Source organism: Bubalus kerabau, chromosome 2 (genome assembly GCF_029407905.1).
Source record: "Bubalus kerabau isolate K-KA32 ecotype Philippines breed swamp buffalo chromosome 2, PCC_UOA_SB_1v2, whole genome shotgun sequence".
Taxonomy (NCBI): domain Eukaryota; kingdom Metazoa; phylum Chordata; class Mammalia; order Artiodactyla; family Bovidae; genus Bubalus; species Bubalus kerabau.
This window is the reverse complement of record NC_073625.1, coordinates 30,819,315-30,940,139: the sequence shown is the minus strand read 5'-3', so window position 1 is coordinate 30,940,139 and position 120,825 is coordinate 30,819,315. Positions and strand designations below refer to the sequence as shown.

The window sequence follows — 120,825 nt, the reverse complement described above, 5'->3', positions numbered from 1 at the left end:
ATACACTCGCGAACAAAGGAAGGCGTGCATGAGTGTGGCTGACGGAATGTAGGTACTGACGGTAAGATGACCTGCGACAAAGACTCAGATCCATGAGAGCCACCTGGAACTCATTTCATTCTGCTTTTAAAGTGTGGCTAACTAGATGAAGAGACTGTGGAATAAAGGTGCATTCTTCCAAGAAGCCTCTAAGAAAAACCATGTGGCTCTGATTCTGATATCTATGTGGAGGCAGGGGGTGGCATTCTTGTCAATGTTCCTAGCGAGGCGTGATTATCAAGAACTTTTAAAACCGAAACAATGATATTTGCAATATATTTGGGATAGCACATATTTATGTAGTTGAACACCAACCTAAGTAAAATTAGAATTAGGTTTATAATACGAATCTCTCCTGAACCCTTGTACCACATGACCACTGCATTGTACATGGCTGGAGAGATTCCAACACACACATATGTATTCACACATACAAACGATAGCATAGCAGTATCATACAAGTAGTGTGAGGAATGGGAAAGCCATTCATAGGTGGGGAACAGATAAACATTTGAAATGTCTGGCCTATGTGTTATGCCTCACTGATATTAATGTTTTTTTGTTAAAAACAAATACATATTTATTATAGGAAATCTGAAAATTACAAGAAAGCAGAAAAGAAGCAAACAAGAATTATGCATCGTCATATCTCCCAAGATGATCACAAGTATTGTACAGTATGTATTTCTTGTTAACATTTTTACATATTTTTAAACAAAATTGGGGCCACCTAGTCCAAACTATTTTGCAACCTGCTTTTCCCCCATAATTTTCATGAACATTTCTCATGACTTTAAATATTCTTCTGTCATGTTCCTCTAAATGGTTGCACAACAAGTCTTTCCTTGAATCATTTTCCTTCTGTTTCTCACTGTTGAACTTTTCTTTAGATGTTTTCCTGATGCTGGAATTTTTAGGCTGCAGCGAACATCCTTAAAGAAATCTGAATGTTTCCTGAAATTAGAACTCCTGAGTCAAAATCTGCATGCATGTTTAAGACTTTTAAAATATATTGTCTCATTACCTTTCACAATTTGTTGTGTCCAATTACCCCCCTGCCAGAAGTTATGATAAGATTTATGTTCTAAAGTATTTAAAGGTCGGTTTTACTTTGGTATGTTTATAACTGTATCCATTCCTTTGCCAGTTGTATTCAAGGGTTAGATTCTGGTGTCTAATCTGTGGAATTATTCAGTCTGTTGATTGAGCCTTTAGCAGGAAAGATATTAATATCACACATCTCCTAATGAAGCTTTAACAAAATAGTATTAGGATAACAGATTTTTTGACTTTTTCACCTTTAGAAGTACACCGTGGGAAAATGAATCAGTCATGTCTTGTCATAAATATGTTGAGAGAAAGGAACTTTTTGCTTATATATCTTTTTCACGTGGATGGCCAGCAACCGTATCCCAATTCAGAGTTGTTCCCACTTTGTTGTCTCAAGTTGGAAGCACAGTATAAGTACGATTAAGTCTCCAGCCTGGCAGCAAAAACACTTGCAGTGTAACCCAGATAGGCTTACCCTGTGGGTACAGGTCAAGTGAAAGCGTCTCTAATTCTCTTGAGGATGTTTTTCATTTGAGTCCAGAGTGAAAGCTGCATGGAAATGCCTTGACAGTATTCTTCTCTATTGGGAACATTAGATTCCCAAGATGCAATGTGTTTTCAGATTTATTATTCTCCTATCATGAAGAAACTCAAGGATACTTCAACCTGGAGAAGCTTTTTATTTGACGTCTTTCTTTCAAGGTAACAGCTCTGCAGCGGTTTGTTTCATATGCACCCGCTTATTAGTGGTAGCTTTTGGTGAAAACATGCTTATCAAAAAAGGATGATATATAGTGAAGAGCAGCTGCTCCAAATCACAGACTATTCATAAATAGCTTCCCACCCCCACCCTGAGTGAGGCCCTCTATTCTCCAGTTATAACAGTCAGCAGAAAATGAAAACCCTGTAGGGTGATAAATAGTTGAAAAAATATTTCTCCCTAGTGTTTCGAATGTTGTCTTATAATGCACTGCACTTTCACTGAACCAGAAATTGTCTGTAATAAAAGAATATTGAGGGGGAAATGTTTAGATTCTCATTGAATGCTAGAACTTAGAAGACATGCTCTGCTTTCACTGACAGAGGTTAATAGCCGAGTATATGTCATCAGCATCAATAAAATGAGAGGTTTTGGTCCCTAGCCCCTAATAAAAAATTACAATTTTTAACATGTAAAAGCTGGAGACCTTTTTTTCCCCTAATTTAAAATAACAGTCCAATTACCAATAAGCAAATGATCGCTTATTAAAAATTCTATAAATATTTCATATTTTTAGAGCCATCAAAAATAAAAGGCCACTTCTTTCAGCTGTCTTTTGACTTACAACCATCTTTTCCATTTATCTAAGGAACAAATACTACTGTTTCTGGAAAGTATGCTGCTTTCTTTCCTGATTATTAATCATCTGTTTATATGTTGTAGGGACCATACTTCTACACATACTCTTAACTTGGAGCTTCCTTCCTTATAAAAGGAATTTGGGCAACCCGGAAATCATTTCAGAATCGTCCCGAGATCTGTTGAGGTGAAAGTGAACTCTAAATGGTCAGCTGTGATGATAAATTCACTGCCAGTTCCGGACTGTGATTTCTCTACTTGACCAACTTGGTTCCGCCAGGGGTGAATTGAATGTCAGTCTTGCCTATAGGTTACTCTTTTTTGAGCTATTCGTACAGTAATCATCAGTATCTACTGAAGAGAACTGTGGTTGTAAACAGCTTGACTGTGTCTAAAGTGCAACTCTGCTCTTACCCTAGAGGACTAAAGTCTCAAAGTCCTTGAACTTTTTATTTTTTCCTTTCGAGTGTGTGCACTAAAGCAAGAATGTGAGCTGGTTTTCCTCAGTCTGAGTCTTCCCTGGAACAGATGGGGCTTGTACTTATCTGGATGGTTGGGGGGGAGGGGGTGGGGGGAGTCCTGAGGACTCCCACCTTGACATTGCAATGAAAACTTTCCCTCAAATCTCTAAATTCTCTCATCTGGCACAATAAATTAGAAAAGCCTGCTGTTCCCTTTGGTAGGCTTATGGAGTGCCCCCATGTTAGATTAATATCCAGAAATCATCTCTTCTCTGGTGGAGCATAAAGCAGGTGATGAGTCCCAGATGTTTCTGCATGACCGTCATTCCCAGACATAATAGATGACATCAGAGAAAGAGCTGTGACTTCTCTTTTTCTTTCTTCCTCTCTTTTTTCCCTCCTTCACCTCCTCCTCCCCCTACTTCTTCCCTCCCTCCCTTCTCACCCCTGCTTACACACACACGTGTGCACACACATGCACGTACACAAACACACACATCTTTTTCTTTCTTTTCTAAAGGATTCAGAGGGTTTGAAAGTTGACTAAGTAACCTCACATAATGGCTCAGTCAGTAAAGAATCCACCTGCGTGCAAGAGACACAGGATCGATCCCTATGTTGGGAAGATCCCCTGGAGGAGGAACTGGCAATCCACTCCAGTGTTCTTTCCTGGGAAATCCCATGGACAGAGGAGGCTGGTGGGCTGCAGTCCATGGGGTCGCAAAGAGTCAGACATGATTTAGCAACCAAACCACCACCAGCAGCTACATTTGATGGAATAACTTGTCTCACATTTCAGTAACCACAGCTGGCGCTGAGGGCAAAAGGACTTGGGGTTGTCGGGAGATACCTCAGAGGTGGCAACCTCGGAGGTGGGACTTGGACATGGCAATGTAGAGGGGGCTGTGAACAGCATCGCAGGACAGTGGTTCACTGGGTTGTCCCTCCTGCAGTTCTCCTTGCTCAGAGCTGTGGTTGAGTCCGTCCTCTTTGCTTTAGCCCTTGTTGCTTTAGAATTATAGGGAGAACTGTCAGCTCCCTAGGAAATTCCAGAAAGTCTCCAGCTGCATTAAGGAAAGTGAACTTGGTAATAATTGAACCTCCCCCATTTCTCTAGTATTATGCCGGGCCTTCTGTTAGATTAGAGACGATGACTTTCGAGGATGCATTCAGCACCCTGATTTCTTAGATGAGGGGTCTAGGATTCAGGGGAGCATGTGGTCCAAACATGTGAACGCAGCCGCACATCCAGACCCGTGTGACTCTAAAGCAGTGTGCAGGGGCCTGTGGGATGACCCCAGCCTGCACATCCAGACCCGTGTGACTCTAAAGCACGTGTGCAGGGGCCTGTGGGGTGACCTCAGCCTGCACATCCAGACCCGTGTGACTCTAAAGCACGTGTGCAGGGGCCTGTGGGGTGACCCCAGCCGCACATCCAGACCCATGTGACTCTAAAGCACGTGTGCAGGGGCCTGTGGGGTGACCCCAGCCACACATCCAGACCCGTGTGACCCTAAAGCATGTGTGTGGGGGCCTGTGGGCACTCAGTGCTCCCAGCTCCTCTGATTGCAGGCTCTCAGCACGACGGCATGACATCACTGAACCCACAGAGTTGGCAGAAGCGCTCTTTCTGCCTTTAGGGGGCCCACAGTTGGGGCTCAGTACTCACTGCCGGTGCCCCTGCAGCTCTGGATTCCTCCTCCTGATGTGGGGGAAGATCCTGAACAGAACAGAGACAAACTTGAGGGCTTTCCTGTGGCTGCGTGCTGTGCTGTGCTTTGTCTCTCAGTCATGTCTGATTCTTTGTGACCCGATGAACTGCAGCCCACCATACTCCTCTGTCCTTGGGATTCTCCAGGCCAGAATACTGGAGTGGGTAGCCTTTTCCTTCTCCAGGGGCTCTTCCCAAGCCAGGGATCAAAACCAGGTCTCCCGCATTGCAGACGGATTCTTTACCATCTGAGCCACCAGGGAAGCCCAAGAATACTGGAGTGGGTAGCCTGTCCCTTCTCCAGGGGATCTTCCCAACCCAGGAATCGAACCAGGGTCTCCTGCATTGCAGGCAGATTCTTTACCAGCTGAGCTACCAAGGAAGCCCTCTTGTGGCCATGGAAGTTGATCAAAAGCTTTTCTAACTGCAGTGCTGTCTCTTATTGCTCTCAAGCTTCATCCACCGGGGATGAATGGAGTTTATCTTGCTCAAATTAAGAAGTTTCCTGAACTAGAGGACACAGAGGAAAGCCAGTGCCATGCTGGAGCAACCCCTGTGATGCTTTCACCAGAGCAGACTTGCTTCATGAGCTTAAAAATCTGTAAACACTTTTCCTAGCCAATGGTTTCCCATCTAACTGTGGAGTGTGCATGGAGACTCACGTGCTTCTGTGTTTGGATGTAACCTCCCAGGGAATTGGTCTCCGAGGGAGGAGAGTGAGAAGCCTTCTTCAGCTCTCCACTCTGTGCTCCATGATGTAGTCCATCAGAGTCTGTTGAAAGTGTTAGTCACTCAGTCCTGTCCAACTTTTTGTGACCCCGTGGACTGTAGCCCACCAGGCTCCTCTGTCCCTGGATTCTCCAGGCAAGAATACTGGATTAGGTAGCCATTCCTTTCTCCAGGGGATCTTCCTGACCTAGGAACTGAACCCAGGTCTATTGGAGGCAGATTGTTTACTGTCTGAACCACCAGGGAAGAGTCTGTTGGGCAGGAGGGAAACTGAGACTTTGACTCCCTTTCTTGCTGATGAAAGCAAGCAGCATTTAAGAGCTTGGAAATATTCAGCCATCCACGCCCATCATCCACTCTCCTTTACCTCCTGTGCCCACATCAGATGTAGGCAGAGCTTAGCCCTGGAAGTTAGATGGCTTACCTAACTCACCACTGTCCATTATTTTGATCACACTACCAGGGTAGCTTAAGTAGCTGGCATCCTCTCCTTTTCAAGAAGGGGAGATTTGGACTCAGAGGTCAAGTCTATTGTCCACAGTGACAAACAGCAGAGTCAGGAGTCAAACCCCAGCCAGCCTCACCCCAAAGCCTAGATCTCAGGGATGTCAGGCTGCCTTCTGTACTTTTAGATAAACGGAAAGTATCATTTCCCCTTCTATTTATAAGACTGAGTTACTTATACAATTTGTGCTTCCAGTGTTTTTGGAGTGTAGCATGCCAAACCAGGCTCGCAAAGGGTCACAGCAGAATGTGTCCACAGTCTAACCACAGTGCTGTTTACAGAAGACAGACTTCAGAGCAAGAGAAATTCCACAGAGCATTGTGTTTCTATGAAGCCAAGCCATCAGGAAGTTTCTTTTTAAAATAGTATTTAACTTTTTTTTCTGTTTATAAAAATAATGCACAATCAGTAAAAAAAAAAAAAAATGGAAAAAATAAAAGCCACCTATAATGTTAACATTATGGTATACACAGTTTTAATACTACTATTTGTACACATATATGTATATGTACATATACAGGGCTTCCCAGGTAGCACTAGTGATAAAAGATCCCGCCTGCCAATGCAGGAGACATATGAGACAAGGGTTCGATCCCTGTGTTGGGAAGATCCCCTGGAAGAGGGCACGACAACCCACTCCAGCATTCTTGGCTGGAGAATCCCATGGACAGAGGAGCCTGGTGAGCTACAGTCCATGGGATTGCAAAGAGCTGGACACGACTGAAGTGACTGAGCACCCGTGCACATGCATATACATATACATCTTTTAATAAACATATAATGTATTAATATGGCTTGCGTATTTAATATATTTATAACAGTATATATTGTATATATAAAATCTTTTAATAAAGTTAGACTAATGCTATATAGCATTAGTCTAATTTTATATAATTATATATAAAATATACATTTGATTTAATATATATATGGCTGGGGTTTCTTTTAAGCATGACGCATTCTCTCACCATATGGCCAGCCATTAGCCACTCCGTGGATCAATCCAGGGTCTTCCTCCAGGGCATCTCACCTTACAAGCAAAGTGCTACCCTGGGAGGATTTCCTGTCCTTGGCTGCCCCCAGTGGGGCTACAATGACTGTCAGCCCCCTTTGGGCTGGTGCAGGCATCTGGTAGAAGGCCATCTAAATCTGGCTTGACTTGCCGTCTCTTTTCTTCAGTTGGTCATTGGGATTCGCCACAAGGCCACGGGCATCGGCTGAGGTCACCAGTGTGGCTGGTCTGAGCATGCTGGGGTACGACTGACTGGCTTCTGGGCCTAATCTGTGCCTTCAGGAACAGTTAGGCATCAACCTGTATATATCATCTCTCTGTAATGGTTGAGCACTTCTTGAAATGTTCAAGTTTATGGTCAAGCGAACCAGATAGCACATGTTCATGAATGGCAAGTATCAGGTGTCTGGTCACTTGGGGGACTGTGGTGAGTTGCCACTCTGCCCCTCCGCCCCGCCCCCCACCCAGGTTCTGATGGCAAGCTAGGAGCTGTTACTCCCAGAAGGAGACGAGGTATTTGTTGGAAACTAGCTTAAATCATAAATCTTAAGGTCCTGCATTTTTAATGCTCCACTGAAGCTTGAGATAGGCTCCAAATGTGTCCTGTCCATCATCTGGTGAGTGGATACGGTGTGTTCATACAAGAAAAGTTATTCAGCCACAAAAAGAATGAAGTACCAATATATGCTGCAAACTGGGTGGATATTGAAAGCATTATGCCAAGTGAAAGAAGCCAGATGCAAAAACCCACGTGTATGATTCCGTTTATATGAAATATCCAGAATAGGCAAGGCCGTAGAGACAGAAAGCAGAAAAGCAATGACTGCAGCTGGGCGAAGGTGGGAATGAGGTGGTGTTGGGCACATGACTGCTTGATGGGCATGGAGTTTTCTTCTGGAGTGATCTAAAAGTCCTAGAACTAGACAGACGTGATGGTTGCAAAACACTGTCAACATACCGAACACCACTGTGTAATGGTTAAAAAGGTGAATTATGTTATATGCATTTTACCACAGTTTTTAAAAAGTCACAGAATTACATGAGATTTCTTTTTGTAAACACCCTTTTGTCTATCTGGGAGTTTTAAGTTGTTATTACTTTTTTCGCATTGCTTTTCTTTATTATGTCCTCAGACTTTTCAAATGGTCTGTAACAGTAGGTATTTCTCTTGTGCCCAGTGTTTTCCAGGAAACTCGCCATTCACAGCCCTGATTCTCCTGATCTGAAAGTGAAAGTCACTCAGTCGTGACCAACTCTTTGTGACCCCATGGACTATACAGTCTATGGAACTCTCCAGGCCAGAATACTGGAGTGGGTAGCCCTTCTCTTCTCCAGGGGATCTTCCCAACCCAGGGACTAAACCCAGGTCTCCTGCATTGCAGGTGGATTCTTTAACAGCTTGGTTAATTTCTCTGCAGGTTTGCTCCATGGAAATTCCCTTGACTTACCTTCACCTGTACTTTGCCTGCACCTCTGTTCCCCCTCACCTTTTATGTTTCTGTTCTTTGCTTAATTGAAGCATATCTTCAAGTAATTGCAGATTGACCCATCTGGAAATGTCTATAATCCACCCTTAAAACTGATCAATTAATTGCCATAGTTAAATATACTTTTCCCTCTGCTTTTTTCTAGGCTTCAGTGTTGCTTCTGTTTTCTCACATTTTGTATGTTACTTGTTTTTTCTCCTAAGACGTTATGAGATTCTTCTTATTATCTATAGTATTCTGAAATTTCATTAAGATATGCTTGGATAGAAGCCTTTTTTCATGCATTCATTTGCTCATGTATTCAAGTGGTCTCTGAAAATGTAAATACTTTTATTTTTCAACTCAGAAATTTTTCTGTGTTATATCTTCACTAATTTTCACTCCTCTATTTTCTCTAGTCTCTCTTCCCCAAACCCTTATTTGGAAGTACGTCATATATATTTCCGGAGAAGGCAGTGGCACCCCACTCCAGTACTCTTGCCTGGAAAATCCCATGGACAGAGGGGCCTGGTAGGCTGCAGTCCATGGGGTCGCTGGGAGTCGGACACGACTGAGCGACTTCACTTTTGCTTTTCACTCTCATGTATTGGAGAAGGAAATGGCAACCCACTCCAGTGTTCTTGCCTGGAGAATCCCAGGGACGGGGGAGCCTGGTGGGCTGCCGTCTATGGGGTCGCACAGAGTCGGACACAACTGAAGCAACTTAGCAGCAGCAGCAGCATATATATTTCTAAAAGATGCAAGACGTCATATATAGTTCTCTTAGTTTTTTTATAGTTTCTTTTAGGCATGTCTCTCCCAGTTGTTGTTTTTTTAAAGAGATTTCCTTGACTCTTTCCTCCAATTACCCTATTGATTTATTTCATCTTGCCTCTCATTTTTAAAAAAAAAATATTTTTATATGGGCCATTTTTAAAGTCTTTCTTGAATTTGTTACAATATTGCCTCTGTTATGTTTTGGGGTTTTGGCCATGAGGCGTGTGGGCTCTTCGCTCCCTGGCCAGGAATGAAACCTGCACCCCTGCATTGGAAAGCAAAGTCTTAACCGCTTGACCACCAAGGAAGTACTTCTCATATTTTTAATTTGTAAGAATTTTCAACTTGTTTCATATCCATTCCTTTATCAAAACATCCTGCTTTAATTTTATAGATAAAATATAATCCTTCAATCTTCAGGGAATGCCAAAGTTGTGTGTTCATTTAGTTATTTCCCTATTTTCCACATCATTCCTTCCTTCTGGGATCACATTTTCAATCTGTTTATCATGAAGTCTCAGTTTATATTGATCTCAAGTTATCAATTCATATTTAAGAGTAAGAGTCGAAAAGAAGGTTGAGAACATTGTGTACTGGAATAAGGTTCTTGTTGTTTTGTTTTGTTAGGTCTATCAGGCAGGAAGGCAGCTATTACCGTTAGGAGTCCATCAAAAGCCAGAATGTGGAGGTCTTTCAAGGGGAAGGTAGTTATTTCATTTTCCAAAAATGAAACTCTGATTCTTCAGCTTTGGAATGCTTAGGTCATAGCATTCTGTGGAATAGGCTGGGACGTTGATTGCTTAATTTACCGACTTTTAAAGAAGCCACATGTTTGCAGCCTCAAGTTTTACCTCCCTCTTGCCATTCTGAAGTCTCCAATTCCTAAGCCCTGGAGGAATCCCACAGGCCTACCATCTCCCCCTCCCTTTGATCCAGATTCCCCTGGGTGAGTACTCGCTGCTTTCTTCCTCCTCCTTGCATAGTTCATCCCTCATGCTCCCCAGGCCTTCTTCCCTTCAGAGTTTTGTGGAAATCCCTCATCTGCAAATGGGCCCTCTCCAATCTCTCTGACACTGCAGGTTAATATGTTTTTAATCTTTTATTATCCTTACATTATAGGGTGTCTCCAGGGAGAAGAACTTTTTTTTCCTCTTTTTGCTATGGACTTAACCTCTCAATTTATTAATTTCGCCCAACTGCAAAATGATCTTTTCTAAAGTTACTTATAATTTTAAAATTCTGTTATATATCTCTTCCCTACTTGTGAGTTGACTTTATATCCCCAAAGCCTCTGCTTCACCAAGTTGCTTCAAGTCTTCCTCAGACTTAATGTTGACTGAATGAATAATTTAACTTTTTTTCCTAAAGGGACGGATTTATTTTGACCTGCTCCATGATCTCCCTCGGAGAAGGCCATGGCACCCCACTCCAGTACTCTTGCCTGGAAAATCCCATGAACGGAGGGGCCTGGTAGGCTGCAGTCCATGGGGTCGCTAAGAGTCGGACACAACTGAGCGACTTCACTTTCACTTTTCACTTTCATGCATTGGAGAAGGAAATGGCAACCCACTCCAGTGTTCTTGCCTGGAGAATCCCAGGGACGGGGGAGCCTGGTGGGCTGCCGTCTATAGGCTCACACAGAGTCGGACACGACTGAAGTGACTCAGCAGGATGATCTCCCTAGAGTTCTTTGGAGAAGCATTAACCATTACATGTAGTTAACAGCTTCCCTCTCTCCCCTGGGTCAGCCTGCGGAGAGTGACTCACGTGAAAAGTATCTTGAAGGCAAGTGTTCGCCCTTGTGATTTTCAGGTTAGGGCTTACGTTCAAAATGTCTCCGATTTTTGTTAATGGCATCTTAATATTCGTAGATGTCTCTTCTAATTTTCAGTCCTATGAGACTTTTGTTATACTCTAGTTTCTGCTGTTCTGGACAAAGACTATCATTTTGAAGTTTCCTTTGGCACTTCCCCAAAGTGAATTTCGACCATACCACTCATTCTATTTTTGAAGTCAGATGACTCTACATTTGGTGAAAACCTGTCTGGATATGTTGTATGATGCAGATAGAAGTTTAATTTTTGTTTTGCTCTATTTGGGGTTCTGTTGATTGATTCAGTTCAAAACCTAATAAAGTGTGTATCAAACAAATTTCTTCATCATACAATACTGTTGAGAGGGAACTCAGTATTACACTTAGTTCTTCTTATATGCCAGGCACTGTTTTGGAGAATTTGTATTCATTAATGCCTTTAATCCTCAAATGATCATGTATTTTTACATTGTACAGACGAGAAAAAGGGAAACCAGGGTATAAATTCAGGCTGTTGGGCTCCAGAAGGACATTTTTGTGGAAAGTTGTTTCTTTTAGAAATTGTCCAGATAATACCTCATCCTAAGGAAGAGACATGAACCCTGGAGTTATTCTGGTGGAGAAATACAAGGAAGAAGGTAAATATCTCAGAAATCAGAAGATGATACCCTTGTTTGTTAGGAATTATAAAAGTTTCATTAAAAAAAAACAAAACAAAAAAACCAGAGGAACCACAGAGCAGAATATCCAGAGACTAATAAGCCTTCTTGGTTTTGGAGGCTGCTGCTGCTGCTGCTGCTAAGTCGCTTCAGTCGTATCCGACTCTGTGCAACCCCATAGACGGCAGCCCACCAGGCTCCCCCGTCCCTGGGATTCTCCAGGCAAGAACACTGGAGTGGGTTGCCATTTCCTTCTCCAATGCATGAGAGTGAAAAGCGAAAGTGAAGTCGCTCAGTCGTGTCCGACTCCTAGCAACCCCATGGACTGCAGCCTACCAGGCCCCTCTGTCCATGGGATTTTCCAGGCAAGAGTACTGGAGTGGGTTGCCGTTGCCTTCTCCTTTAAAGGCAACACTCTCATACAAATGTTTTAAAATTCTTCCATATCCTACATTCAATATCATTTTTTGATATATTATGGAAAAATATTGAAAAGAATTTTGTACCCAAATTGACTTATCTACTCACTCATTCAACAAGTTTTTTAATTCACTGATACATCTATATACATACATATATACATTCTTTTTTTAATGTTCATTTCCATCATGGCCTATCATAGCTGCACTCTTTACAATAGTTAAGATACGAAAACACCTTACATGTCCATTGACAGAGGAATGGATACAAAAGAGGTGGCACTTATGTACCGTGGATTACTAATCAGCTATTAAAAAAAAAAGGACAAAATACTGCCATTTGCAGCAACATGGATGCAACTAGAGATTATAAGTGAAGTAAGCCATTCAAATAATATTTTTTGAGCACCAGCTGAGAAGCTAACATCAGTCTAGGTGGAGAGGATGTGCTTGTGAACTAAAACTGAGCTAATCTCAAGCAGGTTGTTGGCAGGTGGGGGCAGCACTGGCAAGAAACATCAGAAACGGATGATGTGGTAGAGGATGCCATGGAAGGAAGGCAGAACAGCCCAGGGCAAGGGAGATTTGGAATCCCTAAGGAGATGGGCACAGGTTACAGTTTCCAACGTGGTGGCTGGGATAAGCTTTTAGAGAAGGTTAGAACTGAGCTAAGGCTTGAAGGAAGTCAACGCGTTAGCCTTGCTCTATCTAGGGGAAGGCTGTTCCCAGCAGAGGGAATCACTGAAGAGCACCCCAGCATGTTGGAAAAACAGCAAGGAGGCCCCCCAGCAAAGGGAAGAGATGAACTCCGAGAGGGATTGGGGATTCAGAATGTTAATGGGCTTCGTAGGTTGTTTGGGGGGCCATGACTTTTACTCTGAGTGAAATGGAAAAGCGTGACAAGGTTTGACACAGTCCAGCTTAGGTTTACAAAGACTGCTGTGGCTGCTGTGTTGAGAAGAGATTACAGAGGAGCCGGAAATGGATCAAAAAGATTGCCAGGAGACCAGCACAGGAACCAGGTGGGACGTCATGGGGACTTGAACCATTGCAGGAGAGGAGGTGAGGAGTGTTCAGACACGAATGTATTTTGAAGATGGAGCCAGTAGAATTTTCTTATATTGGACTTGGGTTGAGAGAAAACTCAGCATGCAGGATTGAACTCTGGTTTTTAACTTGAACATCTGATGTCTCCTCCATGAGGACGACGGGGAAAGTTGTGGGTGGAACAGTTTTGGGGATCTGTACCTATCGAGGTTGACATGTCAGTTAGACGTCTGAGTGTCAAGCAGGCAGTTAGATTATACAAGTGAGGCGTTTGGAAGGGAAGTGTGAGCCAGAAATATAAATCACTCCCATGAATACTTGACTACAAGCGATTCATCTCGTTTACAATGGGGTATACTTTTAAAAGCAATCATCGGGAGAGCACTTAGGAATTTGTATAAAGTGAGAACCTTTAACATCTACAAACTGTCTCAAGTAAAGAAAATATTTGTGAATTCTGAGTCTAATAATCAGATGGACATAATATGTTTTATAAATATTATGGGCTGAACCGTGTCTCCCCAAAATTCCTCCATTGAAGTTCTAACCCCCAGTATCCTAGCCTGTGACTGTGTTTGGAAATGGGGCCTTTAAAGAGGTAATTAAAGTAACATGAGGGCATGCGGTGGGCCTTAACCCAGTATGACTGGCGTCCTTGTAAGAGGAGGTTACAACACAGACACACGGGCAGGGACGCACGCGTGAAAACACGAGGAGAAGGCAGCCAACTGCAAGCCCAGGAGAGAGGCCTCAGAAGAAACCAGCCCTGTGGAGGCCCCGACCTGGGACTTCTAGCTTCCAGAAATATGAGAAAATAAATTTCCATCATAAATGCCCCATCTGTAGTACCTTGTTGTATATTAGTACAAGGACACAGCAGATAGCTAATTGAACTTGAATTAATTATGTAGGTTTTGTATTTTTATAGCAGTTATATATATATATATATATATATTTAATTTTGCAGAGTTTTGTAAGCACTGAAGTATGTGCAGTCTGGGCATTTGAGGCTGAAATGGCGCTGGGGAGGGGTGGGGGGGGGTGGGGGAGGCACTGTGGTCAAGACAGAGAATCCATTAACTGAAGCCTTGGAAGTGCAGAATTTCCTCCCGAGAGGATGAGCTCGCCTGTTTTATTCAACGTGTATCTAGAGGGAGGATAACTTTGTGTTTTCTCATTCTGCCTTTTCACTTATTTTTTCCTGTCTGGGTGTTGCCTTTCACAGGGAGAAACAATGACTTTTTAACTCCACTCCTTTCAGAAGAAGGCTTAGCATCTTTGTCTTACCGAAGGTGAGGCGAGTCATTGAAATTTAATATTGTTTATTATCCAGAATCTAGTGTGCGCCGTGTGTGTGTGTCAATTTAAATGTGTTCATGAATAAGATATTGTGAAAACAGTTGTTAGGAGATTTAACTTAGTGCAATTAATAGCCAGCAGTTGGGTGCAGCAAGTCTCTGCCTGTTCATTACTCACAGCTGAACAGATTGAGTCACTTGGTCATGTGCTGAATATCATTTGCTCAGTGGTGTAGAGCCTCGAAAGAGAGTGTGGTCACCTGGGATCCGTACCTGAAACTGACCTTGCAAAGATCCAGAAACCCATCTCTGAATTGCTGGCAACACTGGATATTCCTGGAAGGGAGGAGAAAATGAAACATTGCCACTCACTCAGAGATAAGGCTTTGAAGGGAGCCGGCTGGCGGAGGTAGCCCTCGCCAGTGGGAGTCTCAGCTCCCTGAGAGCCAGATGTGAAGCACCCTGTAGTAGCTTCCGGAACATTCCCTGGGGCCCAACACACAGAAAGCCTTGGGTTCATCAGTTAAACAAATAGATCTGATTTTTTTTCCCCCTTAGGAGTGAGTTTTGCTAGGAGGTGTGGTGGGGGGTGGGGTGAGGGACGAGCCTAGAATGCAAGATCAAGCACTTTTAAAATAAAACAAGCGAAACTAACTTTTTAATGAAAATTCAGTAAATCCAGAACTCAATCAAAAATCCAGAATCAAGGCTTGGACCCACAAGGAGACTCTAGCTGGAGAGGGATTCCCGGGCTCCCTTCTTTGCTAAGGTTTTACTTCTGCTGGGGTTTGCTGGGCTCTGCTGACCTCAGGGGTGTCCCAACTTGAAAAGTGCTTGCCTGAGCCTGGATGCCATCACTTTCTTTGTGTTCCCATCAGAATAGCTACAGGAGGTGGGGCCCTGCAGACAGGGTTCCAGAAGGTGGAGCAGATGGAAAAGAAGACACAGTACACGTGAGCGTTGCAACAGCCCCACTTTGAAAGATTGAGCTAATTCCTTTTCACCTCCAAAGACCTGGCACAAAACCAGGTCACTCCTTCTGGGTTCTTGAGTCCCAGCTCTTGGTTTTGTTTCAGAAAACATACCTGCCCATCAAGATTGTGATCCCGAAAGCCTGGGTCCCTTTCTCTGTCCTGTCTGAGGCTTTCCCTCCAAATTCCAGGTTGAAGTTGGAGAAATGGGCTCCCTTCCCTCCCCACCAACATTACTCTTCCTCCAGTGAGCCCTCCATCCTTACAAGCAGAGAAGGACCATGTGCTGCCCACGAGCCACCTGAGCACCGCAAGCCAGAGTAGCCCCAGGGAGCGTCTGTCACACTCAGCCACGGTAGGACCAGCTGCCACCGTTCCCCGTCACACGCTGACACCAGCACATTTGAAGGGAGAGAGGAAAGACACATCGTGAGAGCAGCTCAGTGACAGGCGGCCCTGGCACCCCCGGGAACCAGCTCTGCCTGCTTTCCAGTTCCGCCCCCGACCTGCTCTGCATTTATGATATTTGAGCTGGGGAATCAGAGGATTGAAGTAGAGTGAGTGTGTCTTTAAAGTGGTTACAGGAATGTCAAAAACACGCAGCAGCTCCATTTTAATGGTTTTTCTCTGGGAGTAGGCAGCCTGGCCGCCAGCACTGCCTCATCCATGCCTCCCTGTGTCCTGAGTCAGGGGCTCCTGGAAAGAAGGATGCTCCAGAGAGCACGTGGGGCCACTTCCTTTCTCCTTGGCTGGGATTTGGGCTGTAAAACTCTCAGAACAAGGCTGGTCTCTCACACCTGTCACTCCCTCAGCCTATTTGTGGGGTTTTCTGGGCCTTTCTCTGTCATTGGCTGCGTACATGCATGGTTAGTTGCTTCAGTCGTGTCTGACTCTTTGTGACCGCATGGGCTATCCCCCGCCAGGCTCCTCTGTCCATGGGATTCTCCAGGCAAGAATACTGGAGTGGATAGCCATGCCATTCTCCAGGGGATCTTCTTGACTCAGGGATCGAACCTACGTGTCTTAGTCTTCTGCATTGGCAGGCGGGTTCTTTACCACTGGCGCCACCATTGACTAACAGATGCCAAATGGTTTCACGTTCTAATCCCCCCTCCGCTAACTTTTCCATCAGCACCACACCCACCCTTGTAATGGTCCTGAACTTGCTGTTGTTCAAACATGAGCTCCTGAACTGAAAACTCAACTTTATGATTTAATGCACAGGTTTTTTTTTCCCTTAAGAAATTTATCTGATCTTGGCCAGGTTTTAGTATGTCATTATGCCGTATGTAATGTTCTTAGATTAATCTTCCTTCTCACTCCCTCAGCTTGGCTTTATATTAGTCATACCTGGGATCAGAAATGCTTTATTTCTTCATATTCTGAATACTGATATTTCAGATAGACATGGAAAATCTCTCTGGAAGCCTCAGAGAGGCTTCATTTGGCTGAGAAAGGGGTTGAGGAGAAATATCTTGTATCATTTGTAAGATATAAAAAGGGCTTCTCTGTGTTTTTGTGTTGTTTAGGTTTTTTTAAAGGATGACCTGGGCTACACTTGAGACTTCTTGAGCGTTTGAGTCCGTCTGGCACTTTTATCTTTTACTACTTCCCGTCTCAGTTTTATTCAGCGTGGGGCAAAAAAAAAAAAAGTCACGAAACTTCACCACAAAAACATTAGTCAGAGGTGAACCTTTTGTTCTTTGCCAAAACCTTGGAGAAAAGGGAGGTTCAGAATTTAGATTCCACCCCCCACCCTTGTCTTTCCTAGAAAGAGCTCTTCTTTGGAAATAACTCAAGACCACAGATTCTTCCTAATCCCACCTGTCTTTGAATCTTTGTGATTTTCAGTCTAAATAAAGTAAATGTTCTTGACTTTCCGTTGGGTTTCTAAATGAGGAAGCCATGTGCAAAGTCCCTCCGCAGGGCTCTTTTGGTATGTGAAACTTTAGTTCTGTCCCAGATGATGATGGTTCCTCTGTGAGTCTTGACAATCATTTCTACATTAGCCTTGTCTGAACTTGCGCTTGGTAATCTCAGGCATTCAATTGTAAGTGTCATGGATTCCTAGCATTTCCAACGCAGGTGTCAGATTAAAAAAGACACTTTGACATCCTCATTGCGTGGGTCATTTTAGTCATTTTGCACACCAGGAGCGAGGTAATTAATATTGTCCCCTCACTTCAGGGCTGCGGTACATGTGGCACTTCCAGGTATGGACTGCGATACACATCGTACCAGGGGTTTTTCTTATGAGGCACCACAGAGGATACCATGGTCAGAAAGCCAGACCGTGAAAAGTAACGAGGTAATTCTATCAAGAAGCGGAGTAGCCAGAGCTAATGCACAGTCCTGTCTGCTGAAATGTTTATTTTACGTAATTCTTGAAAAGTGAGCGGAAACCATGCTTTTAAGTTGGCTTAAGAGAGATTGTGTTATGGGGGAAGTCAGATGCACAAAGTGTTCAAAGGAGGACACTTTGGAGCTTAGAGTCAGATTTGTTGTTCTTCAGCTTCTCACCAATTGCTGCGCAGAGCTCACTGCTGGTTTTGAAATCAGTCAGGCTTCTGGACAAAGTAGGAAAACAATAAACCGTGGGGAGATGGCAATTTCTGGTACCATTTTGATGTTGCTTCACAGTCAATGTTTTTTTCAGTTCTTCCCAAATATTTATCCCTTTTCAGGCATCAGAATGTTAAGTCCTTACCTCCTTTTTAGCTGGAATTTCACTGGAGAATTTAAATGAGTAGTCAGTAGGTTGCTTGGTGAGCAAGGGATTCAGAGACAAGGGAAGTGAATTGTTTCAGGGGAGGATACCTCTGGGCAAGGGACGGACCCATTACTAGTGCCTGCAGACAGCAGCCTGGCCACCTCTTCTGACTCTATCTGTGTCCATCCATTCCCTGCTTCTCTGCATGGGTTGTACCCCAGGAATCCTGTCAATCTCTGGTTTGGGCTTTACCTCTTTTTCCAAGTTCTGGATATGTATCTACCCATTGCCCAAGTCATGCACATGAATATACTTAGAGAGTACCTGCCTACCAGGCTTTGGTTCCCAATTTTTCTCCAATCAAGGCATCATACAATTGATTTTGTGTCCCCTCATTAGTGGAGAAGGCAATGGCACCCCACTCCAGTACTCTTGCCTGGAAAATTCCATGGATGGAGGAGCCTGGTAGGCTGCAGTCCATGGGGTCGCTAAGAGTGGGACACGACTGAGCGACTTCACTTTCACTTTTCACTTTCATGCATTGGAGAAGGAAATGGCAGCCCACTCCAGGGTTCTTGCTTGGAGAATCCCAGGGACGGCAGAGCCTGGTGGGCTGCCGTCTATGGGGTCACACAGAGTCGGACAAGACTGACGTGACTTAGCAGCAGCAGCAGCCCCTCACTAGATCACACCCTAGTCCCTGCCTTCTGAGATTGCCCCATGTTGATTTTAATAGGATTAGAGATGGTTTCAAGCTCAGTTTAGTTTACTGAATGAAAGTTTACTGGGTATATACCACTGAAACTGAAAACATCCAGTGTCTCTTTTGGAGGAATTCAAAGGAAACCTGAACCTGGTAAAGATGAGTAGAACAGAAAACCATTTCTAAATTCCTCAGTGGCATTGCTTACTTCATGGATTCATGTCATTACTGTTATTTTATATTACAGTAACATTTCCAGTCTGTCACATTTCCCCCTGTGGTGGGGGGAGGGAAATCAGTGAATGGTGCATCTTGGACAGAATTTGAAACAGATGAGTTGTTCCTTTTCTGATCACCTGCATGCAGAATTGATGGACTGTGGGATAAGAGAAATCAGTGGCCAACTTCCAAAGATCCCAAATAATGTCCTCAAATAGAGGGATACATAAGAATCTGAATTTTTTTTTTAGCTTTTTTGAGGTATAACTGGCAAATAAAATTATAAGATAAGATGGACAACATGATGATTTGTCCTGTTTATACAATTGTGAAATGATTCTCTCCAATGAGTCAGTTAATGCGCCCATCACCCCCATATTTAAATTTGTGTGTTTAAGTTCTATTCTCATAGCAAATTTCAATTATAAAACACAGTATTACCCACTAGAGTCACTGTACTATATACATTATGCTGCTGCTGCTAAGTCGCTTCAGTTGTGTTCGACTCTTCGCGACCCCATGGACTGCAGCCTACCAGGCTCCTCTGTCCATGGGATTTTCCAGGTAAGAGTACTGGAGTGGGGTGCCATCGCCTTCTCCAATATATTATGCTCACAGAACTTATTCATCTTATGGCTGAAAGTCTGTTCCTTATTTCCCCCACCCTGCCAGCCCCTGGAAACCACTTTTCTATTTTCTGTTTCTATGAGTTTAACTTTTTTTTTTTTTAAGATTCCACATTTAAGTGATACCATGTGGAATTTGTCTTTCTCTGTCTGACTTATTTCACTTAGCATAATACCCTCGAGGTTCATCCATATTATTGCAAATGATAGGATTTCCTTCATTTTTTAAGGCAGAATAATATTCAATTAGCCATGAAATTAAAAGACGCTTACTCCTTGGAAGGAAAGTTATGACCAACCTAGATAGCATATTAAAAAGCAGAGGCTTTACTTTGCCAACAAAGGTCCGTCTAGTCGAGGCTATGGTTTTTCCAGTGGTCATGTATGGATGTGAGAGTTGGACTGTGAAGAAAGCTGAGTGCTGAAGAATTGATGCTTTTGAACTGTGGTGTTGGAGAAGACTCTTGAGAGTCCCTTGGACTGCAAGGAGATCCAACCAGTCCATCCTAAAGGAGATCAGTCCTGGGTGTTCATTGGAAGGACTGATGTTGAAGCTACGACTCCAATACTTTGGCTACCTGATGCAAAGAGCTGACTCATTGGAAAAGACTCTGATGCTGGGAGGGATTGGGGGCAGGAGGAGAAGGGGATGACAGAGGATGAGATGGCTGGATGGCATCACCGACTCGATGGACATGAGTTTGGGTGAACTCCGGGAGTTGGTGATGGACAGGGAGGCCTGGCGTGCTGCGATTCATGGGGTCGCAAAGAGTCGGACATGACTGAGCAACTGAACTGAACTGAATATTCAATTTTATATATATATATGTATATATATATATCAATTATACATGTATCTCACACTTTCTTTATCCATTCAGCTATGGACATACACTTAGGTTGTTTCTGTGTTTTGCCCAGGGTGAATAATGCCACTAGGAACACAGAACAGATACTTCTTTGAGATAATGATTTCCTTTCCTTTGGCTACATACCTAGAAGTGGAATTGCTGAATCATATGGTAGGTCTATTTTTAATTTATCCAAAGTGCTTTATATATTATATTATCTATTATCTATTTTATATATTATATGTAATGTATATATAATATATTTATATATATGATGCTTTTGGTGCCAGCCATGCCTGTAGGCCCTTCTGGGAGTTTAGAGGAAAGAGAAGGTCAATGAACAAAGTCTTAGATGGTGGAAGCCTTGGATGAGCAGAGGCAGGAGGAAGAGCTGGCTCTTCAGCCATGGCCTCGGAAAGGCTGGGTTCCCAGAATGACGGAGCATAGTGTGAGGAGCTGCAGGCAGATCCCACCAAGGGGACTGATGACAGCGCTTTAGAACTCGGCCTGCTTTTTGGCTTCCCCGCCAGGGCTGGATGGAGCCTGGCTGTTCTGGGCGGGTTCCCTGGTTTCTCTGGGCTCCGTGCATGCCCAGCCCAGATGTCTGAGGCTGAGGTAACCTGATTGGGTTTCACTCCTCACTGCATAAAAGAGCATATTTACCAGCAAGTGTCAGGAGCTTCGGGAGATCAAAGTCCTACGAGACCAGCTTTGCTTGTGCTGAGCCCTAACCTGTCACCGAAATTTTGGGCTTCACTTTCTCATCATAGGCTTCCCTGGTGGCTCAGACAGTAAAGAATCCACCTGTAATGCAGGAGACCTGGGTTTGATCCCTGGGTTGGGAAGATCCCTGGAGAAGGGATCGGCTACCCACTCCAGTATTCTGGCCTGGAGAATTCCACAGACTGTATAGTCCATGCCGTCGCAAAGTCAGGCACGACTGAGCAACTTTCACTTTCAGCCTCCATATGTGAAGATAAGGCTCTTAACTCTGCCCATACAGCACACACGTTGAGCTTTTTGTTTTTTCTTAACAATAGTAGAGGAATTTTGCTTATTCACCTATATTCTGGATGGGTTTCACTCATCTTGTGCCCAACAGTGCACATTTTGGCATTTAAAGAGGCACTTCCTGAGATAAACAATGGAGGTGGGTGGCCTAAGGGGAGGGGATGGAAAGACCAGGAGGGAATTTTCTCTTCCCATCCAGTGAAGGTGATATTTTTATTCCAAACAAGAAGTTGAATTCACCAACTGATGGATTAGAGGATTATTTGATAAAGAGGGAAAGAGAGAACCACAGAGTTGCCCATAATAGAGCTGTGTGTATGTGTCTGCGTGTGTGTGTTATGATATGTTCACCCAGACAAAACCTTCCTAGCCAGTTCCTATGGATGTTTGGTTCTCAGGAAATGTGTGTCAGGATGGGGTGGTGGTGGTCACAGGACTAAATGCAAATGATTCTTAGGGAAGAATGATTAGTTTTTACAGTTAATGGAAATGGGAATTTACTTTTTTAAAAAAATTGCACTCAGCTGCAGTTTATCTATTTATTTATGGCCGCCCTGTGTGGCATACGGGATCTTAGTTCCCAAGCAGGGATTGAACCTTCACGACCTGCAGTAGAGGCCTGGAGTCTTATCCAGTGGGCTGCTAGGGAAGTCTCCTGGAAATCTACTTTTAATTGGACAATTTTCTTTTCTTCTTTATAAACTAAAAACCTTACTTTATAATCTTAGTACAAAAGGTAACATACCTTCATTTTAGATAAACTGGAAAATACAGAAAGCCCCATACTTCCCCAGAAATAAAAATCTTGGCTTTCATTCTTAGTCCGTTTATTATTCATCTGAAGATCGAATAAGAAATTTCCAAAAAGGTAGAAAGCTCAAATCCAGATCTCACCTTCTCAATACTTGCTGCCTTTGAGGGGACTGTCTCTTCACTCTCCATCAGCTGCTTGCCAGCGGACAACCAAGCTCCGGGCGGACCCATCTCCTCCCTCCCTTGCAGGCTCTCCTGGTTTCAAATATCACCTCTTGACTCCAAAATCTGGATTTCCAATCTCAACAGTCCGTGTAATCAATCTTCTATAGAAAATGCACAGTTCATTCCATTTTCCTCTCTCCTTCAATCGCCCTAAGACATCTCTCTTACCAGATGCCAAGACTGTGACAACATCCTCTAAACTGCTCTCCCTCACTCCAGGGCCTTCTTCTAACCCATCCTTCATCCTGGGATTAATTTTAATTTTCTAAAGCAACGCTTTGAACGTTCCCTTCCCCTGTACTTCTCTGGTGCCTCTAGGGTAATGTGCTAACACTTGACCCTGGGAATCAAAATGCTTTGCAGTCTTGCCCTTATTTACTTGACCGACTCATCTTTCCCCTGACAGTCCAGCTATGGCAGAAACGTTTCACTTTCACTGAAAATCCATATGCTCCCCTGCGTTTCTCAGCCTCTCTTGCTATTAGACTGGGCCCAGGTGGCTGGGTTCAGCCTAAAGAGATGTGGGTAGAAATACAGTTTGTCACTTCTAGGCTTGGCCACGACAGCCCCTACATGGCTGTCTAGTCTCTCTTCAGGTTTCATAGTGTTTCCAGAGGCCACGTGTTGAGAAGGTGCTGCTACGATGCTGTGGCGCCTCCATCAGCCTGGGATCCCGAGTGTCCATGTGGAGTAGATCACCTTGTTGACTCTTGCTGGACATATAATATGAGTAAGAAGTACGTTTGCCCCTGGTGGCTGGTAAAGAATCTGCCTGCAGTGTGGGAGACCTGGGTTCGATCTCTGGGTGGGGAAGATCCCCTCAAGAAGGGAATGGCAACCCACTCCAGTATTCTTGCTTGGAGAATCCCATGGACAGAGGAACCTGGCAGGCTACGGTCTATGGGATCGCAAAGATTCCCACACGACTAACACTTTCTCTTTTACTTTGAGATTTTTAGGTTCAGTTTGTTACTAGACCTCTTGATTCTGAGTTAAGAGGTGGGAACACTCTTGAGTGGTCACACCAAGATGTGGGTAATAAAGGGCCAGGGTCAAGGGTAGGGGAAGGCTTCTCACAACTACTAATAACTGGCAGGGGTGGGATTTGAACCCAGGTCTTACTCTACTAGCTGAGAACCACACTGCTCTTGGGACACTGAAGACTCGACTCTGCAGGGCAAGCCCACAGAACTCCCTGGGTTTCCCAGAATGACTCTGGGGCCATCATTTGGCCCCTCTGTTGTTGACTCCCAGATCCTGGATGCTGCCTCAGCTTACTTCCTTGTGCCTGGTTAGGTCTCTCTAGGCTCTTTTGGAGGTCTCTTCTCCTGGGAACATTTCCAAATCTGAAACTGAGGACTTGAGCCTTTTCCCTCTCACAGCATCCTGGATATATATGATAGTAGAGTACTTCCTGTCTACTAATTATCCACTTCCTGTATTCCATGATGGAGTTGCTCTAGGCAGTGTGGACAACCTATCCCTGTATCCCACTGCCCCCTTAATTTGCCCATCCTAAACCTTTGACACATGTCGTCTGTTCAATAAATGAATGGACACGTGTCTGAATGACCACATTTAAAAATGCCTCGCAGTTATTATGCTGTCTTGCATTAGAAGAAAAGATGTACTACGTGTTTGAGACTTTTTTTTTTTATCATGGTTACTCTAAAGGATTGAAATGTTCTTCAATTACCTCTGACTATAATTTTTTGACATCTTCAGCCTGAAACAGTATCTAGCAGCTTTCCACTGTGCCTGTGTGGGAAACTTCCTGAGGGCACATTTTGGGTGAATTATAAACTTCTCTTGCTCTGTGTCTCAAATAGGTGTCCCAATTTTTTTTTTTTTTTACCTTTCACAGTTGTTGAAGACAATAAAGATTTTAAACTTCACCTTCTTGACCTGAATCTGAAAATAATGGCTTTCTCCTCCCAGTTCCAATTCCAGCACTTGGAGTGACGGAAGAAGGAGCTCTGAGTTAGGTGATCATGGCCCATTCATGGGGAGGCTTTGTCTTGCTTGAGACTGGAATGATGGCCGGCTTAGTAACTCTTGTGGATGGAAATGAATCTGGGAGGGGGCAAGGATCCATTGGTGTCAAGCACCTCACCCGTGCGTGGTCCTGGGTGCCAGAGTGGGGAGAGAGACCTCGGGGTGTTCACCCGTGTTCCTGCCCTGGGCCTCCCAGGCAGTAGGTCACCTTCCCAGTGGCGTGAATCCATCCTTACACAGCATTGCCAGAAAAGGGCATTTCAGGGCAGAGGAAGAGAAAATAGCAGTTACTTGACCACCCTTGTCCCACCCTAAGCCTTTTACTCCTAGAGGGTTTCCTTGGTTGTGCTCAACACAGGGATGGGCCAGGCGCCCTGGCTACACCCCAGCAGCAGAGTGCATGCCCCAATCTCTGGCTGCTGGAGAGGCTGCTGGAAAGGAAAGTTGTTGTCTAGTTACTCAGTCATGTCTGACTCTTTGCAACCCCGTGGAATGCAGCACGCCAGGCTTCCCTGTCCATGAAATTTCCCATGGTGGAGTGGATTGCTGTTTCCTTCTCCAGGGGATACTCCCGACCCAGGGTCTCCCACATTACAGGAAGATTGTCTACCCCTGAGCCACCTGGAAAACCCCTGGAAAGGGAAGGATAGCCCCCAAACCAGGCACAAGATTCAACCACTCCCAGCTCATCCTTCGGAAGACTGCCGGATCCCAGGACCCTGATGCAAGGCCGAAGGGTTGCAAGAAACTGGTGAGACAGAGGCCCTGTCACAAATGAAATCGCCCACAGTGTATGACCTGGCTACCTGGCTGGGTTTGCATGAGGCCAGGACACCCGGTCAGTCCAGGGAAGGCTGTCACCTGTGTCCTGAGTCACCTGGTGGCTGGTGCAAGGCCCTTTTCCTCCTCCTCATCACCGTTACTGGCTCCCACACAAACTGATGGTCTAAAACTTTACTGGGTTTTCCTTCCTGAGAGGATCTTCTCACATTCACCCTGTCTCTCTCAATTTAGACAGACAGTGACAGCCACAAAATTCAAGTTATTCCCTGAAAGGCAGAGCCTGGGTGGGCCTCCAACCACCACATCAACAGACCACATCTACCAGCCAAAGTGTGGCGCCCTGGCCATCCTCCCTTTCTGATGTATAATTGCTTCCTGATTTTCTCTTTTCCAAATGGAAAGGAATTTTATTTGGTCATTTAGAGTTTTACAATAATACAAAATTAACATTAGGAATTGTGACGAAGGAAAAAAATAGCAAATTAACCAAAAGCACAGCATTTATGTTATTATTTTTATTACTAATAGTTTGATTATCATTATTAGATTATTTTCTTTAAAAGTATTTATTTTCAGATTATCATTATTTTATTATATTAATTATTTTTGATTGGTGTAAAATTGGCTTAACATTGGTGTAAAATTTGCTTAACCATTTTCAAGGGAGCGACTCAGTGGCATTTGGTTAATTCCCAATATTGAGTGACCATCACCTCTATCGAATTCCAAACCATTTTTCTCAGCCCCAAAGGAGCCCCCAGACCTACTGGCAGTCCCTCCCCATTCCTTCTTCTCCTTGGCCTCTGGTAACTATTAATCTGCTTTCGGTCTCTATGGATTTACCTATTTTCAATATTTCATATGAATGGAATTGCACCATATGTGATCTCTGTGCCTGACTTTTTTTCAATGATTATTTTAAAGCACTGTTTTCTACAGTAAGAAGTAGCTAAATGGAAAACATTAAGCTTAGTAGGATTATTAAGTATTCACTTCTGAGTAGACTTTCATGTTCAAGGGTGCAGTGGTGTTTTATTTAATCTTTTTTTTTTTTAACCATGCTATACTTTACATGCTCAGGACTAATTTGTCTTATAACCTGAAGTTTGAACCTTTTGATCACCTTCACCCATCCCCCACTCCCTGCCTCTGGCAACCACCAATCTCTTCTCTGTATCTATGAGTTTGAGATCATTCAGTATTTATCTTCATCTGGCTTATTTCCATTAACACAATCCCCTCAAGGCCCACTGCTGCTGCTAAGTCGCTTCAGTTGTGTCCGACTCTGTGCGACCCCATAGACGGCAGCCCGCCAGGCTCCCCCGTCCCTGGGATTCTCCAGGCAAGAACACTGGAGTGGGTTGCCATTTCCTTCTCCAGTGCATGAAAGTGAAAAGTGAAAGTGAAGTCGCTCAGTCGTGTCCGACCCTCAGCGACCCCATGGACTGCAGCCTACCAAGCTCCTCTGTCCATGGGATTTTCCAGGCAAGAGTGCTGGAGTGGGGTGCCACTGCCTTCTCCACTAAGGTCCAATAAATAAACAAGTGTTTCATTTATCCTTGGTGCACCCCTCTGCCTGGGCAAGCTAGTACCACCGTCTTTTGTGCTTTATTACTACTGTTATTGGGCTTCCCTGGTAGCTCAATCAGTAAAGAATCTGCCACACAGTGCAGGAGACCCGAGTTCAATCCCTGGGTCAGGAAGATCCCCTGGAGAAAGAAAGATGGCAGCCCACTCCTGTATTCTTGCCTAGAAAATCCCAAGGACAGGGGGTATCCAGGGGGTCACAACTTAGCAACTAAACCACCCCTATTGTTATTACTATTAATAAAGCACAAAGGGCATTATTAATTAATAAAACACATTAATTAATAAAGCACAAAAGCCCCCAGTGGTACTAGGGGCTTCCCTGGTAGCTCAGCTGGTAAAGAATCTGCCTGCAATGCAGGAGACCCCGGTTTGATTCCTGGATTGGGAAGATCCCCTGGAGGAGGGCATGGCAACCCACTCCAGTATTCTTGTCTGGAGAATCCCATGGACAGAGGAGTCTGGCAGGAGGCAGTCCATGGGGCTGCAAAGAGTCGGACACGACTGAGCAACTAAGCACAGCACAGCATTACTATTAATACACTTTATTTTCAGAACAGTCTTAGATTTACAGGAAAATTAAGCAGATAGTACAGAGAGGTAAAATAGAGAGTATATAGGAATGTACTGCCCTCTGCCCTTCATACGATTTCCCTTATCATGAACATCCTACGTTAGTACAGTAATGAAACATTGTCACAATTAATGAGCCGGTGTCAATGCATCAAAGTCCGTAGTTTATTCAGATTTCCTTAGTTTTTACCTAATGTCCTTCTTCTGTTCTAGGATCCCATCCAGGATGCCCCATGACAGAGTAATGTCACGTCCTCTTAGACTCATGGCTGGGACAGTCACCAGCCACGTGATTTTGAGGACCTTGACAGTTTGAAGGAGCACTGGTCAGGTTTATTATGGGATCTCCCGTTACCAGGATTTGTCTGATGTTTTTCCCAAGACAAGACTGGCATTGTTATGGGTTTTTGAAAGGAAGCTCACAGATGTAAAGTACCGTTTTCATCATATTTATAGTAAGGGTGCAGATCAACATAATGTATGACTGTTGATCTTGACCTTGGTCACCTCACTCAGGCAGTGTTTGTCAGCTTTCTCCACTGCAAAGTTACTCTCATGGTCCATCCCTTCCTGACTTTTAAATTAAAAAAAAAAAAAATCTTGTTCTCAGGACTAGATTGCACTATTTATGTAACCAAATGGATGCTTTGTGTAGATGCAGCCTTGAAGGTTGGAGTGGCCTCGCTGTCTGTTCAGCATTGCGGCCGTCAAAACAGAGGCAAACCTGTTCAGGGGCTGTGTGTGCCCCAGACCTGCAGCCCCAGTGATGAGCACGGGGCACAACCCACACACACAGGAGAACCAAAGTTTCTGCTGGGACGCTGGACACTTTCCGAGAACAGTCAGCAGTTCTTCTCTGCTTGAATTCTTCTTTAAAGCGCTTCCCAGTTTTATCAGTCATGATGCCATAGCTAGTGTGAGCAGGCGCAGGAATGCAGGAGCAGAATCATATTTCATGTAGTCATTCAACAAACATCCCTAAAATGGGCCCAGCATTCAGCAGGCGCGCGTCATTAGGGTCATTAAGCTCCCTGTGACAAACAGGTTTTTGTTCTGCTTCGGTGTCACAAACGCCCCTTCACAAAGGAAATCTATTTAATACATGGTCGATAACAGAAGCCCCAAAGGTACGGTTGCAAAACCTATCAAATAGTCATGCTATTGCTTTCATGAAAATTCAAGTAAATGAGAGATGAACTCTGGGCTCTTGACACCCGGAATAAACTTTTTTTTTGGTTGCCTCGGGTCTTGTGGCATGTGGGATCTTCCCCTGCAGCACTCAGACCCTCTAGTTGTGGCGCTCAGGCTTAGTTGCTCCATGGCCTGTGGGATCTGAGTTCCCCAGGGATCAAACCTTCGTCCCCTGCATTGCAAGGTGGATTCCTAACCACCGGACCACCAGGGAAGTCCCTAGGAATAAACTGTTGCCTGGATGTTTTCAATTAGAGATAAAGTGCAACAGGACAGATTGGGATGGTGGAGAGAGAACGTCCAAGGTCCTTTTCATTATACTTTGCTGATACTTTCCGAGTTCTTCAGTGAAAAACTTGAATGTCCTGCTTGCCATTAATAAAAGCTTTGGAAAAGACAGGAAGAAAATAAGCACCCCTCTTTATCAAATAAGACTGGGAGGGAACTGAATAAAGTTATCTGGGTAACTGGAGATTTTACATAATTATGTGGAACGTAACTTTCTGGCTGGGAGCTTAAAATTCAGGACAGCACGCGGCTCCACTGACCCACCCTCTGGCTACGGCCCCAGAGCACGGGAGGAAGGGAGAGGAGGAGGGCAGAGCTCGTGGAGGAAGAGGGTGGACTCAGCTGGGCTGTGTAGTTTGAGTCTCAGGGGGAGGTCGTTCTGGGGCTCAGGTGACAGATGATGAGCAGCAGACAAAAGCCTTTGCCCAGTAAACACACTTAGAAAGGTGGACAAGCAGAAGACCAGCTGATGGTCCATCATCACCATCACCCTAGTCATCACAGTATGGTCAACTTGCACGGGGCATTCTGCTCTCTGAGGGCTGTTCTATCCATTTTCTCAAGAGATGTTTAAGAATGGAGATTTCAGATTGGTCAGTGCCTTTGACCAAGTGACAAAGCTGTTACAGACTGAATGTTTGTGTCTTCCCCAGTTTATATGTTAAAGCCCCAATACCCTAGTGTGGCTGGATTGGAGGTGCAGGAAGGAATTAAGGTCAAAGGAGGTCATAAGAGTGAGGCTTCGATCAAATAGGATTACTGTTCTTATAATAAGAGACATCAGAGAGCTTGCTTTCTCTCTCTGTCCCTGTACAGACATGCCGAGAAAAGGCCACTTGAGGTCACAGTAGGAAGGTGTCCATCTGCAAGCCAGGAAGAAAGACCCCACCAGAAACAGAACATGGCTTTGGACTTCTGACCTCTAGAACTGTGAGCAAACAAATGTCTGTAGTTTAAGCCACCCGGCCTGGTATTTTGTTAATGTCGACCCGAGCAGACGAATACATCTGGAGGCACATGGAGCCTTTCAGCTGGAGCTTCAGGACTATGCTGTACTTGCCGCTGAAGGTGAGGAAATAGGCTTATAGGCTTCTTATATTGGGGTACTTTGCAGTCACTGCCCAAGACGTGTTTCAGTCTCTCAGGAAAGAGTGAAAGGAGCTCTGAGTTTGGTTCAGGTACTGTGTCTGGTCCACCTGGCAGGGGGCTGGCTTGTCTGAGTTTGTCAGGTTTTATCACTGCAACTCCACTTCGGTCACCTGCCCCAATATCCTCATTTTAATGACCTGGTTTATGAATAACTTGGATTCCCTTAGTCTGAAATTACCAGCTGACTTTAGGGTGGGTCTCTCCCGACTTCCATAGGGCGATCCAGTGAGGGAGTGGGCTGCAGGCACAGCTGCACTGGGAACCAAGGTCAGGTATTGGTCAGGAAACCTGAAAGCCAGTTACCATCTAGTGACCCGGTAACACCATTGTTCTCATCAGCTGATCACATCAACTCTGCTGAGAGCAAAGTGCCCCTAAAGCTGGAACTTGGGGCCAGAGGAAATTATGGCAGAATAGTTGGAAAGCTCTTGGGTTTGTGGCCGAGTTGGGGAATTCCTGAAGAGGAAGTCCTGGGAGAAACTGAGTTGCATCAGGGTCCCTAAGACCCGGCTTTGATAGAGGGGGAACCAGGAAGGCCGGGCTGATCCCATTTCTAGGGGAGTCGCCTTTGGGACTGTCAGCCACTCCATGACTCCTACCAGCTTTGATCTCCAGGGCAGGCTAAACGGACCCCTTCGATTTCCCTGAAATGGTAGGATTTATTTATGTCTGTATTGTATCTGCAGACATGTATGATGTGGGTTTCCTCCACTGTGTTTCTTCAGCTGCACTTTCATAATTTATTCTGCCAGGCTCGGCCTGTCCTTGACATACCAAGCCATTAACTTGAAATCAGAAAAGGTCTGAGAGGCCTCTACATTCTTTCCTGTGATTATCAGGCCCTACGCTAGCTGGATATAAAGTCACCAGGCTGGAAGGGGAAAAAGAATTGGCCTAAATGGTCATGGAAAAGTCTAAACAGAAGATTTTCTTTCTCTTTCCACTGGCAATGATTTATTTTCATGGTTTTATGAGACTTTAATGAGGAAACCTTATCTCTACGTCTGGTAATTATCAACCAAATTCCCATTTCCTGTCAGAAAATCCACCATAAGTAAAAACAAAAAAAGGTGGAATCAAGAGACTCTTTGACCTCCGCGAGCTGTTCGTCTGAGGAATCATTCACTGCCATGCAGAGAATGTGACGGCAAAGCACGTGTGTGATGTCCTTTGTACACTGACCGCTGCCGCAACTGGACTGATCAGTGCAAATCAATTTAGTGTAACTCGGTGCAAGCAGACAAAGATGCCCTGGTCCTGCCGAATGCTGTCTCAAGACACAGCTGATTAGGACAAAGGGAAGTGCCATTCCCCTCTTCAGTGCTTAGTCACTAGGTCGTGTCTGACTCTGTGCAACCCCGTGGAGTGTAGCCCACCAGGCTCCTCTGTCCATGGGATTCTCCAGGCAAGAATACTGTAGTGGATTGCCAGGCCCTCCTCCAGGCGATCTTCCCAACCCAGCGATCGAGCCCAGGTTTCCCGCATTGCAGGCGGATTCTTTTATTGTCTGAGAGCCACCAGGGAAGCCCATGAATACTGGAGTGGGTAGCCTATCCCTTCTCCAGGGGAACTTCCCGACCCAGGAATCAAACTGGGTTCTCCTGCATTGCAGGTGGATTCTTTACCAGCTGAGCTACCAGGGAAGCCCCATTTCCCTCTTTATGATTTAACCTAATTTCTAGTCTGGTTCAGTTCCTTCTGCTGGGTAAATGAGTTCACACCTGAAGCAAAGGCCTAACAAGATGCTATGAATTTTGCCTTTTGAAAAGTTGAGTTTGGGTTTTTTTTGTTTGTTTGTTTTGAGGGGTTTCTCTGGCCACCAGTCACAGCTCTTGCCTGTACATAAAGAAGCTACAAGGTCGGTCACCTGGTGAAATCGCCATGATTCAAGCCATCAGGACGGATTCTCCCCAGCATCTTGGGATTGAAGCAGAGAGCTTGTCAAGCCTCCAGACCTCTAGGATGGAAGAGGAGCTCAAACGAGCTCACCAGAAAGGAGGAGGCCAGTGAGAGTGTTAGAATCTTTTTAGAATTTTAAGGCGCCATAGCACCCAGAGCAGCCAGGAAGTCAGAACACATCAAATCTTTATTTTCAGTTCCAGTTTTGTTAACGAGGTGAGAATCTCTTTTTCTTGCACTTTTCTCTAGGTGTAAAATTTGTCATGCTCCCAAATAACCTACGAATTTCTCCCTGCCTGTTCTGTCATTTAAAAAGAATTATGTTCGTGCCTTTATCATATCTTCACTGGCATCCAGGCCAGTGATAAGAGAACCATAAAAAGAATGTGATGACTTACTTTAAATTAAAGAAATACTCTTCAAAAAGGTATTTTCAAGTCACTGCAGATAGGACCGGATAGCCTTGTTTCAGGTACAACAAAGTGAACTCCAGGAGAAAGTGAGATGGCCTTCATTTGCTCTTGCCCTCACTAGAGCTGGGTTCCACTTCCCTCACCCCATCGCTTCATCCCTCCTGTTCTTCCCCTCCCCACAAAGGTAGGTAGGAACAGGACCCTAGACAATAGAGTTACTCTGTGGCACAGGAGTGGTCAACAGGTTTAGACGTCACTGCAATTTTCATTGTCTTTTCGGTGACTAATTCATTTATATCCTTGACTGTGTATATTGCAGGGGTATTCATGCCTGGCAGCCTTTTTTGGACCAATCAATGAGCTGGGTCAGGCTTTTTTCTTCTTTTCTCTCTTGAGGAGCCATTACAATTTAATCACGTTGCTAAGATCACAATGAAGAACAGGCTCTTGACACACCAGTATTATCCAGAAGAAGCATATGGCAAGAATAAGGACTTCTATAAATTAAGACCCAGACAGTATACGGATCTAGAACAATACTATCCAAGAAAAATATAATGTGAGTCACAGAAGAAATTTAAAATTTCTGGTAACGTCATTAACAACAGAAAAAGGAAACAAATGCAATTCATTTTAACATATTTTAGTTCACAATGTGTTTCTAAAACATTACTATTTCCACATATATCAATGAAACAATGCTAATTAAATCTTTGTGGGGTTTTTTTTTGCATTAAATCTGTGAAATCTGGTGTCTTTCATACTTATATTAAATCTCAATTTGGACTTAAATTCAATCTCACATTTTAAGTTTTCAGTAGCCACATATAGCCAGTGGCTACCCAATCACACAGCCTGAATGCACAATATTTATCTGCTCCAAATAACTATACAACCTCAGTCGTTTATTTGCTGCTCTGGGTACATGAATGACTGTACTTAGTAATGGTGTGGAGTCTCCCCCAGAAAATTCTGCCTCCCCTGTCCTCTCCACTATCCATTCTGAAGCAGAATTTAGGGACTTCCCTGGTAGTCTTGTAGCTAAAACCCAGTTCAATCCCTGGTCAAGGAACTAGCGCCCACAACTAAGATCCTGCCTGCTGCAACTAAGACCCAATACAGCCAAATAAATAAATATTTTTTAGAAATAATTTAAAACAAGGCTTAGAATTCAGTTGCTGCTAAGTCACATCAGTCATGTCCGACTCTGTGCGACCCCATAGACGGAAGCCCACCAGGCTCCTCTGTTCCTGGGATTCTCCAGGCAAGAACACTGGAGTGGGTTGCCATTTCCTTCTCCAGTGCATGAAAGTGAAAAGTGAAAGTGAAGTCGCTCAGTCGTGTCCGACTCTTAGCGACACAATGGACTGTAGCCTACCAGGCTCCTCCGCCCATGGGATTTTCCAGGCAAGAGTACTGGAGTGGGGTGCCATTGCCTTCTCCGAGAATTCAGTTAGGCCCAGTCTATCCCTGCCTTCAGAGAATCATGTCTTAGTTCACCAGCTGGCTGTAAAATTTAGATCCCTGATTCTCAAAGGTTGGGATGCAGAAGAATCAGCTTACTTAAATTCACATTCCTGGGCAGAACTCCAAACCAACCATGAACTCCAAACCAAACTGGAAACCATGATGGTTTCTAGAGGTAAGGCCACCAAGTGATTTTAATTCTCCCTGAAGTTTGAGAACCACAAACCTTCAAACAACTTAGGATGGCGTTTCTCTAGGGACTTCCGGGTCGCTACTCGTTCAGGGATTCGTTCAACTTCCCGCGACAACTTGCATCTCACATGTCGTCCCGGGCGCGCGGAGCCTGCTGGGAAGGCTGCGGGTTAATTTCCGCCCTACACGTCATCGTCGCCTTGCTCTCAGCCAGTTGCATCCAGAGACCTATATAACACCCATGCCAACCGAAGAACAACAGCCTTGGGGTGTGTTTTTAAGGCTCCAACTCTCCTTTTGAACTTTCTTCCCTCTATTTTTGTATGTGCCAACAGAGCCGGCCATGTGCACCACCTGATGCTGACACAACCACAGTCCCAGAGGCTTTCAGGGTATTTAGAAAAATCTTCTCATTAATCTTCAGGGCACCCCTGTAAAGTAAATGACAAGTGAAATTGTCTTCATTTGGCAGGAAGGAAACCGAGGCATCAGGTAGTTGATGTGTGAAGAAAATTGGGGTCTTCCCCTCCTCCCACCACCCACTCCCCATTTCCCAGCAGCAGAGGTAGGGGGGACTCAGAAGGTGTAGGAGGAAGGGAGCCGATGACTGGAACACCTCCGCTTCCTCCACGTGCTAGGACTTGAGCATCCAGGGCTCTGAACCGCCTTCTGCTGTCTCTTTCAAGCCATAGGGAAATGACAGTGCAGGCTTGTGTTAGCATCTTGTTGAAAAGTCGAATTAAGCATGGTGAAGACAGGACTCATTTATCTTTTTTTCCTTTATTCCCATCTGCTGCACTTCCTAGTGTTCACGGCTAAAGAGGGGGCCTGCTGAAATGTTGAAAAAGAAACCCCTGCCCCCTGGATTCCATGTCACACATTAGTCATTTGTCAAATCCTGCTAGTTTCTACAAAAGATTTCCTGCCTCTGGCTTTTACAACTTATCACTACTGTGAGAAGCTCTGTCCAAATTTAGGTGATCTTCTGACCAGAGTGTCCTAAGCTTTTCCATTCCTTCCTTCTTTCCCTCCTTCCTTCCTTCAATAATTCATTCATTTCACCAGGCAATTATCAACTGTTGTATGGGCAGACTTTGCTGGTGCTACAGATGTGGTCTGGTGACTTCATCAGAAGATACAATCCCAGCATCCTGCTTAGCTTACAGCCTCGTTGGAGAACATTTGACAACAGATTATTACAAGGCAATGTAATTTTCTCTGCAATAAATAAAACAAGAAAAGCCTTACAGAGAAGGCTCTGAAGGATAAATGAAAGTTGGCTGGACGGAGAGTGGGAAGGAGCATCCTAGACATGGAACCAAGGTAAGAGAGTTGACAATGGTTCGTCTGGGCGCTCAGCTGAGAAATTTGACATGAAATATCCAAGATGTAGAGGGACATTAAACCATAGAAATGGATGGGAGGCAGAATTTGAAGTTTAATTCCATAGGAATGCGAGACAAGGGTGGTTAGCTGATGCCTTCTTCATTGTATTACTCCTATTTCCTGTGAAATTCTCTCCTTGCATTGGCCATAGCAACCAGAACATTTAATTCTACAGAAATAAGAATTTGACTCCTCTGAAAAATGGAAGAAATGACACAGGGAACTATATTCAATATCTTATAATAAACCATAATGGAAAAGATTATGAATCTAACCAGAAACTAACACAACATTGTAAATCAACTACACTTCAATAAAAAATAAAATTATTTTTTTTAATTGAAATAAATGAAATGACTACCTTGTAAATTCTGTGAGGACAGGAAAGATAGTTTTTCCTCTATGCGTCCCCAAAAGATAGCCCAGTACCTGGTGTGAAGGAGGAGCTCAAGAAATCTTTGATGAACTAGATTGACTATTCTGAAAGCAGTTTGAAAGGTATGTTAATTTCCTGTGGTTGCTGAAACAGATAACTAGAAACTGGGTGGCTTAAAAGAACAGAAATGTATCGTTTCATGGATCTGGAAGTGAGAAGTCTGAAATTGAGAAGCCGTGCTCCCTCTAAAGGCTCTAGGAGAGGACTGTTACTTGCTTCTTCCAGCTGCTGGTATTGTGACGCGTGGGGTTGCATGTGGCTGGTGTAGAGTGTCAGCCAGCAGGGCCTGATCTGGTCCAGAGTGTAAGGAAACGTTTGGCCTGAGTTCTCAGGGAAGGGGCACTAAGTAGGTGAGGATGGGGTACTTGTCAAGGAGGAGAAAGTGACAGGATGGAAATGCCCTAAGGCAAGAAGAGCTTACGGAGTGACAGGGAGAGTGACCCATCAGGTGAAAGGACATACAAGGTGCCCGCCCCAGGAAGCCTGCTGCAGGAGTAAGATTAAGACGGTAGTGGCGTGGCGGGGGCAGTCAGTGATGGGTTCCGGCAGGGGAGTGGCCTGGTCAGCGTTTGAGCGGCACCCTCGAGTGGAAGAGAGGAGAACGAGCCAGAGCCAGTCTTTGGCATCTCAAGAACACCTGTCAGGAAACTGACGCACAGTGATACGCAGAGGTCCTGGCTGGGCTGCTGGTGAGAAGGGGCACGTGGGCTGTTCCTGGTTTCTGGGGTGATGCCATAAGGATGCTCCCGGAGGGACTTCCCTGGTGGTCCAGTGTTAAGACTTTACCTTCCAGTGCAGGGAGTGTGGGTTCGATCCCTGGTTGGGGAGCTAAGATCTCACATGCCTCATGGCCAAAAATACAAAGCAGAAGCAACATTGTAACAAATCAATAATGACTTTAAAAATGATCCACATTCCAAAAAAAAAAAAATGCTCTGAGAGAGACTGAGTGTATTTGAGTAGTAACGTTGGCTAGAGCCTGGACTCATACGGCCACAGAGTTCGTGGCTATTCCATTTTCTTGAAATATCCCCAAGAGGCAAATCTGTACGGATAGAGTGTAGTTTAGAGGTTGCCTGGGGGTGGGTAGGGGGAAAGGCGGGGTGAGTGCTAACATGCTCATGGATATGGAGTTTCTTTTCAGGGTGATAAAATGTTCCAGAGTTGACTAGTGGAATAGTTGCACAGCTCTGTGACCATACTAATGCCATTAAATTGATACTTTAAAAGGAAGGGTTATAAGACACGTGAACTGAATCTTGATAAAACTGTCATACTTTAAAAAAAGTAAATATGCTTAGTATATTCAAAATCTAATCTTCCTTCCTTCCTTCCACCAATCTGTCAAGTTTATAAGCTTGGGATGGAATATGCTTAGCCCATGAAATGAAGTATAATTATATTGTCACTTGGGTGATAAGAAAAGATAGCAATCCAAAAAGGAAAGGTTTGTTTGAAAAAGAACAGACAAAGAGAAAGAATATATGCTGTGTAAGCAAGTCTCCTCAGTTTTATTTATTCTTTTTTTCATTCAACACATTTATGGGACATTTACGAAACATGTGAGGCACGACTCTAGGTGCAATTTTATGATTTCAAAGCAACACATAAGCATATCTTCCATCACACAGCCCTGAGACCGAGTTTCCTGTGGTTTATAACTAGGCTGTCGAGCCTACCATCTTTCTTCCTCCTCACAAGTAGCTTACAAGAGCTGATGTTGGTCTATCACCAATCGCTTACAAAGATTAAACACGTAATCACATTTGGAAATCTCTTGAGATTTACAGACATGTAAAACACTTTCATAGAAAATTCGTAAAAGAGCTGCATGTCTTGAACAACGAGTTTGTCTGATAGCACCGTTGAGGATCTTAAACTCACGGGGATTGGGTATGGAAAAGCCATTTCACCACCAGGACTTACAGATCTGCTTTGGTTTTAGAAGGGCAGGAAGCTGACCCAGCTGGGATCAGTAGGCGATGCCAGGCTGATGGCCCCTGAAGAGATTGGCAGATCATGAAGTTGCTGTGGGAGACTCGGGTCTACCAAAGTCAAATCAGAACCCACCACTCCTTAGGGCAAACCCAGACCTTAGATCCACGTGACTTAAAAGTGTTGTTGAAGGCCCCATGCCGAGTCTTCAGAACCTGCATCTCCGGAAGAGGGCCAGGGATGCTGGCAATCCCAGAAGGTTTGCAAACTGCTGTCTATGACAATTCAGATCTGCTGTGGCTTTCAAAGAGCCATTTAAAAGTAAAGAGAGTTAGGACTTTGTAAATCAGGCCTCTTAGAGGTGAGAAAGAATTCCCTGGGCCTGCTCTAATTTATGCTGAAGTCTTCAGAACGTAGTTGAGTTGGGTTCGGGTGATTCTGCATACAGGCAGGCAGTAGCCATTCATCTTATCTTCAACTTAAAGATCACGCCTTTCACCTGTCTTTGGTATTTTCAGGTCGGTCCAATGAACTTCCTCCCAGAATTAGCGATGAAGTTGTAAAATAGGAGGAAAATTGTGTGTATAGTCCTAGCAAATGTTACCCTGATGGAACAAAATGCGTTTAGAGAAAGTAGAATTTTCCTTGGGAAAAGAACATAACTTAGAACAAAAATCAAAAGAAAAAGTTCTAGCTAAACAGTTAAGCCACTAAAACATATGTATTGCTTTAGGTTTAAGGTTTTTCCTCCATTCCATGTCTGAATTTTATTATTCACCAATATTTATAATTCCAAAGTGTCTTATTCTTATTTTTGTTGTTGTTCAGTCACTCAGTCGTGTCCGACTCTTCTCGACTCCATGCACTGCAGCACACCAGGCTCCCCAGTCCTTCACCATCTCCCAGCATTTGCTCAAACTCATGTCCGTTGAGTTGATGATGCCATCCAACCATCTCATTGTCTGTCATCCCCTTCTCCTTCCTTCAATCTTTCCCAGCATTGGGGTGTTTTCTAAAGAGTCCGCTCTTTGTATCAGGTGGGCGAAGTACTGGAGCTTCAAAACCACTTACAGAGTAACTACACCTTGTCAGGCAAATGTCTGAGATTTTACTATGTAACTTGAAGATTTTAAGAATGAGTGAGGGGAAAAATTGGTAGAACAGAGTGGGAAGGACAAACTCAAGACCGTATATCTGTTCGTACCCCTCTAGACTTGAATAATCCACTTTTAGTTGAATCACTGGGTTTCTTTTAGGGCTCCTTCCTTCACATGGGAGCACAATGAGCTCCACTGAATTAATTAGAACACAGTCCTTTACAGAGAAAGAAAACTTCAAACAATAGATGCTCTTTCAGTAACCACCACAATGTTCCCAAAGCACTAATTGGCTTTCAGACAGATAACAAAGGCTGATTTGCCTTTCCTATTGACTTGAAGGTTTGCTAGCGCTTTAAAAACACATTACATAAAACCTTAGAAATCTTTTGTGAAGATAAATGTGATATTTTTAAGCAGTGATCCTTCGCTCTCATGATTCAAGGTCTGGAGATGGCTCCCAGACTTCTTGAATCAGGGTGAGCGTAGATTTTTATTTTTCAAGGTAAACAACACATAAGCAGAATGTTTATTGTCTGAGGCTTTATTGTCCTGGTGAGACCTGATCTGTTGTCTTTTCTTGATAAAAAGTCTCATCTGCAGGTGGGCTTCATTTAGTGCAAACTCATTTTTAATGCAGTGATACATGTCTATGACTCTGATCACATAGAAGTATAGGTATCCCTTGTCTTGCAACAAGATCTCCTATAGCAGACTTAGAAGACTAAAAACATTTCAACTCAGGCTCAGTGCCTCTTCTTTGGGGTTTCTTAAAAACCAAGGTCTCTGAGGTGTCACTTTGCCCAAACTGTTACCTAATCAAATGGCCAAGTGGTTAGTGACTGGGAATTCAGTTGCATCATGCTGAGTCTGTTCCCTGCGCTCCACCATTTTTCTTGGAATTCTGGGTCACTCAAGTGTCCACTTTGCTGTGGTTGTTGAAGAAGCCTTGCTTTCAGGGACACAGGTGCATCAAACTTATGCTCAATACGTCACCATTTCAAGCAATGGAGTGAGATTTCTGCAAGTATGTCCACACTCATCAGCCAGACATCCCTTTCCCCACCCGTGATGATAGAGGATATGTCCGGTGTTGCTGGAGTTTACGGTGGCACTAGCGGTAAAGAACCCACCTGCTAACGCAGAAGACGTAAGAGACCCAGGTTTGATCCCTGGGTTGGGAAGATTCCTTAGAGTAGGAAATGGCAACCCACTCCAGTATTCTTGCCTGGAGAATCCCATGGACAGAGGAGTCTGGGGGCTACAGTCCATGGGGTTGCACAGAGTCAGACATGACTGAAGTGACTGAGCACGCACTCACATTCTATTTGGGATCCTCTGAGTCAGCCTTCCCACAAGCAGGTGGGCAGACAGGCAATCCAGTTCCTGCCGTGTGTGTTCACACCACGAACACGCTAGAAGGCTCATTGAAGCCCGTATCTACAGTAAACTCTTCTGTTCCTCCACGCAGGGAGAAAATTTTGTGCGCTCAGACTTTGGGAAGAAACCCATACCTTTCACTTTGTTCTCTGAATTCTGCAATTCTTAGTGAGTTTGACTGATGGGTGAGCCAAGCTAAGATACTCCCTTTCTGGGACTTCGTATAAGGTGAAGAAACGTCACGAGCTGGGTCAGAAATAGACAGCAGCTACTGCTTTCAAATGGGCCTCCGTTTTCCCCCCGATGGAAGGAGCTGTACAGGATGGCTCTCAGATGTAGACAGACCCCAGACAAGAGCCTGCTTTGTGCAAAACAGAGGGACCAGGACTCCACAGAATACCCACCTGGGGTCTAGTCACTACAGCGGGAGGCCCTGTTCAGACAAGCCATCTGAGTACATCAAAAAAAGAAAAAAAGAAGAAGAAAATAACCTATAGTTGAACAAATGAAAAGCTAGAATTTTCCTTACCTCTAGAAAATATAAACAAAAAAAAATTCTAAAGAAAAGGGACTTTTGTGTATGGAATCATCCAAGAATACATTAACAGTTGTATGTCCTCGCATGAATTGAGGTGGTTAATTTACCCACTGTGTGGAGTGTTGGGGACACGCCGCAAGCAGCTAGGCCAGCATCACCAGCAGTACCAGCAGGACGGTGACCAGTGCACAGGCACAGGGCTGGGCGCCTGGGGCCGAGCTGGCCGGGTCCTTCAGCATGCACATCACCCGGGACCAGGACCCGTTGTTGGGCAAGGGGGTGACGCCTGTCACCTTGCACATGAGGTTGTAGATATCCACGACTCTGATGGGAGCGGCTCTGAAGTCTGATTTGAAATCTGCAAGGGAAAGGCAAGGAAACAAGTGGTCAAGGCCTCTCCTGGGCTGGGCAGGGCAGAGAGGGGTGAGTCACGTGGTGGAGGGATTACGCTTTGCATTTCAGCAGCTCTAGGACTGGTAGATCCCCCTTGTCCACAGAGCCTGGCCAAGGGATTGTGAACCTGGAAGGCGATCTGGAAGGTTCTAGGTTGTGAAAGGAAGTCGCTTTCTATGGTTTATGGAGATGTGAGTATATGCTAAGTCGCTTTAGTGTATCCAACTTTTTGCGACCCCATGGACTGTAGCCTACCAGACTCATCTGTCCATGGGATTCTCCAGGCAAGAATACAGGAGTGAGTTGCCATTTCCTTCTCCAAGGGAATCTTCCCAACTCGAGTTGAACCTGCATCTCTTACGTCTCCTGCATCTGCAGGTGGGATCTTTACCACTTAATACCATGTTTCTTTGAAAGACAAATCAGACAACAAACTGATTTGTGCATAACTGTGCTTCCCTTTGTAACAACAGAGCTTTCCTTGAGGACCCAAAGGCCAGGTGAAGCTGCTCATTTCTGCAAGCCTCATTTTGCCCAGCTCCCCAAACCCCAATTCGGTTGCATAGGTCTCTACCAGGCCACCTATCTGGCAGGGACTGGTTAGCCTGGGTGCCCCCAGCTCAAGAATGTTTCCCATTTTTCTGCCACGTGGAGGTCCCAGGACTGGACAGAACCGGCAGTTGTATAGTTTTTCTCAGTGTGGCTAATGCACAAGCCACAGAGATGGTCTCCTAAGTATGTCTGGAAGATCAGTTGAACATTCTTTGGGAGCTTTTCACTAGCACATAAAGTAACTTAGGGGTGGGGAAGATAAAGAAGCTGGTATTGGAGTTGGGGACCTGAGTGAAGGCTGGAAGCCATCTCATGAAGGAGAATGCTTCCACCCAGAGGCTGCTCCAGACTCTACGTAGACAAAGGCCCCTGGGGGCAGGGCTGGCTGTTCACAGCATAGAAAGTAAGGGCGCTGAAGGGACTTTCTCTTTCTCCATAGGAGGCAGAAAAGATGCTGAATGAACATCATCGACTCAATGGACATGAGTTTGAGCAAACTCCAGGAGACAGTGAAGGACAGGGAAGCTGGGTGAGCTGCAGTCCATGGGGTTGCAGAGTCGGACAGGACTAAGTGACCAAACAACAACAAAGAGTGAATATGCGACGTTAGTGATATTCATAAGCCGCTTCACGTTTAGGTTCCAAACCAGCGCTTCCAGCAAAATACCTAAAACTATTGAAGTTGAATTTAGGAGGGACTTTTATCCATCAGTAGTGGCTTCCCTGGTGGCTTAGTCAGTAAAGAGTCTGCCTGCAGTGTGGGAGACCCGGGTTCGATCCCTGGGTCAGGAAGATCCCGTGGAGAAGAAAATGGCAACCCACTCCAGTATTCTTGCCTGGAAAATCCCATGGACAGAGGAGCCTGGTGGGCTACAGTACATGCGGTCACAAAGAGTGGGACTTGACTGAGTGACTAAATTTCACTTTATCCATCAATAAAGGCCCAGACATGTGCTCTTTTAGTCCCTCCATAATTTTTTTAAAAGGTAGTTTTGGGGCTGTAAGGACAAGTTTTCTATCTTAGAAAATAATCTTTATAATTGCTTTGCTAAAACGATCACATATCCTTGATTTAAAAAGCAAAGAAACACTAACAGCGACAGCGACGTGACCCAGAAGTGTCCACACCAAATTCCGCTCTTAACGTTAACCCTGAAATTACAAATACAGAAGCAACAGAGAGGACTCTGCCACAGAGCGTGTTAGATCCAGAGCAACATCTCAGGTGATGGGTTTTGCTCATTTTGAGGTATAAAAGTAGAATTCCATGTAAAGAAGTTCACGGGCTTTACAGAGCAGCCTGCAGCCACTCACCAGCTGGATAAGCTCAGGGGATGGGCAGAGATGCTGCCTAAATCCTAGTTGCAGGCTCCTGTCTGTGCTCAATAGATGGGAGCTGTTGATATTAATAGAAGAAGTGCCCAGCAAGGGAAGGTTTGCATTGAAAATATTTACCCCGTAGCTTATGTGAAATGTTCACTTACTTTTAGGGTAGGGAGGGTAAGGATCTGCATTGCCTTAGGGTAAACACTAATTTCAAACAAATCCAGAGCCACCCTGGGAAGGAGAATGTAGAGTGCCAACCCCTCTCATCTGAAGGAAAATGTTAAATTAGCTGAGGATGGTGGTTACGCCTCCCCAGAGAAGAGTCAGCCGCAGCTGAGGAATCAATGGCGAGGTGGTCCTGTGACACGGAAGATTTCTCTCCCTGACTTGCTGTGGAGGTAAGGTCATCCTGCCACATTCCGTGGTGGCTGTGTCCCGTCACGTGTGCAGGTGGAGGTCAATGGCAAACCCAAGACAGCCGTCCCCAGCCTTTCAGACATCTCCTTCTTTAACATTTGGCAAGAAAAATTGAGGTCAAGCTCTTCTGACCAAAAAAAAAAAAAAAAAAAATGTTAGTGGATGGACTTAGAGATTGTCATACTGAGTGAAGTAAGTCAGGCAGAGAAGGAGAAATATCATATATGCTTAGTCACTCCGTTGTGTCCAATTCTTTGTGACCTCATGGACTGTAGCCCTCCATGCTCCCTCTGTCCGTGGGATTCTCCAGGCAAGAACACTGGAGTGGGTCATGCCCTCCTCAAAGGAATCTTCCCAACCTAGGTATCAAACCTGCATCTTCTGCATTGCAGGGGAATTCTTTACCATCTGAGCCACTAGGCCACCTAGAAATAATGTATGATATCCCTTATATGTGGAATCTAAAAAGAAACGATACAAATGAACTTCCTTACAAAACAGAAGGAAGACTTAGAGACTTAGGGCAAGGTTGCTGCTGCTTCTGCTAAGTCGCTTCAGTCGTGTCTGACTCTGTGCGACCCCATAGACGGCAGCCCACCAGGCTCCCCCGTCTCTGGGATTCTCCAGGCAAGAACACCGGAGTGGGTTGCCATTTCCTTCTCCAATGCATGAAAGTGAAAAGTCAAAGTGAAGTCGCTCAGTCGTGTCTGACTCTTAGCAACCCCATGGACTGCAGCCCACCAGGCTCCTCCATCCATGGGATTTTCCAGGTGAGAGTACTGGAGTGGGGTGCCATTGCCAGGGCAAGGTTAGATTGTTCCAATTAGGAACTGGGATTAACCAGAGAGAGCCTGTCTTCCAGAATGATTTCCCTTTTGCTTAGCTGGACCAGACTTTCTGACTTCTAAAGCTGTTATCTGGGCAGCCGTAGCGATGCTCAGCATCCTGTATGAGCAAGAATTACCTCCAATTAATCAGGAGGGCAGTACGTTTATCTCAAAGTGCAGCTAGATTGTTATTCAAGACCTCGCTCTTAAATTTTCTTCTGCGTAAACAGTCAGTGTGTAGAGCTGTTCAATCTTGCGTGCGAAGTGAAGCCAGAAACGTGATGGTTTGCTGGAGGCTGTATCTGCCTGGAAACAGTTTTGCAATTAGCCCAGCGCATTTTCATCTGGGGTTGTCTTTCTGTCTATAAAAGACTTGGGCTTTTAGTTTTAAAGGAGCATATGATGGAGGCCTTTGTTAATGGACAAAAAGCTCCCCACTGAATTTCAGCTGTTGCAGCTCTGGGTACTGGGTTTAAAATTTTGGTTTGAGGCTACATTCATTTCTGTTTTAAAATCTGCCCAAGATGCTTACTCATAAACACTCCAGCTGACAACTGTTTTGCATTCATGATCTGATTCCTCTCTTTTGGGGAAGGAGGAGGTGATGCCTTTGAATGAAAGCACCCCTGTCTCATGTTCCTCTGTGTAAAGGCCATGGCCTGGGATGTCTCCACACTGAGCTAGCAGTTGACCTCACAGCATCCTCAAGGCTCCATCCTGAACTCAGCTGGCTTCTGAGCTCCGCAGATCTAACCTGGTGCTTGGCTAACAGGTAGCTGTTATTGGTTGACAGTATCATGCGGGAACATCCTCTGAACTCTCTGAGGCCAATGTCGTGAACCCAGCTGTGCCCTAGAAATGCTTGCGGCTACTGGTCCTGTTGCTTGCTTAAGGACGTGGGCACTTGGATGATGTGTGGGCAATGATGTGGACCCACGTATGTTCCCTAAGCTCGGCCTCCCAGAGGCACCCGTGGAGGGGGCGGAAGTTGACACCTTGTGGCTCTCAGCAGGCTTTGTTTTTTGTGGTTGAGAGAGTGACCCGAGGTGAATGGAATGAAGGAGGGCCCACAAGCATCTCTGTCTGGTATGTTGAGGAGGAGGGCAGGGCTTCCAGGTGTGACCTCTAACCTATCACCTGATAGGAAAGCGTAGGCTTTTGTGGGCTGAAACATTTTGATCGAAACATTCAGAAAAAGGAACTTTGACTGTGGATACCAGGGTAAGCTAATAAGCCTAATGTTTAATAAGGAGTGTGGACAGCAGGAAGGAAGACGAGGAGCTCGTAATCTGATCAGCTGACTCTTGATGGTTGTTGACTGGTTTTCACTCTTTTTTTTTTTCTTTTAAGGGAGTGTACAAGTAGTAATATGATTGTTAGAGCGTTTGATAAACTTTTCCAAAATGTGAATTTTACAGTGCTGTATTAATTAAAGCAAATGACCAAATGGGCCCCCCTCCGCCCCACCTCTCTTCCAGACCAGGAAGGCATCAGGTCCAAGAAGACAAAGTCAATTCACTCTCATCCTAGATACTGCAGAAGTCATTCTGGCTCATCCTCAAAGTCAGTCACAAAACTGTTTCCTAGCCTGCTGTGAGCACATCCTAGCTTCTGGTGGGCCCTACACTGGATGACCTGCACAGGGGTGGCCGCTCTAGACAGGGAGGAAGTGTGGAAGTGTCAGACCCCATGAAGCGAGCACGTCGACTCTGGGACTTGTGGCTGTCAGCAACCTGGTGCCTGATAAGCTTTCCTGGACATCAGATGGCTGTGAAGGGATGTTTTGATGAATTAAGTAAAAAATGAATCACAAACATGTGGAATACATTTTCCTCACTGCGCTTGAGATTTAAAACTTACAGGGAGAAGTATTTAACCACGTTTGCCAAACCCAAGAAGCATTTGAAAGCAAGCCAGCCAAAGACATTTTGTGGAGACCGGCTGGCTTTGCTCAGCTTTGCTCATAAAGAGGATCCGTAAAGAAATCGCTCCAGCCTTTCTGAGCACCATCAGCCCCTGATGCCTTGGGGGAGGAATGACTAAGATCTCGCCTACCAGGTCCGAAGGCCAGGAAGATGCCCCTCATGGCTCTGAGCTCGTTGTCGTATCCATGCCAGCCCCAGTGCCAGCCTTCTGGCTTGCGGGTGACGGTGCTGTTCATCCAGAATGGGAGCGACTCTCGATTCTGAAATCAACAAGGCATTGACATCACCCTGTGACCAGGCCAGGGCGTGAGCAAGCATCAGGTTCAAATTACCACCCACCCAGCACGGGGCTTTCCTGCCCAGGGGTCTCAGCCAGGGTTGTCCGACCTCAGCCCGATCACTTCCCACTCCAGGTAGCTCGCAACTTTGGAGGTGGCCCGTTAAATTGCCAGAGAGCCCTAGTTCTGAAGGTCTCTTCTTGCACTGTAATCAGTTTCAGAGCCACTAAACATAGCGTGTCAGAGACAGAAGGGAAGTGAAAGTGTACCTGTGGTATAATAAAAAATAGAGCTGGCCTCTGTCCCAGGTTCCCCCGCCCAGAGCACCTAAACCCTTGGAATTTCCTGAGTGCTGGGGGTGTTTTGTTATTCATGATGAGTCCTGAGTTCCCATACCTGGGTTTATGCTAATGGGATGGGATGATCTTTGGGTTAGGGGGCTAGATAGCTTCAGGATGAGGGGGCTGGTCACCAGAAGAACCAAGGGGAGAGTTAGAACTTCCAGCCCTATCCTCTGATCTCTTAAGACTGAGTTCAACCATGTGAGTAATGATTTTGTTACCTGAGCCAACACAGTGAGACCCCACGTAAACCCCCAGGAACAGCAGGGTCCGGGGAGCGTCTGGATTAATGAACACACAGTGATGGGAGGCCGGTGCCCCGACCTGGGTTCTCGGCGCCCCTCACCGCCACAGCGTGCCCTGTGCCTCTTTTCCATTTGCCTGCCCCTGTGTAGCATCCTTTATAAGAAGATTGTAATCGTGAGTGTAGCAACTTTCTGAGTTCTGCGATTCATCTCAGTGAATTATCAAAGCCAAAGGCAGATGGTGAGAACCCTCAGATTTATGGCCAAGTCAGACACAAGTGTGGGCAGCCTGAGGACCCAGGACTTGGGACGAGCATTCAGATGCGCGGGCCATCTTGTGGGCCGGAGTATGGGTCTGCTCTAACCTGGGGTGGTGTCAGAGTGGAGTTGAAATGGTAGGACACCCGACTGCTGTGGGAGAAATGTTGCTGGCAAACACAGCGGCTAATGGAATCGCTTCATTTTTCTGGCCCAGCCTCGGAAGCCCAGAAGCAGCGAGCCTGCACCACCCCAGGGGCCCCTCCACTGGAGCAACCACCCCTGTCCTCATTTGTCCAGCTCCGCCCCAAGTAGCAACTCCAAGCACAGAAGTCTTCCTCTCCACTGAGCCAGCCTTTGAAGATGAACCCATGTTCCTCTCCTCCACGCCTGTGGACCTTCATGTCCTTTGACCATTCTTCATTCAGGATGGCTTCCAGACCTGTCGCTGCCCTGTCACCCGTCTTTCCTTCAGAACTAAATTTCCCTAGATTGTAGCAGCTTACTTGAGAGACAGCAAAGCTCACAGGAGGTTTTGCAAATCCCGAGGAGACTGTAGCCAGTTGGACACAAACTGAGCTCTTTGAGGCGGACTAAGCCTTCATTCCTGATAGTCCAATCATCTTCTGGCTCAGCAGGGTTTAATATGACAAGTTTTCCAAATGCAGGAGGTAGAACTGACTAGTTGTGATGAATGCGTGGAAGCAGCACAGCTCAAGGACCAGGGATTTACAGGTGGGCTTCCCTGGTGGCTCAGACAATAAAGAATCTGCCTACAATGCAGGAGACCTGGGTTCAATCCTGGGTCGGGAAGGAATGGCGACCCACTCCAGTATTCTTGCCTGGAGAGTCCCATGGACAGAGGAGCCTGGCAGGCTACAGTCCGTGGAGTCGCAGAGTCGGACACGACTGAGGGACTAACACCTTTGCAAGACTTGTAACAGCACATGTATGCCATTTTGTGTGCTGTGCGGTTCACCGAGAGCCTCCCCCGACATCCACTTAGGTGTCAACACCTCCTGCTGCGGACGGTATTTTTTTTCCCCGATTTTGGCACAGAGTGGTTAAGTGACACTCTTAAAGTCACACAGCTCTTGGGAGGCAGGGCTGGGCCTGGAAGCCAGGGCGTCAGTCTCCTGGTCTGTGCACCTTCCAGGGCCCTACAGCCAGAGGTCACTGCAAGGCTCCTACAGCCTGTCCCTTGCTGCTTCATTCACTGAGTGGCAGCCAGTATGAAGACAAGATTTTGAATAGGATGTGGGTTAAATTCCAGTTTGTTGCTTTCCAACTCTGTGATCCTGGGCAAGCTGCATAACTTGTCCGAGCTTCAGCTTCCTTGCTGGATGTGACAACACCCGCCTCAGAGACTCTGAGGGATAACCTGACTGTGTGCTAAGCCTGACACACAGTAGGTGCTCAATAAATAGCCGGGGGCGGTCTCCAGATGCCACCGGCTGCAGGGTGAGGTGCTCGGGGCTTGTGCAGCAGGGTTGAACCCTCCTTTGTTTATTTAGCTGTCATATCACACTGCACGCCCATCCCGTCTCACCCCATAAATCACTCCCTGGCATTACTACTTTCCAAATCGCACTGTTTCATTGACTCTCTGTTTCCTCAATTTCCATCCCTCCTGCTCCAGCCGTAGCTTGTATTTTTCCATGGGAATATATTTATTAACTTACTGCATTTCTGGTTTATACCCTCTTTTGTTCTTTGTGGTCATGCTCACAACACATGCCAGCTTAGCTTCGTTTGCTAATTTTACGTGCTGCTCCCCTCCCCACCTGTCTACAAGGCAGTGATTGCTGAAGAACTAGGTAGGACATGTCACTAGCGGTGTCACTAATTAATGTCCCATGAGGGAGGGACAGGTGGAAGGGAGGCGAAGCCTGCCTGATTTGAAAATTCCAGTCTAACTTCCACATGCAAACATACAGCAACGAGGCATCTCAGCCCTGAAGATGACGGGAGATCTGTAGGATCGCAGGTAAAGCCACTGGTGTTTTTATCAACATGACAAGTTGCTCTGGTGAAACAACTGTTCTTGCTTTTTTTTTTTTGAAACAACTATGTTTACTGATTTTAAAAAGTAATAATAACCTGGCTAGTTATTTGAGAAGCTAAGTGATTGAACGGATTATGTGACATAATCAGACCAAGTGGATTACATGACATAATCAAATTACATGACTTAATGAAACTCACGAAGGGGAGTTGATGAATTTTTCCCTTGTCCTTCCTGGTGGCTTTTACTGATTCACTTGGTCCTGTGTCTCCTCCCACTCCCCCTCTCCGCCCCAACATTATCACACCAGTGCAGGCCTGTGCAGCCATGTAATGCACACCTCATACATGCAGCCCTGCTGGTGAGGCACTCCACACTTCCCACGTCCCCAGGCTGGGGGGTCCTCAGGTTACTGGTTGAGGAGCCTCCATCCTCCTGAACCTCCCAGGTCCAGGGACCCCCCCACACAGCGCCACCTAGCGATATCCTGGGGTGCCCGGGCCCTCCAGATGAAAGCGTGTGTGTGTGTGTGTGTGTGTGTGTGTGTGCGCGCGCGTGCGCGTGCGCATCTGAGCTGGAGCAGTGTGGACACAGAGGAGTCCCTGCGAGGCCCGGGAACCTTGCATAGTGACTGCATGTGGGAAGAGCATGATAGGGAAGCAGCGTGAGGACTCTGGAAGGAGTGAGGCAGTTTCTCTAGGAGGTTGTGCCAGTCAGAGGGGCGGACCAACCGTCCTGATTTGCCCGGGACTGAGGAGTTCCAGGGATGCAAAAAAAAAATTTATGACTGACCTGGGCAAGCCGGGACAAGTTGGTGACTCTGTAATGAACACTTTCTTGGCAAGTCAAATAAAATCTTCGCTGAATGTCATTTGTCCAGCACCTTCTGGTACCCCTCCTCTGTTCAGGGGTGGATAGCAGTGCCAGGACCCCCCCTCATTTATGAGCCCCTAAACTAGCTCATTGTTTCTAATGGGAAGGACCCGGAAACCGTTCCCCAGGAGGAACACCGAGGAACAGCTGTTACTGTGTTTATAGACGTATGTTCTAGTATTTGCTGCCTCCCTTGTATGTTTGATGCCTCACTCCACTACCAGCTCACCACCAAAGGCCTGCCAGAAGCTTCCTGAACTGGGGAAGCCAGGCGATTACTTGTGAGATGAGTGTTTTGGTTTCTAGACTAGATCTTTGCCTCATTCATCCGTGGCGTTAACAACAACAACAAAAAAGTAGCCTTCACTGTTTACCCCCCAGATCAGCAGACCAGTTAATTCAGCCCTTGCCGGGACCCATGTCTTTGACTCGGCATTTTTGGAATCCTTTCTGGAGCTAAGCTGAGCTGTCGGGGGTGGGGTGGGGGCACAGTCAGAAATGGGGGCGGTGCTGGGAAGGAGGGTCAGGGCGACAGGAGTGATGGAAGGCCGGGGAGAAGCAGGGGGCGGCCTGGACAGTCTGCAGTCACTGCTGTCTGTCTGTGGCTGAGGCACTTGCTTTGGTGAACCGTCCAGCATTTACTCACTTCGCACTGTTGCATTTGGAGACTATATTAGCACGTGCTGTTCTCACCGGCACCTTTCCATTTCCCCTGGGTGCAGATCAGAAAATAATAGCTAAGCCACAGAGAAAATGATTCTTGAGGAGGCAGGAGGGTAACCAGATCTGGGAAAACATCTGGACGTCAGCTCTTGCTTCACACCCCAAAGTGACTTCTCCCCTGACAGCTGAGGAGGTGGAAATCCGTCCTCCGTGGGTTCCGTTCCCTGACCACAGGTGCTGGTTGGGGCCGTGTCTGCGTGGCCCTGGATGACCTCCTCTCCCGTCTTTCCCTGGAAACATACTGTCTACACCGCTGGATCCCAAGCCTGGCTGTGCACACAGCACCCTGAGTTTATCCCGAGTCTCACTTTGGGTGTTTGGGTTCGCAGGTGGGTAAGGCGGCAACTCTGGCTATTTAATAGTCATCCCCTGGGTGGCTGGGATGCATCGTCCGGCCTGGAAACCACCGGGAGTCTTTCACCTGGCATTTGTCCTGGGCTTTGTTCAACGATTATCTGTCCTTTCCTGAGAATGCTTCGTCTTACGCTGGTTGCCATGCTGAGTCTGTGCTTCAGCCGCTGTGGGTGCAGAGTCAGGCTCGGAGTCACTCACATGGGGTCTTTCCAAAGAGGAATCATGGCGGCCGAGTGGCTTTCCCAGTATCGTTGGCCAACACCAGGTTCACTGATGGTTACACATCTGGACCGCCATCCCTCATGTCAGCCCCTGAAAGTGTAATTCCTGCTGAGAAGTGGGGTCAGGGACCCGAGTGTCCCCTCCTTCTCTCTGGATGAGGCCTCTCACCCTGTGTCTAGGGTGCTGGGGAACAAAGGTGAAATCAGGTCCAATTAAAATCAGTAAGTAACATGTGAACCCCTAAGGTGTGTGACGGGCCTAATACAAATGAAATCCACCTTATTCCCCTAGGACAGGGTTGTAACAGGAGCTTCCCCTGCCCTCCACAGTGCAATAAGCTCACAGCATCTCAGGCTGGAAAAGGCACCTGGTGATGTCTCGGGAGAGACCTCAGTCGGGACTCTTGTTGAAGGGAGCACGGTTTGGCTGGCTCCGGGGTTTTGCTGCCAGGGTTAAGGTCGAGCTTGGGGACAAAACGCCGTGTCTCAGGCTTTGTGGCATCACCATTTTAAACCCTCCTCCCTAGAGGCTTCCTGTGGGGTGACTCCTCAGAGCCCTCCGGAGTGGTGGTCACAGGCCCTCAGATGTGTGTTTATCACACTGCTGCGAAAACAAGTGCCCCCAACTGTTTCTCTGTCTTAGAAGGCCTCCTCTTTCTAAAACTGAATTTAATGTCTTAGGCCCCAGGCCCTGGTCTCACCCTGGCAAGCCCACTGCCACGCACAGTCTCGTTCTGGAAATTGGGAAATGCCAGAAAGCAGGAGCAGCAGGGCCCAGAGGCGGCAGAATTCCTCAAGAGAAGAGCTGGAGCAGGGTGCCCAGCGGGTGAGCTTCCTTCTACTTCTTCTTTCCCTCAAGATCGTGCTTGCTGAAGCTCACCGAGGGTGAGGAGGGCATCGCATGCTCTCTGACGGCTTACGGCGATGACCCTGGTCGCTGCCAGAAGGCAAGCGGCTTCCAGTCCCCGACACAGGCATCCTGGACCTCCGGCACCTCAGGCCCGCAGGAAACCGCTCCAGCTGCCACTAAAACTCAGGAGCCACGCTCTCCAGCTTGTCTTGATTTCCCCAAGTATTTTGGGCCCAGGGCCTAACTGCCACTCGATCCCAGGCCTGAGAATTGAGCCTGGCATTTCATATCCTTTGCCGGTTTTTGAAATAAATCTTTCCTCGGGAGACCAATATGGGCCTTTTTTTGGAAGCTGAAGCCTGCATTTGCTGCATTTCTCTCCACGCAGATGAGAGTCCAGAGGATCCACAATGCAGCTCCACGTCTCACGATCTTTCACCAGCTTCTGGCTGCATTTGGCCGCCTTTCTGAGCATGGTGTCAGGAGGGGGACACTGTCCAGGAGAGGCCGTGGGAATCAGCCCCAGAAGCTGAGTGGGGACTGAGGACAGCTGAAGTGTCCGCCCGCCCCTGGACTCCAGCTGGGAGCTAACTGGGCCAAGACAATGGCCACTGGTGGTTTCAACACCTTTTCTCAGTTGAAATCTCTTCTAGGGCTACTAACAATTAGCCCAGGTGAAAGGCCTGACTTAGCTTTCCTCTCTGGGTACTTAGTCACTGATTTATTACCCTATAAAGTAAAGAATTTGTCAAAAAGACCTTGATGCTGGGAAAGATTGAGAGCAGGAGGATAAGGGGATGACAGAGGGTGAGATGGTTGGATGGCATCGTTGACTCAATGGACGTGAGTTTGAGCAAACTCTGGGAGGTAATGAAGGACAGGGAAGCCTGGCGTGCTGCAGTCCATGGGGTTGCAAACAGACAGGACTGAGCGACTGAACAATAACAACAAGTAATCAAGAACCAACTGTCTCTATTTATGAATTCATTTCTTAATTTCATATTCCACAAACAGGTACTGAGTCTCTGCCATGTACCAGGTTCCACAGAGGAAAACCCGGGCTAAGATGCCACAGACCTGCCCTCAAGGAGCGTCCACCCCAGGAAGCATCACTGGCCTGCCTCCTGAGGGTTTTTGGACCACCCTAGACACTATGACAACTCCAGTGACTCAGTGGGTGAAGAGTCTGCCTGCAATGCAGGAGACGCAGGAGACGTGGGTTCAATCCCAGGGTCAGGAAGATCCCCCGGAGGAGGGAACCGGCAACTCACTCCGGTATTCTTGTCTGGAGAACCCCATAGACAGAGGAGCCTGGTGGGCTACAGTCCAAAGGGTCAAAAAGAGTCGGACATGACTGAGCGACCATGCCTGCACACAACCTGCCCAGCCCCTTGCTAAGTGCCCCCTGGTGCAGGGATGGATGGAGAGCATGGGTGGATGAAAAGATGTGTGGGGAAACCCCATGGGCTGGGGCTGGGTGAGTGCGGCCATGTGCATGGCTCAAAAGCTCCAGTGACGGTGTGACCCTTGTCCCCTGACAAGGACATGCAAAGAGAGGGTTTACAGAGCATGGTGACCAGGTCTTAGGGAGACAGAGGGGCGGAGGTACCATTTAGGAAGCCCTGTTTCCATGCTTGAAGAAAGGAGCTTGGCAGGTGTGACTGGCTGGGGCTTAACCTAGGCAGGTGGCCTGGGTTTTTTTTTTTTTTCTTTTCTGCTGCTTCATGGTTAGTCTTCTGGGAAAATGAACACATTCAGCTTCCTGCCCCTGTAGGAGAGGAGGCCAGAGACGGTACTGGCACTAGTTGGAAATCCAGTCTGTATATTAACTCTCACAATGAAAAACAAACTGTGGGAGCCTCTGGGCAGGGGGCCTTGCTTTTATTACATCAGGATAATGGTGCCATTCCAGGTGACAAAGTCAATCCGTTTCCCTGCCTTTATCTTTTTCAGTGACAGCTCTCCAAGCAACCATTTAAAAAAATAAAAAATAGAAAGAACTCAATGGGATCTTCCTGTTGGAGCAGCTGCCTAAGAGCCGACAGAACTTAAGTCGGTGGCAAAAAGTTGGTGTTTATATGGGAAGGGCGTTTTTGCCAAGGAAACCAAATCTTGCATGTTTATGGGATGGCGGTTGTAGGGAAAAAAGGAAGGAAAGATGGGATTCTGTTTTATTGGCCCCAACCAGCAGCAATTTGTCCTGACTCAGCTGTTTTCATATTTAAGCCAGAAAGAAAAAAAAAGGCTCCTCTGCTAGCCAAACCTAGACTCAGAGCAGATGCTTTTAAAGCTGAGAAACTGTCCCGCTGCAGATGCAAACCGAGATCCCTCGCTGGGCACTGGTAGGAAAGTTACAGAGCAAACACAGCATTCCGTCACCACGTGGGGAGAGATTTTGCAAATAAGAATGGGGTAGATTAAATAGTCCTGGCCCAGAGCAGCAACAGGGGCATAGAGCGACGTTTTCAATTCTCTGTAGTCAAGTAAGTTTAGTAAACAGCAGGGAGATGTAAAAGAAAAAAAAATCTAAGCAGGGAGAGAATGGGTACTTGCTTTTAGGATTTTTCAGAAGATAAAGCAAAACCCCAATACTAAATCTAAGTATCAGAAATTAGAAATTATAACTTTTAAAATTATAATTTATGAATTATAAAATTATAAATTTTAACTAGAAATTAAAATCCTTAGATTATTAAACCTAAGGATCAGAGATTATAATTTTCATATGTGAATCTTGAAAATAAAAATCTGAAAATTCAAAGATAGTAAAATGATTAAGGTATTCAGTCTAGGAGACTAAGGTACAACAAAAGACTGACTAAAAGATATCTAAATTTCTCTTAAGGGGACCAGGGACTGCCGTGATTTTCTAAAGAAACATTTGTGTTTTTATGTTATATACACCTTGAGTTACAGTAATATATACTGTATATTCATTGCATTTTCCTCTTTGAGTTGGCTGCTGGGAAGCTCAGAACCATCTTTGTGAACTGCAGTTCACATCAGGGAATCCCTGTTTTCCACACCTGAGTTCCTAGATGTCCATTCATTTGCCCGATCAGTATTTCTGCTGACGGCCACCTGCCCTCACTCTGGCAGATTAAATACCAGTCTTAGGTCTGATATAATCATCCCCTAGTGTCCACAGGGAACTGTTTCCATGACCCCCTTGGGTACCAAAATCCATGGACGCTCAAGTCTCTTATACAAAATGGCACAGCATTTGCATATAAGGACATACATTCTGTGTATCTTAAATCATATCTAGATTACTTATGATACTGCAGGCAATGCAGTGTGATATAAATAGCTATAAATATAATGGAAACGTGATATAAATAGTTGCTGACACTCAGCAAATTCAAGCTTTGCTTTTTGGACCTTTCAGGAATCTTTTTCCCCCTTAATATTTCTGATTTGCGGTTGAATCTACAGATGCGCGACCTCAAATTCAACTGTACAATGACGCTCATGTGCCAACATCTGCCACTCTCTTTTACCCTCTAGTCTGATCAGTTTGCAGCCCAGTTTCAAATTCATACCAACAAGGACTCAGGCCCTGTCTGGGAACTGACTGTACATGGGACCGCAGATTCCCCTGGAAGGGGATCGGGGGTGAGCTGTCCCATCTGGCCAGGTATCAAAGCTGATGCAAGAGCCTAATGAGCATGGTGTCCAGGCAGACAAGGAGAAGGCTGCTGAGGTCTTTAGGGCATCAGGCAATTAGGGTTTGGACTCAGAAGGCAAGAGAAGCTCTGTAAAATCAAGTTGGCAAACCCGAGACCTGGACCTGCATGCGGGCTTTTGTTTGCCAGTCACTGCTCTTCAAGGTGAAAGTAAAGCGGAGCCTCTCCTGGCTATTCGCTGCCCTAAAGCAGTTGCTTTGGTTCACAGTAATTGTTCCACTTTCATCTGAATAGGTTACATTGTAAGCCTGGGTAATTGAGTTAAGGCCCGTTTGTTAAAATACAACAAGTCTGGAGCCACGAAGTCTAAACCTTGGCTCTGGGTCGGAGCCTCCCGTTTGCATCTGCAGTCATCTGACCAAGCCTTTCAATTCTCTCAAGAAGGAAATAACGCAGCCGATGAGAGAGTTGGGTAAAAAAATGAACATTTTCAAGTGGAAAAGGTGAGTAATTATTTACCTTTGGCTGTTTGATAGAATTTGTATCATGGATGTCTTGTCATGTGTTTTATGTTTACCTCAGTTATGAACCATCCTTCATCGGCCACTAGGGTCAGAGGGGAGACAAACTTCCCTTTCTTGTAATAGAACCTGCTGGGAATGTCTTCCTTCGCGTAGACAGTCATGTGCTCCAATCGCCTCACTTTGTTATATATCTGTAAAGAGAGCCAAGAAGGACCAGGTTTGCATTCTCTTTCTTACATATATGGGACCATATACTGGACCTGGCAGAGAGGATCCTCTTATAAAAACTTACTTATGTCAAAAATGGTGACTGCAGCCATGAAATTAAAAGACGCTTATTCCTTGGAAGGAAAGTTATGACCAACCTAGATAGCATATTCAAAAGCAGAGACATTACTTTGCCAACAAAGGTCCATCTAGTCAAGGGTATGGTTTTTCCAGTGGTCATGTATGGATGTGAGAGTTGGACTGTGAAGAAAGCTGAGTGCCGAAGAATTGATGCTTTTGAACTGTGGTGTTGGAGAAGACTCTTGAGAGTCCCTTGGACTGCAAGGAGATCCAACCAGTCCATTCTAAAGGAGATCAGCCCTGGGTGTTCCTTGGAAGGAATGATGCTAAAGCTGAAACTCCAGTACTTTGGCCACCTCATGCAAAGAGTTGACTCATTGGAAAAGACTCTGATGCTGGGAGGGATTGGAGGCAGGAGGAAAAGGGGACGACAAAGGATGAGATGGCTGGATGGCATCACCGACTTGATGGACGTGAGTCCGAGTGAATTCCAGGAGATAGTGATGGACAGGGAGGCCTGGCATGCTGCGATTCATGGGGTCGCAAAGAGTCAGACACGACTGAGTGACTGAACTGAACTGAGCTGATGTCAAAAATACTATAGCAAAATTAAAATATGAATGAGAAATTGGTCTGCCTGGCATTAAATACCCCCAATATCAAAGAAATGCATTTATTCTTTGACTCGACCTAGAGCATGTCCTACCTACACCTGATTCTAAAAGAACCAGTAGGGATGTCCCTGGCAGTCCAGTGGTTAGGGCTCCATGCTTATAAAGTAGGGGGGGCTTGAGTTCGAGCCCTGGTCGGGGAACTAGGATCCCACATGCCATGTGCCCCCCCGCCCAAAAAAGTACTAGTAACTGTTTGCCATTAATTACACTGATGATCTGACGAAGACGTAAACCCTATACGTATTTTCAGTATTTAGCAGCAGCTTAAATCTATATGGCTAAAATTAAAACCAACTGGCTGATGTTGATTCTTTGGTGCTTAGCCAAATCAGGCATTCATTCCTGGGTAGACCTGAATAGAAAATTGAGTTTATCCACTCAACTCGGGAAAATAATGAGTTTTTAGGCTGCTTGGTAGAGAGTTTCTAATGGCCCTGGCAGTTATGATTTCCTATATAAGAAAACCCGTAATTCTTAAGGAAAGGAGGGTGCACCCCCAGAAAGATTTGAGATAAGTGGAAACTCCCATGGCACACAGGGGGTCTCACAAACTCTTGTGTCCATCATGGGATGAGCTGTCACCCAAACACAGCCCCTGCTCCTGAATAATCCACCAACCGCTTTAGGCAGCTTGCACCTGCCTGACGTACACACCACATTGGAAGCAAGAAGCTCTTCCCAGCTTGCGAGCCACTGATGCTCTCGCATCCTGGGGCCCAGGTGCCAAGTTGGAGACACGGATGGTGCTCCATGCCCGCGAAACAGAACTTCTTTGCAAGAAGTCCCGTCGACTGCGGGAGCTGCCAGTGTGGAAAGTATTCTTCCCAGTTTCACACTTACGGAGCTCACGGGAATGCTGAGCACACATGTTGAATACCTGCACTTGCTGACCATGGAGCTTGAGAAAAGGGTGGGCATCTGTGTGGGGAGGGGATGAGGCTGGGGGGAACAGCTTTGTGGGCACCGTGCTCCTCAACCCCATACGGACAGATCTCAGACTCTTAAGTGGGAGGGAGCAGGCAGGGTTGGCAGGGGGGTCTCTCTCTGGGCCAAAACGGAGGACACTACCCCCTACCCCAGCCTGCACCAGCAGTCCATCAACACCAACCACGCCACTGCCGTGAGGACAGGTAGAGGCACCAGGCCCAGCTGAGGCCCATTCCTGGCTCCCTGTGGGTGGTGCCCCCACTGTAGGTGGGGTGGGACCCCCGGAGGAAGATGGCAGTTCTCTCCGGGAGTGGGCAGAAGCTCCAGGGCCTGCACTGGGAGACGACCATGCCACACGGGGCCAAGCAGTCAGCCAGTGGTGCCACTTGCTCCTTTAGCTCCTCAGTGTGGTGTGCCAGCCACTCAGATGGAAGTATTGTTCGGAGGGACAGGTGAGTGGGGTCTTGCCATCCCAGGTGCCCAGTTCCCGGGGGCAAGGACTGCCACACCCTCTTGGGAATGGCACTCTCCAGGGGTGATCACTGTCCTTGGTGACCATCTGCAGTCCCTGCCATGGGCCCAGCAAACTTCTCCGTGCTTCAGAGCCACCCAGGAGGGCGGCGATGATGCCGCCAGCTTCCAGGCAGGACAGAGATGCAGCAGGAAGGCTGTTCAGGGAGCCACTCAGCTGCTGAGGGTTGGAGTCCCATCCCTGGCCAACCTAAGGCACACACGGCCTCAGCCTGGGTTCACTGGTCACCTTCTCCCCATGCCTTGGTGGGAACAGACTGGACTGGCCACTTTCTTCCAGAGAAGAGCACCCAGTGCGGGCATCCACTGTGCCCAGCTGTGCCTGACACGTGCTGCATGTTGCCCAAGAAGAAAGCAGCCCTGTTAGGGGCTGGGCCCTTGGCAAGCTGAGCACTGCACATCCTTCATCTCGCTTCAGAGCAACCAGCGTTCCAAGCTCATCTCAGACAAGGGAAGACACGGGAAGGTGAACCGCTGGACAGAGGTCACCCGGCAAGGGAAGGGCCGGGTGGGTCATCCGTCTCCAAAGTCCTGGCATCCCGAGGATGCCCGGCATTTCCGCCTTGAAACTACAGATAAAGACCCACCACAGGCACCCCCATTCCCCGCCCCGACTGGGCCCACCACCCACCCTTCTTACCTCAGAATGCTTCCCTGGGGCTGGCCACAGGCTCACGACTGGCCCTCGCCCCTTCAGCTGCTGCAGGTCACGGAGGTTGATGTAGTTATCCAGTTCGATCACTTTGTCTATCCAGGAAATGTCAGTCATCCCGTGATCTGAGAAGATGATGACGTTAAGGTCGTCCTGCAGCTCCCGTTCCTTGGGGGTGGGTGGGGGGCAGGAGAGGCAGTCAGGACAGCGTCCACAGAAGGGCTGTCTCAACACCAGCTGTCTTGCAAAGAGGTGTTTTCTTTTTTTTTTTTAATTTTTTTTTCACAACAAAAACATTCATTTTGTATTGGGGTATAGCCAATTAACAATGCTATGATAGTTTCAAGTGAACTGTGAAGGGACTCAGCTGTACATACATGTATCCACTCTCCCCCCAAACTCCCCTCCCATCCAGGCTGCCACATAACACTGAGCAGAGTTCCCTGTGCTGTACAATAGGTTTTTGTTGGTTATCCACTTTAAATATAACAGTGTGTACCTGACCTTCCCAAAGTCCTTACTTACAGGCTATAGGAGAAAGAGTTTGTCCTCAGTTCTGAATTTAATCACCTACTTGTCTGCCTTGATGCAACACGGCTCAAAATCATAGCAGAAGCACTTTGGGGAGGGGAGCCTGGGAGCCCATGCTGAACATGATACATACAGGCTCCAGGTTTTTAAGGTAGCCAGTCTGTTTTCATCCTCTTTGGGGCTTGCAACATACTCATGTGGGAAATATGATGACTATCACTTGCCCATTTTACACACGTTTGAAACATTAAGCCCAGGAAAATTTTTTAAATTAATACTTTAAGTCAGACAGAGAAAGTCAAATATCATATGATATCATTTTTATGTGGAATCTAAAAAAAAATGCTTCAAATGAAATTATTTACAAAACAGAATTAGACTCATGGGCATAGAAATCAAACTTATGGCTACCAAAGGGGAAAGTGGAAGGAGAAGGATAAATTAGGAGGTTGGGATTAACATATACACTACTGTATATAAAATGAACATAAGGTGGTGGTGGTGGTTTAGTTACTAAGTCGTGTCCAACTCTTTGCAAACCCATGGACTGTGGCCCACCAGGCTCCTCTGTCCATGGGATTCTCCAGGCAAGAATACTGGAGTGGGTTGCCATGCCCTCCTCCAGGGGATCTTCCTGAATCAGGGATTGAACCTGCATCTCCTGAGGCTCCTGTTTGGCAGGTGTATTCTTTACCATTGGATCACCTGGGAATACTGTAAAAATACAAGGAACTATATTCAATACATTGTAATAGCCTATAATGAAAAAGAACCATATACATATGTGTGTGTGTGTGTGTGTGTGTAACTGAATTGCTTTGCTGTACACCTGAAATTAGCACATTTCAAATCAACTATACTGCCATAAAAAAATAAAATTAAGAAATAATACTTTGCTTAAAGTCATTCAGTAAGAGTGTGGCAGGATCAGGGAGAGAACCCAGGCCTGGTTTTGATGCCCATGGCGACCTGGTGACCAGACTGATAGGCTTGGGGTAAAGCATCGGCCCATTTCACCCGCTGAGCCAGGCGGCCATGCAGATCAGGTCACTTCAGCACCTCTGGCCTGGCTGCTCACAGGGGATCTTGTGGTGGCTGGGGACACGCTATATGAAGAAAAGCTTCCCTAGGGGCTCAGCTGGTGAAGAATCCACCTGCAATGCAGGAGATCTGGTTCGATCCCTGGGTTGGGAAAATCCCCTGGAGAAGGGAAAGGCTACCCACTCCTTTTCTGGCCTGGAGAGTTCCAGGGACAGTATAGTCCATGGGGTCGCAAACAGTTGGACATGACTGAGCGACTTTCACTGTATGAAGAAAAAGTGAACCTACCCCCCAACCCCCAGACCCTTGAGCTGGCCCAGTCAGCTCTCAGAGTAAGAAGGGCGATGTCGAGGGCTGGGACAGTCCAGGAGACAGAGGAGAGGGACAGAGGGGAGGTTAGCCCAGTGGGCTGGATTTCCGGTCACCTGGATCCACTTGGTCATGTACGCCATCACAGTGTCCACGGCCTTCACGGCGTCTTTCCTCTGTGGCGACGAGGGCCCGTAATGGTGGCCTTCCACGTCGACACGCTCGTAGTAGATGGCCACCAGGTCCGCCTGGCCGCTCCTGGGGGGCAGGGAGAGAGGTGCGGCTGAGAGAAGCCCCCCAGCCTTCTCCCCTCCCAACCTGCAGCCCCAATGGGGGCGGGCCTGTAGGCCGGGCACAGCTGACACCCTAAAACAAGCAAGTGGGTTCTCCGAGGGAGAGACAGGAAGAGTGCATCTAGACCTGCCAGTCCCAAGCACCATGGCGACGAAAGCCACAGAATGTGCTTCTGCGTCACCTCCGCTCTCAGCTCATCAGGACCCAGGAGTCGGAAGAGGCGGCCACAGGCAGGGGATGGTTCTGAAAGCCCCCCTCCCTGCCCGGTGGCGGAAGATTAGAGAAAAGAGGAGCGATCATTCAAGTAACGGCTGTCCCATTACTGCTGGCCTTCGAGGAAGCCTCTAAAGAAAACACTGAGCTGGAGGTGCAACTGACTGGCAAGGGTAAGAGCAAGCTTTACCAGGCCACCTTGCAGGAGGCAGACAGGTTTGCATTCAAGGCTTGACATCAGCAGACACTCCAAGCATGCTTGTTCCCTGGGCACCCAGGAAGGCTCAGCTCCAGGGTGGACACAGAGTGAATTCTAGAACTGACCACACTTCCTGCCTCCCAGGAAGACTCGGTTCTGGCTAAACGCCCGCTCTGGGCCAGAGTACTGGTGGTAAAAACCCAGCTATGTAAGCCTCCACGTGGGGCTGAGACCAAGCGGGAACTAGAGAGATGAACTGGACTAAGGAGGCTGAGGGAGTCAGGGAGGAGAGAAAACATGGGGCCAAGTGCCCGCCCTGCCCTGCACAGCAGGGGGCTTCCTACCGTGACTGCCCCGCCCCCAACCCCTCCCAAAGCGGGGGAACAGAGCTACAGTGGTGAGGATGCTGGTGATAACGAGTGCAGCAGTAGAAGCAACCGACAAAAGAGAAGCAATGGAAAAGGAATGAAGGCTAACTCCTTTGCTTGGACTTTACAAAGATTAATAACAAATACTCTTGGCAGACTGCCTCATTTATCTCGAAAAACTCTATCTAAACACACAAGGGAGGCGGCAAGGTCTCTCTGGGTGTGGTCTCCCTGACCCTTAGAATGAGAGGATGTGTGTCCTGAACACCTGCAGTGCCTTGGGCCTTGCGATCTACAGCAGAGGATAAAGAACCCCAGAGTAGTTCAAGAGTGTGGTTGCACAAACGAACACCCTCGCCCGTCCTTCAGGTCTCAGGGCGTGTCTGGATGCCCAGGCTCAGCTGGGTAGTCCTTACGGGCACTCCTGCAGCATTCCTGGTTCATCTCCAGATTGTGATTCTTCACACTGTGCTCTAATCACCCATTTATGTATTCTTCTCCCCTCTAAACTCCGGGGTTCTTTCGCCCTGGGTTGCATTCATTCTCCATGTATCTCAACTGAGCCTAGGATCTGGCATACAGTAGGAGCTCTGTAACTGTCGGTCGAAGGTATAACAATAGTAAGTGCTCAGTGTGTGTGTGCGCGTGCTAGGTCACTTCAGTTGTGTCCGATTCTTTGTGACCCCATGGACTGTATAGCCCACCAGGCTCCTCTACCCATTGGATTCTCCAGGCAAGAATAATGGAGTGGGTTGCCGTGTCCTCCTCCAGGGGATCTTCCAAACCCAGAGATCGAACCTGCATCTTCTGCATTGCAGGTGGATTTTTTACAGCTGAGGCACAGAGTGGGGAAGCCCCAAGTGCTCAATAAATGAGGGCTTTTTATGCATTATCAGAATTCATCCTTACAGCAACCCTATCAGGCACGAATACCAAAAACAGTGAGTTCAAGATGGTTGTCCATATCACTCAGCTCATGAGAAGCGGAACCAGCACTGAGACCCCGGTGGGGCTGACTCGACATCCTGACCCAACACCCTGAAAGGACTCAGCAGCCCGCACCAATGGGGAAACATTCTGCTTAGCCCAACTGACTTGTGGAAATGGTTCTCATTTGGCTATCGGGTCCCGCCAACCCCAAGAAAGCCGGGTGTGAGGTGCCATGAAGGCAGCGGCGAGACCTAGTCGCTCTCATTTCCTGGCGTGAGCTCTGTTGGATGTGCCTCCAGGCTGTGGGTCTGTGGTGAAGAGTGTCCCCAGAGAAAAGCTTGGGCAGATTCTGCAGGTGAGGAAATAGGCCAAAAAGGATGGAAGGAGTTGCTCAAGGCCTCACAGACCTGAGTCGCGGCTGCTGTGCTGTGTGTACTTAGTCGCTCAGTCGTGTCTGACTCTGTGACCCCGTGGCCTGTAGCCCACCAGACTCCTCTGTCCATGGGATTCTCCAGGCAACAATACTAAAGTGGGTTGCCACACCCTCCTCCAGGGCATCTTCCCAACCCAGGGATCAAACCCAGGTCTCTCGCACTGCAGATGGATTCTTTACAGTCTGAGCCACCAGGAAAACCCAAGAATACTGAAGAGGGTAGCCTATTTCTTCTCCAGGGGGAGTCATGACTAGGACTGGAAATTGTGAACCTTTCATGTCCAGTGTCAGGACACCACAAGCCCAGGCTTTCAAATGTCCACACCGATGCCATTCACTGCACAGGGATGGAGTCCAGAGTAGGTTCAGCCCTGCATCTTCCTTCTCCATGGTCATACTCATCAAGAGGGCACAACCTTTAATGATACTGTGACGCTGTCATACCTCGAGGTATACTTCATTCATGGTTTGAAGGAGACACGGCTTTCAAGGTAAGGGAGATTGCCAGTCAAGCATGATTTTCTCTTTTTAGAACAAAACAGACTGGTCCTTCTTTAACAAATACCGTGTCCTCTCTCCTCCATGATGTTGTTCAGTTGCTAAGACTTGTCCGACTCTGTGACCCCATGGACAGCAGCACACGAGGCTTCCCTGTCCTTCACTATCTCCCAGAGCTTGCTCAAACTCATGTCCATTGAGTTGGTGATGCCATCTAACCCTCCCATCCTCTCTCTCCCCCTTCCCCTCCTGCCCGCAATTTTTTTAGCATCAGGGTCTTTTCCAATGAATCAGCTGTTCACATCAAGTGGCCAAAGCATTGGAGTTTCAGCTTCAGCATCAGTCCGTCCTCTATGGTGGGGACTAGGTTCAGTTATTATTTGGTTGTTTCTCACAAATAATATTATCATCATTCATCCTTGCTAACATGTGGATGCCTAATAACAAATCCCCCTGCATTTACAGACAGCAGAGAATAAAACGTCCCTGAGGGTCCCCATAACGTAGGCAGTGGGGAAAAGTTCTTACTCAGGAATGGCATTTTCATACCAATCCCTAAACTTTTTTGAGGCCTATGTTCATTACACTGAGGGGATGATGGCATTTCCTTCACCATGTTTGCGCATAATGGAACTTTCCACAAAATCATACCCTCAGACATGCCTCCGCGTTTAGCTGCCTTGTGTACTTGAGCCTGGAGCATCCCAGACGTGCTGGTCCACACAGTACCTCCTGTTTTCTGTGCACACCTCCAGGGTGGGGCTTGGACGTGGGGAGAATTTCACAGGGTTGACTGGTTGCCCTGAAGTTCAATGAAATGCTTTCAGGTCACTACGTTTTAGACACTGCACCTTAATACAGCAGCCACCGGGCTGGCTTCTTTAAGGCTATTTGGTATATTCATAAATCTCCATGTGGTCAGAAAGCTAGTAAGTCTCACAGGTTTACCTGATGGCTTTGTGTCGGGAAGCTGTCAACCCCAGATGCCAGGAACACTGGAGCTGCGATGCTTGTGATTTGGGGATTTATATGCATGCCTTTTGTGAAAGACATCTATGTGGGAGCACGTTGATTCATGAGGGACTGGAGTCTTCAAGGGCTGAGCGCGCTTGCCTGTTTGGAGCTTAGCTGACAAATTCTTGGTGGCCAGCTGTTTTCCACATGGGTCTGGTCTCCATCACAGGTCAGCTCATTTGTAACGGAGGGGCCGGGTGAGGAGCGACAGATGGGAACGCCTACAGATCTGTTTCTGGCCCTTTATAGCCTCCAGCCCAGGAACCATGCCAGAAGGACATGTGGCCATGAGCCCAGTTACCTGAAAGCTATGTGGGGCCCCCAGCCCTGGGGTTTCAGGGACACCCAGATCTCCCATCACCTTAGGATTCTGTCCAGATCTCTTTGCAATATAAAAAAGTTCAGAATGTCACATCCACTTTCCTTACTGAAGTGGATTGGAAAGAAGGAATTAGGCAGAGAGAAATGGAGGCAGTTTAAAGGGATAGTTGAAATTGTTGACTATGAAAAAATTCAAGACTTAGAAGTTAAGTCAGTTTCCCTGACTCTCGTCTGCTATTCAGGAGAGCTCTACTGACCTGCGTTTTTTCAAACTAGGTGTGATGATAGTTCCATGGGGAAGAAGAAAAAAGCTTTTATGTTCTAATATGCCAATAGGCTTTGTACATTTCCAAGAAGATGGCAGAGCAGGCAATTTCTCCAAACTTTTTCCACCACAGATCTTCCCTTTTTTTTTTTTTTTTTTTGTCAAAACCTTATCAATGTCTTCTGAGAGCCAAGCATTCACTATATCACGATTAGAGAAACGCTGACATTCACATGGCTTCTCTACTATCCATCAACATAAAGAATAAAGTCCCAAATACCTAGAGACTTCCTTGCCCTCAATTCAGCGTTTCCAAAGACCGTTCCTACCTAAAATTTCTCATGCTAGCAGGTAGCAATTACCACGTGAAAGGCTCACCACCTCTCTGAAACATCGTGCCACCTGTCCCAAAGGGTTCTTAATCCATTAAAGCATTCTTTATTGGTCCTGGAAACAAGGAAGAACACTGGCATGGCTAAGAATTTGGGACACTCACTTGAAGACGTCAAGAGCGCCGCTGACTGCATTGACAAAATTGATATCCGTTGGGACAGATTTATACTCGAGGCAGTAAGTAGGTCTGACACCAAGAATCTCAACTTCACAGCCTAAGGAGGAGAAAGATGGTAAATGGTTACCTTCTTCAGTAATCAAGGTAGGGTCATAGGACAATTTTAGGAAGCAAATAACATTAGTCGAAACAAAAATTTTTGTTCCTTTTTATTAAATAAAAATGTATTAGTGATAGGTGGTGTATTTAGCTCTAATTTTGTTTAAGTGGGTCTTAAATGTCATTTCTATACAACACTTGGGTAGAAGAAGAGGGTGACTGAGGATGAGATGGTCAGATGGCATCACAGACTCAATGGACATTGAGTCAACGGAGTTTGAGCAAACTCTGGGAGATAGTGAAGGACTGCATGCTGCAGTCCATGGGATCTCAAAGAGTCGAACACAACTGAGTGATTGAATGATGGATGACGGTACAACACTGGTATCTTCTGACAAGAACTGGCAAAGTTGGTTAATGGTTATCTTTCTCAGTTTGAAACAATGACAAAAATTAATTAGAACACAAAATGTCTCAACTTTTTTTCCTATAGAATTTTTACAACTACTAATTCTTCTAGTGTATCTTTGCCTGTTCTAGAATCAAGTAGAGAAAGTGAAAGTGAAAGTCGCTCAGTCATATCTGACTCTTTACAACCCTGTGGACTATCCAGTCCATGGAATTCTCCAGTCCAGAATATTGGAGTGGGAAGACTTTCCCTTCTCCAGGGGATCTTCCCAACACAGGGATCGAACCCAGGTCTCTTGCACTGTAGGCAGATTCTTTACCAGCTAAGCCACAAGGGAAGCCCAGTATCAGGTATAAGGTAGTATCTGACTAGCTTGGGAACAATAGTCTGACTGGACTCAGAAGTACTGTACTGATGGAAATGCCTAAAAATCACTGACTTCAAGCAAGGATTCTAAGCTAAACTTTTGCCTCTTCCAAAATGAAGTAAAAGAATGAAAGGCATTTAGATGTTAGGAGCTGCTGTGGCCTCAGTTTTTTCGTCACAGGCCCTGAACAAGTTGAAATGGTTGCCCTAAGAAAGAGCCACCAAACCTTATCATCAGAAAATAGAGCAGGAGAGGAATGAGCCAGCCTCAGTTTAAAATAGTTGAGTCTGTTTCTTGGGCACCAATTAGGTCACTATGTTCAGACATAGCATCTCCATCCGGTTTTGTTCTAGAATCTAGCCTAGTGGGAGAGGACCTCGTGAAAACAGTATCAGACTTGAAGTCTAAAGTGAGGTGCCTGTTTTCTGGGTGGTAAGGGAGCTCAGACACAGGCACATGTAATTCAGATATTGTTTCCTCCTGGAAGCTTTCCTCGAATCCCCATTTGGACTCAGTCTTATAGACTGTGTCTGGCTGCTGTGTTGGGGGATGGAGGTGGAAAGAAAGAGATGCCCAAGCGATGAGAGCAGTGGAAACAAGAGTTCAAAGGGAGAAACAATAAGGTGTGTGGAGACCAGCAAGTAGGGCACATTCCCAGGCAAGGAGGGGTCTGGAGGCCAGACGGTCTTTCTTGTAGCCCAGAGAAAATGAGTCCCATGTAAACTTGGCATAATCCTTATGAATCCTATATAATACTGGATTGTGCCTCCATTTTATCAGGAGAAACTGAGTCAGAAAGGTGGCGAGATTGTCCCACTGCCACAGCGCAAGTGTGAGGAGGAGCTAGCATTAGAATCTAGGGTTACCTGACTCTGAAACTTCAGGTATTCTTTTAAAATAGTACCTGATGAATTCAGACATGCATGGACAGAAATTATGGAAACTAAAGACAGAGATATTGCAATACTATTAAGATTTACTCAAGTTTATTGAGAAATAAGTCAAAATAAAAGAATCTAAGAATGAATAAGATAGGGTTTTAAAATAAAACAACAGCAAATGATGAAGTCTCCAAAAACAGTTAAGTATTAGTAATAAGTATTAATGTAATTATGTGAAAAAATTTTTTTGAAAAATAAGATGCATATTTTAAAAATGTTTAATAACCTGTATCCAAAGTTCCAAGTTATTTCAACAAAAATTAAAGGAAAAGCATTTTTATTTTTGTTAGCAGGAAGGAATCATTAATATATAGCTTTTATTCTAGACACTTATTTTAAACGATTGGAATATACAGAAAAAAGCTGTATGCATAACTTCCAAGTCACTAAAGGAAAAAAAAGATGCGTAAAAATCAAAGTACATGAGAAGTTTTTTTAGAAAGGAAATATCCAAGAAGCACTAATACTGAAAGCATAATTAAAGAGAAAATCAAATATACTTGTTTCAAAATCAATGTGAATGGGTTACACTCTATTCTTGCAAGAATGTCAACATGAAGTAACTATAAACTATTTTTTTTAATTTATAGTTTAAGTAAAAGGACACAGAAATGTTAGCTATAAAAGAGTAGACCAAAGAAACCCACCAAAAATAAACCAAAAAATCAGGTCTATCAATAGTATTAAAGTTGATTATGGTCTCATAAGCCTGAAACAGCTACAAATCCACATCAATCATTTAGAATGTGAGTTAGTATTCATGTACAATAAATATACACAACACAACACACAGAAGGCTTGAAAATATAAAGTGCAAAATTACAGTCTTGGTGGGAGACTTTAATGACAGCTCAAGATATAAAGAATAAAGAAATATATAAGATATAGCTACATAAAGATACAGAGGCTTTGAATGTTAGTATCAATAAGTTGTATTCAATGTGTGTGAGAGCTCAGTCACCTCAGTCATATCCAACTCTTTGCGACCCTATGGACTGTAGCCCACCAGGCTCCTCTGCCCATGGAATTCTCCAGGCAAGAATACTGGAGTGGGTTTCCATGTCCTCTTCCAGGGGATCTTCCCAACCCAGGGACCAAACCAGGGTCTCCTGCATTGCAGGCGAATTCTTTACAGTCTGAGCCACCTGGGAAGCCCAAGTTGTAGTCAATAGACATTGAAAATTTATCTTATTATTATTGAATCTTATTACTATAGAATTCTTATAAGAATGGAATTATTATAAAAATACAACAGTTGGAAAAGCTGACCATATTCTCATCCACAGAGAAAATCTCAATAACTTCCCAAAAGTAGAAACTTTATAGCACAATGCATATTATCTCTGACCACAGGTAATAAAACTAGAAATTAATCCTAACAGTTAACTAAAAATAAATCCAATTCATTATAAATAAAAAAGAAAACCTCTGTGAAACTTAATGTAAAGAGGAAATGAAAACTTCACTGACAGGCTAGTTATTAACAATGGTGAAAATTCTACATTTCAGAACTTCGTGGGACACATTTTCATTTAGGTCAGAAGCAAATAGGAACATTGCCATCACCACTGCCACTTGTTACTGTTACAGAACTTCTTATCAAGGCAATCAACAAGAAGCAGAAATAAAAAAGGAGTGCTGGAGTCAGGAGGCATGCACGAGCATTCCTCTATGGGAACATTTGAAAAAAACTTTTTGTCACCCGTGGCAAAATACTCATTTTGCTTCATGACACAGAACACACACACTCACAGAAGAAACAGATGTTGCGTCAAACTATGTGCAATGCCTGCTGATATCCTTGTTCTATTCTGTTTTACGTAGGTTTTTTAAAACACTGGTCTGTGATCCATGTTTAATATCATGTCCTTGTGAATCAAGACCAGTGTTTGAAAAACACCAATATGAGGGCATGCGCCTAGGAATGAATTTCTGGGTCGCGCTCCTCTATAGTGGCAACGTTAGGTAATACTTTTGCCATTTTGATTGTATACATGCTTTGCCTTGCAAGCCACTTCAGAAAACATATTCTAAGATAATAGAGTTGCATATACAAGCATCTTTAATACAATATTATTTAGAATATGAAATAAAGAAGCAATTTAAACATTTGGTAATAGAGGTATGTTTAAATTATCGCACATCCAAATAATGAAATGCCATACAGGAATTAAAATTACGTCATTTGTATTCACTGGTATACTATTTTATGTGAAAAGAGGCTAGTGAATAGTTGGTAAAGGAATTATCTCATTTTTGTAAATATTTAAAAGATGATTGTGTCTAAGAAAGAGTGGAAGTGAATATAACAAAATATAAGAAAGGGTAAAATTTCAGTGGCTGATTTGGTAGACTTATTCTTGGCTAAACTGAAGTCATTCCGAAGTTCCTTTCCATCCCTTAGTATAAAAAGAGGGAAACTTTCTCAAGTGCCCAGGCTCACTTATGACTAGGAATGGTCACGTGACCCACCACTGGCATTGGTATCTGCTGAGATGCTTCGAGTGGGAAGCTTTGCTTCCACATAAAAAATAAACATGAGGTGCCAGCACAATCTCTTTTCCCCTTTTGCAGTTAGGAATGTAGGTTGTAAGGATATGATCTCTGGACTGGGGGCAGCCGTTTTGAAACCATGAGTCAACAAGCATGAAGATAAAAAGTTAATATGCCAATATGGAGCAGAAGGATAGAAAGAGCCTAGGTTTTTCAAAGGACATGTTAAGCTGCTGAACCACATAAAGTACATACTTCTTATGTGATACAAAGAAATTCCTATGTGTTTAGCCATTGTACACTGTTGGCTAGGTTTTCTAAAATTTGCGCTAAGTAGTTTCTAACTGATACAAAAGGATCATAGTTGACTTTTAAATTTCTATTATTGCTTATTGAATTGAACAAACTTTCCTAAAATAAATACCTGTTATTTTTGTAATAAGAAACCAAAGACATTTTTTAGTTGTAACTTCCAACTTCCTTCCAAAAGACACATTAGGACACAGAAGTTCTAGTATGAATATCCACTTTTTAAAAATTATGAGTAATGCTGATATAAACATTCTTGTACACATTCTTGGATGCACTTAGGTATGCATTTCTGTTGTAATCTGCATAGGAATAGATTTGCTAAATTTGGGATATGCGTATGTTCACCTTTATTATCAGTTACTTTCGAAGAGTTTTTCAAAGCTGTCAAATTAATTTGCTCCTCCCAGCACTATATGAGCCTGTGTTTCTCCACCCTTTTCATCACTTGGATGTGTAACTATTAATTTCCATTTAAGAATGACTTTAGTTGCATTCTACTTCATTATATGTTTAGTTCAGTTCAGTCGCTCAGTCGTGTCCGATGCTTCGCAACCCCATGAATCGCAGCACGCCAGGCCTCCCTGTCCATCACCAACTCCCGGAGTTCATTCAGACTCACGTCCATCGAGTCAGCGATGCCATCCAGCCATCTCATCCTCTGTCGTCCCCTTCTCCTCCTGCCCCCAATCCCTCCCAGCATCAGAGTCTTTTCCAATGAGTCAACTCTTCGCATGAGGTGGCCAAAGGACTGGAGTTTCAGCTTTAGCATCATTCTTTCCAAAGAAATCCCAGGGCTGATCTCCTTCAGAATGGACTGGTTGGATCTCCTTGCAGTCCAAGGGACTCTCAAGAGTCTTCTCCAACATCACAGTTCAAAAACATCAATTCTTCATTATATGTAGTATTTTCATTATTCCTCAGTCTAAGATATTTTCCAAATTTCCATACTTACTTCTTTGAACTATGAGTTATTTAGAAGTCTCTGGTTATTTTACAAATGTGTGGATTTAAATTTTTCTATTATCGATCATAATTGCACTGTAGTCAGAGAACACATTCTGTATAATTTCATACAGTTCCAGTTTGTTAAGAAATGCCCTATGGCTAACATACGGTCATTTTTGACAAACGTTCCATGTACACTTGGGAGTGATGGGTATTTAGCAGTAGCTGGGTACAGAGTTCTAGTAATATCAATTAGGTAAATATGTTAATTATGTTATATAAATTTTCTGTATCTTTCTAACCTTTTTCTTTTCTTTTTTTTTTTATCAATTACTGAGAAAGATGTCTTAAAAATCTATCATCATTGTGAATTTACTCATTTCTCCTTTTAGTTTCATCAATGTTTGCTTTATTTATTTTGAGATTGTATAATTAGGAGCATTAAAATTTAGAATTATTACAACTTCTTGGTAGATTGAACTTTTATATCAACACCAACTGTTGTTTATTTAAAAATAGTCAAAGCTTAGGGTCTGCACTAGCTAATGTTATAGCTGTACCAGCTCTCCTTTGCTGAGTGAGTGTGTGCTGTGTCTTTAAAAAATGCTATCACTTTCAACATTTCTGCATACTTACATTTAATGTAAGTTGTTTTGTTTTACATTTTGGCCGTACTGCACAGCATCTGGGATCTTAGTTCCCTGACCAGAAGTGGAACCTCTGCCCCCTGCAGTGGAAGCCCGGAGTCTTAGCTACTGAACCATCAGGGAAGTCCCAATGTACATCTTTTATAAGCAGCATATATTAGTTTTTGTTTTTTAATCCAGTCTGATAATAGCTGTTTTTAATGTAAATTTCTATTAAAGCTTAACAAAAACACATACAGAGTGAATAAATGATAAATATACTGTTGAACAAATTCTGACAAAGTAAATGCAGCTGTGTAGCCTGCACCCAGCCCAGGAAACAGAACATGACCTTCACGTACGAGTACTTCTCACGCCCCCTTTTAGTCACTGCCCTTCCAAGTGTAAACACTATTCTAACACTGTAGATTAGCTTTACCTGCTTTTGAACTTTATATAAATAGACTCCTTCAGAGTAATTGGAATATTTAATGAAATATTAGTTAAAAAAAAAAACAACTTCTACATGTAATGGACTTAAGGAAATTTTTGTGCTTAAATCAGCCACCCAAATACATGTCTTGAATTCATGATGCATTTGATAGCTTTTGTCTCCTTTCTTAATTCCTTTCAGATTATGTATGTACGATTATTGCTGTTCAATTTTCTCTCCTCTATTACCATGTATTTATATATTTTAATTAACCTCTATCGGTTAGCCTAAGCCTAAAGCCTAGCCAAAACCCTAAAGATGATTTTTTTTAATTGAAATATTGGTTTATTGAAATATAAATTTGTACTCCCATAACTTTCCAGGCAATGCAAAGAGACATTTGAACACTTCAACTCTGAATTTTACATTTCTCCCACTTTCTACGCTTCTCTTGCCATGTATTTTAATTCCTTATGAATTTTTAATCTAAAAATTATTGCGAAATATTACTATTATTATTAACTTATCTTTTTCTACACACTTACTCTTTCTGCGGCTCTTCATTCCTTCCTCCACCTCTGCGCTTCCATTTGTGATCATTTTTCTTCTGCCTAAAGAGTTTTGCCTTTCCTCTACTCTAAACCTGCTGGCAATAAGTTCTCTCAGCTCTCTGTCTCTAGAAGAAAAAATCATTATTTTGCCTCCATTTCTGAAGGATATTTTTCACTGAATACAAAGAAATGTTTTCCTTCCGTCGCTTTGGGAGTATCATTGCATTGTCTTTCTGGATTCCAACGTTTCTTTTGGAAAGTCGGCTGTCAGTCCTATCCATGCCTCTTTGCACAATTTTATGCTGCTGCTGTGAGGATTTTCTCATTGTCTAAGGAGTCAGCAGTTCTCATAGCCACAGTGTTCTCTCCCGGGCTTCACAGCACTTCTTGAGTCTGTGACTCGATATTTCTGGTCCATTTTGGAAAGTTCTCAAACGTCATCTCTCAAATGTCACTTGTGTCTTATCCTCTCTCTCCAACCCTTCCTCATGCGGCCTTTTTATGATGTCCCGTATGTCTTGAACATTCTTTCCTGACTTTTTTCATCCTGTTGCCTATTTAAGCTGGAGCGCTGTCTTCAGCTCTAGAATTCACTTTTTAAAAAAAGGTTCTAGTTTACTAGTACAAGTCTCCATTTCGTCACTTAGTTCTTTTATCACACCTCTCTTTAGGTCGTCTTGTATCTGGATCAGTGCGTTTGAGTCTATTGTCTACTGTGTTTCTCTTGATTTTTCAGTCAAGATTGGTCTATTTATTTCCTCTGTGTTTTCAGTCGGGCCTTGTTTTCCAATATTCTGTTTTTTTTTAAATAGCTGAATGCTCTCTATTGTATGTGGAAAATTGTAGCTATCATTTGACATTCTGTATGTTATTAACTTCTTCTGGAAAGCATATGCTTTTGCTTATCATGGGCATGTAGACTATAGGCAGACCATCTTAACCCAGAGTGAATTTACTTTTTAAACTATTTATTTATTTGTCTGCACCGGGTCTTACTTGCAGCACATGGGATCATTCATCTGTGGCATGTGGGATGCAGTTCCCTGAGCAGGGATTGAATCCAGGCCCCCTGCACTGGGAGGGCTGAGTCTATACTAGGGAACCACTGTGGAGGCCCCAACCCAGAGTGAATTTAGTCAGAGATGAAGATGATTTGATTTTCCAGTAGTCATATATGGATGTGAGAGTTGGACTATAAAGAAAGCTGAGCACCGAAGAACTGATGCTTTTGAACTGTGGTGTTGGAGAAGACTCTTGAGAGTCCCTTGGACTGCAAGGGGTGATCCAACCAGTCCATCTTAAAGGAAATCAGTCCTGAATGTTCACTGGAAGGACTGAGGCTGAAGCTGAAACTCCAATACTTTGGTCACCTGATGCGAAGAGCTGACTCATTTGAAAAGACACTGATGCTGGGAAAGATTGAAGGTGGGAGGAGAAAGGGATGACAGAGGATGAGACGGTTGGATGGCATCACTGACTCAATGGACATGAGTTTGAGTAAACTGTGGAAGTTGGTGATGGACAGGGAGGCCTGGTGTGCTTCAGTCCATGGGGTCGCAAAGAGTCAGACAAGACTGAGAGACTGAACTGAACTGAAGATGACTTGAAGTTCAGCTTGGGCTTTATGAGGGCTTCAGTCATCCAGAGGTCATCACCCCTTGTCTGCTTCTGCTGCTGCTGCTGCTAAGTCACTTCAGTTGTGTCTGACTCTGTGTGACCCCAGAGACGGCAGCCCATCAGGCTCCCCCATCCCTGGGATTCTCCAGGCAAGAACACTGGAGTGGGTTGCCATTTCCTTCTCCAATGCATGAAAGTGAAAAGTGAAAGTGAAGTCGCTCAGTCATGTCCGACTCTTAGTGACCCCATGGACTGCAGCCCACCAGGCTTCTCTGTCCATGGGATTTTCCAGGCAAGAGTACTGGAGTGGGGTGCCATTGCCTTCTCCGTGTCTGCTTCTAGTTCATTCTTACTTCAAGCATATTGTCTGTTATTGTCACAACTGAAAGTCTAGGATGTTTTCTATATCTTTTCTCCATGGTGACCCGTGAATCCCAATCTTTGTCATTTCCCCCATGCTGAGATCCTGTTAAAATCTCAGGTTAGTGTCTTAGTCTCTCAGGGGCTGCTTTTGAGGTCAGTGGTTGAATGGAGGAGAAATACGGTGCCAATTGTCAGATACACCCAGTTCTCTAGATCTTGGTCTGTGTCTGATGCATTACTTCCCCCCCAACACACACAATCCAGCAGAATTTTCAGTTGTTGCTGGAGAGAAGAGTTGTTTCAAAGTATCTTTGCCTGTCATTGTATCAAGTGGAATCCCAAATTTCAATAAATGATTTTTAAAAATAAAAAGTTAACAATTTTATTGGAAACACATCTCATAATGAAAGGAATAGGATCTTTTAAAAATCAGTTTGTATATGCATGGATGAATATGATGGATATGTAGAATGACACAAGTTTAGAATTGACTCTATTCCTATTTGTTAAGTCTAAGTGCTAAGACAGTAGTTTACATAAATAAGTAGATGGAAATAGAAATAGTTTGTCATTTAGTTCTTTGAACTGCATCTTTGAATGCTAACATTCACATAGTGATCTATCATCATAAATTTTTAAATACTGCTTCAGCTGACAATTCAATTAAGTTTTTCTTAAATAATTTAAAAGAGAGCATTGGAAGTTACTTGTTTTTTTTTTTTTTTTTAGGTTTTGTTATTTTGTCACTCACTGCATGCATTCTTTTCTATACACCTACTCCAATATTTTGACCTGTTCCTTTGTTTGGGCCTGGAGGCTTTTAAATACTAGGGGAATGCACCTTAATAAGGTTCCTGATCACCAAGGGGTACCCCTTTCTTGTATAAAGTGGGAAAACGACGCATTTTTAACCAGAACAGACTTTGCACTATATATGAAAGGTGATGATCTTCAAAGAGATTCCTTTACTGGTGCTCTTGGAAATCCTTACAGTTTGAAGACCCCTGAACTAGGAAAACGGGCAGTAGTACTGCTACTCTAGGGGAGCTTCAGAAAGCAGCAGGGTTTAGAGTGTCATGGGGAGCTGGAGGTAAGATGTGATGGATGGCTGTCATTTATTCTCAGGCTTGTCCCCCAGCTGAAGCTCTAGCAGCCAAGCAGAGAGAGGGAAAACCTTCACTGCAGAGAAAACCAAGCATTATTGCTCACTGTCTCTGCAGATAAGCAGAAAGCCAGATGATGGAGTGAAAGGATTGTGTCTCAACTCAGCAGAGATACCCTGAATGCAAGTCCTGCGGGAACAGTTAATTTGGATAGAACCTATGTACCTCCATGTGGATCCGGGAAGGGAGAGCCCAGTCCCCGAGTACACAGAAACGGCGGCCAGTGCAATCCTTCTGCGCACTCTGTCCTGAACGGTCTCTCCTGGGTGGAATTTCAAAAGGCAACACCAGTCACCAGACCTCTAGTATTGAAAACCCAGAATGAATAAATAACTGGCAAAGGAAACAGCCAGCCAGCAAAGACAGCCACGGTGGAGTGAAACATGGAATTAGTGAGTGGTAGTTTTAGAGAGGGCAAGGCTCATTATTCCTGGGAGAATTTGTGTGGGGGCTTGGTTTTATTTTCCTTAGTCTTTATCTGATGGAAATCAGTGCATCGGAGGGGCTGTGTTGCGTGGATCCCATGAGCTGTTTCTCTGGTCAGGAGTCTGTGGGCCCCTCTCTGGATCCACCACGGGCACCCTGCGGCTGCTTCCAGAACATTTTCATGGCTTCCCCAGGAGCGTGAGTCTGGTCAACCGAGGGCCTTCAGGTCACCCTAGCCGTGCCTGAGGAAAGCAGGGATTCCTGAATCTCTGCACGCCAGTCTGTGCGGAAACAAGGGCAGTGGCCTGGCTCTAGAAGTTTCAAAGACGAGCTGGGAACTTGGCAGAAAGCGTCTGGCAGGCCTTGGCTTTGCTGCATCTTGTTTCTTCGTGGTTCCCAGGGAACTTGGAAGGGAACTGCCCTTAATTAGGGCTCATTGTCTAGGTCCTCATCTTATCTTTGTCAGAAGTCTGTTTTCCCACCTCAGCAACCCAATAAAAATATCCTGAGCTGAAAATAAAGAGTTAGACGGAACTTAAAAGACAACCCAAGAGAACCACTAATCCCATGCACCTTTATGCAAACAAGAAAAAAAAAATTAAGGCTTTCTTCTTCAAAACACTTAACTTCCATCCACTGGAAAATTATTTTAATATATCCTAGCAACACTTGACTCTCTTGGGCCAAAATACTGTCAAAATAAACATGGGCATCTGTGACGGTGACAGTGTCAGCCAGGCCCCCACGGATGCAGCATCCGAACACAAGGAACAGCCCTTCGCAGCAGCCTCACGTCAGCCCTTTTTATTTTACAGCTGAGAAAGCAACGGTCTCAGGTGGAAGAGGTGACTGCCCCAAGGTCTCCTTGCCGTCTACTAATCAGCTTCCTGGCTCTGATACTTTCCTGCTGTTTTCCTGAATAATCCTTGCTTCCTGGCAGCTCCCTCCAAGGACCACCAAGCTGAGCCTGTGAAAATCACGCCTCTCCAAACTTCCTAGAACACAGGTCTCACCTTCCAAGTGCCGCTCGGCTTGCCAACTCTGATGCGTCTTGTAACAATAACCCCTGCGAGCTGCATTTTGTGCAGGTGTACGGCCGCTGAATACGTGTCTCTGGAGAGCTTATTAAAACAGCTAAGCCAATTAGCTCTCTTAGACACATGTAACCTTTTCCAGGGAGACACATCGGAGGCACAGGAGCTTGTGGGGACAAGTCCTTGGGGGAAGCTCGGCCTTTGATCTCAGAGACCCTTTCCTGGGTCCGCCTGGCCCACAGGGCTGGGAGGACTCTTCTGATCTGGGGACCTTGGGGCTGGGAGGACTGGCCTGGGCAAGGTGCCATAAGGGCTGGCCCGTGATCAGGGGCAGAGAGCTGAGATGAGAAGCACGCGTCCAATAGAGAGGATTGTGGAAACTCCACTGAGAATGACTCACTGGGCATAAGAGGTGACTGATAGGAACCCAAGGGCGGGGGCGGCATGTGCCCAACCCTGGCTGGGCAGCTGCTTTTGGAAGGCGGTGGGGAAACTTCACATTGTGAGGCCCAAAGTGGGTTGCGATCTCTGCCTCTGGGAGTCCGAAGGGAAAGTCTCTGTCCCGGGTCAGGGATGACACTTCTCCCCAGCAGACCCAGGTGAGGCGTGAGGGACCCCCCTGGCGCCCCCCTCTTACCAGCCACGAGCAGCTTCTTTGGGCCTCAGGCACATGATTCAAGATCATCGAAATCTTTCAAATGACTGCATGACCACAATGACGTTATGCTCCCCCCTGGGGCGGAGGGGGAAGGCGTCTTGACTGCTGCACACAGGGTGTCCCTACCAGAGCCTCCTCCCTGAACAGTGGTTTCCTGGTATTTGGATCCGAGAAGGCTTCCCTGGCAGCTCAGATGGTTAAAGGAAGGAACTTGGGGGGACACGTTTCAGTCTCCAGCAGCGTCTGTATCCTTATGTGGAGTGTCAGCTGCTGATCACAGTTACCCATTTCAGACTTTGTGTAGTCAGTCGTTCAACTGTGTCCAATGCTTTGTGACCCCATGGACTGTAGCCTGCCAGGCTCCTCCGTCCATGGGATTTTCCCAGGCAAGAGTTCTGGAGTGGGTTGCCATTTCCTTCTCCAGGGGCTCTTCCTGACCTAGGGATCAAACCTGCATCTCTTGTGTCTCCTGCATTGGCTAGAAAAAAAAGCAAATAAACTTCCATTGGGCTAAATCTCTGAGACTCTGGGGCTTATCTGTTTCTACAACTGATACTAATCTAACTAATACTCCTTGTTCCCTGAACTCAAGTTCCCTTACCTACTAACACCTAAGTCCCTGGATCTTAAGATCTGGCCATTTCCAGTTTCTGAGCTCTTGGCTCCTGCCTTAGTCTCTCAGCTGCAACCTTGTTCTATTCTCTGTAGTTCCATGAACACAATATGCCCAGGCCTGTTCCTCTTCGAACCTTAGCACGTGTTTCTTTCTTATGCCTAAGATGCTCCTAGAAACCTGTCCACATTCGCATCCAATACCACGTCTGCCGTAGTCACAGCATCATCCACGGTGGGGGCTGACTGCAGACTCCTTGTCTGCCTTGAGACCTGAGATGTGCTTGTTTGTCATCAGAATATACCAACTCCTAGCAGGAGTCAGTCGGAGAAGGCAATGGCACCCCACTCTAGTACTCTTGCCTGGAAAATCCCATGGATGGAGGAGCCTGGTAGGCTGCGATCCATGGGGTCGCTAAGAGTTGGACACGACTGAGCGTCTTCACTTTCCCTTTTCACTTTCATGCATTGGAGAGGGAAATGGCAACCCACTCCAGTGTTCTTGCCTGGAGAATCCCAGGGACGGGGAGCCTGGTGGGCTGCTGTCTCTGGGGTCACACAGAGTCAGACACGACTGAAGTGACTTAGCAGCAGCAGCAGCAGCAGGAGTCAGTGGATTCACTAACCAGAACAAAAAAGGTGGTTTTTTTTTTTTTTTCCTGTTTAATTGAAAAGTGTGGGGAAAAAAATGACAAATTTTATTCTTTGTACATTTTGTTTCCTTCAAAAACCAGTACGAGATGAGATACAATGATCATTGTCACTATACAAGCCCAGACTCTCCTGCAATAGAGGGAAATTAAAGAATACTGTGGGGTTATTATTATGAACCCTTCTTGATACTACACTGAAATTAAACAGCTACAGAGTTTGGAGCTGGCCAGTGATGCTGCAGATAATAAATCCAGATGCTGTCTTTGCCACCCCCACCATGCCCCTCGGCAGGGAACCTGGGGATGGCCACTCTCTCCGGGAAACTTTTCTTTCCTCTCGTCTCTGCAGCAAGTGGGGCCAACAGATTTCAGCTGGCCTGCTCTCCAGTGGGCCTTCCCCTGCCCCTGGGGTGACGTCAGGCCGCTCATCAGATGCCTTCAAAGGGTGATGTCACTCTCCTTCCTTGTACTTTTCATGGCTCTTCTGTCTTTCCTCCTGCTTCCAGAGCAACCCCTTTGCTTCCTCTGCAGCCTCACTCGCCCAATCTGATCCTCGAGCACCAGCTTCCCCCAGGCCTGGGACCCTCTCCTCTCTGCTTGTAGCCTCTCCCCTGGCTGACCTTCCTGGCCACAGTTTCATCACCCTGGGTCCTCCCTGTGCCACCTCAATGTATCTCCAGCTCCCCTCTCTGAGCTCTGGGCCTGTGACTTGACAGGGTCAACTCAGACATTCCTCTGCCTCCACACCACTCCTCTTTCAATTTCCCAGGTTAGGCAAAGACTTGCCCTCCCTCTGTACCAATCTGTAAGCCAGAAACCAAGTGTCCGGCTGGTCACTGCTCGATCCCTCCATCCCAGATCCAGTGCGTCACCAGGTCCTGGTGATTTTAACCCCTAAGTGTGTTCCCAACCCCCCCGTTTCTCCCCACCTCTGTTACCCTCGTCCACACTGTTCTCACCTCTCTCCTAGGTCCATGCAGGACCTTCCTGGTGGGCTGGCTGCCCTTCATCCACCCCCTCCGGATGCCTATGTTCCCCGCTCCAAGGCCCTGCCAGAGTTCTCTTATCAAATTTACATACTATGCTGTCCCCTCCTTCCTTAAGGCCTTCCAGTGACTTCTAGTTCCTCTCAGGATAAGAATATATTTTTCAGTTGGCCCATGCATGGAGCCCGGCCTGACCTCAGCTTCTCTCCACCCCACCCACACCCCATCCATCCTCCTCTCTTGGTTTTTTGAACCTTCCAAGCTCCTCTCATCTCTTAACACATGTCATCTGCTCAGATCGGATGCTCCTTCCACCACTACCCTCCCGCCATGCCCTCAGGTGTTAATGTACATCGCCCTCTAGGGTGAAACCAGATCCCCTATTAGATGAGGTCATAAGGCAATCGACTTTTCGTCACTATACTTTAAAGAAGTGGACTTTTCATTTATCCGGGCAAGTTTTAGATTATCATCTGTCTCCTGGACTGGATGGATGGTAAGTTCCCTGGGGGTGGGGGGCAGAGGCGGGGAGAGCCTGTTTCTGGTTTTGCTCACGGCTGTCTCCTGAGAGCTTATTACGGGCCCTGAGTCACACCCTTGTAAGATGTTTTATGAAGAAGCAGATTTGCCATGATTCGTGAAGAATGGGAGTACGTCCCTGGGTTTCTCTTTAAGGCTTTCCAATGACTATAATGGACGTTGCTGAGAAACCTTGGCTGAGACATCATCCTGTGAGAGGAGCCTGGCTGTGGCTGAACAGCTCTGAAGGCTCAGGAGAGCTGGGGGAGCAGTCCGCAGCAGGCAGCACTCCAGAGTGACACCACCCTCCCCAGTCTCTCTGCTGCGGGACTGGCTGAGCCTCGAAAGGAGGCTTTCAAAGATCGATCCTGTCTCTGAGACAACCTCTGACTTGAAATGCTAATGTGTCACCTTTTCCTTGCTGATGCAGACAGACCACGGCAGCAGCGGCACAGACCTTACCCCCAGGTACCAACAAACAGAGGAAAGCATCCCAGGTGCGTTCAACCCAGAGTTGTTGTTCAGTCACCAAGCAATGTCCGACTCTTTGTGACCCCATGGACTGCAGCACACCAGGCTTCCCTGTCCTTCATTGTCTCCCTGAGTTTGCTCCAACTCGTGTCTGTTGAGTCAGTGATGCCATCCAGAGACTCTCAGAAAATTCTGACCCAAGCCTACTCTTGGCAGACAACATGAATCAGAGGGTTTGGGGGGCTGTTATTGATACTTTGATGAGTTTTTAAGACATGTTTCTCTCACATTGGAAAAAAAAACCCAAATCTCCTAGATATTACAGATGTATAAATGTTGTCATGTCAAAGACCATCTGGTATTTCTCATCACTATATTCTCTTGTATTGTATGAGCACTGAATTGTGAGTATAGTATATATGTGTTTGTTTTTCTAGCAAAAAAAAAAAACCCCAAAAAACAAAGAACATAGTTTTGATCAGTTTCCTAAAGAGATCTTGATTTATAAGTGTAGGTAACCGAAAATTACTTACTGACTAAAGCCTCTTCGGGTCCTAAAATTGCAACCACCTTAGAGATCAATGCCAAACTGGCAGCGTTACTGGAAAATTTAGTGAAAATCTGGGTCCCTGTGTTTGAATGTTTGAAAAAAAATTCCAGCCTTTAATCCAGATGTTTGGAGTCACATATAGATAGAATCCAAGAACTTACACATTAGCATGATTGATGCTCGGCTCCTAGACTGCCCCCAGCCTAAGTTCATTCATCTAAGTTTGGCCAAGGGAAAGCTGTCAGGGATGTAGCATGGTGGGGCAGGGCAAGATGCTGTGAACAGTCCGCAAGTCCTGATCAGTAGCCAGGAACTGTCTCCTCACTTATCCAGACTAAATCAACTTGATTTTAATAACCGAAACTTGACTGGGAAGCTTCCTTGGTGGCTCAGACAGTAAAGAATCTATCTGCAATGTGGGAGGCCTGGGTTTGATCCCTGGGTTGGGAAGATCCCCTGGAAGAGGGCATGGCAACCCACTCCAGTATTCTTGCCTGGAGAATCCTCATGGACAGAGGAGCCTGGTGGGCTACAGTCCATGGAGTCACAAAGAGTCAGACACGACTGAGTGACTGAGCACGCATAAACTGGACTGGAGCTGGGTCACATACCCACCTGTTAACTCCCCACCCAGCCCACCTCTGGGAGGCAGGGGAGGAGAAGCTGGTTGGAAATGTGTCTTTTGCCACATAAGGTGTCTTATTTGTCTCAACACCTGCACAGGATAGAGGCCATATCCACACCCAACACCATCCCCAGCCATATGAACATTTGCCCCCTGTTCTTCCTGACTGCTTGGCCTTATGGAGTTAGTGCTGCAAAATCATGACTGAGTATGTAAACTTAGAGTCTCCAGACGCTTGCGCCAAGAGTTTTAACCACAGACTCCTAAAAGGCTGTTGATTTTGTTCCTTTAGGGGGGTTTCATCAGAATCGTGAGAATAAACTTAAAAACTTCTGCCATTGTTTGAAGTAACCTCAGTTGTTCACAGAGCTCAGATTCTATCTCCATGCAATGGTTTACTTACCCTCCTATATCCCCCATGTCACCTCCTCTCCTCAGGGCATCCTTCTCCTTGGTTTGGTCTCCATCTGAAGTGAATATTGGAGACTTTTCTTTTCCCCCGTTCAATAAAACCCCCTGGACCTCGAACCAGAGGGATGGAACAGGGGAATAAAGTTAGGGGATGATACACCCTCAACTCATCCTTCACAGAGCACTCCTAGATCCTGGCTTATCTGGGGGAGCCCTCCCTCCAAGTATTTGATTTAGGGCCTGGGATCATTTCCTGAGGGGATCATCTCCCTGCTGCACAGCTCCATGGCACCACTGGGTGGGGAAATAAAGGCTCTGTTTACAATATTAAATTTCTCAAGACTTGAGGTGGAGTCCTTTGGACTCTTCACCAGTGATCAATTTTTCAGTCTGCCGCTTTATCTACCTGACAGGAAGACTTGAACTCCTGCCATTTCTAAATTGCACTTCTAAATATTGACTTCATGGCGAGACTCGAACTGTCATAACACAGCTCACTGGAGCAACGAAGATTTCCCAGGCCTCGTCAAGAGGTCTGTACAATGTCCAGTGGGGAGTGGAGAGGGGAGAGGAGGACTTGAGAAGAAAAAACCAAGTCACATTTGGAAGAAACGCCACTGCACTCTGCTTAATCTTGCAGAGACCAAGAACCACACCGGGCCAGGCGCTGTGTCTGGAGGGGGCTGAGGCGGGAAGGGAAAGGACAGCAGGGACCGTTAATGCCTCGGCGGTCAGCCAGTAAGAACGGAGGGGCTGGAGCATGCTGGACATGGGCTAGGCAGCAGGGCCTTCAGAGCCAGTAGGTTCTCAAGGAATCTGAATGTGTGGATCCAACTTACAAGGACTGGATGGTGTCTAAGAAGCCAGAGACTTTTCATCCAATTTCTATCAAGACTTCCACACAGCCAGACAGTTAGCTAATCTTTGTTTGGAAGGAACTCTAGGAGGTTATCTTTCTTAGCTTCTGCCCTCCTGACAGGTAACACCTTAAACTGACCTCAAGGTGTATTTGTCCTGTCACATTAGCTGGGACTCAGAGAAAGTGACTGGCTTTTTTTGCCCTTCAGGAGCCATTTTGGAGGTGTAGCAAGATACTTTACATGCAAACTAGCATCAAGACTTTGTAGCTACTCGGTGATATATAAATTCAAATTGTTGATTATGGTTACGGAGCCAGATGCCCCAAGGTGAGATCAAGAATGATGCTCTGTAATAAGGCAGAGAGAAGTCTGAAATATGGCAACTGTCTCCTTTAGGGTCTTCCCCCCCCTTTCCACGAGCATCGGCATCCAAAGCCACCCAAAAGGTCATGGGAGAGGGGGAACATAGGCGGATGAAGCATGTGGGGAGAAGGGAGGAGATTCCGGGGGAGGTCCTCTTCAAGGCAGGAAGAACTCAAGTTCCAAGACACGGAAAGTTAAATTAACCCGATACCGTGGAAGGTGACCCTTATAGCATTGGGGCAATATTCATCTTGATGGTCTGTTCTGAGATGGTTCTAAGACAGTGCAATCCATCTGTGCCTCTCCTGGGCCTATGCACCAGGATCCTTGTGCTTGTTGATGCCGATTACTGAGAATGACCTCAAAATGTAGCAGCGTTTTGCTCCGGACCTCATCACATTGTGCTGAACCTGAGCTTGCCTCCTCTCGGAGTCTGATTAGCTTGGCTGAGGCACCCACTTGTTTTCTTAATCTTATGTCCAACTGTTTGAAAAATGGAGCCTCCATTTAAGGTGATGGCATCTTCTAAACCCTACCCTTGCTTGAAAGCTTCTTCTCACGTCAGCCAAGGTAGCCATTAGGGACCAAACCCTAGGTGTCTCCTGAAGCAACTCTAATACTCCCCCAACTCTTCATCTGCCAGCAGGACTGGTCTGTCTGTTCCACTGCTGGGAGGTGAAGTAGCAGATATGATATGAAAGCCGCCCTGGTCGTCCCAGGCTCACCTGTGGACCCTACTCACTGCTCGGTGGCAGCTTTAGAGCACTTGCCACAGCATGGCAGGTCGCCCTGTTCTCCATTTGTCTGTGTTCCACGCTCCTCCTCCAGGAGCTGGCATGGCCTTGAATGCCCTGAACTACTCTCCATGTGACTGCCGCCAACCAGCATCCTCCAAACTCCTGCTCAAGGCCCACGTCCTCGATGTGAGCCACCTGTGACTCAGCCTGGGCTTACTCACCCTTCTCTCCAGGCTCCCCCATTCTCCCCGAACCTGCCACGCTCTCACCATTTCATCAGGCTACTTTGCCACCAGCAAAATCCCTCCAGCAGCTTCTCCGCTTGTATCCCTTCATTTCTTCTAGGCCTCCCCCATCTCTCCTTCTACAAGAACAATCATCTAGGGTTGCACCATGAAGCAATAGAAAAAAAGTGTCTGCAGCCACGTGTGTGGAAAAGTCAAATTGCCCACTTGCCTAGCAACAAGTCCCATCAATGGGAAGACAGAGGTGAGTCGATTATTTCGTTGTCATGGAATCCTGTCATCCTTAATGACAGAGTTTTGGCTGAGAAAATGAGAGCCTCCCGGACTTCCCTGGTGGTCCAGTGGTTCAGACTCTGCGCTTCCACAGCAGGGAGCACAGGTTAGATCACTGGTTGGGGAAACTAAGATCCCACAAGCCATGTGGCACAGCCAAAAAATAGAACAAAAGAAAAAGATGAGAGATGCTGAAGCCTCCTTGCGGCCTCCAGGACAGTCTACAAGACTGCTTATCTCCCTCACTGAAGTAAGTTAAATCCTTCAGTTTCTCACTGACCTACGATGTGCAGGCAGACTATTAATACAGAGGCTTCATTTAATGCACAACCAAAAAAGTTGCAAGAGCTTTGAACCCTCTTTTCAGTATTGTAGGAGATCTCAAAATCTATAGAACTGGTACGCGAAATTCTTTTGTAAAGCAAATAAGCACCCTATTACTTATCTCTCTTGGGTATCCAAAATTTTGCCCATGAAAATGCATGCTATACTGCAGAAATATTGCTGGACCAAGGATAGTAAGAGATGGCATAGTGTCTGGTCTGATGCTACTGTTCAAACCAAAATATAAAGGACATTTCCCTGGTGGTTAAGAATCTGCCTGCCAATTCTGGGGACACAGGTTTGATCCCTGGTCTGGGAACTAAGATCCCACATGCCACAGGGCAACAAAATATAGAGGAACACTTCCATAAGCCATTTTTTGAACAAAGATCCCACTTTTCCAAAGCCTGGCTTGGTCTTCAAACACATCTGCATGCAGCAAAATATAAAGAAACACTTGCAGAAGGTGCTTTTTGAACAAAGATCCCAGTTTTTCAAACCCTGGCTTGGTCTTTAAACACCTCCCCGTGCATGCTTGTCCTCAGAGACGCCACTGTACTTTGAGGTTTGGGAGGCTGGAGTGGCCTGGAGGTCAGCACACTCACCTGGCCAGTAGTACATGTAGACCTTCCTCTTGGCCTTGGTCAGAGTGACCCACAGAGGTTCTGATCCGTTCCACCAGAGGGGCAACCGGCTGTCTCTGTTGATACCTAAGTCAAATGACTTGTTGGTGTCGGGGTCCCACATGTAGTTCCCGGTCATCTGATGGACCTCACAGTGGCGACCTGCATTAACGAAGACACAAGGCTGTCAGTTTATTGCTCTGGTGTTTTTACATGTCATCTTTATTTTCTGAATTTATAAGCCATTCACGTTCATTTAGGGAGCAGAGAACAGCATACATTCTTGGTTTTTTATATTATTATTTTTTTTTTAAATCATAAATGTTTCTTTTCTCTTAGATTAGACCATAAAGGCAAACAACCCAGTAAGAAGTCCAATACTGACTGACGATGGGCCATCTCAAGTGAAAGTAATTGGCCAAGTCTGAAGCTATTTTAAGTTAAACTGAGACCATCGTGTGTAAAACCTGAGCCATTGTTCGTGGCTCGACGTCTAGAAAAGAATCAGTGTGCACACTGTAGATTCCCGTGGGCGTGGGTTATGTTCTCAGCCCAGAGTTCTCTCCGCAGCCTTTCCAAGCCCTCCTCCCACTCGATCACGAATCTAGATGCCATGGAGTTTGCTCCCATTATTCCCCGGATAAAGAAGAGTTATCGCTTCAAGTGCCGAATGATGATAGAACCCCTGATGTTTGGAACAGAATGGTGAAAAACAGACTCCGCTTTGAAAAACAAAGCAAGAAAACAGCCCTCCCAGTGGAGTGTGGCATAGACACGAGAGGAGCCTCTGTTGGGTGCAGAAGTGAAAGACACAGCGCTTGGACTCATTTGAAACATGAGGCTTAAATTATTTATTTTGGAGCAATCTGTTACATCTTTAAAGTAAAAATAACACAAACATTGGCGAGTGCATCAAAAATTGCTGTGATTTTAGTGAGCATCATTTGGCACCAGGATGAAACGTGCTTCATCGAGCTCACTGACGACGCTTCATCAAAGCGGCTTTTTTGTTCCCTGTTTGTTTGCTGTTGTTCTTTCTTCTTGCCAGCGCCTACCCCTCAACACCCACACTTTACTTTTAATCAAAAAAAGGAGAAACCGTAAAATATAATTTTGAAAATTTGTAGACTCAAAATATCCCAAAGTAAAAACCTTTTATTTCATCATAGAAACTCAGGCGTTCCACCAGTGATGCTTTCAATGTAAAGCCCAGAGAGCCAAACGCAATTATTTTTGCCCAAAACTATAGAGTTAGTTTTTCGACCCTGACCAAAGCTTTCACATGTGAATTGACAGAATTAACAAATAAATAAAAACTTTGAGCAAATTATCCAATGACTAAAGAACTTCTTAGTTTCATTTATTCCTCCAACTAACATTTATTAAATGCTCCTATGGACTGTACATTGTGATAGATGTAGAGATTCGCATTTGAATAAATGTGGTCCCCATACTCAAGTACCTTGTTATGCGTGTTGCTGTTTAGTTGCTAAGTTGTGCTCGATTCTTTGCTCCTCTGTGGACTGTAGCCCTCCAGGCTCCTCCGGACATGGGATTCTCCAAGCAAGAATACTGGAGTGAGTTGCCATTTCCTTCTCCAGAGGATCTTCCCCACCCAGGGCTCGAACCCACGTCTCCTGCACTGGCAATTGGATTCTTTACCACTGAGCCACCAGGGAAGCCCTTGTTATGTATAGCATTAGCCAAAAAGTTCGAATAGTAGGGAGAGGGGTGTGTGTGTGTGCGTGCATGCAGCAATCTCTACTTTTAATTGGAACTGTTTCAATTACTCTAGGAGAAATGCATGAAACCCAGATGAAAGCAGGGGCTAATATGATTCAGTTTTGAAAATGTGCTGTATTCAGAGAAGCATGAAGCAAACAAACACAAAAAAATTTTTAAGTATTTACAACTTCCATCCTTTACTTGTATGTCTCAGAAACCCTACAATATCATTTGATGAAATTTCCCTCTTCTTTTCAACACTCACATTCAACCCTCTAGACCCAAAGTTTACAGGCTTTCTCACTATCCTTTGCTCTTTCCCTCATGGGTGAAACGTGATGGCCTCCCCTAGACTGTAGAGCTGTGATATGACTGGATTATGGGGTGTGTGTGTGTGTGTGTGTGTGTGTGTGTGTGCACGCACATGTATGTGTAAGAGAGGGAGGCAGAGAGAGAATGTTCTCCTGGAGAATTTCTGCTAAACTAAATTCTCTACCTCTCCCACTTGTATTTTTTAAATACCCATAAGGCCTCACTGAGAGCTAGGATCCATGTGTGCAGCTAATGCACAGCTCTACCGTATTTTCACATTTCAGATGATGAGGTCTTCTTTCCTGTGCTCATCTGGGTCTCTTCACTTTTTCCCTAAAGGGTCTTTGGTTCTCAACAATAGGTAGGACCTAGCATTAGCTTTTGTATCTTCTTTCCATACCAACTGGTAATGGCGCCTGTAGACTCCGGTGAACCTCAGAGACCTTGATTATGGCCCTCTCCAGGGAAGTGCCTTTGAGACAAGACCTCCAGAGATGGCTTTGGTCACCACCAGCACCCGGGCTGGTCTGGGCTGGCTCAGAGGGGCACATCCGTTCTAAGGGGAGCTCAGACCTAAGCAGGTAAATCATCCATCCCCACTGCCCTGAGACCCAACCCCTCTCCAGAGGATGAATGACATGAGCACCAGTGGGGAGGGTCCTGACCACTTCCTGGGAGAGGATGGTGCCCAAGAAGACCCCGGAACCAGTGGTTTCCCTTCTATCATTAAAGGGTTTCGAAGTGAAGAGGGAGATCTTTCAACAAGAAGGTCATCTTGGAACCCTGTTCAGAAAGTGGGTTTTATTCATTGGGGCTTCCCCAATAGCTCAGTTGGTAAAGGATCCACCTGCAATGTGGGAGACCCCGGTTTGATTTCTGGTTTGGGAAGACCCGCTGGAGAAGGGAAAGGCTATCCACTCTGGCTTTCCTTCTATGATTAAAGGGTTTTGAAGTGATGAGGGGGCTCTTTCAACAAGAAGGTCATCTCGGAACCCTGTTCGGAAAGTGGGTTTTATTCTTTTAGTGGATTGGGCCTTGAGTTGAAGTGAGAGGGGGTATTCTTCAAAGGCTTAATCACAGATGCCGGGCTGGCCCCCAGGGGCATCCCTTTGTTCTGGGAAGCAGTGCCTTTCAGGGAAGCCAGCAGGAGACAGTCGCTCTCCATCTCCTCGTCTGCTCAAATCTTCTGTCCCAGCTGAGCTGACTTTCCTTCGCATGAATATATGAAGGCTGGCAGTCTGGCTGTGACAGTCTGAGTCTGCTCTTCCTCAAGCTGGTTTCCTTACCCACCCTGGCCTTCTCTCGCTCTTTTGTTTTTATTGCTTGGGCAAAAGCGGAAAAGAACAGAACAGAACGGAGCACAGTGTACCGGCTTCTGCAGCCCACAAGCTCTCCTCTCCATATTTCTGCCTGACCCGTGTCTATTTTTATGCATCTGCAACTCTTCTCGATTTTTCTCCGCTCTTTCTAAATGGAGCCTCCTGTAGTTTGATTACTCGGACCCTTTGCTCAAAACATCAGTAGAAACTTTCTTGACACCGTCACAAACCACAAATCCCAGGTGGATTTCAGGTACGGTGTTAAGGAAGATCTGCCTCCTCTCCCTCCTCCCCCACCTCCTCCAAATGCAGCTCTGTACACACATATGCCTATGAATACATACATGAATTGGAGAAGGTAATGGCAACCCACTCCAGTATTATTGCCTGGAAAATCCCATGGACCGAGGAGCCGGTGGGCTACAGTCCATGGGGTCGCAAAGAGTCGGACATGTCTTAGCAACTACACCACCACCACCACCACCACATAGATGAATACCTGGCACATAGTAAAACCTCTGAACATTAACTTACATTATTAATATGAAGGTAGAGAGTCACACCAACAAATGGAATCTGGAGATCAGTTGGAGCCTCCTTTCTTCTGAGCTCTCCACGTGATTTGTCCCAACCCCATTTCCACTGAATTCTTGCACTTCCCCATGACACTCAGTACATCGCAGGCATCTCTCCTTCTAGACTCCTGCTGCCATGACATATGGCACCCCAGAAGTGACGCTCACTGCGTGGCACAAAGAAACCCGCTCGCATGAAATATACATGAGTCGGGTAAACTTAACTGGGGATTCAGTGGGGCGCGAAGAGGAAGACTGAGAGCAGTACAAAGAACTTCGGATTGAGGGTCAGACATCCGTGTTCTTAAAAGTCCTTTCAGCTACCCCCACCAAGGTTTCCTTCTTGGCCCCTCACTCAAAAAACTCTGGCCTTGTACACCTTACTGATTCATCTCTGCTACACAGCACCTACCTCCAAAGTTTCTCCCTGAATTTCAAAGTTCTCTCAAAAGCAGTTCAGCCCTCCGGAGCTCCTGCATCACTCCTAAGTCTGCGTAGCTCATTAGCTTATGCATGCGTGCTAAGTCGCTCAGTCCCGTCCAACTCTTTTTGACCCCATGGACTGTGGCCTGCCAGGCACCTCTGTCTATGGGATTCTCTAGGCAAGAATACTGGAGTGGATTGCCATGCCTCCTCCAGGAGATCTTCCCGACCTAGGGATTGAACCCAAGTCTCTTATGTCTCCTGCATTGGCAGTTGGAGAGTCTCAGTTGGAGACCGAACTGAACTGATAAGCTAATGAGGGCTTCCCACTAGTGCCTCTTGGGAAGCCCTCATTAACTTACCAGTTCAGTTCAGTTCAGTTGCTCAGTCGTGTCCGACTCTTTGCGACCCCATGGACTGCAGCACGCCAGGCTTCCCTGTCCATCACCAACTCCCAGAGTTTACTCAAACTCATGTCCATTGAGTCAGTGATGCCATCCAACCATCTCATCCTCTGTCGTCCCCTTCTCCTCCTGCCTTCAATCTTTCCCAGCCTCAGTGTCTTTTCCAATGAGTCGGTTCTTCGCATCAGGTGACCAAAGTATTGGAGTTTCAGCTTCAGCATCAGTCCTTCCAATGCATATTCAGTACTGATTTCCTTTAGGATGGACTGGTTGGATCTCCTTGCAGTCCAAGGGACTCTCAATTGAGAGTCTTCTCCAACACCACAGTTCAAAAGCATCAATTCGTCTGCGCTTAGCTTTCTTTATAGCACAACTCTCACATCCATATATGACTACTGGAAAAACCAAAGCTTTGACTACACGGAACTTTGTTGGTAAAGTAATGTCTCTACTTTTTAATGTGCTGTCTAGGTTGGTCATAACTTTTCTTCCAAGGAGCAAGAGTCTTTTAATTTATTAGTTTATAGAATCCTTTAAAAAATGGGGGCAAGGGGAAGGAAGGAAGAAAATAAGGAAGGACAAAAAGGAAAAAAAACAAAACAAAAAGAAAATGTTTCTTTGAACAGGAACTGCCCACTTCAGAAGGCCATTCTAGTTAGAGTTGTTATATTTATTTTAGCCAAAAAAAAAAAATGTAAGATTCCCAGTTAAATTTGAGTTTCAAATAAACAATTTTTTACTATAAATATATCCCCATTATTCCATGGAACATACTTTTCCTCAAAAATTATTTGTTGTTTACCTAAACTTCTAATTTAACTGAGTATCCTTTACCCTATCTGGCAATTCTAGAGAAAGCATTCTTTATTTGCTCCTATTTCATAGTCACAGTGAAGGAGAAGACGTGAAATCAGGAGGTATTCAACTGAGGTGATAGCATGTACAAATAATGATGAGACGAGGGGGTGAACGTTTTATTCAGGTAAAATGTAGAACTTTCCACTCTATCACTCAGGGCTCCCTTTCCTGGGAAGACAAGATCTCCTTAATGACACGCTGGGCTAGTACACTTCAAAACAGTCGGAGCTTCACTCAGCCAAGGTCCTGGCATGACACATGTATGTTGTCAAAGGGGTTGTTTGCAATGGGGTGGCCAGGGCCCTGGGGGGCCAATAAGAGATGGAGAAGCAACCCGGGCTTATTCCACTTTCACCCATCGTGCACCTGTCCCCCCAGGCTTGAAGGGCAGGGGGAGCTGGTGTAGCCAGCAGGGAGCCAGGGGGAAATCAATACCCAGCCTCTGCTGTCTCCCCGATGCTGTCCAGCTGAGGCAATCCGTGGGACCCTCCAGGGGCTCCAGGCAGGCCAGAGAAGGGGGAGGAGGGCAAAGAGACCAATAGAGAATTCCTAGCACAGCCGCCAAAGAGAATCCTAAGGTGTGGGCTTCTCAAGAAAATCAATCGTGTTGACTTCTTAGGTGGAGGAGTGAGTCCTTAACTGGATATGGGGGCCTCCTGAGCCTGAGGTCCCGCCACACGGCCTTGTGAGTGCATATGCCCCTACACACATCTCAGGAATGGAAGACACCCCAACTGGTTTCCTGTTCTAACTTGTGCATGCGTGATACTCAGTCGCTTCAGTCGTGTCTGACTCCGTGCGACCCTATGGACCGTAGCCCTCCAGGCTCCTCTATCCATGGGATTCTCCAGGCAAGAATACTGGAGTGGGTTGCCATGCCCTCCTGCAGGGGATCTTCCCCACCTAAGGATCGAACTTGCGTCTCAGGTTCTTTACCATCTGAGCCACCAGGGAAACCCCTGGCCTAACCCACCACCTGTGAATTCAGAAGTAAGGAATGACTCTCCACATTTTCTAGGTATTAGCTGCAAAGGGGTTGAATATTTTGTTCACTATCCCAGTGCTAATAGATTGTATGTGGACGATGTGGGTACAAAGAGATATGAGTGACTTGAACTTGGATCATCTCTCTTTCATCATCATATTCTGGGCACTTCACTTTTCATGGTTGCAATAGTTTTAGTGGTTATATTTGCAATCTGGAACATAAAACCATGCTGATTTCAAGATGAAACCTCTTGGCCTTTTTTAGACCATTTATTTATGTCTCTAAATACACATGCTGAGAAACAACGACATAATGAATTCAGTCACTAAACACTCAGTTTCCACAACCAATGAGGAATTTCTCTATTATACAAAAGCTTTCTGAATTCTTGGGGTGTCTAATCACCTTTACAAAGTAATACTAATCTTTAATACTAACCATTCATTGTTTTTCTGACATCCATGTGTTTCCATTAGATGAATATGGCCACGTCTGCTAGATATCAAAACAGCTGGTTGAAAAATGAAGTCATACTTTAGGCACATCAGTTTAGTCAAAACATAGAGATATAAATACAGCTTACAAAATGTTAATGCGGACTTTGGAAGTGATTCTTTTAGAGCATACATGTTTTCACCCAGAGGCAACCCTCAGGTGACTTCTGAGCCCAGAGCTGCACCTGCAGAAGTCTGGGTTATAAGCATGTGTGATGGACACCCGGCACCAGCTGTGGGCAAGCTGCCCATCTCTGAGAGGTTGACGGGGAAGGAGGAGACAGCATGAGTGCGTGGTCAGACAGGTCAGAGTAGGGGTGAAGGGGTCTTCCCCTGTTTCTAGCTGTGGACATTGAGGCTAATCTTTAAATTCTCAAGGCCTCACATTTCCATCTCTAAAATGGGAATAATAATAATACTTCCCTGGCTGGCTGTGATGATTATTTAAGACAAAAATAGTTTAAAAACATATGTAATGCTTACTGTGTTCCAAGGTTTGTTCTAAGTCCACCTGTTACAGGTTGAACGGTACTGTGCTGTGCTTAGTCGCTCAGTCATGTCCGACTCTTTGTGACCCTATGGACTGTAGCCAAACAGGCTCCTCTGTTCATGAGGATTCTCCAGGCGAGAATACTGGAGTGGGTTGTCATGCCCTCCTCAGGTTGAATGGTACCCTCCCCAAAAAGATATATTGAAGTCCTCAATGCCCAGTACCTCAAAAGGTGACCTTATTTGGAAAGTGGATCTTTACAGAGGAAATCAAGCTCAAGTGAGGTCACAGGGGGCCCCTAATCCAATCAGACTGATGTCCTTATAAGGGGGGGCATTTAGACGTGCGCATAGAGGAACGATGCTGTAAAGCCACAGGGAGAAGATGGTCATTGACAAGCCAGGGAACACCAGGGACCCCAGAAGCTGGGGGTGGTGAGCAAGGACCCTCCCCTGGCACCTTCAGAGGGACCAGGGCCCAGCCAACTCCTTGGTGTCTGGCTTCTGGCTGCCAGAATAGCAAGACAATGCGCTTGTGGTGTTCCAAGGCACCCAGCGTGTGGTACTTACAGCAGCTTTAGGAAAGCAGCACGTTTAATCTTCACGATCACCCTAACGGGCAAGTACTCACAACAGGCCCACTTTACAGGTGAAGTAACTGAGGCCCAGAGAGGTAGATTGAATTCTCACACCGGTAGGTGACATGGAGCCAGGATTCAACTGAGGGAGCCTGGACCCAGAGTCCTCACTCTTGACCACGATGATCCTCTAACACTAGCTCACCGGGGGTCACTAGTTCACCTGGCACTGGGTACCCTCCGCAGCCTTAACAAACCCGCAGAGATGGAGCTGCTGCCGCTGCTGGACCAGCTTTCATGCCATCATAGAGCATCCGCCCTCAAGGACCGGTTGACTTCTGGGGACCCTAAGGGATCAGGGGTCAGGTTCCAGGAATCAGCCCACTCAGGAAGCACTTTACTTGGGCTGGAGTTAGACTCAGGAGGGGTCATGACCTGAAGGCCAAAAGTCTGAGCCACCTTGACAGGTGTCTGCTGATCAGCTTAGTAACAGGACTACTTAGTTACCAGGTCTCGGCCACCTTCCCTGTACCTGGAACTAGATGCTTCCATCTCGTTTAGTCTTCAACACAACTCTGAGAGGCAGATAAGACTGTGCTCGTGTGGCAGGTGGGAGAGTAAGGCTCAGAGTGGCTGAGGGGCAAGGCTGGTGCCAGGGAGCTGGCAGGAGAGCAGAGTTCCAGTTCAAAGCCAGGTCTCTGGGACTCAGCGCCCGCACCCTCCCCAGTAGCCTCTGCCCTCCGGCCACTGGATGCCTCCCCAGCCCACCAGGTCATTTGGGTAGAAACTGCCCCAGATCCAGGGACTGCCTCTGAGGCTCTCCCCGAGGTAATCACAGGGAGGAGCTCGGATCTTCAGAAAAGCCAGACCCGCCTGCTGCTGGCAATTGATTATCATGCACAAACTGTACCATAAATATCTCTGAAGGAGGGGAGACTGCCAGACAAGGGGTGCTAACAAAGCTGACAGGACTCCTACCCGCCTCTCCTTCTGGAAGGTGTCCAGCTGCAGAACGAGAGGCTCCTTCAAAGGTCTGCAGTGTAGGGGTCTCCAGTTAAAGGATGCATTTTAGAGACTGAACATATCTACAGACATCACCTCAAATTGACACGATGCCAAGAAGTAACTGCACGCTGGATTCAGAGCTCGGCAGCCTGAGAACATTATATAAGCCAGACTTTTCCACCGCTAGACTCCTCTCTGAACTTTTCCATTTGGAGGGTCTAAAGATGAGCTGAGACCCTGTTTAGACTAGTGAGTGTTCAGGAACTACTCAATACCCAAGAGATACGAAAGAATGAAGAGTGAACTGCTCGAAGTACTGACCTAACTCACAAACTTTAATTGGCTTTATGGGTCACCTCTGCTAGGAAATACATCTTATTTTCTTAACTTGTTCAAAGACAGAATTTGGTGTGTTAAAGAAGCGATTTCAAGCAAAATATGCAAGATCAAGTTGAAAGAAAAGTTCACAATTTGCACATCTTTAAATGCAACAACTGATGTATGTGCTAGACACAGTCCTGATTAAGTCTGAGTCACAAATATTGCAAGTCCAAGATAACAGGCTTTGATTATAGTGTGAAGTGTAGGGACTTGCAACAAAAATAACCCCAGAATGTTAAGAGGGGAGAGATTTTTTGATTAGAGATATTCATGCTCAGAGTTTTGAGGTCACTGGACTCAAAAGAATGTATTATTTTTCTGGAATATGCTAGCTTGGTGTAATTATTTAGCAACTAGAAGACAGGTACAGAAACAAAAGTTATTTCCAGAATAAGGACAGAAATGTAAGCTTGGGACTTTTAAACACTCTTTATTTGGGGAAAGCTAATTTTTACCAAAGCTCAAGGATATTTCCAGACAATTTAATCTATCCTCATCTCAGCACAAAGCTGGAAAAGAACGTGAATTGATTACTGCATTTAAGATGGAATCCCTTCTGAAACACACTCCCATTTTATTGAGCATTTCTGTGCTGTGCTTTGCTTAGTCACTCAGTCGTGTCTGACTATTTGCGACCCCATGGACTATAGCCCGCCAGGCTCCTCTGTCCATGAAATTCTCCAGACAACAATACTGGAGTGGGTCATCATTCCCTTCTCCAGGGGATCTTCCCAACCCAGGGATCAAACTCAGGTCTCCCGTACTGTAGGCAGATTCTTTACAGTCTGAGCCTCCAGGAAATACATCATACACAAGAGAGAGCCCACCAATACCTCGGTCTAGAAGCTTCTTCTCCCTCTCCCTAGTGATAAAGCATCCAACTCCGCCCCACTTAGCCACCCTCCCCTCCCGCAGTGACGTCAGGTCAGCCACAGTCCTCCTGCTACTGGAGTGGGGTGACTTTGGCATAAAACAGGCTCCAGCCACCTCCCATCCTGTCTGCCTGCAGGTGGTGGGAGGCCCTTTCTGTGTTCCCTCCCCATAAATTCACCCAGGACAGGAGTCTTCCTCCCACCAGGGCAGGGGGTTGCTCTAGTTCTCCTGCTGCCCTGACCTGTGACTGGGGCAGGGCTGGGGATAAGGAGGGGAGTTCAATTCTGCTTAAAAAGGGGGAGGGCACACTTAGGTCCTGGATCCAAGCCATGTTCGACGATCCATCTTTTCAACTGGTGTACAACCTGGAATGGCTGATGGGCGATCTCCAACAACAGGTACCAAAACAGTATTGGATCAACCATTAATGACAACAATTGATAGAGAATGATCAAATTCAGCTATTCAGGCATGTGAGGTAATCACAGTGTTAATGAGTCAACCCAGTCCCTGGTGGCTTAGTTGTTAAAGAATCATCCTGCAGGGCAGGAGACACAGGTTCCATCCCTGAGTTGGGAAGATACCCTGGAGAAGGAAATGGCAACCTGCTCCAGTATTCTTGCCTGGGAAATCCCATAGACCAGAGCAGTCTGGCGGGGTACCCTCCATGGGGTCGCAAGAGTCAGACAGAACTTAGTGACTAAACCACCAGTGTGAACCCACCAATCTACAGCAAACAAACAAAACCCCCATGTGTGAAGTATGATGCTAGCCCATGCAAGTTCACTGCCTTGGGTCAGGTGTGGCCGTAGTAGTGAGACCAGTCTCCCACATCATGGGATTAAAAAATCAGTTTAGGTCATGGCTGTAGCCACAGCTTATGTGCCCAGGTCAATGAGCAATCTGCATACAAACAGCGTTTGGAGCTGACGCTGCACCTGGCCTAATGATCTGTGTACATAATTCTGCTTAGGTGCTCTTAGCATATATAAAATGTGTTGAAAGATAACTTGCCCTGGGGATTAAAGAGTAACTCAAACAAGCAACTCATCACATGGCTAGGTGTGAGAAGTATCTCTGATGTATTGAGAGCTTCCCAGTCCAAACTGAAGACGTCATCTGAATAGAGGAGCTTTTTGAGTTAAAAATAGAAGCATCAGGAAGGATGAAAACTGGCAGGAACTGAGGACCAATGAGAAGCACGTGGCCGAGTGGAAAGCACTTTGGAGCCCAACAGATCAAAGTCTGCCCCGTGCTGGGATCTCACACAAGTCATTTAACTGCAGAGAGCCTCAGCTTTTTCCTCTGAAAAACAATCATACCTTTGTGCGTGCTAAGTCGCTCAGTCGTGTCTGATTCTTTGGGAACCCATGGACTGTAGCCCATTCTGCTCCTTTGCACATGGTATTTTCCCAGGCAAGAATACTGGAGTCGGCTGCCATTTCCTACTCCAGGGGATACTGCCAATCCAGGGATCGAACCCTAGTCTCTTGGGTCTCCTGCATTAGCAGACAGATTCTTTACCACTAGCGCCATCTGGGAAGCCCCATACGTTTGTCCAGAGTTAAATAATTTGGGGTAGGCAAAACTTTAGCATGATGTCTGGCACACAGTAGGCATTGGGGATGTGCAAACTATCACCTAAATCCTCTTTTAAAGGGCAACCCTATTGGGCTTCCCTGGTGGCCCAGTGGTTAAGACTCTGAGCTTTCAATGCAGGGGGAGTAGGTTTGATCCTTGTTGGATCTCTCATCAGGCAACTGATATACCACATGCTGTGTGGCCAAAATAATAATAATAAATAAATAAAGGGCAACCTTATTAAACAGCATGCAGTGATCAATGGCTCCAGGAGGGATAAGGCTGGGCAGCCTATTTATTGTCTCATAGTCACACACAAGCCCTTGAAGTAGACTCTCAAATCCCCTTAAAGGGGTGGGGGGAGAAAAAGGCAGTACCACCCACTACCATTACTCAGGAAGGTTTGTAACCAGTGAATCCCCAGTTCAGAAACTAACCTCAGGCATTTAGGACAGCTCCCCTGCGCCTGGCCCGACACTGCCCTCTACTGGCCGTCACAATAATCACCACTCGTAGCCTCACCCAGGATCTCGCTGGGCGCCGCACTCCTTTGCCAGACTGGTATTTTGTTCTGACATTTTTCATATGTAAAGGCATCCCAGCATCCCCAGAGCTGCTTGTGAAGATACTAAACATGCTGAGGATTCAGGTCGAGGCACAGAGAGAGGCCAGCGGGGCCAGGCGGCCACATACTCAGGGCAGCCCCCTTAGTCGCTGAAGCAAACGTGAGCCTGTAGGAGGAGGGATCCCTGGTCCGGACTTGAGTAGTAAACCAGTGTCAGACTAATGGGACCTAACCGAGAATATGCGATTCTATCAGACAGATATCGCGTGTGGGAATAAGTGAACAGCTTTTCATTTTAGATTGCCAGCTGTTGCACAGCCAGCAAAATAAACTTGAATATTAGGAGCACAGATGCTTTGCACCATTGCCAGGCAAGCGAGCAACACTGATGTGAATGCTCTCAAAGACTCTCCCTCTACAATAAGACTACAAGATACAATATAACTAGATCTTGGGTAACACACACACACACACACATATGCACGTGAGTTTAAAATATTGCCAAGCTCACAAGTGGTCCCAGGTCAGTAGCGTCCCTTCTTTCTTAGCAAAGGAAATGAATATTTTCTCTTAAGTAAAGTTCCAATTTAAGCCCTCAGATTTCCCACAGACTAAGTTCAATCAACTGTGAGCTAAAAGAAAGAAAGAAAGACCTAAGACACAGAGAAACAAATCGTATGGCTCAGGCAGGTAGCTCTTAGCCAACGACCTTTGCCTTCCTTCCATAGTGAATAATCGTTGCAACAGACCAGCCAGCAATTCTAGTTTCCAGCCACCCTTGCATCCAGGTGGAGCCATGACCCGTGGTTTGGACAAAGGAAGGAAGGCAGAAGAGGTAGATGCCATTTCCAGGCCTGGCCCACAAAGACCACGCTTGGGGTCCTCTAGGGGCTCTCTTGTCCGCTAGCAGGATGCTGGCGCTCAGGGTGATCCTGGAGGCCACATGTTGAACACGGCAGAGCCCGTGTCAGTCAGTGTCCTTGAATGACCACACAGGCCCCACGTCAATCCGTCAACTTGACATGACGGCAGTAACAGAGAAAGACCCAAAGTGTTAAACCACTGAGATTGTGGAGGTTAAGTGTGCAGCAGTTGATTTTACCTTAACTAATCAGTCATTGTGAACATCAGCAGAAACAATAAACCACAAATTTAGCACCAAGGGCTTTAGAGTTTTGGGATTATCATATTTAGAATACGAAATACGCTTTATGACATGTTTAAAGAAATAAAAGAGAATCAACATTATCAAGGAACAAAAGACTATCAAAAATAACCCGGCAGGATTAAGAAAGAATCCAACAGAACTTTGGATGTTAAAAATATAATCATTTAAAATTTGGTGGCAAGATAAATCGCAGAATAAACACAGCTGAAAAGATAGTGAAACTGAATATATAATTGAATGACCCAGAGGAAAGAAATTCAAGAGGAAGAGGTCAAATATGAAAGAAAGACTGGGGTGGGGTGGACGGTGGTTCCTTAAAAGATACATCCCCCCAGAGCTTGTGGATGTGATTGTACTTAGAAAAAGGTTCTCCACGGGTGAAATTAAGGATCTTGAGATGAGATCATCCCAGATTATCCAAGTGCCCTTATAAGAAGAGGACACACAGTAGCACAAAAGGAGAAGACGATGTGACGATGGAGGCAGAGATCAGAGTGATGAATCCACAAGCCAAGGACACCGAAGAGTTCTGGCAGCACTGGAAGCTGGGAGAGAGGCATGGAACGCTCTCCCTCTGAGCCTCTAGAAGGAACCAAGCGCGCCGACATCTCGATCTCAGAGTTTTGGACCCTCGAACTGTGAAAGAAAAACACTTCTGTTGTTTTAGGCTACCTGGTGTGCGGCAATTTGTTACAGCAGCCGTGGGAAACTAAGACAAAGGCAAGAGATGAGGATAGAGTGGGAAGTTCTGCGTTACATCGGTTAAGAGCTGCAGAAGGAAGAACAGGGGGACAGGAGGAAGGGCAGCGTTACATAATGGCTATGTAATGTTGTTCCCCGATAATGGATGATACTTTCCCAAACTGATGAAATACAGAAATCCTTAGACAAGGGACCCAACATACTAAAAAGCAGGTTAAAATTTTTTAAGACTTTTTTTGATGTGGACCATTTTTAAAGTCATTATTGAATTTGCTACAATATTGTTTCTGTTGTTTTATGCTTTATGTTTTTTTGGCCTCGACCAAGGATCGAACTGCTACCCACTCCTACCCACTTGAAGGCGAAGTCTTAACCCCTGGATCACCAGGGAAGTCCCAAAAAAGGTTACATTGTAATACCAAAATTTATACTCAAAAAACCCATAATGAGAATGATGAAAATCCATGTCTTCAGAGTCTATCTGTACCTAGGACTAGGATTTCTGGGTCACGGGCAGCATTTTCCCAGGACAGTTCTGATTCCTAGCTGTTGTTTCTCATTCTCAGCAACTTTTTTCATTTTCAAAAGTATCTTCTTGATTTGCACAGATTTTGAATGTCACCAACTCCCCCCCCCACACACACACAAAAGACAAAAATAGCAGTACCAACATCCCATGGACAACATCTACCACAAAACTCCCTGTGAACCTCAAGATAAAAAAGCCTGTGAGAACCACCCAACCAGGGCCGCAAAGAGCCATGCGGCATGTCACATCTGTGGGGTGAGCAGAGGGAGAGTTTTGTGGACCCTCTTCTAGAAAAGTCCCAACATCTTAGACCTTTGTATACTTGTCACGCTGTCCTGACTTGGATGACCCCTTGTCCTAATTTGGATTCTTAAAAATGCAGTTTTCTTGCCAAAAAAAAAAAAGCTTTTAATGAATCTAACCATGAAGAAAAGTCAGACAAATCTAAACTATGGCCATGGTCTTCTCAAGAATGTCAACATGGTGGAAGTCCAAAGGAAACAAAAAGGCAGGGACGTCAGTCTTGATGGAGAGCAAAGAAGCATGGCAGCAAAGTGGACTGCTTGAACCATGATTAGATTTTTCATTTCAGAAAAGGTTATAAAGGATATTTTTTTGGCAATGGAGAAAAATCTGAAAATAATTGTGGTCATATGGAAGTATATCCTAGACATGCTGCATTATTGGGGGGGGGGGCAGGTAAAGTGTCATGATGTTAACAATTGACATTCTTTTTTTGGCTGCACCATGCGGCACATGGGATCTTAGTTCCCCGACCAAGTATCGAACCTACGCCCCCTGCAGGGGAAGCACAGAGTCTTAAACACTGGGCCACCAGGGAAGTCCCAGAAATTCACTTGCAGCTGATTTAGCAGGCACAAAAGCCAAAATAAAACAGAACCCTGTATTTCTCACATGAGCATAAAAGCAAACGTGCCAAATATTAACAATGAGAGAGGCACAGCACACAGATGCTCATAATACTACTTCAGCATTTCTGTAGCTTTGAGACTTTTTCATTATAGAAACCTGGGGGATAGCCATATGATGGAATATTACTAGGCAATTAAAAGAAACAAACTGTGGACACCTGCCACCAGGTGACTGAACCTCACAAACAGTTCAGTCCAATTCAGTCTCTCAGTCGTGTCTGACTCTTGGCAACCCCATGGACTGAAACACACCAGGCTTCCCTGTCCATCACCAACTCCTGGAGTTTATCCAAACTCATGTTCATTGAGTTGGTGATGCCATCCAATCATCTCACCCTCTGTTGTCCCCTTCTCCTCCCCTCAATCTTTCCCAGCATCAGGGTCTTTTCCAATGAGTCAGCTCTTTGCATCAGGTGGCCAAAGTATTGGAGTTTCAACTTTAGCATCAGTCCTTCCAATGAATATACAGGACTGATCTCCTTTAGAATGGACTGGTTGGATCTCCTTGCAGTGCAAGGGACTCTCAAGAGTCTTCTCCAGCTCCGCAGTTCAAAAGCATCAGTTTTTCGGTACTCGGTTTTCTTTATAGTCCAACTCTCACATCCATACATGACTACTGGAAAAACCATAGCTTTGACTAGACGGACCTTTGTTGGCAAAGTAATCTCTCTGATTTTTAATATGCTGTCTAGGTTGGTCATAGCTTTTCTTCCAAGGAGTAAGTGTCTTTTAATTTCATGGCTGCAGTCACCATCTGCAGTGATTATGAAGCCCAAGAAAATAAAGTCTCACTGTTTCCATTGTTTCCCCATCTATTTGCCATGAAGTGATGGGATGAGATGTCATGATCTTAGTGTTTTGAATGTTGAGTTTTAAGTCAACTTTTTCACTGTCCTCTTTCACTTTCACCAAGAGACTCTTTAGTTCCTCTTCGCTTTCTGCCATAAGGGTGTCATCTGCATATCTGAAGTTATTGATATTTCTCCCAGCAATCTTGATTCTAGCTTGTGCTTCATCCAGCCTGGCATTTCACATGATGTACTCTGCATATAAGTTAAATAAGCAGGGTGACAATGTACAGTCTTGACATACTCCTTTCCTGATTTGGAACCAGTCTGTTGTTCAAAAATAGTATGCTCAGTGAAAGAAGCAAGACCCAAGGGACCATGTATTGAAAGACTCCGTTTATGTGAAATAACCATAAAAGGGAAAACTAAAAAGACATAAAGTACATTAGTGGTGATCTGGGGCAGACGTGGTGACAAATGGGAGTCAACAGTAAATGTGCATGAGGGGTGAGACCTCATGAAGGGTGAGACCACCAAAATGGGGAGAGGGAATAAGCAAAGACTGGAGAACAAGCAAAGACCGGTGAACAAGTCTTCACCGGAGGCTCCGTGTGAAGGGGTTAGCAGAAGAGAAGTCAGTGGAACTTAGCATAAGGGTGGATTGAGAGCAGAGAGGAAACTTGGAACCCAATGAAGAGTCTGTCGGAGGCAGGGATGGTCAAAAGATAAATTCCGCAGAGAGAGGCTGAAAGATGACACTGGATGTTGCTATTAGAAGGTTTGGCCTGTCCGGCTGTTTCAGAGCCTCAGAACCCAGCAGCTCCATGTGCCTGGCCGGCCAGCAGGCCCCGCGCTGGAAGAGTGGACTGAAGTCGATCTATTAATAATAAATAGTTCCTCAAGATTAGGCCTTGAATTGCTCTCTGGCTGCCCTTCTTTCCTTGCCATGGTTCTATGCGGGGATTTCTCCAGTGAAACAGAGGGGCATGGAGTCCATTAGTTTTTTTTCCCCAAAGAATTATTAAACTTTGTTCCTCCGGGAAATTGGTAGTGAAGGATGTGATTTTAAGTACAACTTTCTGGCCGAGGTTTCTAACCCCCTCCCCCCTCACCCCGCTCCTGAATCCTACCTCAAACCAGGTGACTTTCCCTCTTTTTAAAATCATACTCTGGGGGCTACCCTGGTGGTGGCTTAGTGGTGAAGAATCCGCCTGCCAATGCAGGAGAATGGGGTTTGATCCCTGACCAGGGTCAATCTCACAAGTCGGAGCAACTAAGCCTGTTGGACCACAACTTCTGAACCTGCGGTCTGCAGCCTGGAGTCGCTACTTCTGAGCCCACGTGTTGCAACTAGTGAAATCCGCACACCCTAGAGCCCGAGCTTCACGACAAGGAAGCCACTGCACTCAGCCCGCGCACCGCATCTAGGGAGTAGCCCCTGCTCACTACAACTAGAGAAAAGCAACGAAGACCCAGCACAGCCAAATATAAATAAATAAAATTATTATAAAAAAGAAGATGATACCATTTTTACAGGGTCTCTGGTAGTCCTTAAAAAAAAATCATAACTATGAATCTTAACAGGGCAAGGCGTGGGGGTAAAAACAATATTCATCCTTTGAAAAGTAAGTGTATGGCTGTCTGGCTTCAAATGCCAACCACAGCTGCAGTGCCCTTTGGGTTCAGTAGTGACGGTTGTCCAGAGGGCGCACGGGGCAACACCACCACTCTCTTCCCTTTGACATGCATCAAGGTTGGAAAGTTCCAGGGGAAACAGACCAGAAGTGGTCACAGCAGGGGACGACACTCCTGGCAGTCCAGCGGTGAACCTTCTGCCCTTCCCGTGCAGGGGGCACGGATCTGATCTCTAGTTGGGGAACTGCGATCCCACATGCTGCTCGATGCAACGTTGAGCCAAACAAACAATAAATAAAAATGTTAAAAAGAAGAACTCATGTTTTAAAAAAAAAAAGAGACACGATCATGACAATAGATAAGACAGAGGACCTGTCACAGCATTTAAACCTACTTCTTGGAGCCCTCAAGCTCAGGGGAGCTTCTCTATAGCTCAGTTGGTAAAGACTCTGCCTGTAATGCAGGAGACCTGGGTTCGATCCCTGGGTCGGGAAGAGCCCCTGGAGAAGGACATGGCAACCCACTCCAGTATTCTTGCCTGGAGAATCCCATGGACAGAGGAGCCTGGCAGGCTACAGTCCATGGGGTCGCAAAGAGTCGGACACAACTGAGCGACTAACACTTGGAGCCCTCAACCCCTCATTTTTTTTTCAGGAAAGAAATTTGAACCCAGAAAGACTTTGAAGCCACAGGGTTTTGAAGCCACCAAAGCCAGACTAGAACTAACACCTCTTGCTTCTAATCTATCACCCTTCTCACAAAGACGTCACCAAAGACAGAGAGGAAGTGACCGGGCCATGCCCAGGGTGGTCAGCACCAGGGTGGGCGCCCAAACACGGAGAGAACGGGGACTCATGTGAGGGGACAGGCGGTTACATATGGCCTTGACCGGAAAGACTAGAAGACATGGCAAAGTCAAACACAAGGCAATCTTGTTTTGGCAGAAGCACTGCCTTTTTATTTCACGTTACTAAGAAATTCGTATTCTGCTGACCACAAAACCACCTGAGGTGGAAGCCGGGTAAAAAGGATACCTTCTACCTCACACCCTTCACCCGAGGGAACTGCTATTTCTGAAAACTTTTCCAGACTCCTGGTTATAAATGACTTAAACTCCCAAACCTAAAATCTCTTGGGAAGAAGACAGAAGTTGTTTTAAGCCACCAGAGCGCTGCAGTCCTCCCCGGTTTGGAATTTAGCGAAAAGGTTAAACCATAAGGAATTTCCAATTGGCTATCTACTCACTTCTTAAAATATTTGACAGAGTGAGCAACTTCACTTTCACTTTTCACTTTCATGCATTGGAGAAGGAAATGGCAACCCACTCCAGTGCTCTTGCCTGGAGAATCCCAGGGACGGGGGAGCCTGGTGGGCTGCTGTCTATGGGGTCGCACAGAGTCGGACACGACTGAAGCGACTTAGCAGCAGCAGCAGCAGCAAAATACTTAATTATACACACTTCTGTTTTGTGTTTCGGAAACCTATTCTAAACTGGTGTGGACTGGGGCTGGGGAGAAGTAGGCTGTCGAGCTGTGTTTTAAGCAGTGTTTGCAATGTCCATTTGGACTTTTCATCCGCTGTGAAACTACAAAGCTCCCCCATGATGGCCTAGCCGGGGGGCTGCCTTTCTGTAAGAAGAGGGGGTGTGATGGCAAAGAGAATTTAAAAGGAAATGGGCTGAGTATTGAGGATAAAGCAGTTTACAGGTAACTTTAGTGAAAATGCTCGTTGTTCAATTGTGTCTGTCTCTTTGTGACCCCATGGACTGCAGCCCACCAGGCTCCTCTGTCCATGGAATTCTCCAGGCAAGAGTACTGGAGTGGGGTGCCATTCCCTTCTCCAGGGGATCTTCCCAGCCCAGGGATCAAACCCAGGTCTCCAGCATTGCAGGCAGATTCTTTACCATCTGAGCCACCAGGGAAGTCCTAAGAAACTCTAAAACAAACACAAAGCGATGCTTACTGAGTTCCTACCAAGTGTCAGGGTCCATGAGACACTTGACGGGGAGGGCCCGGCCCTCACTGGGACCACCAGGCCCTCCCAGGCCCCAGAACCAAGTGTACGAACAAACACCTGCTCCGCGGTCACTGAGACGGCCTGGGTCAGTGTCCCAGATGTGGCTTGTCAAAAGAGGCCTGTTTAAGCCATGCCGTACAACTGTTCAGCCGTGGCCGTCTGAGATAAGTAGCTAAGTGTCTGAGGTTGAATCCTCTCTTTTATACTCAACCCCAGAAGCGCTTATTGTTCGTATTGTCCATTGAGACACACAAAGGAGGGTTTAAAAACAGAGTTGTCCCTGAGGTTCTTGGTCTGGAAGAAGCCTGGAAGGGCAGGGACACACGCATTGTGGAGTGTGTGTGTGCAGGCGTGTGTCGTGTGCATAACAAATGCAGCTACAAGGTCTCTGGCTGAGGGGCAGACGCTTGGATGGCCGCAGGACAGCGCTGCGCTGAGAGCCACTTCCTTGAAAGCGGGAGGTCCCAACACGAACGCAGGATGCCGTACTCCCAGGTTCTGCCAGCCTGGGGCTCTGTGAGCTTGAGTAAGCAATTTCATATCGCTTAGCCTCAGTTTCCTCAGATAGAAAACCAGGGTAACCATGCCTGCCTTCCAGGGTTGTCTGAGGATGGCCTGAAATTCAATTTGAAAGCACCTAGCACTAAGTGCTGTAGACACACACATGTAGAAATCCAGTAGGCGTTTGGGAAATGTACATTCTGTTCCCTCTTGACTGAATCTGGCTGCTTGTTACAAAGGAGGACAACAGTCGTGCTGCAGAGACATAGGCCTCCATTGTCATCAAAGATTCTGACTCCAGCAACCAGAGGCAGCGTGACGAAGATGCCGAGGGACAGATGGGGGGTGCAGAGGTCCTCTGTGCTGGTCCTGATTTACCCATTTCCTGGCTAGGTAACCTCATACTAACTGCTTACCCCTCCACCCAGACTTGAGTTCTCTCATTTGCGAATTTGCCCTTACATAGCTTCCAAGGTGATTATAAAGACCATTTGAAGGTATCAAGATTAGAAAGGAAGAAATAACTGTTTTTATTTGCAGGAAATAGGATCTTGTCGATCCTTGCGATGCAGAAAATCCTGAGGAATCCACAAAATTCAATTAGATCTAATAAACAAATTCAGCAAGGTAGTGAGATACAAGACCAACACCCAGAAATCCACTGTTTTCATACACTGCAAAAGTGAAATTAAGAAAATAATTCCATTCATAATAAAATAAAAAATAAAATGCCTAGAAATTATTTAAAAAGAAGGGAAAGACTTGTGCCCTGAAAATTATAGAGCGCTGTGGGAAGACTTTGGAAACTGAATGGACATCCCATGTTTGTGATCAGAAAATTTAATACTGTTACATTCGTAATATGCCCTAAATTGTTGGATAGGTTCAACACAACGCCTAACAAAATCCTAGCTAGAGTTTTGTTTTTTTTCCCCAGAAATTGAAAAGCTCATACTAAAACTCATTTGGAAATACCAGTGATTCAAGATAGCCAAAACAATCTTCAAGAAGAAGTACTAAGTGGAAAAACATACACACCCCAACTTCACAACTTACCACAAAGCTACAGAGATCATGACAGCGTGGTCCTAGTATCAGGACGAACATAGGGAGTTAAACTGAGAGCCCAGGAATAAACTCTAACATTCGCGGTGAGTTGATTTTCTACAAAAAATGTCAAGAAAATTCAGCAGGAAAGAAATTATTATTTCAACAAACGGTGCCAGAACAGTTATCTCACGCCACACACAAAAATTAGCTCCACATGTATCGTGAGCCTAGATGTAAGAACTAAAAGTATAAAACTCTCAGGAGACTAATGACCAGGGCTGAAGTCCTAATGCCTTAGGACTGGGTATGTGGTCCAGGACCTTTGCAAAGTCACAGAGGAGGAAAAGAGGTCACACCACCACCCACCCAGTAGAGATTGAAACTGAATCCCCACTGAGCCCAGTGGGAGGGAGGTCAGAGTCAGATTGAGATTTATTTTTTTTTTATTGCAGTAAAATATACATAATATAGAACTTACCACTTGAACCACTTTTAAGTGTACAGTTCAGTTTTATGAAGAACATTCACCCTGAGTGTGCAGCCGTCAGCACCACCCATCTCCAGAACTTTTTATTATCCCAAACTGAAACTCTGCCTCATTCAACATTAACTCCTTATTCCCCCAACCCCTGATAACCACCTTCTACTCACTATCTCTGTGAATATGACGATTCTGGGTACCACAGGTAAGTGGAATCAAACAATACATCTCTTTTTGTCTATGGCTTATTTGACTTAGAATGCTTTCAAGTTTACCCAGAGATTTCGATTATTTTTTTTTAAAGAAAATCAAGAAATGCACAATTTATAATACACTAAATGGACATGAGTTTGAGTAAACTCCAGGAGTTGGTGATGGACAGGGAGGCCTGGCGTGCTGCAGTCCCTGGGGTTGCAAGGAGTCGAATATAACTAAGCGACTGAACTGACTGAACCAATATACTCAAGTTTGTGAACTTGGATCCACTTTACATACAGATGGACTTATTCATTTTCCCCTAATTCTGTCAAATTCTTATCTAATCCTGAAATTGTTTTTCTCTCTGATCCTCCACATTCAATTAGTCTTGCCAGTTCCCTATCAGACCCCTGACCCTAGGTCCACTCCGGAGACTTGACTCCCAGGCTCTTTAACTCTCCCCTTGGTCTTGGACAGCCTTGTCCAAATCCACACAGCTCAGAAATATCAGAGCAATTGTCTCAAAGCCTAGCTCTGCTCTCCAAATGCTCCATCATTCCCGCCTCTGCCCCTTGGCTTGAGTGATGCCAGTCACCCCCCACCCAGCCTTTTCTCCAGGTTTCAACTCCTCCCTCAAATCCTGGTGGCTCAGGTGATAAAGAGTCTGCCTGCAATGTGGGAGACCTGAGTTTGATCCTTGGGTTGGGAAGATCCCCTGGAGAAGAGAATGGCAAGCCACTCCAGTATTCTTGCCTGTAAAATCCCATGGACAGAGGAGCCTGGTGGGCTACAGTCCATGGGGTTGCAGAGAGTTAGACACGACTGAGCGACTAACACTTTCACTTTCCCACGTCCTTCAGGCTTTACTCAAATACCATCACCTCAGCAAACCTCCTCAGAAGTGGTCCCCACAACCCCTGTGCCTGTTCTGTCCTGGCCTGTGACTCCACACACACTGAGTTGTTCAGCTTCCTTATAAGTTCATCCAAGACAGAGGACACGTCCCTTTGGAAGAGCAGTCTCACCTGGAAAACGTTCGCATAGCCTGCATAAGGAGTGATCCTACACGAACATACATTATGAATTTATGTCAAAGTTACATGTTGCTGTAATAATTACCAGATTCAATAGTAATTAGTACACTGTGGTTCAGACAGTAGGTGGTCCAGGAGTCAGCAAATGAATGAAAATGGGCTCTCAAAGCACTACCCAGCTCTGAAATGTGACCATCTGTGGGTTAAGGATGTATGGGGGGTGGGGGCATCTTACTTTGGCCTGAAAGAGAAAGATGGGTTGGAGGGCAGCTGTGGCCGGGCTGGGGTTGAGGCCGGGGGGTTGCAGGGAGGATGGGAGTAGAGCCCTTCCAGAAGTAAGAAGTGATATCAGCCAAGGGAAGGACAGGACATTCTGGGAGAGGCCTTCAACCAAAATGGGGAGGTAAAGAGGTCACTCTCCAGAGTTCCATCCCCAAAAGGGTTTCATGACTGGCTGACCAAACCCCAGTGATCCCTGCATTTGAAGGGTAGGAACCAGTCTGTGTCCACTGATGGAATCTCCCGAGGCGTGATTCACCACGCAGCTGGCTGGTGGGTTCAAAAGTCCAACAGGTGGTTGAGAATCGGATAAATAAAAAAGGCATTTTTGTTTTCATTGGACTATTTTAGCTTTCAGCAGCTGTTGACACAGTCTGAGAGTGAACTCTCTGGAACATGATTTTCCTTCTTATCTGTTCCATCAGAACTCAGGGAGGTTATTTGAGGCTCGTGAAGAAGAGCAGCCATCCTCCTAGGATCATCCAGACCCAGGGAAGTGGGGAAGAGAACTGAGCTGAGCCCCAAACACCCCCATCTCCACCCCCACCACACACAACCTTCTAGAGGCTTCCACCTCCCCCTTGACCAGATCTTGATGAAATCTACACAGAAGGCTTCTTTGGATCCCATCTCTACTTCAACTTACACATCTCGGCAGATGTTCAAGAGGCTGAGGGAGGAAGCAAAAGCCGTCCAGTAGGGAAGCCTCACCAGGACAGAGTGGAGTGCTGAAGGGCGCCAGCCAAGTGGCAAGCACGGATGAAGAGGCAGGAAGGACCAGAAGCGATGGCTCAGCTTCCAGCCCCCTGTATCTGAGGGAGGCTGTCCTTTTGGCTGGGACGCTCTGCTCTAGGTCCCACTTGTCCTGGCACTGCAGGAGCGCCCCTTCTTACAGGCAGGCACCCAGGGGGAATCACTTCCTCAGGGCGGGAAGGATGGGCAGAGCCCCTCACACAAGCCTGTCTGCGATTTCAGCCTGGGCACCTCTCATCCAGGTGCGTGTTCCCTGCATGACTCCGTGACCCAGCTCTTAAGCCCCTTCTCCTCGTAGGGAAAGGGCCAAAGACAGGAGGAGGTCACGATCAAGCACCAGATCCGACACAGGACCCAGAAGAGCCCCAGACCTGCCCCGGGGTCCCCGCCTGGGAGACCATGGACACAATGGCCTTATTCAGGGATGGGGACTCTGAAACCCGAGTAGGTGTTGTCGAAAGGGTCTCTGAAATAAACGTTGACCTGCTGACTCAGGCTCCCTCTGAATCCATTTGAAGTGTTCTTTAACCTGTCTGTGGCAAAGCAGTCTTAACGGAGCAGCCTAGGCAGCAGCCTGCGGTCCCATCGGTCAGCAGCGGGGAGAGGAGAGTGAGACCGGAGACCCACCTCGGGTGGAGACCGCCTGGTTCCATGTGGGGAACCTCCTGAAGGAGGGTTTGCTGAGCTCAGAATCAAAGGCTTTCAGCACGCCTTCAAGCTCTGCCACCAACCTCGCCAGCCCCTCCTGCTGGGAATGTGTTTCTTGAAGCCAGACGAACCCCTGTAACAAGAGCGCCCTGGCCTCACCGTGGACGCCAAGAGAAACAGGCTTTTCGAAAAGTGGCACTTCAGTGTAGACAGGTCTGGTGGTGGGAACTGAAATAATGACGCGCCAAGAGAGATTACTTTTGTAAATTCTGGGAATGTGCTTTTTTCCTCCAGGTTTGAGCCTCTGAGTGCTCCTAACCAATTCGGCCACCCAGACACCTCGCACACCCACTCCTCAGCATCCACTACACATACTTAGTTTTAAGTGGAAACGTGAAAGGATGTCATTAGGTGTCTCCGGGAAGTAAGTGACAAAATTCAGACAAAAGTTCATGCAGTTGAGAAGACAGATTTAACTGTGTGTCTGTGAGAAATATCCTCTACCAGCTGCGGGGCAAGTAGAAAGACAAGTCCATGTACGGGGGTCCACTGGGACCCACAGGACCAATTTCTTGCTTGGACTCCTATCATTTTTCTACACGTTTTTGGAACCCTCCTTCACCCTACTGTCTTTGATCCCCTCAAGGGCCAAGTCCAGGTGAATATCCTAATTCAACCTGAAATCTAGTCTGATGAAAACTGACTTCATCAAATAAACAGCTATCCAAGCTTTCCCATCTCTGCTCATAGGAGCCCGAGACTTCTGAATTTCTTGTAGCCTTGGAATTGACTCAGGTTCTCTTCTTCTTAGCTCTTCCATATTCACTCATACTCAGCAAGTTCTGCTCCAAGGGCATGCCTCAAATTCAACTTTTCACTTACAGCCCATTGTAAAGAATAGATGCTCAAGGTACATCGTTGCAGCACTAGTTACTATTGTAACTAATGTTGTAACCAGGACATGAAAGCATCAACATCCATCAATAGAAGAATGGATACATATATACAATGCAATATATACTCAGCCACAAAAATGAACGAGACTGTAGTGATGCGAATGGACCTAGAGTCTGTCACACAAAGTGAAGTAAGTCAGAAAGAGAAAATCACATATCCTGTATTAACACACATGAATATATATGGAAGCCAGAAAAATGGTACAGATTTACCTATTTGCAGGGCAGGAATAGAAGCACAGATTCAGAGAAGGGACATGTGGACACAGAGGGGGAGGAAGCATTGACACATATGCAATTGCATGCGTGCTCAGTCATGTCCAACTCCTTTTGACCCCACGAACTGTAGCCCGCCAGGCTCCTCTGTCTATGGGATTCTCCAGGCAAGAATACTGGAGTGGGGTGCCATTTCCTTCTCCAGGGGGTCTTCCCAACACAGAGATTGAACGTGCATCTCCTGCGTCTCCTGCATTGGCAGGCAGATTCTTTACCAATGTGCCTCTTGGAAAGCCCAATGTATACACTAGCATGTGTAAAATAGATCCAGGGGAGGGGAGGCCAGGGATCCTGGAGGCCAAGCCCACGCTGCTTGTGCTGGAGGCTCGCAGAGACCCCCCAGGTGAAACCTTGAATTCTGCAGAAGGTTGAGGATGTGGGCTTTTTTCAAAACTTGATTTCTCAAGTACTATCTGCATTGATTTCCTTTGGCCCAAGTGACAGCTGGTTTTAATTTAAATCAGCTATTTTCTTGAAAGCAAGGGAAAGCTTACCTTATCCCATAATCCCTCACTCCAGAATGTGGGGCCTTGCAGTCTGGGAGGAATTCGCTTCAGGTGGCATTTCTAGGAGGGCGGTCAGAACTGTACCAGCACAGATATTAATTCTAAGTAGTTAAATTTCTTGGTTTTGCCTTGATTCCAGTAGATGATTAATCAAGTGCCTTTGTCCAGGCTCCGGCTGCCTCCTGGTCATAAGGAGACCTCTGTCTGTGGATCCCGGGTCACACGCACCACCTTCGGGACATGCCAGGACTGGAGTCAGCGCCGTGCTGGTTCCTGTGTGACATCTGGGCCTCTGAAGCCTGCCCTCCGATCTCAGCCCTGCCACTGATGCCCTCAGGTGTCTGGAGGGAAGCACGCAGTCTCCCAGCACTTTATTTGGTAGTTCAGTCAGTTGTGTCTGACTCCTTGTGACCCTATGTGGCCCACCTGTAGCCCACCAGGGTCCTGTGTCCATGGGATTCTCCAGGCAATAATCCTGGAGTAGGTTGCCATTTCCTCCCCCAGGGGATCTTCCCAACCCAGGGATTGAGCCTGAGTCTCTTCTATCTCCTGCGCTGGCTGGCCAGTTCCACTGCTGAGCCACCAGGGAAGCCATATTTGTCCTGCTGCAAATACATTTTGGGCTTCCCCGGTGGTGCTAGTGGTAAAGAGTCCTCCTGCCAATGCAGGAGATGCAAGAGACTCAGGTTCGATCCCTGGGTCAGGAAGATCCCCTCGGGGAGGAAATGGCAACCTACTCCAATATTCTTGCCTGGAGAATCCCATGGACAGAGGAGCCTGGAGGGCTACAGTCCATGGGATCGCAAATAGGCAGAAATGACAGAGCACACGACACACGCAGCACACACAGGCCTCCCAAGAGGTGCCAGTCCTAACCTTCTCATTTCATGCCTGCTGCTGGCAGCAGCTGAGATTCTGGCCTGATCAGGACCCAGGAACTAAGGAAACCAAGGTTCAGGGCACTGTGATGACTTGTGCCTGAAGTCTTCCCGACCCTGCGAGGACTCCTACCACAGCTTCAAGCAGCTTCTCTCCCAGCTTCAAGGCCAAGTTCATTCCAGTAACCCATCATTCCTCATTATGCAAAGAGAACACCGAGGGCTTTATGTCTCATGGGCAATAATTCATGTAAGAAAGTGAGATCATAGTCCGTCTTAGGAATTCTGAGGACCCTTAAGACAGTGTGTATTTCGGTACAGAAGGGATCTAGCGTGATTCTTTTGTTGGTTCATGAAATGCTCAAACGCTCAAACCCTAAGTGCACTTCCCAACAGATATATCCTTCCTTATATATATTAAAAAAGAGGAATTTTTCAATATCAGGTGGAAAAATAAGCACAGACATTGAGGGAAATAGTCTAGATTTCACCCTGAGTCAGTTCCAGGGCAGTGGACATGACAGCAGCCTCACGGCCGGCACTGCCCAGCCCATAGTCCTGCTCCAAGCCTTACGTCCACTCAGTGTGTAAAAGACAAGCCACACCCAAGGACATCTGCACATGAACATATGTTGCGGGACACAGCCTATACATAATATTGCTTCCATAAAGTAAAAAACGAGGCGGGGGCTTCCTTGGTGGCTCAGTGGTAAAGAATCTGCCTGCCAATGCAGGAGACACAGGTTCAATCCCTGGTCCGGGAAGATCCCACGTGCCGTGGGGCAACTGAACCCATGTGCCACAACTGCTGACCCTGTGCTCTGGAGCCCGGGAGCGGCAACAACTGAGCCCCAGTGCTGCAACTCTGAGGCCTGCAAGTTTGAAAGTAAAGAAGATCTCTGTCAAACATTCCTGGGATCTGCACTGTCCCCCCATGAAAAGAGCCCTTCTGTCACGACTAGACCAGAGACTAGACTACACCCACAGCCTGACAAGAAAGTGTCTGCGTGACTAAGACTTTGTGCCAATTAGTCCTTGTGGGGATATCAGGAACGGGGGCTCTGACGAACAAAGGGTCGTGTCACTGGCTTGGCTTCTCCACGGAGAATGTAATGGTCCCTTTTTGCTCCCTGGAGTCTGGCTTGCTCAGATTGGATTTTGTTCATCTTTTACTGAGACTGAGAAAAGTTCACGTGGCAGTTTGTGAATTGAGTCTCCCGGCAAGGCTCTGAAAGACAACTGGTGTGGGGGGTGGTCTGCGGGTGTGAAAACCCCGGACGGACGGAGTGGAAGCCAGGCTTGGACACACAATAGCATCTATGTGTGGCCCGGCAGCCAGCAAGCGGCTTCCTTCCCTGCAAGGGGAGAGCCGTGCCAAGTGAGGACCAGAAGATCTTAGAGATGCTGATCATTTGTCTGTTGGAGGGAGACGTTTTAAAATGGGCAAATAATTTCCTTGCTGTGTGCAGTCTGGATTTTCTTTCCTCTCCATGCCCTTATTTCTAATTCCCAAACTCTCTCCCCTGCTTCATTTTATAGCATTTTTATGCACACATGCATTCGGTTTCCATGTATGAAGTCAGACAGCAATTTGTCTTTCCAGAATCCTGGGGCTTTGCTGTTCTGTGAAGATCCATAATGAGATACCAAAGTTCTCATTCCCTTCCTGTTAACATAATTCATGGAGTTTTTCCCTATGCTCAGAGCACAGAGCTAAATCCTACATAAGCATCATCAATAACAATGCATTCTTACCAGTGTCCTTGGACAGTTCACTAAATTCTTTCTGAGTGCCTCTTGCTGGCCCTTACAATGGTTAACTGGTAAACAAACTGGAAGCTAGGAATCCCACTATGCCATCAGGATGTACATTGTATGACACAGATAGAGGATCAAGTTCATGGAATCACATTCGGCGTGCCTGCAATCCCAGGTGAAGGTCATCTTTAGGCAAAAGTCAGCTTTCCCAAACATTGGCCCAGTTTGGGTGAGCTGGGGATTTGGGTTTTGTTTTCTTAACAGATGCTAGAAGTTAAAAACAGGAATCTGAACTATGCGTCAATTTTTTCTTCTCCATGTCATTTTACCTGGCCCAAAAAGGCAAAAGAAGGAGCAAGTAGTGTTGCTAAGTAATACACCCTGCATCCAAGTCATGCAGGAATCCCACGTGTAACTTTCATAGCCCAACAAGCCAAAACAGTTCCAGGATGACAGATGACTGCAGAGTAAAAGGGACAGAAGGAATTTTATCCAAACGAAGACCTGTTGGCTTTTTAAATTTCAACTTAGAAAATACAGAGTTGGCTAGAATTTTTAATTTGCAAAACAAATAACCACTTTAACCATCATCTAATAGTAGAGTCCTCTGTTCTCCACGCTGCGAAGCCAAAATAGGTCCTAGGGAATAACTTTAGGAAAATAACAGATTCATGCACTCACAAAAAAAGGAACCTCAGCTGAGAACACACACTTCTTGCCTATCCCTGGGGTCCCCAAAGATGAAGGCAGACTGAACCTTTAAATACGATTCTAATGGCAGGAGCTCACTGTTCCTGATGGACTCCAGCCCGCCCTCCGCACCCAGAGGACAGGGTACTCACCGGTCATGAGGCTGTAGTAATTGGGATAAGAGAGAGTGGGAAAGTCCGGGGTCAAGTAATCCACTTTGACCCCTCTGCTCACAATCTCTTTGAACCCAGGCAAGGACTCCAGGGCCTCATCGCTGATGTAGTCTGCTCGGAAGCCGTCCAGCAGAAACACCAGGAGTTTCCGGCGGGCCGAGGCTGGCTGTGCCAGGCTGAGCACGAGGGCCAGCAGGAGGACCCCCAGCTTCCCTGCCATGCTGCCAGGAGCCTGCCCCAGCCGAGGACGCAGAGTCTGCCGCTCTTCTCTCTTCTAGGGGCTGGACCTTGACTACTGGCCTTCCTGAGCCAAGTTCACTTTCAGAATTTAAAGGTACAGCACCCCCTTTTAAAAAAAACGTCTAGGCTCACCCTTTACTAGCGCGTCTGGAGATGGACTCCTTCAGAGAAGTCAGGTTCCCAAACCACCCGGAATGAATACCAGGGGAGAGAGAGAGAGTGTAACCCGTCAACCACAAAGGGGCACTTGCCATGGGTGCTTGCCATCTATTGTACCTCTACAATGGTGAAGTCACGTGAAGCTGCAGCGGCTGACCTCTGACACCCTCCCCAACCCCCACCAAGGAGCCTAGGGTGGAGGTTAGGAATGAGGCACTCTGTATACCAGGAAACTGACACGGAAGGTCTTCGGATGATGGTCAGATATTTTCAGGAGCTGGTTTTCCCTCATATCCTGTTGTTTGCTCATATCCAGAAAAGCACTAAAATCTGTCTGCTAGTTACTGTATCTCGTGACTAGCAGAAGCACCACAAGAACAGAAGAAACTCTACCAGAAAAAAAAAAAAAAATACGTGCTTGATGGCATGTACTCCCCCTTTGCCAGAATCACATATACACTGTCCGTCCGCCCGACCTCTCTGGAGCAGTTTCCAAGAGTTATCAGAGGCGCTGTCTCCAGGCTGTCGTCCTCATTTTACCCCAAATAAAACTTAACTCACAACATTCACAGTGAGCATCTTTTTTAGTCGACAGTTATGGAGACCAGCGAGGAGCCCCAGAGAGGACTTCCCTCCTTCCCCTGAACTCTACGAGGAACCTGAGCCTTGGTACCAGCAGCGGCCCCTCGAGCCCATCCACCTCCTCAGGGAGTGCAGACAAATTTGGGGAAGTCTCTTTTGGTTCTAGGACCTCCCGTAGTGGCTGAGGATCCTGAGTTCTTGTTTTTTTTAATATGGGGAGAGGGACCAGGGACCTGCCCACTGACCTTGCTATCGGCCACAGGCCCCAGGTCTCTGGGGACATAGTGCGGACAGCACTCACTGGGACCAGCTCCCTCCATCCCCGGTGATCTGGGGCCAAGAGCAATGGAGGCAGAGCCGGCCTGGAACCCCACCGCCCTGGCCCCTGGCCTGCTCCATCCCCACACTGGAGGTGCAGCCCTCAGGCTCCTTCGCAAATGAATCCTCAAGGCAGCTAAGCCTGGGTCCCTGTCCCGTCTTTTCATCCCGTGATCTTCCCAACCACAGAGACCTCTCGTTCCTGCTGCAGGTGAACCCTGGAGCAGTGAGGTGGGAATAGAGACAGGTCCAGAGGCACTCCGGGTCCAGGGCTCACCGGCCCTCAGGGCTAGATGACGTGTGCTGCCCTCCCAGGGCTCTCTCCCGCCTGGGAAGGCATGGGGGTATTAGGCACTTGCCTGTGGTCCCTTGCAGTAGCTCACACCCTCTGCTCCCTCCCAGGAAGGGAATGTTCTGAGCCTTCCAAGAATCCCTGGCCTCTGCTGACCCAGCTGGGCCCATCTGGCTCTGCCTCTCTGTGATGCGACCAGAGTCTGAAGGGTTAGAGGTGGATGGACAAAGATGGGGTGACTGGAGATGGATCAGCCACATGGGAGAAGGGAGCATCCCCAGGAACCCAGGATACCACCTCTAGGACCCAAGTTATTTCACCTGGGGGTTGTGGGGGGGGTGGTGTATGTGCTCACCATGGTGGGCTACAATCCACGGGGTCCCTGGCTCCTCAGCCCATGGTTCTTCCAGGTAAGAATACTGGAGTGGGTAGCCATTCCCTTCTCCAAGGGATCTTCCCGACCCAGGGATCAGACCCAGGTCTCCTGCACCGCAGGCAGATTCTTTCCCATCTGAGCCATCGGGGTATATTGGAAGACACATCATTTAAAGGACTCACTACAACCCAGATGGAAAGGCCCCCCTGTCAGATGCTCTTAACTAGCTCATATGCAGCGAAATGAAAGGGAATTGACTCTTGGACCCATATTTCCCACTAAAAAGGGCTCCTACACTGGACTGGTCTATAGAGAGGAATGCTGACTTCAAACTCACCGTAAAAGGACCCTCAAAAAAAGGAGGAACTACACTCACACCAGGACAAGAAGAAGACGACATCAGAAGTAGACAGCTTACCCCAGATGCTGGACCTGAGTCCTATGGTCATTTACAATTTTCCATGACCTCTTGGACCTTTGTATATGAATCCAATGTTTTCATATCATGGACGTGATTCTATGCTAATTTTATAAATCAATCCAAATTGTTGGGTTTGTGGTCAATTACCTCTAGTACTTCTGGGTTACATGGTGGATATCCCCCCTCCAAAGCTCTGATTTGACAGCCCTTAGAAAATTTATTTCAGAAGAAAGTTTAATCCTATCCAGGCGACTCATGATTGCTATTAATATAGCATAACCATATTTACTTAAGAATGTATTTCCAAGATCAAATGGCAAAGTTCAACAATGCAAAACTGCAGTTATACTTGCACCAACCTCATAGATGGGATCCTCTTGCCCAGCCAATTGATAATACCTGCTCTCACCCTGGTCATAGATTTAAAGTCTCTTTTCAGCTCATAAGGCTCAATCAAAACAACAAGCCAAATCTCAATCAATAACTGTGACCTCTTGTCTATTAAAAGGAAATCCCCCACATTATGAGATGGGCGTAGACAGTTAACAACAGGCTTTGGTCATTTAAGTTTAAAAGCTCCTCAGTGTTGGGAACAATTAAATCACACTAAGGATAATCAGCCTAATAACATTGGGATTCTAGGCTGGGTGCCTTATGAACAATGCCTACATATTATTACCCTTAGAGACAGTGATCGGTGTGGAACTGGCTGGGTCAGACGACCAGAGAGTCACTGCTGCTGCTGCTGCTAAGTCACTTCAGTCGTGTCCGACTCTGTGCGACCCCA

General features: G+C 46.1%; 1 protein-coding gene and 1 long non-coding RNA gene across 2 annotated transcripts; one reads left to right on the top strand and one right to left on the bottom strand.

Annotated features, from left to right (window-relative positions):
- Window positions 1-9,922: 9,922 nt before the first annotated feature.
- On the top strand, window positions 9,923-34,105 carry LOC129643182 (uncharacterized). The gene is made up of 6 exons (XR_008710129.1): window positions 9,923-10,035; window positions 14,253-14,319; window positions 15,488-15,651; window positions 20,476-20,576; window positions 29,628-29,879; window positions 31,765-34,105. It is a non-coding gene; the product is annotated as an uncharacterized LOC129643182 (long non-coding RNA).
- A 3,140-nt stretch (window positions 34,106-37,245) lies between these two features.
- Window positions 37,246-118,270, bottom strand: ENPP6 (ectonucleotide pyrophosphatase/phosphodiesterase 6). The gene is made up of 8 exons (XM_055567434.1): window positions 117,630-118,270; window positions 87,112-87,291; window positions 66,426-66,537; window positions 61,511-61,652; window positions 59,502-59,681; window positions 56,495-56,632; window positions 46,274-46,403; window positions 37,246-41,061 (listed from the first exon to the last, which is right to left on the bottom strand). The coding sequence occupies exons 1-8, from the start codon at window positions 117,868-117,870 to the stop codon at window positions 40,847-40,849; spliced, it is 1,338 nt and encodes a 445-aa protein (XP_055423409.1). The 5' UTR covers window positions 117,871-118,270; the 3' UTR covers window positions 37,246-40,846.
- Window positions 118,271-120,825: the final 2,555 nt, after the last annotated feature.

Coding starts and splice junctions, on each gene's coding strand:
- ENPP6 (XM_055567434.1), bottom strand. CDS start 117,870: ATGGCAGGGAAGCTGGGGGTCCTCCTGCTGGCCCTCGTGCTCAGCCTG. Junction 87,292..117,629: donor TTACTACAGCCTCATGACCG/GTGAGTACCCTG, acceptor TCGTTAATGCAG/GTCGCCACTGTGAGGTCCAT. Junction 56,633..59,501: donor CCCCAGGGAAGCATTCTGAG/GTAAGAAGGGTG, acceptor CTCTCTTTACAG/ATATATAACAAAGTGAGGCG.